This window comes from Kogia breviceps, chromosome 10 (genome assembly GCF_026419965.1).
Source record: "Kogia breviceps isolate mKogBre1 chromosome 10, mKogBre1 haplotype 1, whole genome shotgun sequence".
Lineage (NCBI taxonomy): Eukaryota > Metazoa > Chordata > Mammalia > Artiodactyla > Physeteridae > Kogia > Kogia breviceps.
This window is the reverse complement of record NC_081319.1, coordinates 68,542,049-68,686,227: the sequence shown is the minus strand read 5'-3', so window position 1 is coordinate 68,686,227 and position 144,179 is coordinate 68,542,049. Positions and strand designations below refer to the sequence as shown.

Here is a 144,179-nt window from a genome sequence, read left to right as displayed (position 1 = left end):
TCTCTATCATTTTCCTATGTGACGTCACATAGACGTGTATTAGACTTTCCCTCTCTATCCTTCACACCTCAAATCCTTTCTTTCAACTATCCCATCTCTTTTATTTTTTAAAAAATTTATTTATTTTTGGCTGTGTTGGGTCTTCGTTTCTGTGCGAGGGCTTTATCTAGTTGTGGCGAGTGGGGGCCACTCCTCATTGCGGTGCGCTGGCCTCTCACCGCCGCGGCCTCTCCCGTTGCAGAGCACAGGCTCCAGACGCGCAGGCTCAGTAGCCGTGGCCCACGAGCCCAGCTGCTCCGGGGCATGTGGGATCCTCCCAGACCAGGGCTCGAACCCATGTCCCCTGCATTGGCAGGCAGACCCTCAACCACTGTGCCACCAGGGAAGCCCCTATCCCATCTTTTTTTCCAGTTATATATTTTTTTATTAAAAAATTTATTTACTGAAATACAGTTGATTTACAATATTGTGTAAGTTTCAGATGTACAGCACAGTGACTCAGTTATACATACATACATATATTCTTTTTCAGATTCTTTTCCCTTATAGGTTATTATGTAATATTGAGTAGAGTTCCCTGCGATATACAGTAGGTCCTTGCTGGCTATCTATTTTATACATAGTAGTGTGTATTTGTTAATTCCAGCCTCCTAATTTACTCCTGCCTGCACCCACTTATTCCATCTCTTTTAATCTCTGGACTACATTGTGAATGTTTTGTTTTTTTCACATCTATCTTCCCTTTCATGATTTTTCTCAAGTGTGTCAGATCTATTGTTTATTCTTTTTTTAAATTGTTTTAAATTTCAATCATTTTAGTTTTCATTACTAGGAATTTTATTGTATTCTTTTCCAAATCTGCTTGACCAGTCCTTAGATTGTTTTTCCTTGTTTCTTGTTGTTCAAGATTTTTTAAAAAAATTTCTGTAAACGTTATGAATACTTATTTTTTAACTTGTGACAAAATACACATAACATAAAATTTACCATCTTCTCATTGCAGTGGCTTCTCTTGTTGCAGAGCACAGGCTCTAGAGCACAGGCTGAGAAGTTGTGGTGCATGGGCTTAGTTGCCCCGCGGCATGTGGAATCTTCCCGGACCAGGGCTCAACTCCGTGTCCCCTGCATTGGCAGGCGGATTCTTAACCACTGCACCACCTGGGAAGTCCCTAGGTGAATATTTATATGATATTCAGATGTGGAGTGACTTTTTAAGCATTGTACCAAAGTCTGAAACCATAAAGATTTGAATACAAAGAAATGTGAAAAATAAGTGAAACTTCTTCGAAATACCATGAAAATTGAGACAAATGAAAAAAACTGGGAGAAATTCTTGAAAAATATGTGACAAAGGGTTAATAGCTTTCATACATAGAGTAATTTCAAATCAATAAGAAAAGAAAAAACTTAATAGGACAACAGGTAATGGAATTGAATTTATAAAAGAAGGAACACAAACACCTAAAAAGAAAAGAAAAACTGTTTAACCACAATAGTAATCAAGAGAAGCAAATCAGCTTCCCTGGTGGCGCAGTGGTTGAGAGTCTGCCTGCCGATGCAGGGGACACAGGTTCGTGCCCCGATCCGAGAAGATCCCACATGCCGCGGAGCGGCTGGGCCCGTGAGCCATGGCCGCTGAGCCTGCGCGTCCGGAGCCTGTGCTCCGCAAAAGGGAGAGGCCACAACAGTGAGAGGCCTGCGTACCACAAAAAAAGAAAGAAAGAAAAAGCAAATCAGAAGAGCGTTTCTTATCTATCAGACTGAGAAAAATGAATATCCAATGTCAGCAGGATTAATAATGAGGAAGTGAGCCTTGTTAATAACAGCTGACCAGAATGTAATTGATAATGCCTTCCAGAAGTCAATGTGGCATGTGTCAAAAACCTAAAAATGTGTACTTTGTTACTCAACAATTACACTGCCAGGACTTTGTCCTAAGGAAAATATTTGAGAAGTGTGCAGGTGTGTGACATCATTAGTCATAATAGTGAAAAAATTCTAAAATATATATCCAGTCATAGAGTGTTGATTAAACCATCCATCAGCGGACTACTACGTAGTCATTACAATTGAAGGTATTAACAAAAAGAGATTCATGATGTATTAGTAAACGAAGAAAACAGGTTTCCATAACGTATATACAAAACGTATATACGTTTTGTATATACGTATATACAAAACGTATATACAAAACATCCCATTTTTGTTAAAAAATACACTTCCTATGAGTTTGTAAGTATACCAAAATGTTAATAGCGATCCTTCGGTTGATGGGATTCTATTTTTATTCTTTTATTATTATTGTTATTGCAGTTATTATTATTTCGTCTGGTTTCTTCCCCCCCCCCCCCAAGAGCATATATTATTTACATAATAATAAGTTAAATTACCGACGGGAAACAAAAGAAAGAAGTAGCGACTTTCTAACGGGCCTGCCCAAGCAATAAAAGTGACCATTTATTGTTAAAGCACGCAGGGTCAGAAGCCCCAGGGGCGGTTTCCACGTGCGTGCGTCCTCAAGGCGGCCAGGCTTCGCGGTCGCCCGGAGACGCCAGTCCCTCAGGCACCGCCGAGGCCACCTCAGGCAGCGCGCGGGTCCTGACAGGGGGCGGGGCACGGCAGCCCGGAAGAGACGCCGCGCCGCACATACCCCTTCCTTTCCAGCTCCGGCCCCTAACGCAGCAGCCGTCGCGGTGAGTTCCTCTAGAGTTCGGGTTCCATCGGCCCCCATCCTGGCCCTCTCGCTGCCGTAGTCGCTGCTTCTTCCCGGGGTTGTGGCGGAGGCTGCTCGGTCCTGCTCCCCTCACATCCATTTCTGAGCAATGAGAGGGGCCAGGGGCGCACTTCGAGGGGTAGTGGGGCCCTGGCAGGCGAAGATTGGCGTCCCGATAGTGGAAGGCGGAGGAGAGGAGGATGAAGCCCTTGGCGTGGCGGGGAAGATCCGGGCGAGGCTAGGGAGACTGTGCTCCTTTTGCACGCTGTTTTTCGGGGCGGAACCCCGCACCCTGAGTTGCCTCTTTGCCTGGCCATGGAAGTTTAGTTGGGGAGAAGAGTGGTAGGCTGTGAATGTTTTAGCCCTTTGCTTTGGAGTCAGCGGCCTGTCATGAATCGAGGGCTTTCCTCTGGGTCCTTCCCGCGCACCTGAAGTTACCGCCGCGTCCATTCCGCATTAGGTACTGTTGCTGATGGTCCCCAAGTAGTCCGAGCGTACAGGGTCTGTTTCCCGTTTTATACCTTTGTTGTGAGTGCAAGGAGTATGTATCTCCATCCTCGTCTTATTTTAACGTCCTGGCAATTTCTCACCTTATCATGTTTTCTAGGGTGGGGGAGGGAACTAGTCACTGTTGGACTTCAGTTAGCAGAGTTTGAATTCTTGTTTTTCATGGTGTGTTTGAGATTTCAGTCCATTGGACAGTGATTTGTGTGTGTGTGTAGTCTTCGGGGGTGATGAACTGGGTTACTGGCCTGTGGCCACACTGCTCAAAGATGCTCTTGATAATCGCTTCCTTCTTGCAGATGTTGATGCCCAAGAAGAACCGGATTGCCATTTATGAACTCCTTTTTAAGGAGGGAGTGATGGTGGCCAAGAAGGACGTCCACATGCCTAAGCACCCGGAGCTGGCAGACAAGAATGTGCCCAATCTTCATGTCATGAAGGCCATGCAGGTAGCCGGGGGTGCTGCTGGAGTGGGGTGCAGATGGAGGGATTTTCCACTGGTGTTCAAGGCAAATTCCAAGGAGAGGTCAGCACAGCCAGAGCTGCTTGCTGCTGTGAAGGGCTGAGGTAGATACACCGTGAAAATTTGTCTACTGTGAAGTTCAGCTTCCCATTTGCACTGCTTTTCTAGCCTCTAGTTATGTCTTAACCGTGGTTTTCTGTCTTACAGTCTCTCAAATCACGAGGCTACGTGAAGGAACAGTTTGCCTGGAGACATTTCTACTGGTACCTAACCAACGAGGGTATCCAGTATCTCCGGGATTACCTCCATCTGCCCCCTGAAATCGTGCCTGCCACCCTGCGCCGCAGTCGTCCTGAGACTGGCAGGCCGCGGCCCAAAGGTATAGTGCCCACATAATGCCTCTGAAGGCATTCTCTGAAGTTGCTCTTTCTGGGGAGAGAGGTGAGACAGTGGGGTTTTTTGTGTGGGGCATGGAGATGATCTTAGTAATATAACATTGGAATCAGCTTTTGAGGGACTCTGGCACGCAAGACCTAGGTCAAGTCCTAGAACCTTTAATGGAACTGGACTTAGGTCTTCAGGCAATCCCGAGAAATGGCATTAAACACAGGATATTAGTCTGTGGCAAGATAAATGTGGTAGAGTATTACTGAAATTTTCTCCTGAAATTTTTCCAGTAGAGCGAGGTGCTTATCCCCACCCACCCCAGGAAATCCAAAGCAAAGCTGTTTACCATGTGAAATAAATGAAGAGTTGTCTAGAGTTGCTTGGCAATGGGAGCAAAAGTAATCACGATAGATAGGGGAGAATGGATGTAGAGAGTGCGTGTGTGTATATTAGCAGTGTGCAAGGGGTCTGTGTGTGGGGAATTACCTTCTGACTCGAGGTCATTGTTGGCTTACAATTGGCATTTGTCAGGGCTATGGTTCCTTTTCCTTAGGTTTTGAAAACACTTGTCACAGGATCTTTGTAGGAGGAGCAGTTTGTGAGTTTGATGAGGTGAGATGCAGAGATTCCTAAAAACAGATGATCATCAGACTGTCAGGTTCCCTGGAATGGTACTTCATGGAGCTCAGGAATCTGCATTTTTTATGAAAGCTCCCTAGGTGGTTAGGCAGGATTACATATCTTTAGAGCAAAGGTTCTTCACTGCATCTTGGAATCTTTGGGGGCATGGGAGTGTTGCCAATGCCATTGTTTGTTCCCACACAGATTCCAGTTTGCCATCGGTGGGGCCTGGCGTTTATTTACTTTGACCACTTACTACAGATTCAATCTTATTTTTTTTTTAAAAGTCCATTTTCAAATCATGGACTCTATAGGCAATTTTCCAGCATAAAAAGATAGAGAGAATACTAGATTAACCTTCTAGTGTTTGTGAGAATGTTATCCCACAGCCTAGCCAGACGCGAGGAGGAACTAGAGTATTCTCAGTGGCCTCTGTATTTATATACTTATATTGGAGTTGGGGCTTGCAGCTTATGGTGCCTCCTTTCCTGTTTGCACAGGAAGTTTTCTGTTTCAGAGGTGGGTCAGGTTCAAAATTTTGGCTATTCAAATGTTTGTAAAAATGGCTGGATTTCTTAATTTGCCAAGGAATTGGAAAATGTGTGTTTATGCTGAGACATACAGTAGAAGAAAGCAAACTTGTTGCAGGTGTATGACATTTTAATTAAGATGTGCGTTTTCCTAGGTCTTTGAGGAGCCAAAACGTCAGCGATGGCAAGTTTCTAGCTGACAGTTCTGGGTGTAGGAGTTCCTGTCCCCATTAACCCATCATAACTAAGTGTTGCCCAGTGAGAATGGAGAGCAGTTCGTTCTTTTGGCCTGAAGGGAACAGAGTTCTCACGTTGCCCTGTGTTCTTACTGTGGTTTAATTTGTGTAGGTCTGGAAGGAGAGCGACCTGCAAGACTCACAAGAGGGGAAGCCGACAGAGACACCTACAGACGAAGCGCTGTGCCCTGTGAGTAGCATAATCTGTATCTGGGTATTGGGGTAGAATCTTGGGATTCTTCTCGGGCTGGGACTCGGCCCTGGTAGATGCCAAGGTAACCAGTAAAGATCCTTCGTTTCATCTCAGATCATCTCCAGCTGGAGTCCTTTGTACTTCTTGTCTTATGCAGGGATGGGGATTAGGAGGAAAGCCCTTTGAGCTGGGGATACCGAAGACTTTAGTTGAAGACCTTTAGAGCAAAACTGAAGACTTTTAGGAAAGCAACATGCTTTCTTTGTTTTGTAGTTGTGTTCCTGTGTTGTGCTTGAGGGCAGGGCCCACTCACATCACCTTTGTTGCTTTTTTATTGCAAAAATAGTGCAAAATTTTGTTTTTAAATAGCACGTGTTTGCACTGATGGAAACAACAGACGTCTGTTCATTCAACAGATATATACTGAGTGCCTATGGTATGCCAGACACGATTCTGGGAACTGGGGGGCTAGTAGTGTACATGAGAGACAAAAGGCCCTTCTCTTGTTGAACTTGCATTTTAGTAGTAGGGGATGGATAAACAAAAATAAGTATATATCATGTCCATCGTGGGTGCTAAGGGGTGGGGGTGTGCAGTTTACAATTGGATTTTTAGGGAAGGTTCTGTCAAAGTGAGATTGAAGCAAACATCTGCAGGAGGTGAGGCTACCTGGGGGAAGAGCATTACAGGCAAAGGTCCTATGGGGAAGGCACCTGGCTTGTCTAAACAGAAGATAGTGGGAGAGTCAGATAAGGATGTAGGTCTCATACTTCTGTGGGCCATGGTATGACTTGGGATTTTACTCTGGAATAAGATGGGGAGCCGTTCAATTTGTTTTAAAGAGACTCTGTCCTTGCTGTAGAAGCAGTTAATTGTGATATAAAAGAAAGGTGTAAAGGGAATTTTTACTTTTACTGCTCTTGCCTCCTACTTGTGGTGCCTGATTCTTCAGGTGTGAGATAGGAGTGAGCAATCAACCTAAGTAGCTTATAGAATAGTAGTAAGAAAGATTTCCTCCAGCAAACAGGCTCTCAGTTCAGAGAAAGTTCATGGTCGCTTTTATTAGAAGTCAGACCACACGAGGAATCAGCCAGAGGATATGACAGTTGGTCCCCAAGTTGAGGGTGGGGGAGTGAGCATTTCATGGAGAGATCGGCATGAACAAAGGTATGGAGTTGGGGAGGATACTGTGGCTCTGGTCAAAGGGCCAGGGGGTGAGCAGACAGGAGCCTGTGGTGGGTGTGGTCTGAAATGGGCCAAAGGGGGGCTCCAATTTGAATAAGATTTATTGAAACTGCACTGACTGTTAGCCCTGCCCCTCAAATGTGAATTGTAAAATTTCCTAGTGGTCACATTTAAAGCAAATAGAAATGTTTTTTGTGGATATTAATTTTTTAAAATCCCAGTGTATTTTGAAATGTTATTTTAATATGTAACCTGTATAAACATTAATGAGATATTTCGCATTCTCTTAAGTCTTTAAATCTGATGGGTATTTTGCACACATCTCAATTTGGGCTAGTGGCTGACATATAGGACAGAGCAGCACTAGATCTTTCATCTTGTTTGCCACTTTCCCTTGGTCGTAATAAAGTTGCTTGTTGCTTCTGTGGGCCCTTCACCTCTTAGTTCCCCTTTCATTGAGCTCCCTCTGAGCTAGGTGGTCTGAAGCATGGAAGTAACTCAGTGATGGGAAGTGCCATATAGGAAGGGCACATATTCCAGACTTCATGGTCAAGGCAGCCTTCCTGGAGGAGATAGTAGTTTGGGCTGTGAGTTTTGTAGGGTGACGTAAGGAAGGCTGCCCTAGGAGAGGGATGGGGCAGAGGTGGCTCAGAAGATGTTTCCCCACTGCATGTTATAATTTACTTGTACTTCATGGTACCTTTGCTGACATGGCTTTTCTTGCAAGATTGGGTTGGGTGACTTGTCCTCGTTCTGTAGTGGATCAGATCATATGTGTTTCTCATTCCAGCTGGTGCCGACAAGAAAGCCGAGGCTGGGGCTGGGTCAGCAACCGAATTCCAGTTTGTGAGTATCCCCTTTTTGCTCTTCGTAAGCAGTCACTATTCTGTCTCAGCCCTTTGTATCTGCATGTCCAGAGATGCAGTATAGTGTGGTGGGTCCCACCCCTCTTCCCAAACACATATTCCAGATAGGTTTTTATATTAAGGCACAGTGTGCAAACATCTGTAAATATATAAATTACTGAAACATGTCTCACAGATCAATACTACACGAGGCATAGTGGTATTTTCTAGTTCGTTAATGGCTTTCATAGGCTCCCTGGATTAGTTTCGTGAACCAAAACAGGGTTAAAACCTGAACACTGGAGATTGAGCAGGCTCTAGACTCCAAATGGTATGATCTTCGGCAGGTGCCCCTCTGTGCCTGTTACCTCATCTATAAAGTAGTAGCTATCTCAAGGTAGTTGTGAGACTAGTTAATCCAAGTAAAGGATTAACCCTGGGGATGGTGTATCACTGTTGGGACAGCAGCTGTCCTGGGCAGCAGAAAATGGGCCTAGGAGGTGAATGTGGCCCCGGAGCCTGTAAGAGGCAGGGCTGGGTTCTCTGAGCCCTTACATACGGGGACCTCTCCAGTGATGATGAGGCCTGCTGCCCGGCATACCACTTACGCTGATGTCATGTGCTTTCTCTTGCAGAGAGGCGGATTTGGTCGCGGACGTGGTCAGCCACCTCAGTAAAGTTTGGAAGAGATTGTTTGTGTTGAATAAATGTGTAGCCAGAAAAGATTAATCTTGTGTGCCCTGTTTTGTGCATTATGTAGCCTGAACAGGACTGGTTTAAGGATCAGAGTGTTAAGTGGGGTAAGGCCGTATTGGTTTTGGGAGTTGTCCTTATCCAGGGTGACATCACTTGTTGCTGTTAGAGCTGCAGTACTTGGCTTTGACCTGGGCCCTCTTTGCTCCAGCATAAGCCTCCCTGTGGGGTCCTGTCCAGTGTGGTTAACTGTTCTGGGAGGTGGTTGGAAAGCTGGGCGTCTTTACCACACCAGCCATGCTGGCTCAGCTCTGTATGGTGGGAAAGTTGCTATTCTGGACCTGGAATTATTCATCTTCAAAGCTCAGGGTTTTCACGAATCAGGGAGAAAACATTGCACAAAAACACCCTAAAGGGACTGCCCAGCCTCCCCCCAGGAATACTAGACAACTGGAGGTCTTGCTATGCCAGGGCTCCTTGAAAATGGGAAATCCACTGTCCCATTTTCCTGGGGTTTGTCAGTGATGACCCCGCATACGACATGAGTACATGGGCAAGAACAGTGTGTTAGTTTTCTCTTGGTGGGCCATGTGTCATGTAAGTACCCAGAGGGGTTTGATGGGACCATTTCTGTGGGCCTGCACTGCGAACACCACATGCCTGGTGCAGTGCCAGGAAGTGAGCCTCGAAGGTGCAGCCCAGTAAGAGCCCAGGGGCACAAGCCTGCAGGCAAATTTGCTGGGTGAGATACCAACTTTGACTTGCAGGTCAAACCTGGGCTGCTGATGGTTGCAGTAAATCTGCACTTCCTGCTCAGAGTTCAAAGCTTTTGAGGCAGCAACTCTGGGTCAACCAGCAGGCCCACCAAGGTAAGGAAAGCCAGCAAGACGGATAACTAATAGAAGTGGCTCTTCTTAAGGGGTATGGGGACTTGGGAATAATTTGTGGGGTACTATGGGCCAAGCACTGTATGGAGAGGGAGGATAATTAGCCAGGTGAAACTGATAACTGATAAAAATCCTAACTGCACAGGTGGTTTTGCACTGGTAACCACCTATTTCAGTCCTGACCGGCAGTTGTAATTTAGACCACAAGGTGGCAGCGGACAGCAACCCTGAATGTGCACTTAGTCCTGGGAGGTGAGCTTTGTATTCTGAACTGCCAATGAGTAGAAGCTTGCTTTGGCAGCAGGAGGTGGTGTTGGGGGAAGCTGTTTCAGAGCAGCCTTGGCTGCCTTGCCAAAGATTGCTTTATATCCAATTTTTCTGCTGGCTCGACTGATGTCAAGTGGTTTGCCCATGTTCACATGCCTTGTGATTGTTTAACCTGGATTCTACTGTGAAATGTTAGCTCTCAGCTTTACTGTTTCCCACCGAGGCCAGCAAGTGAGCAGATGGGTTTTCTCTATAGCCTTGGTGATTTTCTAGCCCTAAAATGTCACTTTTTCAGCTACGGCTCTTTGCCAACCTTTTCCCTCGTGATTTAAATTAGTTGCAGAAATGTGTTCTCCAAGATTACCCATGGACTCTGGGAAAACCCAAGGAATCTACAAAGTAAAGTCAGAGCCTACAGATAAAAATATAAAGATGGAGGTGGTTCTTGCTGCTTGCCAGCCCCTCTCCCTCCCCCTACCTTAGTAAATTGAATGGCCCCTGCCAATCAATAATTATTGACTAGCCACTTCGGGATCAATGCTGATAAGTGCTCTGGGAAACAGAAGGCTTGAAATTTGCCTTCAAGGACCTAACTGTCCAGTTAGGAAAGCAAAACCAAAGCTCTACAATTGGCAAATAGTTAGTCCAGACTGAAAGGAAATGCAGGGCAGGGGCAGTGAATGAAGGCTAAAGTGACCCAGAGGTGGGTATGTGGAGCAGGGGAGGGGTGAGACCAGTCAGTATCTTGAAGAGGTTTGGTTGGAAAATAAAACGGTCAGGTGGTATCTGTGAGGTTATGAAGCAGATGTCAAAAGTTAAGGGTTTTTTTTTTTAATGAGTTTGGGAAAAACAAATGTTTGCTATTATGAATGCCTGAGAAGGTCACTTGGGATGGATGGAGTCCGAGGGGCAGAGAGAGGCCCCCCTGACCATCTGCATGGGCACATCCATCACTGGGCAAAAGCTTTGGATAAGTTTTGGCCTCTTTTCCAGGATTGGTTTCGAGGCACATGAAAGCCTGGCATCTGCCCACCAGCCCCATATATGGCTCACCAGCTAATCCCCACCACCACTACCACCAAAAACAGGCTCCAAAGGATTTTTAAGGGATTTTGGAATCTGACAGCTGAAGGTACATTTTCCTAATACAAACTTCCCTACATGGACACAAATACCCTTTCCCTGAAAAATACGGTCCCCTTACAGGGAGTGCCAATAACAGCTTTAAGTCTCTTGGTGGGGCCAAGTGCCATCTCGCAAGTGCCCTGGTTCTTGAGAAGTCCAGATTTTGGTTTGATTAATTTAATAGACCTTTGAGAGGCAGCTACCATATGCCTACGTTAGGTGCTGGGAGACAAAGATGTTTTTGAGAAGGATACATCCTCTAGCCCTGAAGACGTGAGGGCCCACTTGGACCCTCCCTCCACAAGTGCCTGACCAGGCCTCCAGCAGCACAGTGTGGGTCCTAGGAATTCCCCATCCCTACCCTTGTCTCCAGAAGCCAGGCCTGTTCAGTGAGAACTAAGAGACAAGAGGCATGCCTGTGCCCAGACTGTTCTCCAAGCTTTGGGAATGCAGCCTGTGGTAGCCGCACAGCAATGCAGGGTCAGGGGCTCCCACCACATCTGCTTTGATGCTGAGCCTCAAAATGGATTTATCAGTTCTTCTTAGACCTGGGAGAAATGAGATGGGAGAAAGGAATCTTGCTGATAGCGCTAACTAGGGCAATTGTTTCAAAGCCCACAGATGAAGCAGACCTGGTTTAACCTGTCCTGGGACCAGGTTTGCCCAAGTTTTCAATGAACGTAAAGCACTCTTGGCTCTCAGAGGATGGATCAGTGACTGAGGTGAGAGATGGCCTTTTGAAAGGTTGGGCTTTCAGGACAAAGTCTCAGGATGTTATGGAGGGAAGCGGGGGTCTGCTGGCGGGTAGGTGACTAGGCTGGGTGTCAGGGCAGGAGTGTAAGACATCCACCTGACCTGGCCTTCTCTCCTCCACCTTGCCTCGTGGCACCATGAACTTCCCCAGAGCCAGTGCAGTGCCCTCCTAAGAGGTCCCCTGCCTTTAGCTTTGCCTTGATTTCAACTACTGTCCCCACCTCAGCCACAGTTATTTTTCAGAAACAGATGTGAACAAGCTACTCCTCTTAAAATCCTTCCAAAGTTCCATGTTGCCTTCTAGAGGCTTCTAGAATCTAGATGAATGCCAGGCTCCATGCATGGCCTAACAGTTTCATCTGCCTACCAAAATAAGGCTCTAAGTTCCAGAATCCAGCTACACTGACGCCCTTTCTCAGCTTCAGGTTTTTTTGCATGTGGTGTTACACATGTGGGGAAACTCCTACCCCCACCCACTCGGGGCTCTTGTTCATTCTTCAGATTAAATATCTCCTCTGAGAAGCCTTTCCTGATGGAACCCACCTGACTGCAAAGTCTGGCTAGGGGTTCCTCCTGTGCGTGCCCGTGGCGTCTCAGCTCTCGCAGGCTGGGTGGGAACTGTTTGGACACTGGTCCATTTTCTCTTTAACACAGCCTTGCTCCAGTGACCTAGCTCAGAGTCTCATAGTAGTAGCTCCTTTTTTAAAAAAAAAAATTTTTTTTATTTATTTATTTTGGCTGTGCAGGGTCTTAGTTGCAGCACGGGGGAATCTTTAGTTGCGGCATGTGAACTCTTAGTTGCACCATGCATGTGGGATCTATTTCCCCGACCAGGGATTGAACCCAGGCCCCCAAAATTGGGAGCGTGGAGTCTTACCCACTGGACCACCAGGGAAGTCCCTGGTCTTTTTTTTTTTTAACTTTTTATTATTTTATATTGGAGTATAGTCGATTAACAATGTTGTGATAGTTTCAGGTGTACAACAAAGTGATCTAGTTACACAATTTCCCATTTAGGTTGTTACATAATATTGAGCAGAGTTCCCTGTGCTATACAGTAGGTCCTTGTTGGTTATCCAGTAGCTCCTTTGTAATTGGTCACTGCATGAATGATGTCCTGGAGGGAGTTATCTCTGAGAAGCCTCGTTCTGTAGAAAGAACACTGGTGGGGAAAACAGAAATCTCTGCAGGAGCCTAAATTGGGAATGCAAAAGTGACTGTGACACATCCTGACTGGAGGTTCTGCCAGAGTTGGGGAGACAGACCTAGAAACATACACCAAGTGGTAAGTGGTCCAGTGGCTATGGTTGGAATTTAACTGGTGGCTTCTGGGGACGAGGGAAGCAAACGTTATCAAGTGGAAGTCCTCCCATAGTGGGCCACCGTGACCTGAACTGAATCTTACAGTTTGAACTAAAGTAGCATGAGGCTGGCCCAGGTGCTGTCTCACAGAGTAACTGGAGAAGCAGCCTGGGGCTCCCTTCCCCAAGTCTAGGAGTTTGTATTATTTTTATTCTTTTACTTACTCTCTTTCAGCTTTGTTGAGGTATAACTGACGTAATAAAATACATATACAGACATACTTCAGAGATATTGCGGGTTCAGTTCCAGACCACTGCAATAAAGTGAATATTGCAATAAAATGAGTCACACGAATTTTTTGGTTTCTCAGTGCATATGAAAGTTATGATATGCTATTAAGTGTGCAATAGCATTGTGTCTAAAAAACAGTGTACATATCTTAATTTTAAAATGCTTGGGACTTCCCTGGTGGCGCAGTGTTTAAGAATCCGCCTGCCAATGCAGGGCACACAGGTTTGAGCCCTGGTCCGGGAAGATCCCACATGCCGCGGAGCAACTAAGCCCGTGCACCACAACTACTGTGCCTGTTTTCTAGAGCCCGCGAGCCACAACTACTGAGCCCGTGTGCCACAACTCCTGAAGCCCGCATGCCTATAGCCCGTGCTTCATAACTAGAGAAGCCACTGCAATGAGAAGCCCGCGCACCACAACGCAGAGTAGCCCCTGCTCGCTGCAACTAGAGACAGCCCATGCACAGCAACGAAGACCCAACGCGGCCAAAAAATAATTTAAAAAATTTTAAAAAGCTTTATTGCTAAGAAATGCTAACCATCATCTGAGCCTTTAGTGAGTCGTAGTAGTAACATCAAAAATCACTGATCACAGAGCACTATAATAAATAATAATAAGAAAGTTTGAAATGTCGCAAGAATTGACAAAATGTGACAAAGACATGCAGCGAGCAAATGCTGTTTGGGAAAATGGCGCTGATAGATTTGCTTGATGCAGGGTTGCCACAAACCTTCAATTTGTAAAAAACGCAGTATCTGTGAAACGCTGTAAAATGAGATATGCCTGTATTTAGAGTGTACAGTCTGATAAATTTTGACATGTATAAGCCCATGAAATCAAGACAATGATTGGTAATCCCTCACCCCATCCCCAAGCTTTCTGCCTGATCTGCTTTCTGTCAGTATAGGTTAGTTTGCATTTTCTAGAGTTTTATAAAAATGGAATTATACAGTATGCACCCTTTTATAGACTGGCTTCTTAGCAACATCATTTTAAGATTCATCAGAGTCATTGCATGTATCAAGTTCCTTTTTGTTGCTAAGTAGTATTCCATTGTATGAATAGAGCACAATTTTTAATCCATTTACCTGTTAGTGAGCATTTGGGTTGCTTCCTGTTTTGGGCTATTGTGACTAATGCTACTATGAATATTCACATTCATTTGTGTGGACATATATTTTCACTTCTCGGGTATATACTTAGGAATGGAGTTCCTAAGTATATATTACTATATGGGTCATATAATAATTCGGTAACATTTTGAGGAATGGCCAAACTTTTCCAAAGTGGAAAGTTTTCTAAAGTGATCTTCCTTGCGACATGCAGACTCTTAGTTGCGGCATGCGGACGTCTCAGTTGTGGCATGTGGACTTCTCAGTTACAGCATGCATGTGAGATCTAGTTCCCTGACCAGGTATCGAACCTGGGCCTCCTGCATCGGGAGTACAGAGTCTTACATTTTACGTTTCCTGCCAATAGCATATGAGTTTCAATTGCTTTCATCTTCGTGGGTCCTTGGTCTGTTCAGTCTTATTATTTTAGCCAGTCTAATAGGTGTGAGAGTTGGGATTTTACCCTGTAGATTGATAGTAAGCCAATTAACAATATAAAGGTGAGGACTGATGTAGCCAGGAGTGCTGGATGCTTGGCAAATACTTGAATCCCCACTGCAGGAAACTGTAGACTGAATCTGGGTCTGTGCAGTGACCACACTGGGGCACTGAATGGTCATGGGTAAACCACTCAGTCAATAGTGACCACAATACACATTCAGCCTGTTAATGGGAAAGGGGAGGGGGGAAATCCATCATTTGATTGCTCAGTTTTAGAAAGGGAAACTAGGACAGAATGAGGGCATTAAGGGGAGAGAAATGAAAGGAATTGTTTAAAAAGTTACAGCCCATAGAAAGCCTGGAGCCCATTTCTATTAAAAGTGCTTTATTGGAAGCCCGTGATAAATGCATGGCACAAATTCAAAAGAACAGCCACTTGAAAAATAAGCCCTGCATGGTTTACTGACATATCAAAGAGGCCATTGTGAGGAAAAAGGCATCTTTAAAAATAAATATTAAATGGGAGAGGATACCCAAGCTGAGGGAATAAAGAGACCTCAAAATGGAGCAAAACTTGTAAAAGCCACAAATCAAATGACATTAAAACATTCTGAAGAGTACCAGCAAGAAATGTCAAAGTAAATTGTTCTAGTTTATTTAAGTGCATGAGAAGCAGGAGGTCAGTTTGAGAATCTAGGGTCATCAGTTCATTAATGTGCAAAGAGTGTATGAGGGAGGGGAGGGAGGGATGAACAGTCAAATGACTCTGACATGTTGGCCTCCATCACACAGATTTCCCCTTCTGTTAAAAAAAAAAAATATTATGGAAAATTTCAAGCATATATAAGGTAAACATAAGAGCGTAGTAAACCACCATATATTTACCACCGGGCTTCAACAGTCGTCAACAGTCTGCCACTCTTGTTACATCAATCCCTATCCCCACTGCCCTCTTACCCCTAACTTGATTGTTTTTTTTAAAGTCAAGTTTATGGAGGTATAATTTACATGCAGTAAAATTTACCCTTAGGGATACAGTTCTGAGTTTTGATAAACATATAGGCATGTAACCACCGCCACAGCAAAGCTATGGAACTTTTCCATCACCCTAAAAAAGGTCCCCCATGTTGCCCCTGTGTGGTCAGCACTCTGACAACCAGTGTTCTTAGTCTCCATAATTTTGCCTTTTCCAGAATATCAGAAAACTGGAACCATACAGTATGTCCTTTATTCCCCCCTATTTCTTTACTTATTTATTTTGGCTGTGCCGGGTCTTAGTTGCGACAGGCGATATCTTCCTGCGGCATGCGGGCTTTTAGTTGTGGCATGCAAACTCTTAGTTGCAGCATGCATGCGTGATCTAGTTCCCCGACCAGGGATCGAACCCAGGCCTCCTGCACTGGGAGTGTGGAGTCTTACCCACTGGACCACCAGGGAAGTCCCAGTATGTCCTCTTTTGTGTCTGACTTCTTTTGCTCAGCATATGGTTTTTTGTTATTTATTTATTTATTTATTACCTTTTTTTGGCTGCATTGGGTCTTCATTGCTGTGCACAGACTTTCTCTAGTTGCAGCGAGCGGGTGCTACTCTTCGTTGTGGTGCATGGGCTTCTCACTGCAGAGGCTTCTCTTGTTGTGAAGTACGGGCTCTAGGCGCGCAGGCTTCAGTAGTTGTGGCTAGCGGACTCTACAGCACAGGCTCAGTAGTTGTGGTGCACGGGCTTAGTTGCTCCGCGGCATGTGGGATCTTCCTGGACCAGGGCTCGAACCCGTGTCCCCTGCATTGGCAGGTGGATTCTTAACCACTGCACCACCAGGGAAGTCCCAGCATATGGTTTTGAGATTCATCCATGATGCTGTCTGAGTAAGTAGTTTATTCCTTTCTGTTGCTGAGTAGTATTCCACTATGTGGATGTACTACAGTTTGTCTATCCACATCATAACAAATAACTCAATTTCATTTCTTTTTATGGCTGAGTAATATTTCACTATATATGTGTTTGTTGAAAGCTTTTTCTGCATCTATTGAGATTATCATATGGTTTTTATTCTTCATTTTGTTAATATGGTGTATCACATTGATTGATTTGCATATATTGAAGAGTCTGATTTTCTTTATACAGACATTTGGGGTCCAACTGACCTTGTAATATACAAATCCTAACTCCACCCTTTTGACAATTGGATACAACCATGTAACTAATTTTTCTAAGAAGGAGAAAAGCAGTCCCTGACATCCAGGAACTGGCTTGACCCTTACAGCTAGGCCTTGGCATGTTAGAATTTGGCCTGGCACTCACAGTTGAGGCCATGTCACTCTCCTGTTGAATATAAACAATGTCATCAAACATCAGCATCAGATAAGGTGACTTTGTGACTAAAAGTCAAAAAACTTTATAATCCTGTCTAAGCACAGACAAAAACAAGTTAACTGTACAAAACCACTAAAATATAAAGCATGCCCCTCTCTCAGATGATATGAGGGACTGCTTCTCTACCAGATATATCTTTAGCCATGTTCTCCCTCCTTTTAGGAAAGATTTTTTAAGGTACCCATTCATAGAGTTACCCTGCTTCCTGACAGCATCCGATCCAGAACAAAGCCCTCTTTCCTTAAAACCTCCCCCAAATCACCTCAGGCATTTTAAAAATCACCTTTCTGAGATGCTCTGCTTCTCCGTGGTATGTGTTCTCCATCATTGTAAGGAGCAAAAATCCCAACTTGTTCAACTACAAGTAGGTATATGCTTGGTTTTGACCTGGAGGGCACTGACACCTCTATCCGGATGCAGGATATTTCACTTTCCCATAAAATTCTCTTATGTCTCTTCCCAGTTCCACCCCCTATCACAGAGGGACTTCTATGTTGTTTGGCTGTTACGAATAAAGCAGCTGTGAATATTTTGTACAGGTCCTTTTGTGAACGTGTTTTCATTTTTGCTAGGTGTATTAGTTTCCTATTTTTTTTGTTGGTGGTGGTGGTTGGGTTTTTTTTGGTTTTTTTTTTGCAGTACGCGGGCCTCTCACTGTTGCGGCCTCTCCCGTTGCGGAGCACAGGCTCCGGACGCGCAGCCTCAGCGGCCATGGCTCACGGGTCCAGCCGCTCCGCGGCACATGGGATCTTCCCGGACCGGGGCACGAACCCATGTCCCCTGCATCGGCAGGCGGACTCTCAACCACTGCGCCACCAGGGAAGCCCTAGTTTCCTATTTTTGCTGTTACAAATTCACACACATTTAGTGACCTAAAACAACACAAATTTATTATCTTACTGTTCTAGAGATCAGAAGACCTAAATGCGTCAGCAGGGCTGTGTTCCTCTTGCTGCTTTGGGGAGAATCTGTTTTCTTGCCTTCTCCAGCTTCTGGAAGCTACCTGCATTTCATGACCCCTTCCAACATCTTTTTTTTTTAATTTTAATTTTTAAATTTATTTTTGGCTGTGTTGGGTCTTCGTTGCTGCGCGTGGGCTTTCCCTAGTTGTGGCGAACAGGGCCTACTCTTCTTCATGGTGCACAGGTTTCTTATTGCGGTGGCTTCTCTTGTTGCAGAGGATGGGCTCTAGGCACATGGGCTTCAGTAGTTGCAGCACATGGGCTCAGTAGTTGTGGCACGCAGGCCCTAGAGTGCTCGGGCTTCAGTAGTTGTGGTGCGCAAGCTCAGTAGCTCCACGGCATTTGGGATCTTCCCTGACCAGGGATTGAACCCGTGTTCCCTGCATTGGCAGGCGGATTCTTAACCACTGTGCCACCAGGGAAGTCCCCTTCCAACATGTTAAAGCCAGCATCTTTAATCTCTCTCCCTCTGACCTCTACTTCTGTCATCACATCTTTTTGTCTGTCTCTGACTCTCCTGTCTCCCTCTTTCCCTTATAAGGACCCATATGATTACATTGGGCCCACCCAGGTAATGCAGGTTAATATCCCCATCTCAAGATCCTTAACTTAATCACATCTGCAAAGTCCCCTGTTCTGTGAAAGGTGATGTATTCATAAATTCTAGGGATTACAACGTGGACATGACTTTGATTGGGATTGCTTTGAATATACAGATCAATTTGGGGAGAATTAACTTCTTAACACGCTCAAGTCTTTCAATCCATTAACATGGGATATCTCTCCATTCATTTAGATTTTCTTCAATCTGTCTAAACAATGTTTTGTAATTTTTAGTGCAAAATCTTTTTTTTTGCGGTACGTGGGCCTCTCACTGTTGTGGCCTCTGCCGTTGTGAAACACAGGCTCTGGACGTGCAGGCTCAGCGGCCATGGCTCATGGGCCTAGCCGCTCTGCAACATGTGGGATCTTCCCGGACCAGGGCCTGAACCCGTGTTCCCTGCATCAGCAGGTGGACTCTCAACCATTGTGCCACCAGGGAAGCCCTCTAATGGTATTTTAAATGGAATTTTTTTTTTTACTTTATTTTCTAATTGTTTTCTTCTAGGATATTAAAAATCATTGATCTTTAGCCCTTTAAATTAAAATGTAATGAATATACAATAAAAATGCACAGATTTTAGATACGCAGTTCATTGAGTTTTGACAATTGCATACTCCTATATAATCACTGCCTAAAACAGGAGATAAAACATTTTTATCCCCCTGGGATGTTTTTTCCTGCCCTCTTCCAGCCAGTTGCTTCCCCAGTGTTCCTACAACCACTGTCAGATTACTATCACCACAGATTTGTTTGATGTGTATTTAATTTTATAGAACTGTATTTCTATAATATACACTTTTCAAAATGACTAGCTTCTTTCACTTATAATGTTTTTGGAATTTATCCATATTGTTGCACATATCAGTAATTTGTTTTATTGTTGAGTAGTATTCCATTGCACAAATATACCATTATTTATCTTGTTACCTTTTGACATTTGGGCAACTTCCAGCTTGGGGTTTTTATGAATAAGGCTGTTGTAAACATTCTTTTGTTAAGTTTTTGTGAACATTTGTCTTAACTTCTGTTGGGTAAATGCCTAGGAGTGGAATTGCTGGGTCATAGGCTAGATCTGCCTAACTTAAGAATTTTCCAAAAGGTTCTTTGGAGTGGTGTTTCATTGTACAACCAGGACACAACCATTGTATCAGAGTTTCATTTGCTCCATAGCATAGTCAACATTTGCTGTTGTAAGTCTTTTTCATTTTATTCATTCTAATGAGCGTGACATTGTATCTCATTGTAGTTTTAATTTATGGTTACCTAATAATGATCTTAAACATTTTTCTATGTGCTTGTTGGGCATTTATGTCTTATTTTGTGAAGCATCTGTTCAATTATATTTTCCATTTTTTAAAATTGGGGTGTTTTTTGTTTTATTGTTGATTTCTGTAAATATAAAAATACATCTTGGATACCAGTCATTTGTTTTTTATATATGATGTCTTGTCTATTAATTTTCTTAATGATGTCCTTTGACAAGCAGAAGTTTAAAATTTTGATGATGTCTATTTGGGGGGAGTTTTTTTTGATGCTAATGTAAAAAAAATATTCATTTATTTATTTACTTTTGGTTGCGTCGGGTCTTAGTTGCGGCATGCAGGATCTTCTCTTGCAGCATGTGGGCTCCTCTCCAGTTGTGGTGCAAGGGCTCTGTAGTTGTGGCATACAGCCTTAGTTGCCCCACGGCATGAGGGATCTTACTTCCCTGACCAGGGATTGAACCCTTGCCCCCTGCAGTGGAAGGGCAGAGTCTTAACCACTGGACCACCAGGAAAGTCCCAATTGTTAGGTTTTCTTGAAACATCTCTATCTCTGATGGTATTCCATTTCTGAAGCAGACAGGAAAAAAATCCTCGTCAGGTGAGAAGGACTAGAACCACATAGAGGTAAATGTAGTGACGTTAAAGTAGGTGGAGGCATGGGCCAAAACTTGTGACTAGCCCAATGGAAGGGATGAGTAAGCATGTTTGATTCCCTAGCTCTATTAAAAAATTTACCCTCAGGCCTGCTGTGGAACTTGAAATATATTTATTAGAGCTTTACTCTATAGGACTTTTGGAAAATTGAACATTTTTAGTAGAACGACATACTTGTTAGGATTAATTTATTTGATTTAAATCTATTACCACCCATTATCACCTAAGGAAGGGTAGCCACTTCTCAAGAATTATCTCCTTTTCCTCTGTTAAGTATACTGTCTAGGACATATGGGCAACGAATGAATGAATTACAGGTCAGGCAACTTTTATTAAAGGTGTGGTAGGTAGCTTCTCATATGGCCCCCAATGATCCTTGCATCCTGCTATTCATGCCTTTGTGTAACCCCCTCCCACCCTGAGTCAGGCTGACTTATGTGATCAGTAGAAAGCTATGGAATCGATAAAGTGTGACTTTCAAGGCTAGGTCATAGAAGGCATTGCAGTTCAGTCTTGGGATATTGTACTGTTCTTTTTTGGGAGGAATCCAGCCACCATGGCATGAGGATGCTCAAGCAGCCGCATGGAGAAGTCCACACAGAAAGGTGGACTTCCAACCAGAAGTGGATCCTCCTACTCCAGTCACACCTTCAGATGACTGCAGCCCCAGCCAACATCTGACTGCAACCTTATGAGAGACACCACACCAGAACCACTCAGCCAAGCTACTCCAGGATTCTTACCCCATAGAAACCATGAGAAATTACAAATGATTCATGTTTTAAGCTACTATATTTTGGGGAGCAAAAGGTAACAAATACAAAAGCAAAGATCAGAAACAGAAGGTGCTCCTGGGGGACTTAATGGGACAGACAGGGTAGTCCTGGGAGGCGGGAGGAGTGAGAGGCATGTTAAGGGAGCAGGGTGGAGTAAGGAACCTGTGAAAACCAGTTTTCTGTGTTTTATTTGCCATTTCATCCAGGATTGGCTCTAAAAAGTTGCTACAGATGATCTCCAAAATGTGTAATCAGGAGAATGCTGTGTGATCTTCATTCAGAAGACTGATTTTAGGTGTGTCATAGGGGACATTCCTATAGACAGGTGAGTCTCATTCCATACTGGGCAGGTGATTGAGCTCTCTACTAAAGGTCAGGTTCTAGAAGGGCAACAGTTGTTCTTCCATTAATAATTTTTTTTTTTTGAGATGTGTCTGTGTCAGGTCCTGGGATAACTGCTGAGTAAGATAAGCAATGATAAGTGAGACACAGACCCTGCCTTCAAGAAATCTGAAATATGAGATTGGCAAGAAAACAATGACAACAGTATGTGACAAATAATGTAACAAAGCAGGACAAACCTAGGCCAGTAGGAAGCATAAAGGCAGTTAGGAGGGCTTTTAACCTGCGTTCTGAAGAATATAAATAAATATAATTTGGTCTCTGGGTGGGAGTAGAGGGACAATGGAATGTGTGAGGGTCTTGGAAGAAGAGTCCTCCAGACAGCAAGAAAGCATGTTCAAAGACTTGCAAGGCTGTCTGGAGGTTCAAGAAACCATAGTTAGTTAAAAAAAAAAAAAAGAAACCACAGGTAGTTCAGAATGACTGGACTATAGAGTAAGGTCGGCAGGGGCCAGCTCTTGCAGGGTCTTGTATTTCCTGGTAGAATTTGGATTTTATCTTCTTCAAATCACTGAGGAGCAACTGTAGGTGTTTCCTTTTTTGTTTGGTTGGGTTTTTTTTGCCTTGCCACATGGCTTGAGGGATCTTAGTTCCCCGACCAGGGATAGAATCCGTGTCCCCTGCAGTGGAAGCGTGGAATCCTAACCACTGGACCACCAAGGAATTCCCCAAAATAGACTTTTTTTTTTTCTTATTTTATTTGTTTATTTTTTGGGCACTGTGTGGCTTGCAAATATAGGTGTTTAATCAAGGCCATGACTTACTCAGATCTTCATTTGGGAAGGATTCCTCTTGCTGCAGTGGGTGAATGGGGTTGAACAGGGCTGGATGGGAGCCAAGAAGAACACTGTTTAAGTAAGAGGGAGAGTCCTAATGAAGTAATGGCAGAGGGCAAAGAGGGAAGGGGTTGAGGATGTCCAGAAGGCAGAAATATTGAAGTTTATTATCAATGGGATGGAAGGTAGGAGATATATTGACTCCCAGCTTTCTGGCTTAGGCACCTGAAGAGTTACCTTACTCTTTACTATGGTCATAGGGAAACAGGCAACATTTTACATATTAATTTTTTCTTATAGGACTTTCAGAGAAGAATTTAACTGGAATGTTAATAAGTACAATTATTTTATGAATTTAAATCTAGTATTTACCCATTTTCTTCCAGGAAAGGGTGCAATTCTTTGGTTAACGTTTCCTTTTATTAAAAAATATTTATTTATTTTAATTTATTTTATTTTTGGCTGTGTTGGGTCTTCGTTGCAGTGTGCGAGTTTCTCATTGCAATGGCTTCTCTTGTTGCAGAGCACGGACTCTAGGTGCGCAGGCTTCAGTAGTTGTGGCGTGAGGGCTCAGTAGTTGTGGCACACAGGCTTAGTTGCTCCACGGCATGTGGAACCTTCCTGGACCGGGGCTCGAACCTGTGTCCCCTGCATTGGCAGGAGGATTCTTAACCACTGCGCCACCAGGGAAGTCCTGGTTAATGTTTCCTGAATGAAGAAAAATTATTACTATTAAGGCAAGGGATCTGGGAGCGATCTAGTGAGTTTTTGCAACTAAAGAGGCCCACAAAAGGTGGAGAAGGAATTAGAAACCAACAGAAAACCTCCATCCATCTAGTCAATCAACATTTACTGAGCTCTTATTTTGGACAAAGCCCTGTGCTAGGAGGTAGAGATATCCAGGTAAATGAGACACAGTGCCTGCCTTCAAAGATGTGACAATTTAACTTGCTTATTATCTTTACTCTGGTGTGCTGAAACCTGGAATGCCATTTGCAATTCTGCTCTCTACCTTATGAAAGTGGCAGACGGTATGGTGTAGCTCTCTAGCCACTGGTGTAATTGTACTCATACAACTTTTCTGGGAAGCCTTTGACGAAAAGCAGCAAGAGCCATAAGTGTGTTCCTACCCACCTTATATGCCTCTGGGAAATTATCTTGAGGAACTATCTGAGTCAGAGACAATAATTTATGTACAGAGATATTTGTTGCTGTTCTAATGAAACAGAGGATACAACCTAAGCTTCTAACAGGAGGGAAATGGTAAAATTGATGGTTCATCCCTATGATGGACTATTGGGTAGTAATTAGAAATGGTATTTTTTTTTAAAAAAAAACCCTTAATGACATGGAAAAGACCAGAAAAAAAGCAGGATACAAATCTCTACAGAATGTGCTCAAAGATAGCCATAATTTAGGGTTTTTTTTAAAGTCAAGTGTCATTCCCCTCACATCCACCCCCATAAGTTAGTTTTTTTTAATTAAAAAAATACTATGGGGACTTCCCTTGTGGTGCAGTGGTTAAGAATCCGCCTGCCAATTCAGGGGACATGGGTTTGATCCCTGGTCCGGGAAGATCCCACATGCCACGGAGCAACTAAGCCTGTGCGCCACAACTACTGAACCTGCACTCTAGATCCCGTGAGCCACAACTACTGAAGCCTGTGCGCCTAGAGCCCGTGCTCCGCAACAAGAGAAGCCACCGCAATGAGAAGCCTGCACACTGCAACGAAGAGTAGCCCCTGCTTGCCGCAACTAGAGAAAGCCCACGTGCAGTAACAGAAACCCAGTGCAGCCAAAAATAAATAAAATAAAATACTATGTTTTTTTTCACATTTTTGACAGTGGGCATGTTACAGTATTTCTACAATCAGAACTTTTGGCTTTATCTTTCTTTTTTTAAAATTAGAGACATATGGCAGAGGAGAAGGCTAGAAAGACAAGCAAAATGACCAAGATTTTGGGAATTCTGTAGCATGAAGATTGACTAAAACTAACTGAAATTCCATATCTTATGTGTCAAGGGCTTAGTGAAATGTCAATAACATTACAGGCATACCTTGAAGATATTGCTGGTTCAGTTCCAGACCATGCAATAAAGCAAATATTGCAATAAAGCAGGTCACAGGAATTTTTGGTTTCCTATGGCATATGTTTATACTATACTGTAATCTATTAAGTGTGCGATAGCATTATGTCTAAAAAAATGTATATATCTTAATTTTAAAATACTTCATTACTAAAAAATGCTAACCATCTTCTGAGCCTTCAGCAAGTTGTGGTAGTAACTTCAAAGATCACTGCTCACAGGATAATGAAAAAGTTTGAAATATTTCAAGAATTACCAAAATGTGACACAGACAAGAAGTGAGCAAATACTGTTGGAAAAATTGCAATTGGATAAAAGTTGCTCAGTGCAGGGTTTCCGCAGACCTTCAATTTGTAAAAAACAAAACAAAGTACAATAAATTGAGGTATGCCTGTAGTTACAATGTAGCGAGTGGGTACTATGTACCAGGTGCCAAATGAGTTTATTATCTCTATTTTACAGGGGTAAATAAATTATGTAAATGAGATTCGAACCTAGGTTTGTTTGGTTTCAAATCCTGATCTTTTCTGACTATGCTAAATATAAGCAAATTCAAAAAAGGGTAATAAGCAGTTCACAGACAAATGCTGCACATGATTTTCAGCATGTCCAGGGCATCGGCATGGTACTAGGTTTGGTCTGGGCTGCTGAGAACTTTCACAAGTCATACTCCCTTTTCCTTGCTGGAGGGCATCTGGCTGTATACCCTTCCCTGGAGAATCTGTTTGACACCACAATATATCCTCCTTTACTGCCCAAAATGATGATGCCTTATGATTTGCATTGTGTGTACATGTACACACACACACACACACACACACACTCTCTCTCTCTCTCTCTCTCTCTCTCTCTCTCTCTCTCTCTCTCACTCTTTTCTGGGCCTCCTGTATACCTAAAGAGGAAGCATTTGCTTTTTTGCACCAATAAAGGAATGCAGGATAAACATCTGTTCTTTCAATGTACTACATGCCCCAGCCCATAAGACGTCCAGAGCTTCTGGATGTCAATGCACCACCCCCTGCCCCGTTTCCCTGCAGTGCTTAATCCAGGCATCTCAGGTTGCGCTCTCCGTTGCGTTTAACTGCATTCCACCTTTACCTCTAAACCTTCCCCCTCACCCGCTCCCAGATGGATGGGCAAAGCCAAGGCCCGGGCGCCGCGACCCTGGGCAAATTCTCACTTCCCCCTTCCTCAGCGGATCTGGGCGGCCCTGCAGCCGCATCCCTTTTCCCCCGGCTGTCTCCCAGCGCGCCAAACCGTCCCCACCCGTACGCTATTGGCGTAGAGGCCACCTCCTGTCGCGCGGCCCTCTCATTCCAGACGCTCGTTTACGCCGCGCGGAATGGGAGGGCGCGATTCCCGAACGCGGTCTGCGCTGCGAGCGCGCGGCCGTCCGGCAGGCCGGCGCGGCTTTACGCCCCTGACGCAGCGCGCCCAAGATGGCGACGCAGTCGTCGTCCGGGGTGGCGGCGGCAGAGGGGGCGGCGGCCGTGGCGGCAGCGGCGACGGCAGCCGTGACGGCGGCGACGGCACGGGGCCTGGGCCGGGGGAAATGAGGCGGCCGTGGCGGGCCAGCGGCGGAGCCGTGTAGCGGAGAAGCGGTACCCCTTCCCTGCTTCCCTTGGCCGAGCCGGGGGCGCGCGCGCGCGCGGCCGTCCGGAGCGGACTCCCCACTCTCGACTCCCGCGACCCGCACCTCACCCCCACCCGGGCCCGGAGGATGATGAAGCTCAAGTCGAACCAGACCCGCACCTATGACGGCGACGGCTACAAGAAGCGGGCCGCGTGCCTATGTTTCCGTAGCGAGAGTGAGGAGGAGGTGAGGCGCCGGGCCGGGCGGGCCTGGGGTCCGCGGGGTCGGTGGCCGCCTTGGGCCGAGGCGCGGGGGGCGCGGCCGCTGGAGAGGGTTTGCCCGGTCCCCGGGTTGGGCCGCTCCGTTCGGCCCCAGTGAAGTTCCGACGGAATTGCCTGAGGCGAGGAAGACGAGGAAGGAAAGAGGACGGTGGGCGGAGGGGAAGTGGGTCTGAGCGTGGCCATACGGCACGGGCCGGGCGGGCGGCTGGGGCACTTCGGAGCGGGCCGCCTGTCACTGGGGAGAGTGGCGGCGGGTAGAAGGCAGTGGGTGGGAAGAGCGTGTGGCTTTCGGTCCAGGCCTGCAGCTTTGGATCCAGAAAGGGCAGCTCCGCACTTGTCAGTCCAGCACATGTGTGTAGAGGCCTCCGTGCACGAGGAGCGGGCCGGCCCTTTGTGACAGAGAAAGAGTCCACTTCATAGGCAGATTGGGGGTTTGCCGAGGGATTATGTGCGTCTGTGAGCCGGAGTGGGGGTGTCTTAGGAAGATTTAGGGCGTTGTGCAAAAGCCAAAGCCAGTTGTTTATTTTACACTGCTCTGGGTAGCCCTTAGGGTGTAGCCTGAGAAGAAAGGACATTTGATTAGATAATCTTTGTGTGTTGAAAATTTTTCATTTTAATTGGGAAGGCCAAAAGCGGTATTTAAGATCTTTGCCCTGACATTCCTCCACTGCCCTATAGGAAGGCCTTGAGGATTAAATTTGCTTGCAGAATAGAAATGCTTAAAATCAGTTTCTTTTTGCATAGGGTACTTAAAAAAAAAATCTCAGCTCCTCAAAGCCGTTTCTGTGGTGATAAAGGGAATTCAGAGAAGGCAAATGTTTTGTAAATCCTCACAGAATAGCTGCTTTGGAAATTCATAAGATGCCTGTGGGAACGCGTTTCTCTCGTGTGTATGGTGGTAAAATGGCAGTTAAACTGGAAACAATAAAGGACAGTGAAATTCAATATGCTGTATTCCGGCATTCAGCAGTGGGCTATCGTGGCAGGGCTGCAAGTACAGTACATCGTGTTGAAATGGGGAGAAAAAAACTTGACCTGTTAGTTATGAAAAGAAGTTGTGATGAAAGACACAGATGGGTTGCCAGAAGTCCAAAGATATTTAGGAGGAAGTGGAAATTTATTGCCTGAAAAAAAAAAGTTAAAAGCACTGTAATTGTGCTGTTGAGAGATTTTATGTGTTCCCTTTCAGCAAAACAGTAGGAAACTGCATTTGGAAATGTATACTTGTGTCCTAGAATATATTGTAAAAGTCCTCAAAACAGATGCATTGTAATAGCCTGTTAAGCAGGGCCTTGCTGTAAATTATGTACTTGTTTTGGAATATATGCTTGAGTAAAGTAAAATTATTGGCGGTGTTTACTGCTGCAGAGGCTTTGTTCTCTTCATTGTCATATCATATTATGGGAAATCAAATGAGATGACAGGCTGTTAACTGGAGGGAAAACTAATTAGCATAATAACATGTCTTACTATAACCCTATGGTTAAATCTGTGAGCACCCCAATTATAAGTAGAAGGGTGTATAATTTACTTGTATGAATGATGCAAGACTTTGTTAAAAAAAATCATACTAGAAATTGAGAACACATGAGTATTTTGGATAAGTTGGAAACCCTTTATAGATCATAAGCAAAGTAATGAAGACTTGATTTTCCATTTTCTGTTAAAGTTTTATTATGTACTGGTACAAGCAGCATCAGTGTTAAAACATTTGACTGATAATGGAGTTTACTGAATTTCTTTTTGAACATTGGTTAATGAGCAGAAGATTGATGCAAATCTTTCATTCAGATTCAGTAGATGTTACAGCTAAAGCCTAGGAAGAATAAGAAAATAATGAAATGGACCTATTTTACATTTGTTCAGTTAAGCAAATATGTAATAAGAGCCTATTGTATAGGCTCTTTTGTGTGTTCCTATACAGAATGCTGTATAGGTGCAGCATTCTGTAATGTGGGATTTAAAGATTTACATCCCTCCCTGCCCCCAAAAGTTGAGTAGTTATCGATTGGAACCCTTAATTGGGAGGGATTTTGGACCACAAGATAATCTCTAGGGTGCCATTCAACTCTCAGATTATATAATTGTGTTGGAAGGGAAGTAATTTGTTAGTTCCTGGAGAACTTTTATGTTCTCATCAGTAGTGCTAGAAACTGGAAGTATTAGCTGCCACACATTGTGGGAATGTGAAATTCAAACTCAATAGGACATTCAACCCAATTTTATTTTTTAATGAGCACTAATGGCTTTAATCAAGATAGAATAGGTTACAGAATACTATTAGCATTAATACAACAATAATGTAAGTATGAATAGGACCCTGATTTATAAATTAACCAATGTCAGGAAACGTACTTACAATGTAAAGAAAAAGAGATGGAAAGTATTAGCAGATAACAGACCATGAGTAAAACCTTCTAACATTCCATTTTTCCAGCCCCAGAAAATTTTATTCATAGGCCAGCAGTGATAGCAGCTGAAATACTGATCCAGGGTAGGGTGTGTGAACATATCCAGCAAGTTTACTGAGCAAGTTTATTGAGCACTCACCAAGTATCAGGTTCTGTGATACAGTTAAAAGGAGACAGACAGTGAGGGAGCTTAGAGGCTAGTGGGACAGACTAAACAACACGATGAAAATGAGTTCCCTTTCCTTCAAACCTCTGGCTGCTTTTCCTGTTGATAAGCAAGCATCAACAGCAGGAAAATCCCCCTCCTTAGACGTTTTACTAATTATGGTGACACATTTTGATAAATTAATATCTTTAGGTTGGATCAATCTTGATAACTAACATTTCTTTTTTTAAAAAATAAGTTTATTTATTTATTTTTGGCTGTGTTGGGTCTTTGTTGCTGCACGCGGGCTTTCACGAGTTGTGGCGAGTGGGGGCTACTCTTCGTTGTGGTGCATGGGCTTCTCATTGTGGTGGCTTCTCTTGTTGCGGAGCACGGGCTCTAGGCACGCAGGCTTCAGTAGTTGTGGCACACGGGCTCTAGAGCGCAGGCTCAGTATTTGTGGTGCACGGGCTTAGTTGCTCCGCAGCATGTGGGATCTTCCCGGGCCAGGGCTCGAACCCGTGCCCCCTGCATTGGTAGGTGGGTTCTTAACCACTGCGCCACCAGGGCCGTCCAACTAACATTTCTTACAGTGCTTTGAACCTGATGTACTGTGGACAATCTCTAACCCAACCTCTGTTTTAACCACTTGGTGTCCTGAACACTTGCTTTTACTCTGTGAGCTGCTGGGCCTGACAGGCCCCGGAGCATGTGGCCTCTCAGCCAATCATGTGCTTACAAAGAGACAGTTATATTTATCCCTATATCTGTTTATGTTCGTTGTACTTGTTATTGTAGTTATGCAGTGTAATTAAATATATGTCAGCTGGTGAAATTTGAGTTCAAAAAGAATGGTTTTGTTAGAAGTATTTCAAATGCTTTGGAATAATTTCAAGTCACTAAAAAAAATTGCTGCTCAATTAATATGGATTAGTATACTGAAAAAGATGGAGAGGGAGGGAGTCTTAAATCTAGAAGGACTCTGCACATAGATAACTTCATGAATGTTTTCAGGTTTTTTTAAAAAAATATTTATTTGGTTGCGTGCCGTCTTAGTTGCGGCAGGTGGGCTCCTTAGTTGTGGCATGTGAATTCTTAGTCATGGCATGCATGTGGGATCTAGTTCCTGGACCAGGGATCGAACCCGGGCCCCCTGCATTGGGAGCGTGGAGTCTTAACCACTGTGCCATGAGGGAAGTCCCAGGTTTTTTTTTTTTCTTCATAGAAACTAAGTTGGGTGATATGACATTCATCTTTGTCATGTTATTCACCTTGGGCCTTCCTGAAGCACTTCCAGTGAAATTTTCCTCTTCCCCCATTCCTTTCCTTCTTTGGAGCCTCCGTGCTTACAGAAAGTGAGAGATACTAGGGGTGGGATTGCTTGTACTCTGTGTGCCCTCCCTGGACTGGGGATAGGGGAGTGTAACACAGGCATTTTAGACAGTTGGAGTATCTAGCAATGTACAGTACTCTTAGAAAGGCTGGTGATACTGACTATACATTGGATGGCATCACAGTGCCTGGGAAAGTTGAAGTTGCTTCTAAGAGGTCTGTGTTTACTGAGGGAGAAAAGTGAGTACTGATAGGATCATCTCAGTTAGATTTCCCTGTGCATTAAAACTGTTTTTAAAAGGAAAGGACAAAAGTGTCCTTAAAGGTCTTAGTTTTGCTTGTTGAGCTTTTCCATCAGGAGCCCTGCATCTCTTGGCATGGGGCTTCTTGTTCTCATTTTCTCAAATCCTTGAGCTCACTAGGTTGGATGAGAAGATGATTGACATAGATCCTCAGTGAGTGGAGTCTCTGGTGGCCTGAGTGTCAGTAAAAATGCCCCAAAGGAGCAGGTGGAAGGACGTCCCTGCTGACTATACCTTCCCTTGGGCTCTAGAGTGGGGAGTAAGGCTCAGGTGGCAATCCCAGGGGCACAAACCATGACGAAGGGCTTCTAGTGGATCCCAGGCTGGTTGGGGAGTCATTTTTCAGCATATCTTTGTCATGTACAGTATTACATTGCTCTAGGATCACCATGTGTGCATGGATTCAGTCATCTGACTGGACATTTCTGATTCTCATTTCTCTAAATCTCTTCTGAGGCTTTGTGTGCGCATGCACGCACACACACACACACACACACACACACACACACACACACACACACACACACACACACACACACACACACACACACACACACACACACACACACACACACACACACACCCTTTCCCTTGTGTCTGCCTAATAAATACGGGTTAGTCAGATGTTTTTCCCATTACCTCCTTTTCTACCTACTTACCAAGATGTGAATTCTGGTCTGAAATTGTACTGCAGTCTTCATTCTTCTTTTCCACTCTTTGCCCTAATCTTTTGCTTTTGGGTGATTCTCATTTCTCAACAAGAGTGTTATGTATATACTTGGGTGTGAAGCAGTCTATATTCTTTTTCATAAAATAGTACAAAAAGGAAGGGCTCTTGTTCAAGAATGCATTTGTTTATTCATTCCTTCACACTTTTTTTTCTTTTTTGGCTGCACGGCTTCCGGGGTCTTAGTTCCCCAAACAGGGATGGAACCCGTGCCGCCTGCAGTGGAAGCGTGGCATCCTAACCACTGGACTGCCAGGGAAGTCCCTTCACTGTACTATTTTAGCCTAACCCATTATTGCCTCTTGCTGGATTATTGCTTTATCTTCCTAACTTGTCTCCCTGCTTCTGCCCTCACCGCTCTAGTCTTCACTACTACAGCTGGTGGAGTGATTCTTCTGACACAGAAGTCAGGTCATGTCACTCCTCTGCTCCAGTGGTGTTCTGTCTCAGTAAATCCAAAGTCTTAACCATGATCTTCAGCACTCTGGATGGTCTGGTCCCGTGCCATAGCTCTGACCTCATCTCTCACCACTCTCCCTCTTACTCATCCCTCTCTTCCAGCCCACTGGCTTCTGTGCTGTTTCTCCCACATATTATCTGTATGGCTCGCTCCTTCACTTGAGGTCTTTGTTTAATTTTCACCTTATCAGACAGGTCTTTAATGATCACCGTGTATAAGATAACACCAGTCCATTGTGCATCTCTTATGCTTTTTTTCTTGGCGGCACATGGCACCATCAAGACATGCTATGTATTCATCCATATATTGTCTGTTTCCTCTCAAGTGAATGCAAGCTAGTCCCTGAGGATAGGAATTTTTGTCCCTTTTGTCTGTTTTATTCACTTCCGTGTCCTCAGTGCTTAGAACAGTAGTAGATGCTCAATATTGTTGACTGTGTGAATGAATGAATGAACACATTAGTCCCTACTTTCAAGAAGCTTGCAGTTTAGTGGAGGAACTGAAAATAACCAAAATATACCGAATGCTAGTGTCTACCAATAATGTGTTGGTATATAGGTTTCAGAGAAGTCTCTCAGTTCTTTTCTTATTTCCAGTCTTAGTGACAGGGTGTCTGATAATCTTTGAGTATCAGCGCATCGAAAGTATGTGTGTAGGGGCTTCCCTGGTGGCACAGTGGTTGAGAGTCCGCCTGCCGATGCGGGGGACACAGGTTCATGCCCTAGTCCGGGAAGATCCTGCATGCCGCGGAGCAGCTGGGCCGGTGAGCCATGGCCGCTGAGCCTGCACGTCCGGAGCCTGTGCTCTGCAACGGGAGAGGCCACAGCAGTGAGAGACCCGTGTACCACCAGAAAAAAAAAAGAAAGTATGTGTGTATTTGGTTGTAAATACTTTCAGAATCTTATTGGATCATCCCATCATAGGACATTTAGGATTTCTTTCAGATGCTGAACTTGAGAGTCTGTGCCATCTCACAGGATTTGTATTTGCTAATTGATATAATGTATTGATCCCCAACCCTAGTGGTGCAGTACTTGAGGAAAAAGGATTTTCATTTTGCTCATAGCCTGGAACCTTTTATTAATAAATAAATAAATGCACCAACAGACTACAATCAAGTAGTAGATACTGTTTTAATGACTTGTTGGTAGTGGTTCATGGTCAACAATGTATGTCAAATCGGGATTCTAAAGTTTAGTTAATATTAACGTAATTAATTTGAAGATGAAGGTTGATAGGGATGCTCATAAAATTTTCCTGTCATTATTGCTTTGTTCTTTATGTAGGTCAGAGTAAAAGAAACACAATGTAAAGTTTATGGGTGCTGAGTCTAAAGCATTTGATTGATGGTGGTTAATGTGAAACAGAACAAAGAAACCATCATAGGCAAAAAAGATAATAAGATGTTATGCGGTTAAAAGAAGAATAAAGAATTGAATTTGGAAATAAAGTTCGAACTTAAAATTTAGTAATAAAACATATGCACCTGAGTTTCTAAGTAAAATCCTCGCAACACCCAACAAAACTTCTTGAATCCAGTTTGAGAATTTCTGCCTTAAAGTAACATGGGTGCTCGAGTGTTCACAATGTTTTTCCCAGCCTTCTTGAAACCTTTGCTTCCTCATCCTTTGAATAGGGAAAAGTGTTTATTCTTATATTCATTCATTCATTTACTCATTTGTTCTACAGACTTTTATTGAGTGCCTACTTCCAGGTTTGACACTGATCTGGGGACACAGTGATGAACAAGGCAGAATGGAAGTAATTGCTTTTGTGAAGCATCTGATACAAATGCCAGGAGACAGTAAATGAGCAAAAATATCAGTGAACTTGATGATTTTAGGCATTGTTTGGTGCTGAGCAAAAAGTAAGTGTAGGATGTGACTGAGATTGGGGTGGGGGTGGGGGAATTGGCAAATTTTGATTGGGTGGTCCCTGAAAGGCAAGGTAGAGGGAAGAGCAATTTAGAGGCCCCAAGTGGAGAATGAGCTTGGGAAGGAGGAAGAACTGGAAGCCAGCCAGTATAGCTGGAGATGTTAGAGAGGTGGGAGGGAACCAGATCCTGTGGGGCCTTGTCACCTTTCCAGTTTTCCTGGCTCTCCTTTACCCCGCCCTGCAAAGCCAGCCAGCAAACAAACCAGTAACACCCTGTGAAACCACCTTCCTTACTTTGAATATGAGGTGTAAAGTGCATAGGATGGTAAAAGAGTTTATGAGAAAAAGCTGTATTTAAGTAATGTCCAGGTGGAGATAAAGTACTGTAATCTTTTCAAGAGATAAGTCTGAATGGACCCGAAGTAGAGACCCTAAAGTTTCTTTACACTCTTTTTAGGGTAGTTTACTCAGAAAGACTATCTTGAATAGGTAATATATATGCACACACAACAAAATTCAAAAGGTACAAAGGATATGGAGTGAAAAGTAAATCTTCCCACCCGTCTTCTCTAGCCACCCTGTTTCTCACCCTCAATTCATCTTTCAGAGGTTGTGTGTGTGTGTGTATATGTGTGTGTGTGTGTAACAGGCTGTTGCACACAAGTCAGGTAGTTAGCTTATAAAAGTTAGTACTGTAGTGCATTGCTAATAAAAGTTTGGAGGACATTTTTTGTTTAATAGAACAAAGCCTTGCCAGTTTTTCCTAGAAATGTATTTGAACCCAGGCCACTCGAGTATGTATGACTTTTCAACACTTACCTAGTTTTATTGAGGGTTTGGTTACCTTAAGTGCGGCTGAGGATGTGTTGGCAGTGGGCTGTGTGTGTTAGGAGAGTGCTGTCACAGGGAAGCTACTTGCCTTCAAGCTCCTGAAAAGCAGCTCAGCAGTTGTCCAAGTCAGACTGGGTTTGCTGATTTCTGAACTCTCATTGTTTAGACTACTCAGAGTTGATTAAGCCATAGTACCTTCCTTCTCAAGGTAATGTATGAGCCTAAATATGAGAGGATGCTGTTCGCTTTAGCCATGTGCCTTTGTCCCCAGCTGTGGAATGGGGAGCAGGTAGAATTCTGAGTGGAATTGTGGCTTTTCAGCTCTTCTTGAGACAGGCTGTGAGATAATAGAAAATATATATTGATCTCTGTCCCCGGTTCCTGGCATAGAGCTCCTAAAACCCTTGTAATTTCCTAAGTGACAAGAACACTAGGAGTGTCTCTTATTCTAATATTGGTCTTTGGCCTGTGTTCCTGACACAGGGCTCCTGAAACTCTTGTTATTTCCTGGGTGATAGGAGTATCTTTTGTTCTGATGAGGCAACTCTGGGTGGGCACCTGGATGAGGACTGGTCACTGGAAAGACCAAGCCATGATGAGAAGCTTGGAATTTTCAGCCCTGCCCCCCATTCTCTTGAGAAGGGAGATAAGCTGAAAATGGAGTTAATGATTGATCATGCCTATGTAATGAAGCCTCTGTGGGGTTTGGTGAACTTCCAGTGGGCAAACACATCCACACTGGGAGGGTGGTGTACCCAAACTCCATGGGAACAGAAGCTCCTGCACTTCAGGATCCTTCCTGACCTCACCCTATGTATCTCTTCATTTGGCTGTTCATCTGTATCTTTTAATAAACTGGTAAATGTAAGCAAGTGTTCCCTTAGTTCTGTGAACCGCTCTGGCAAATTAATGGAACTCAAGGAGGGGGTTGATTGGAACTGCCTATCTATAGCTGGTTGGTCAGAAGCACCTGGGCTTGTGACTGGCATCTGAAGGGGGAGAGGGACAGTCCTGTAGGACTGAGACCTTAATCTGTGGGATCTACAGGTAGACACTTTCTCCGGGTAGATAGTGACAAAATTAAGTTAAATTATAGGACAGGGCTTCCCTGGTGGCGCAGTGGTTGGGAGTCCGCCTGCCGATGCAGGGGGCACGGGTTCGTGCCCTGGTCCGGGAGGGTCCCGCGTGCCGCGGAGCGACTGGGCCCGTGAGCCATCGCCGCTGGGCCTGCGCGTCCGGAGCCTGTGCTCCGCAGCGGGAGAGGCCGCGGCAGTGAGAGGCCCGCATACCGCAAAAAAAAAAAAAAAAAAAAAAAAAAAAAAAAAATTATAGGACACCCAGCTGGTGTTGCAGAGACTTGCTTGGTGTGGAACCCCACGTGTATTTGGTAATCAGAAGTCTTAGAAGTCAAGCATTCTTTTTTTTTTTTTTTTTTTGGCTGTGTTGGGTCTTTGTTGCTGCGCGTGGGCTTTCTTTAGTTGCCGTGAGCGGGGGCTACTCTTCACTGTGGTGCACGGGCTTCTCATTGCAGTGGCTTCTCTTGTTGTGGAGCACGGGCTCTAGGTGAGCGGGCTCAGCAGTTCTGGCTCGTAGGCTCTAGAGCACAGGCTCAGTAGTTGTGGCGCATGGGCTTAGTTGCTCCGTGGCATGTGGGATCTTCCCGGACCAGGGCTCGAACTTGTGTCCCCTGAATTGACAGGCGGATTCTTAACCACTGCGCCACCAGGGAAGCCCTGACATCTTATTTTTAAAATTGTGTTCTGCTGCTGCTTTCTTAGTGTAACCAGATTCGCAGAAACAGTCCACTTTTGGTTACGTATCTGAGGCAGGGTAAGAGCATGGGTTTTGTGTGCTTTGTCCAAATATACTTTAAAAAATTGGTAAGCAGTGTAGGATGCTTTTTAAATCCTTTTAAAATGGAAAATTAGTAACTCAAGGGTCTTAAAGCATTATCTTATGGGGAGGGTGGGAGGAAGGGAGATGCAGGAGGGAGGAGATGTGGGGACATAATGTATATGTATAACTGATTCACTTTGTTATAAAGCAGAAACTGACACACCACTGTAAAGCAATTATACTCTAATAAAGCATTATCTTATGTTGTGGTATCTTGTGAGCACTTCCAAAAGGAGATAAAGACCGTGAATTTCTACTCCATATTAAAAAATTATTACAAAAAGAATAAAAATTTAAAGCAAGTAGAAACAAAATGTTATAAAGAGAAGAAGAGTAATATAAACAAAAAAGAAATGATCCCCTAGGTAGACTTTCTTTGTAACAGTTAGTTGATCTCTTTGTTCATAAAAGAGTAAAGTCCTTTTAAAGAACTGCCTGGAAAATCTTTTCTTTGAGTCTGTTATTTAACACTTCTCTCATTTGCTTTATGAGAGCAGCATAGCAATGATGAACAGAAATGGATATGAACTTAGACATACAGTGCTTCTACTTCTATAAGAAGGAAGAAGGATGGTGATGCTTCCTTGAATATTTAAGAATCCTAGTAAAATATGCTATAAGAAAAGATATGCTTTTATAAAACACTTTTTATAGTGAGTAATATGAGCTAATACATTTTAAGTAATGGGAACTTTTGATTATTTAATTTTTCATTTTCTTCTTTGCAGAAATGACTCGTTTACTAGACTTATATTCAGTCATCATTTACTGAGTGTGCTGAGCCCTGACTCAGGGTTTTTATACCTATCACTGCAATGCTTATTTCTTCCCAGTAGGTTTTGTAGTTTGAGTAGACTGCCTTTAATAATTATAAGACAAGGGACTTCCCTGGTGGTCCAGTGGCTAAGTCTCTGCGCTCCCAATGCAGGGGGCGTGGGTTCGATCCTTGGTCAGGAAATTAGATCCCGAATGCTGCAACGAAGATCCCGAGTGCTGCAATTAAGAGCCGGTGCAGCCAATCAATCAATAAAATTAAATAAATAAATTAAATTAAATTAATAAATAAAATAAATAAATAATAAGACAGAACCTTTAGATTTCATTGGTAAAATGAGTTAGGAAGTCTCTGTATGTAATAACTATATTTCTGTGGTATTTTCATGTTTAATAAGGAGCTAGCTTGGTATCATCCTTCAGCCAGGCACTCTGAGTGACTTTTTCTTTCAAAAGAATTTTTTTGTTTAGTACAAAAGTAATTGTATCTATAAAGAATACTTCAAACTGAGGGGTTTAAGGTGTGTAGAATACAGAATCTGAGCTCTTGAGGAGCTTTAAACTTTTGCAAGATGCAGTTTATATTATAAAATGTAAAATAGAAAAGTGATGGAGAGGAATTTGAAGGAGTCTGTGAAGATGAGGTGGAATATTAGGGACAGTTTTATGGGGTGTGTGGCACCACACCTAAATGTCTTGGTTGGACTTGAGTAGCTGACAAAGAATATTCCAGGTGGGAGAAATGGGGCCAGGTAGGCCATGGAAAGTCAGAGGCCTGGATATATAGCCCTTGAAAGCCTGTTTGTCCTAAAGTGTTGTGAGGACCACAAATTGTTGGCTCGTGGCTGTGTTTGGGCTGCAAGATGATTAAAGAATTTTTAAAAATTAGTAGCCAACATACTAATATTGAAAATTTTCAAATAAAAAATCTGGTCTTTAGGTTTTTCTTGAAAAATCAGAAGATCCAGCAGCACTGGGCTAGCATTCCTATGTGAAGACTATGGCCAGAGCTGAGTGGTGGCTGCTCTTTGGACTTTCTGCCCCCTTCAGTTGGCCAACAGCCCTTATCCCATTCCCTGTGGTCTCTGTGATACCAGGGCCCAGGGTCAGCTGCCATTTATTGTGCTGGCTGAGATGTTCTTGCCTTCTGAAGGTAGAGTTAAGAGGAAGGTCAAATATTTCTCGTACCCTTGTAAATTTCTCTCAAAAGTGGGAAGATGGAAGATAAAAAAGGCTACATGTTTCAAGAAAAATGGGAGAGTGCTGATTTCTTTGTGGAGATGAAAATATTCTTACCTCTTTACTTTGGAAACATGATGTGTCTCTGTCAGAATAATCTGATGGAGTTCACACACTTATACCCTGCCCAGGCCCCATATGGTGGCATTTGAGTTTTGGTGTCTGTGGTGGTGAAGAGCTTGGGCCCTGGAGTCAGTCAGGGAGGGAGCCCTGGATCTTACACTCACTAGTCTGTGATCTTGAGCCAATTACTCCGTTCCCTAATGGGCTGTGTGGGTACAGGATTCAGGCTCCACTAGTTAGCTGCTTAGTGCTTGGAGGCTGGGTTCTGAGGAGACTGCTGGAGGGCAAGTGGAGGGCAATGGCTGTTATGCTGACCAGATGTCTGTGTTGTAGACCCAGGCCGTGCCTCTTGCTGCCAGCCCTGGAGTGCCCGTAGTATAGGCCCATCTTCCAAGCCTGGCGCTATAGTCCCTGCCACTCCAATTTTCTGAGCCTTTGATGTTTCTTCCACTACATTCTTTTTGGCTACAGACAGCCAGACTTGGTTTCTGTTCTAGCAACCCAAGAACCCTGTCTAATATACCCCCTGGGTCGTTTTTTAAGGTAACCTCCTTACTAATCCAGTGTACCAGACAGATGTCTGTGTCTTGAGTCAGAATTTTTATTTATTTATTTTTCTGGGAGAGCTTTTTCATTTTATTTATGGAGCAGACTTTAACATCCCCCCTCCCTTTTTTGTGGTAAAAATTTTTTCATGCTAAAGTTTGTAAAATTTATTTTAAGTGGCCAAAAAATAATCCAGTCAAATTAGAGCAAATGTAACTAACACTGACCTGAACTGATATTTTTATGAAACGCTTACCAGCATCGTACCCTCCTACCCTTGATGCTTATGGTTTCTCTTTTTAGAGTTGACCTATAGAATATTTGAGAATGTGTGAATTTTTAATATTTAAACCTTATGGGTGTCAAGGTCCAGATAAAAAGTGAATTTTTAAAATGCAAGCTTGAAAACTGTAGGATGCTTCTTTTTTATTTTTAAATAAATGTATTTATTTATGGCTGCATTGGATCTTCGTTGCTGCGCATGGGCTTTCTCTAGCTGCAGTGAGCTGGAGTTACTCTTTGTTGTGGTATGCGGTCTTCTCATTGCCGTGGCTTCTCTTGTTGTGGAGCACAGGCTCTAGGGTGCGCGGGCTTCAGTAGTTGTGGCACGTGGGCTCAGTAGTTGTGGGTCGTGGGCTCTAGAGTGCAGGCTCAGTAGTTGTGGCGCACGGACTCAGTTGCTCTGCAGCATGTGGGATCTTCCCGGACCAGGGCTCGAACCCGTATCCTCTGCATTGGCAGGAGGACTCTTAACCACTGCGCCACCAGGGAATCCCTGTAGGATGCTTCTTAAAATGCACATCGTAACCAAGTTCTATCTTGGTTAACAAGAATTTATTGAGTCCTTACTATATACAAAGCACTATTCTAGGTGCAGTGATGATTTTTAAAACTGTGGACATGTTTCCTAGTCTCCAGGAAGATGCTTTTCTACACTGATTAATTAAATTTCCTTTAGCCATTTCAGTACAGTTGAACACGTGGCTACTGTGGGTCTTGTGTGTGGTCAGATAGAAAAATTGAAAAGGCAAGACTTAACAGTACTTGGAGCAAATAGAAAAAAATGTAAAGAATTCCCTGGTGGTCCAGTGGTTAGGACTTGGTGCTTTCACTGCTGGGGCCCAGGTTCAGTCCCTGGTTGGGGAACTAAGATCCCACAAGCTGAGAGGTGCGTCCAAAAAAAAAAAAAAAAAGAGCTGTGTTTTGGAGGTACATCAGGTTGGAGGCAAAATACTGAAAGAGTCAATCTTGAGCTTAAGAAATGGATGGAATTTAGATAGATAGGAAGGAGGGGAAAGGGTATGTTAGGAGAAGGGGCTCACTTTGATTGGGGCTGGGAATGAGCTTGTTGCGCGCTCGAGACTGAGCGCCTGAGCCTGGGGTGGGGCTAGTGGTGGGGCAGGGTGAAGGGGAAGGTTTATGGTGTAGAACCTTGATTTCACAGGATGAGGAATTTGGTTTGATCCCACAGTGGGGAACCATAATTGTCCTTCAAAGGGTTGTTGTGGAAAGGCTTGAGATTGGAATGTAGGATAAACGCTGGGCTTTTCACCACAAGGAACCATTGGGAGAATGCTACTCTGTACTAGAATTGAGAGCCATGGCAGCAGGGGAATGAAGTGAAGGACTGAAGTAAGAGGAGTTGCAATCAAAGGAATGGACAGATATAGTGAAGGATGGTATGTTAAAGATGAAGGGGGTTTTGTTTTTTTTTTTTGTTTTTTTTTTTTTGCGATACGCGGGCTTCTCACTGTTGTGGTCCTCTCGTTGGGGAGCGCAGGCTCCGGACGCACTGGCTCAGCGGACCTGGCTCACAGGTCCAGCTGCTCTGTGGCATTTGGGATCTTCCCGGACCGGGGCACGAACCCGTGTCCCCTGCATCGGCAGGCGGGTTCTCAACCCCTGCTCCACCAAGGAAGCCCTTTGGTTTTGTTTTTAATATTTATTTATTATTGGCTGTGTTGGGTCCTAGCTGCGGCACACGGGATCCTTCACTGTGGTGTGCGGGCTCCAGAGCGTGCAGGCTCTCTGGTTGTGGAGCACGGTCTTAGTAGTTGAGGCAAGTGGGCTTAGTTGCCCCGTGGCATGTGGGATCCTAGCTCCCCGACCGGGGATCGAACCTGTGTCCCCTGCATTGGAAGGCAGATTCTCAACCACTGGACCACCAGGGAAGTCCCTGAAGGGGGTTTTGGCTAAGGATGACTTTAAAATTTTGATCCTGGGTGACAGGAAAAATGGAAATTTAGAAGAGAGGTTGGTTTTGGAGAGAAGATGAGACTTTGGTTTTTGTCATGTCAGATTGGAAGTAATGCAGTGCTGATGTTGTGGGATTAGAGGAGTGAGAAGTCAAGACTGTGGGTAGAGAGTTGAGTGTCAGGGACTTAGATGGGGAGAATGGAGAGTCAGCATAAGAGAAAATGCACAAAAGGAAAAGCTGAGGGCAGGGCCTGAGCTTGGGGCCCCATAGCAGCCAGAGAGGGAGGAGAACATTTCAGAAGGGAATGGTGGGCGATAGTGTCAGACCTAGAGCAGTCAAATAGTGTGAACGTGAGATGGAGCAATGGAATGAATGATGGCTATTGAAAGCTGTTCCAGTAAAATAGTAAGATGGACTCATAGATTTGGGTTGATTAGGACAGGTTTTAGGAAAGAAATGCACTTTCTACTGAGGCTGGAGGGTGAATAAAAGAAAAAAACCTAGGGACCTCCCTGGTGGTCCAGTGGCTAAGACTCTGGACTCCCAGTGCAGGGGGCCTGGGTTTGATCCCTGGTCAGGGAACTAGATCCCGCATGCTGCAATTAAGAGTTCACATGCTGCAACGAAAGATCCTGCATGCTGCAACTAAAGATCCTCCACTCAGCAACGAAGATCCCATGTGCCTCAACTAAAAAGACCCAGTGCGGCCAAATAAATAAAGAAAAAGAAAAGAAAAGGAAAAAAACCTAGAGCCTGAATTATACTGATGTGAATTTGAGAAAACTCCTTCCAGATGACCCCATCCTTCTGAGAAAGAGAAGTGAAATATATTTACTGGAAATGGTCTGGTGATAGGAATTTGAGAGGCAAGAAGAAGTCTGGCAGAGTTGCTGTGGTTTGGTTGGGATTGAAATGATAGTTTCTAAGGTTGGGGGTTGAATGGTATGTATCCTCACAAACAGTTGTGGGCCTACTGTGTATAGAGCACCATGGAGGATAAACTATGAGCAGGAGAGACACTTGTAAAACTCTGGTAACTTATAATCTGTTGGGCTCAAAAGAGGATAGAATTTATGGTGTTTAAGTTTTGTATATTTCCTTATCCCTTTTCACATAGGAGCTGGAGAGGGGAAGGGTAACAGTGGAGATGTTCCAAGGTCTGGGACTGATTGGGGAGTATCGTGTCAGATCAGAAGAGTGGGAAGCTGAGAGTCAGTTTTTTCATCTGTGAAATGGGAATAAATCGTGCCTAATTCCTATAGTTGCTATGAAACCTGAGTGAAGAAAGATAGATAAAGTGCCTCGCAGTCCATCTTGAGCACTCAGGAATTGTTAGCCATTGCTACTAAGGCCGGAATCACTGAAGGAATCACAGTGGTCAACAGATAGTTATAAGTATTGTAAGAAAACCCTTTCCAGAAGGCTTTAGGCTACAGAGGAGTGCCTAGTGCTGAATTGTGAAGTTGGAAACACTGGGGAAGAAGTAAATCTGGGTATTGAAGGCTGAATAGAAGTTTGCTGTCATTACATTAATGCAAATTGTGCAGGCATAAAAAAAGTCAGATCCTGATCATAACAGCCTAACACAGCTGCACAAAGATAGACTTCGGTGTGGACTGTGTTCCAAAAATATAGGAACTGGGAAAGAAATGACTTAATGAATAAATGGAGCTGTGTGGGTTTACTTTGAAAGGGCTTTATATGGAAGGAGGTAGGACCTAAGTTTATAGAATCTTTAAATTTGTAAATGTAGAAGTAACCTAAGACATGGTCTATCTAGCCACTTCAGGGAGATAAGGGACCTGAAACCAGAAGGGTGTTCATACCCGTCTACTGTGATACTTCTGGTAAAATAATGTACAGAGGTAGAAAGAATACAAATTTCTTTTGACAGATCCACAAAAGGAGTTAAATGAGTGGAATAGAGAAATTTGAATAAAAATATGTTTCTAAAACTGACTCCCCACACCAGCATTCAAAACAAAACACAGCAAAGCAGGTGGAATGAGAGGCTGTGATACAATTATAGGAGCATAATCTGTACCAACTTCAGCAGCATCTGTTGCTCATTGTCGCCCTTAGCTGCAGCTGATCATGCATCCTGGAGGTAGCACATGTGTATTGTGGGAAGAAGTTGAATTTATCAGAAACATGGTTTTTGGGGGCAAATTTTGAATACCAAAGCCAAATATTTTTGAAGGCAGTTTTATTAGTTTTCTTCCATTATAAAGATATTTCACACTCACTATAGCAAATGTGGAAAAAACACCCCCTCTTTTGAGCCCACTAGATTGTAAATAACCAGAGTTCTAATGTGTCTCTCATAGTTTATCCTCCATGGTACCTACATGGTGCTCTTCACATAGTAGGCCCACAGTTGTTGTGCGGATAAATACTATTCAACCTCCAAATAATTTCTTCTAAAACATAAGGAGGACATTCTTTTCTTTAATCATTATGGTTTTTAGTTTTTATAACATTGTGATTTATTTAAATACAATTTTATAATCTGTTTTTTCCTGTATAATAAACATTTTTTACAATCTGAACTCTGCATACACATTTTAATGTTTATGTACCCATTGAGTGGATGAAAACTTTACTTAAACGTTCCACTCTTGTTGTAAATGACATTGTTAAATCACAAAAGAAGATAATATTTGGCAACCGTAATAATTATTGGCTTATCTTTCTCCAGTCTCATGAAGTATACATTTTTTGGAATATGACAACCAACCATCTTAAAGACTTGGCCACCCTCCATTTACCACCCTCTTCCTCTAGTGCTCATTAATAAGAAGCAAATGTGAGATTAGTGAAAAGAGTGGTGGTATTTTACAGATCTCTTCAATGTCTGAATTAATTGAAGATAGCTGGGTTTTCATTACTGCATTCAGAATCTTTCAATATTAAGTATCTGAAGAAAATTGAGTCTCACACAGAATATGTAGTGAGTTATTTTGCAGAATGTTCCTTAGCTTGTGTCTAATGGTGGTTTCTCATGATTAGATTGAGGTTATGCATTTTTGGCAATAATATCACAGAAGTGATGTGCCCTTGTCATTGCATCATATCAAAGGGTACCTGATGGTGACTTCCCTGGTGGTGCAGTGGTTAAGAATCCGCCTGCCAATGCAGGGGACATGGGCTCGATCCCTGGTCTGGGAAGATCCCACATGCTGCGGAGCAACTAAGCCAGTGCACCACAACTACTGAGCCCACAGGCCACAGCTACTGAAGCCTGTGCGCCTAGAGCCCATGCTCTGCAACAAGAGAGGCCACTGCAAGGAAAAGCCCGTGCACCGCAATGAAGAGTAGCACCCGCTCGCCGCAACTAGATAAAGTCCGTGTGCAGTAATGAAGACCCAACACAGCCAAAAATAAGTAAATCAATAAAAATAAATCAATAAAAAACAAAAGCACCATAAAAAAAAGGGTACATGATGTCAGTGTGTCTCATTACTGGTGATATTAACCTTGATTGCTTGGTTAAGGTGAGGTCTTTCTGGTTTCTGCACTGTAACATGTTTTTTCTTGTGATGAGAACTTTTAAGATTTACTCTCTTAGAGACTTTCAAATATATAGTACAGTATTGTTAACTATAGTCACCATCCTGTACATTACATCCCTAGAACTTATTGATATTTCTCTTAAAACTGAAAGTTTGGGGAGTTCCCTGGTGGCCTAGTGGTTAGCCACCTAGTTCCCTGGTAGCCTTCACTGCTGTGGTCTGGGTTCAGTCCCTGGTTGGTGAACCGAGATCCTGCAAGCCATGCGGTGTGGCCAAAAAACCCCCCAAAATCTGAAAGTTTGTACCTTTTGACCATGGGCACCCCACCCCACCCCCACCTTTGTCAGCCACCAATCTGTTCTCTGTTTTTACAAGTTCAGTTTTTTTAGATTTCACCTATAAGCGAGATCATACAGTATTTGTCTCTCTCTGTCTGACTTATTTCACAAAGCGTAATTCCCTTAGGTTCCATCAGTGTTACAAAGAGCAGGATTTCCTTTTAATGGCTGAATAATATTCCACTGTGTGTGTGTGTGGGGGGGTGTATCACTTTTTTTTTTCTCATTCATCCATTCGTGGACTCTTTGTTTGTTTCTATGTCTTGGCCATTGTAAATAATGCTGCATTGAACGTGGGTGTGCAGGTATCTCTCAAGATAGTGATTTTGTTTGCTTTGGATATATACCCAGAAATGGGATTGTTGGATCATATGGTAGTTCTATTTTTAATTTTTTGAGGAACCTCCATACTGTTTTCCATAGTGGCTAAACCAATTTACATTCCCACCAGCAGTGCACAAAGTTCCCTTTTCTCCACATCCAGTACTTGTTGTCTCTTGTCTTTTTAATGACAGCCATTCTGACAGGTCTGAACTGATATCTCATTGTGGTTTTGACTTGCATTTCCCTGATAGTTAGTGATTAGTGATGTTTTCTTGATGATTAGCACCTTTTCATGTACCTGTTGGCCATTTGGATGTCATCTTGAAAAAAATGTTTATTTAGGTCCTCTTCCTGTTTTTAAAATCAGATCTTTTATTGCTATTGAGTTGTATGACTTCTTTATATATTTTGGATATTACCCCTTATCAGATATATGATTTTTTAAAAATATTTATTTATTTATTTGGCTGCACTGGGTCTTAGTTGTTGCATGTGGGACCTAGTTCCTTGACCAGGGATGGAACCTGGGCCCCCTGCATTGGGAGTGTGGAGTCTTAACCACTGGACCACCAGGGAAATCCCCAGATATATGATTTACAAGTATTTTCTCCCATTGAATAGATCACCTTTTCATTTTGTTGATGATTTCTTTTGCTGTGAAGAAGCTTTTTAGTTTGATATAGTCCCATTTGTTTATTTTTGCATTTGTTGCCTTTACTTTGGGTATCGAATCTAAAAAATCATCACTAAGATCAATGCCAAGGAGTTACCCCCTATGTTTTCTTCTAGGAGTTTTATGGTTTCAGATCTTATGTTCAAATCTTCAATCCATTTTGAGTTGATTTTTGTGTATGGGGTAAGATGGTAGCCCAGTTTTATTCTTTTGCATGTGGCTGTCCAGTTTTCTCAACATAGTTTATTGAAGAGACTGTCCTTTCCCCATTGTATATTCTTGGCTTCTTTGTCATTAATTGGCCATAAATGCAGGGGTTTATTTCTTTACTTTGTATTCTTTCCTGTTGATCTGTGTCTGTTTTTGTTTTTTTTTTTTTGCGTTACGCGGGCCTCTCACTGTTGTGGCCTCTCCCTCAGCGGCCACGGCTCACGGGCCCAGCCGCTCCGCGTCACGTGGGATCTTCCCGGACCGGGGCACAAACCCGCGTCCCCTGCATCGGCAGGCGGACCCTCAACCACTGCGCCACCAGGGAAGCCCAATCTGTGTCTGTTTTGATGCCAGTACTATATTCTTTTGATTACTATAGCTTTGTAATATAGTTTGAAATTGGAAGCATGATGCCTCCAGCTTTGTTCTTCTTTCTCAAGATTGCTTCGGCTATTTGGAGTCTTTTGTGGTTTCATACACATTTTAGGATTGTTGTTTTCTATTGCTGTGGAAAGTGCCATTGGAATTTTAGTAGGCATTGCATTGAATCTGTAGATTGCTTTGGGTAATATGGACATTTTCACAATATTCTTCTAATCCTTGAGCATGGAATAACTGTCCATTTATTTGGGTCTTCTTCAGTTTCTTTCTTTTTTTGGCTGCATTCTTCGTTGCTGCACTCAGGCTTTCTCTAGTTGTGGTGAGTGGAGGCTAGTCTTTGTTGCGGTGCACAGGCTTCTCATTGCAGTGGCTTCTCTTGTTGTGGAGCACGGGTTCTAGGCGTGTGGGCTTCAGTAGTTGTGGAACACAGACACAGTAGTTGTGGGTCACGGGCTCTAGAGTGCAGGCTCAGTAGTTGTGCATGGGCTTAGTTGCTCTGTGGCATGTGGGATCTTCCTGGACTAGGGCTCGAACCCATATTCCCTGCATCGGCAGATGGATTCTTAACCACTGTGCCACCAGAGAAGCCCTTCTTAAGTTTCTTACAATTTTCATCTCCTTAGTTAAATTATTCCTAGGTATTTTATTCTTTTTGATGCAATCATAAATGGGATTATTTTTCTTAATTTCTCTTCTGATAGTTCATTGTTAGTGTATAGAAATGCAACTGATTTTTGTATATTGATTTTGTACCCTACAACTTTACTGAATTTGTTTAACTTTGGTGGGTAGAGTGTTCTGTAAGGTCATGTCATCTGCAAATAGTGACAGTTTTTCTTCTTCCTTTCTGACTTGGATGCTTTTTATTTCTTTTTCTTGCCTAATTGCTCTAGCTAGGATTTCCAGTACTATGTTGGAAATAAGTGGTAAGAGTAGGCATCCTTGTCTTGTTTCTGATCTTAAAAGAAAAGCTTTCAGTTTTTTGGCCTTCAGTATGGTGTTATCTGTGAGTTTGTCATATATGGCCTTAATTATGTTGAGGTGTGTTCCCTCTATACCCACTTTATTGAGCATTTTTATCATAAATTATGTTGAATTTTGTCAGAAGCTTTTTCTGCATCTATTGAGATGATTATATAAATTTTTATCCTTCATTTTGTTAAGGTGGTGTATCACATTCAATGATATGCAGACGTTAAGCTGTCCTTGCATCCTTGGAATAAATCCCGCTTAATCACTGTGTATAAAATATTATTTTTTTTAAAAACTTTGAGGGACTTCCCTGGTGGTCCAGTGGTTAAGACTCTGCCTTCCAGTGTAGGGGGTGCAGGTTCGTTCCCTGGTCAGGGAGCTGAGATCCCACATGCCTCAGGGCCAAAAAAACAAAAAACATACAATAGTAGCAATATTGTAACAAATTGAATAAAGACTTTTAAAATGGTCCACATCAAAAAATCTAAAATAAATAAATAGCAATAATTGCTCTTAAAAAACAAACAAACAAACAAACTTTGAATGGGTTTTCCCTGGTTGCACAGTGGTTAGGAATCCACCTGTCAACGCAGGGGACACGGGTTCGAGCCCTGGTCTGGGAAGATCCCACATGCTGCGGAGCAACTAAACCTGTGCGCCACAACTACTGAGCCTGAGCTCTAGCCCACGAGCCACAGCTACCGAAGCCTGTACACCTAGAGCCTGTGCTCACAACAAGAGAAGCCACTGCAATGAGAAGCCCTCGCACCACAATGAAGAGTAACCCCCACTCGCCGCAGCTAGAGAAACCCTGCGCGCAGCAGCGAAGACCCAACATAGCCATAAATAAACAAACAAACAAATAACCAAAACAAAACAAAACTTTGAAATGATTAGTCTCAGAATGGTACCTCAATAATAATATTAGAAAATGTCATTGCATAAGACACAATAAGGTAAATAATTAACATCATCACGCCATCGTATTTTTGTTTCTTATTTCAGTTTCATCCAGTTTTCTTGGCATAGACTCCTCTTTCATGAATCAGACAACTCCCTGCTATGGTCAGTTTCATCTTTTTCATCATCTTTAGACATGGATGGTACAGCTGTGGTTTGAGAAATCGTGTCTTCTAACCTTCCTTTTTTAAGGAAACAATTCATTTTTAAATCTAAAAAAGTTACTATAGACACATTTTCTTTTATTTGGGAATAAAATGTTACAGGCATAAAATGTTAAAATAGCAGTTTTAGGTACAATTTTAAAAGTTAGAAAAGTTTTAAAAATTTAAAAACATTATTGCAAAATAAAACAACAAAATGTACTGCTTGTGTTTTTGTGTAGGCATAAGCAAAGCTTCAGAATTTGAAGTTAATGATTCGTATGTTAGACAATATTCAGTTTATAGGAATAACGTGTAAGTGATGATAGCTGGTAAGAGTGCAGAACTGAGATGAAACTGAGTTAATCTCTGAAAAACATATTTGTACCCTAAACCTGTTATCTTAGAAAATTCCAGATAACACAAGACTATACACGCACACATTCCATTAGTTGTCAGAGTGATGGCATCATTGCCTATCATGTAGCCTCTGGAAAACTCCACTGTATACACCTGAGAGAATAAGAGTGGAAAAGGCAGATAACATCTTAGTATTAATCTGAAAATAGTCCTGGCCCCTCAGAGGCCTGTGGCCCTTCAGGAGTCTTTGAGAACTGCTGCACTAAGTGACTGTAACTGCAGCCGGATGTGAAACTCTGATGGGAGGAAGGGCATTGTTATTAGTCAAGTGCGTTTTTGCCCAGTACTGTGTTAGGAACTTTACAAGATATAATCTCATTTAATCAAAGTTTTTGTAAGGGCTTTAGCAGTGAAATATGAGGATGTGGATCTGGAGTGAGATGGGGAGTCATTGGAGGGTTTTGAGCAGAAGAAAGATATGATCTGAGTTTAAAAGGGGTTTCCCTTCTTTCTGTGTTGAGAATATCCTATGTCGGCAAAGGGGCAATGATGGGAGCAGGGAGACCAGTTAGGGAGCTGCTACTTTAATCAAAGTAGGAGCTAAGGATTGCTTAGATCAGGATGCTGGCAGAGGAGGTGGTATGAGGTCACAATTGGATTATATTTGAAGGTGAGATTTTGCTAATTGGTTGAGTGTGAAATGTGAGTTGGGTCAAGGATGGCCCTAAGGTTTTTGACCAGAGTAACTGGAAGGGTGGAGCTGCCATTTCCTGCGATGGAGAAGACTACTGAAGGAGCAGGTTTGGGATGGGGAGAAGATCAGCTATACATAGAAATTGGTGTTCAGGGGAGAAGTATGGGTTAGAGATATAAATTTGGAAGTTGTCAATCTATCAGTGGTATTTTAAGTCACAAGCCTGGACAGGATCACAGAGAGAGTGTAGGTATAGAAGAGAAGACAACTTGAGGACCAAGTCCCTCAGCACTGCATGATTTAGAGGCAAGGAGTTAAGAGTAGCACGCAAGGGAGCAACAAAACCAGAAGAGTATGTGTCCTGGAAGCCATGGAAAGATTGATTCAACGCAGAGTGAATGTCATCATGACAAGGCTGCTGATGCGACAAGTGGGATGAAGATTGAGAGTTGACCATTGGAGGTCATTAATTGGTGACCTTGATAAGGGAATGGAAATTCTGTTTGTGGTGGGTTCAGGAGAGAGTGGGTAAAGGAGAATATACATTTGTTATTATAGACAATTTTATTGAATAATTTTGCTATAAAGAGGAGCAGTAGATAGATGGGGGATGTAGAGTTGAGAGGGTTTTGTTATATTTTTTCTTAAGGGAGAAATTAAAGCATGTTTTATGATGATGGAAATGATTTGATCTGGGAGAGAGGTAAAATGTTATGATGCAAAAGAGAGGGAGGAGAATTGTTGGAGCAATGTCCTTAAGTAGGGCAGAGAGAAGATCTAATGCACAGATGGAGGGGTTGGTTTTCACCTGGAGCACAGATAGTGCCTCTGTAGTGCCAGAAGGAGAGGCAGGGTATGTGGGCATGGATGCAGGTAGGTAGGTGAATGTAGAGATGGAAACATGTGGGTGTTCTATATTCTCAGCAAAACAAAAACCAAGAGATTGAGGGTGGGGCAATTAAGGGTAATACGCAACATCAAATACAGCGGTGAAAATGGCAAAGAAGCTGCAAAAGGACAGTCTGGGGTAATGTAATATAGTAACAAATTAGCCTACTTGTGAGTTTCACATCTGGTTATCTCAAGTGAATTCTAGGATTAACCATTACAGAGCTTCCCATTATGGTTCAAGATTCTCAGTAAATGAGGTATACTTAAATTTCTTTTTTAAAAAAATTTATTAAATTTATTTTATTTTTGGCTGCATTGGGTCTTCATTGTGGTGCGCAGGCTTCTCACTGCAGTGGCTTCTCTTGTTGCAGAGCACAGGCTCTAGGCGCAGAGGATTCAGTAGTTGTGGCTCGTGGGCTCAGTAGTTGTGGCTCATGGGCTCTAGAGTGCAGGCTCAATAGTTGTGGCTCTGGGGCTCTAGAGCTCAGGCTCAGTAGTTGTGGCACACAGGCTCAGTAGTTGTGGCTTGTGGGCTCTAGAGCACAGTCTCAGTAGTTGTGGTGCATGGGCTTAGTTGCTCCACAGCATTTGGGATCTTGCCGGACCAGGGCTTGAACCCATGTCCCCTGCATTGGCAGGCGGATTCTTAACCACTGTGCCACCTGGGAAGCCCTTAAATTTCTTTAAGTTTATTTAAATTTATAACATCTTATCCTTCATGTCAAGGAATATTTTTAAGTATACTGCCTGATTAGGGTGTGATGTTTTTATATGTGCTCCAGTGATTAGCTTTCACAGTCAGGTTTTACCCTAGAATTATCCTTGTTTTAATGGTCATATTATAACTTACAGTTTTTTTATAGGTAATGTATAAAAGTGTTAGAAAAATTTATTAACAGGAAATCAAAAGGGTAAAAACAGTTGATTACATCAGGTCTGTTTTATATGCTAATAACACTAATGAAAACAGCAACCATCAGTTATATAAAATGTTTATTAACTTTAAAAAATATTTAAATATTTATTTATTTATTTGGCTGCATTGGGTCTTAGTTGCGGCACGTGGGATCTTCTTTGCTGTGTACGAGATCTTCGTTGGCGGCACGCGGGATCTTTAGTTGCAGGATGTGGGATCTAGTTCTCTGACCAGGGATCGAACCCGGGCTCCCAGTGCGTGGAGTCTTAATCACTGAACCACCAGGGAAGTCCCTAAATGTGTTTATTAACTTTGATATAAAATGCAGATCTGTAAAACAAGTGGCCAAATGATTTCTTTGTTTGTTTGTTTGGTTTTTTTTTTTTTTTGGCCATGCCCCGCAGCTTGCGGGATCTCAGTTCCTGACCAGGGATTGAACCCAGGACACAGCAGTGAAAGCGCCGAATACTAACCACTGGACCACCGGGAACTCCCCCAAATGATTCCTAATGAAGGAAGAAATGCAAACAGATTCATAACTCACATTTTTGTCAAGTCATCCATTCCTAGAACTGTTTAAAGACTTTGCCTAATCAATGATTTTTTATGCATTTGAAAGTGTGTTGCTTAATATTTACTCTTTTGAATGAAATCCAAATTTATCTTCATTATTAAAGTGTATAATCAAAGTCAAAGCCTTTAAACAGTTAACTTTAGGAGAAGCAGCAAAATAAAACAAACAAAAACCAGTGCTGCCTCTTCCATGCTTTTGCAGTTCGTTCTTTGCTCTTGATCCTTAGTATGTCATACATATATCATCATGGTTTTTTTGTGTTTACAAATGATATTGTAGACTGGTGTTATTTCATATGTAAATTTGAAAAGACAATACATAGGTGATTACCCCTTTTCTCTTATTTGGAGAGAATTTTACTGTCTGGCTGGGACCAGGATTTATGGATCTCGTCTTGGTTGGTGTCACTTCTTAAAGGTAGCCCAGGGCTTCCCTGGTGACACAGTGGTTGAGAGTCCACCTGCCGATGCAGAGGATACGGGTTTGTTCCCTGGTCTGGGAAGATCCCACATGCCACGGAGTGGCTGGGCCCGTGAGCTATCGCTGAGCCTGCGCGTCTGGAGCCTGTGCTCTGCAAAGGGAGAGGCCACAACAGTGGGAGGCCCGCATACCGCAAAAAAATAAATTAATTAAAAAGATAAATAAAAAAATAAAATTAAAAAGGTGACAGTGACCATGCTAGGAAAGAGCTGCCTATCCCTGCTGAAGTGATCAGGCTGATCAGCTTACTGTTGCAGTTGTTTCCCTGCCTGCCCCAGCTGTTACATTGTTGTAGGTTGAGTTCTAGTGTCCTTAACCTGTTTCTTTTGCATTCTGGATTGATGATCTAGGAGCTTCTTGATAACGATAATTGTCTTGGTTGTGCTCAGGAAGATCACAGGCCTTTCTGCAGAATTGGCACTGTATTTTGGACTGAATAATTCTGAAGCTGGCTGGGGTTAAAACTCAGACTTTACAGAAAGAGAAAAACAAATAATGTATATTAACGCATATACGTGGGATCTGAAAAAATTGGTATCGACGATCTTATTTACAAAGCAGAAATAGAGACACAGACGTAGAGAACAAACATGGATACAAAGGGGGTAAGGGGAGGGTGGGATGAATTGGGAGGTTGGGATTGACATATATACACTATTGATACTAGGTATAAAATAGATAACTAATGAGAACTACTGATAGCACAGGGAAGTCTACTCAGTGCCCTGTAGTGACCTAAATGAGAGGGAAATCCAAAAAAGAGAGGATATAGGGACTTCCCTGGTGGTGCAGTGGTTAAGAATCCACCTGCTAATGCAGGGGTCATGGGTCCGAGCCCTGGTCCAGGAAGGTCCCACGTGCCGTGGAGCAACTAAGCCCGTGCACCACAACTACTGACCCTGTGCGCTGGAGCCCGTGAGCCACAACTACTGAAGCCCACATGCATAGAGCCCGTGCTCCGCAACAAGAGAAGCCACCGCGATGAGAAGCCCGCTCACCGCAACAAAGAGTGACCCCTGCTCACTGCAACTAGGGAAAGCCCACATGCAGCAACAAAGACCCAACGCAGCCAAAAATAAATAAAATAAAATAAATTAATTTAAAAAAATAAGAGGGGATATATGTATACGTATAGTTGATTCACTTTGCTGTACAGTATAAACTAACACAATATTGTAAAGCAACTATATTCCAATAAAAATTAAAAAAAAAAAAAGCTCAGACTTTACCAGAAGAATCGTTTACAGGCAACGCTTTTCCCTGGTTCCCTGGGAGTTCAGAACTGGAAGCTGTCCTCTAATTCCACCCATAGGCATTATGCTGACAGAGAAGTAGAAGACTGATTTTTTAAAAAAGTCTGTACACATTTTAAGATATTGGCAGGCAAATTATATTGATACAATGAATTTTTTTTTTTTTTTTTTTTTTTTTTTTTGCGGTACGCGGGCCTCTCACTGCTGTAGCCTCTCCCGTTGCGGAGCACAGGCTCCAGACGCACTGGCTCAGCGGCCATGGCTCACGGGTCTAGCCACCCCGCGGCATGTGGGATCTTCCCAGACCGGGGCACGAACCCGTGTCCCCTGCATCGGCAGGTGGACTCTCAGCCACTGCACCACCAGGGAAGCCCGATACAATGAATTTGACACTAAGTTCTCTACCAAAGAAAAGTTAGCTCTGTGGAGTGATAGACATGAACAGCCTTCTCAAGGGCTCTGATACTTGAGGCTGGTGTAGACACACTGAATGGCTTACTTAAACATTTGGTCAGTGCCACCATGCATACAATTAATTGGCAGTACAGGATACCTAAGTCTTCTAGTAACTACCAGAGGAAGAGCCACAGAAGAGGGATTACTTAATAAGTGGTCTGGTATATGTAAGCAGGTTGCTCAACATCCAGTAAACACCAGAATGGGACTAATGATAGCAGGGGGAGTTAGTTAAATACAAGGGCAAACATCTGACACCAGTGACAATCAGCAAATAAACACTGTAATAGGCTGTTAAGTCTTTCCTTAAAGATGGGCTCCATCTGTCTAAAATTGAAATACACCCTTTCCTGCAGGTAGAGAATGATCTAGTTTTCAAAAGATCTCCCCTCTAGCCCTGGTTTTATAATTAGCAAATGATAATGCAGTCTTAAGAACTCTCCTTTCTAGATAAAAAGATAATTTCTGTTAAACCTTTTTTATTTACTGAACTTGGCAAAAAAGTTTTTTAAATGCGTGAAGGTCTTTCAGTACCCTTATTCAGCTTTTGAGTAGATAGTCTTATCCTTACAATTTTAGTAATTATTTATTTAGCTGTGCCATGCAGCATGCAGGATCTTAGTTCCCTGACCAGGGATTGAATCCATGCCCCCTGTAGTGGAAGTGTGGAGTCTTAACCACTGGACCGCCAGGGATGTCCTAGTAATTACTTAATTTATGAAGAATGGTTGACCCAAAGAAATTCCTTAAGAGGAATTCTAAAATTTGCTTACTTTCCTGCTCTGGTGTTAGAAGCCAATTTTTGTTCAAAAATATGATTTAAAAGTATAATGGGACCTCTTTTTTTTTTTTTAAAGAACCTTCTTAATTCAGACTTATCTACCAGTAATAATGCCAGTTAGCAGTTTGAACAACATACTGTGGAGCTTTCTTGATTCACAGATACATATTTACATAGCATTAGAGTGTTCCCTGGCAGCGGTGTGTGTGTGGGGGGTCCTCCCAGTTAAGCCTTACCTGACAAGAGTGATTTGTAGTTAACATGGATTATTTTCATATGAACAAGTACTTGAGGGTGTTCACATTTCTTTTTTTTTTGACTCTACTGTTGATTTACTTCACAGGTCATAGATAGAATAAAAGTTAAATTTTTACTTGGCTCCTCAATTATAAATTTGGATTAATTATGTCTGAATTAATTTATGAAGCCTGTGCCAGATGCTTCATGTGCTTTTTTGTCTAGAAGATATTCAGATAAATTTAGTCTCCTTGCTGGCCATTTATTTCTTAGGTTCTTAATGGCCCTGTAGTTCTAAGAAATACTGAATTAATGTTCAGGATGTCACTCTCTAGTTACATGAATTGTTATACTGAATGTTAACATGATAAAATAAAATCATTTAAATCAGATTTAGTTTCTAGCTTCTGTTTTATGCCTGTCTCCTAGAAGTTTTGATAAAATGAAAAGATAAGCCCTTTTAATGTCAATTTACCACATGATACAAAGTAAATGGCCCTGTGATGATGCCTGGAATATATTGCAGAAGGAGTGTTAGTGGCAATCACAAGGGAAGCAGAATGGAGCGAAGTCCTGGGGCCTCTGCTGAAGCATCCCTAATGGATATCTTCTTGCCAGCCATCTGGAGCAGGAACTGAAAGGAAGTTCCTGGGGTCTGTCAGGGAATTTATCCCCAAGTGTCTTCTAGTCCTTTGATGTTGATTTGGGTGAGGGAGGAGGAGAAGCAACTATGAAGAAGAGTGAGACAAGACCAGGGTGTGGATTTGTGTGGTTATTTTTGGTTGGTAATCATGATACTTCCATCACAGGAATGTTGAGTACTCCAATATCTCAAAGGAAAGACTCTCGAAAGGGAATAAATAAGAACGATTTCTCTGTAGCAACTTGAGGGAAACTGAGACCAAAATAACAAATAATTTTTTGTGAATTTAGAATGTGTTTTGTTATAAAAATTTGAAAGCGATTCCCTTGGTAGTCTTATATACTAATCATTCAACAACCACTGTTAAAGTGCTGGCTGTCTTCCAGGTTCTGTGCTAAATGCTTAGTATTCACTGATAAGCAAAAATACGGACTCCGCTCTTATGAAGTTTACAGTTAACCACATTCAGAAATATTTGCTCACAAACCGAGGTGACATTGTCTAGGAAAAAGGAACATCATTTAATGAGCAACATTTGACAAAAGGCCTTGATATGGACATAGTGGGCAGGGGTGTCTCAGGGAGGCTGCCCTGATCTCTGAGTAGGAGTTAATGAAGGCGTTCCAGATAGAGGGAACAGCATGTGCAAATACTCTGTAGTAAGAAGGAGCGTAGAGCAGTTGAAGAATGAAATTAGGCCAGTGCTGCAGAGGTGCAGAGTACAAGCATGAAGTGAGGTAGGTGGGGCCAGACCATGGAATCCTTGTCAACCATGGTCTTTCTTTGTTTTTGGTTGTTCATTATTTTAAACTTTTTCTTGTGGAAAATTTCAAACATGCACAGAAAAGAGACACTCAGCGTACTTATTGTCTAGCTTTCATCAGTACTTGGTCAATCTTGTTTTATCTGTATTTTCACCCATTTGATTATAGTTGTGATTTTAAAAGTAATGGAAGGCATTTGAAGGGTTTTAATAAGAGCAGGGGTAGGTGGGAAACTTGACTTGATTTTTGTTTTGAAAGATAATTTGGACTACAGAGAGTGAGTAGACTGGAGCGGGGAGAGTACATATATTGGGAGACAAGTTAGGCAGTCACTATAGTAGTTCTGTCCAGGTAAATGCCTTGAATCAGGTTAGTGGCAGAGGAGCTGAGAGAAGTGGACCGATTTCAGAGATGTAGAGAGGAAGATCCCAGACTTGGTAACAGGTCGGATATGAGAGGTGAAGGAGAGGGAGAAGTTGGCTCTGGTGACTCTTAGGTTTCTGACTTGAATCTAGGATGGCTGAAGGATCCAGAACGTGAAGGATGGTTGGTGGTATCACAGAGTGAAGACCAAGAACAGGAAGAAGGAAGGCAGCCAGTTTCACCATCTTACCAACTCCTTAAACCTCAGATTCTGTGCCTTTCTCCAGGTTACGTGACAGCATGGTTTCTCACATTGAGGCCAAAGAACTAAGCTGAATTGGAACTGTGCTCTCTTAACACTCTTCAGAGCAAAGGATATGGTCATGTTTGGGTTCAAAGAACATCCCGAAGATGTCTTGTAGAATGGGGCCAGGAAGGCAGCAAAGCAAAGTCTGTCCTAATGGACAGGTGCAAGTAGTCAGAAACATTTTCTTTGGACTTTGAGTAACACTTGCCATGTTCTTTGAGGAGTCACCAATTCTTTAAAATAAACCAGAAAAAAATGTAACACTTTGTAAATATTGTTTCAGGGTCTTATTCAACCATTTCCTTTCTTTTTAATCTTTCACCGTAATACACTTATAATTAACTGCCTCTAGGAAATCTTGGCTTTGTCTCCAAGATTATCAGTATTATGTGTCTTAGCAGAGGCGCTTGTGTTAGTCCTTTTAGGGAGAAGTCAGGATTAGCCTCCTGTCTCTGGAGTCTCTACCATCTAGCTGCTTGTGCTGCTTATGTTTCCTGAGAAGACCCTCTTGGCCCCTGCCCAGCTCGTGGCTAGCTGTAATCGTCTGTAGAAATTTTTTAAAAATCTCTTCACCATCCTGGGGTGGCATGTGATAAACAAATGATTTTAAGTAAAAGATGAATCACTTTAGATCAATTTATTGGTTTTTCTCAGAGAAGTCTTCCCTGCCTCTCTTTAACATAGCTCTCCAAGTCACACACTGTCACATCATGCTCTTTCATCTTCTTCCTAGCACCTATCACTGTCTAATATTACCATATTTCCCCTTTACATGACTCCCTCCCTTAACACTGAGTCCACAAGAGCAGCAGTCTCCTCTGTCTTGCTTACCAGTGTAGCCCAGTGCCTAGACAAGACACATACACATTCCCAAGAGATAGTTTTTGAATGAATCAGTGAATGTCAATATATATTTCTACCTTTCTCATTCACATAGTTTAAAATAATCACATAAGAGAAGTGATTTGTCAACAGGTATATTGTTTGGTACTTAATGCATATTAAAAGGCACAGTGAGATGTAACTATGCATTATGATTTACAAAATAGACAAAAGTTGCTAACATGATGTTTGGGATTTTTACCATTAAATTAAACTACTAGTTTATTTCATTATTTTATTTTATTTTATTTATTTATTTATTTTTTAACATCTTTGAGTATAAGTTTTACTATTTCATTATTTTAGAATAATTTTATTTCTAACTGATGAAAAACGAGAGATTTCAGGATGCTTTTTGCAAGTATAGTATTTTTCAGTATATAACATTGAAGGTGTGAGTAACCTTTAATTCCCACTAGTAAAAAAGTCAAGATGGAGATATTACTTATCATATTTTTTCTTTTGCTATTAGCTTTTGAAGTATGGGGACATATTCATGTCACATATAGATTTTGATCTGTTGAATGCAACTTACAGATCTGGTAGAAATAATTTTGAAATAAATTTGCATAAATATATTTAAGTTCCTTGTAAACTTACATTTTTATACTAGTGTTCCTTCTCTATCCTGTATTCAACTATAATAGATTCAGTGATCTGTTATAGGTTGTGACATGATAACCATTTGTATTGATAGGATCTCAAAGGATGGGTAGGATTTACATATTGATTTTTTTTGTTGTTTAGATTTAGACGCTGTTATCAATTTTGAAATTGTTTAGTAAAAATACATATTTTAAAATATAAGTATTTTTTAAAAAGCTACAGAAGGGAGACAACAGGTTAAACTCTTGTTGGAAATATTGAAAATGATGCAGGAGTATTTTCAGTGCTAGAGAACAAAAGGCTTGGGCTTCCCTGGTGGCGCAGTGGTTGAGAGTCTGCCTGCCAATGCAGGGGACACGGGTTCGTGCCCCAGTCCAGGAAGATCCCACATGCCGCGGAGCGGCTGGGCCCATGAGCCATGGCCGCTGAGCCTGTGCGTCCGGAGCCAGTGCTCCGCAATGGGAGAGGCCACAACAGTGAGAGGCCCGCGTACTGCAATAAAGAAAATTTAAAAAAAAAAAAAAAAAAAAAAAAGGCTTGAGCTTCTATGTGAGAGCAAAACCTTAGTTCATTTAAATTTAGTTATATTTGCGGTGACTGACAGTAAGGATAACTTAAGAGCTATTACAATTTCCTATGCCAGTCTTGTTTTCTGACTTTTTACTATCATGTAAACATGCTTCTTGATGTCCAACAGAGGTAGATAAAAAGTCTTTGTAATACAGTAATTTGACAGAAGTAGAAAATACCAACAGAGAAATTTGTGACCTGAAACAAAGTGTGGTCAAGTTTAGTCTTACTTGAGAACTTAACTCAATCTGGTTAGTTAGCAAATGGATTCCTTGTGTAGCTTCCCAAGGATGAAGCTAGGAACAGATATTGGGAGACAACCAGGAGTCTCTGCCACATTTCTCTTCTTCCTGCGTTCCTTAGGCTGCCACACCATCACCCCCACCCACAAGTCAAGCATGGAGTGTAGAGGAAGTTCCTTTTGACTGGAGGCAGGGGTGCAGGGTGAGTAAAGGTGAATGGTGGGAGTGACAGTTATAACTGTCAAGATGGGTTACAAGTTTCCATCCAGCGCAGTGGCAGAATCAGTGCTGGGCTTTGACTACATGATTTTTTCCTTTGTGAGGATGACTGTGGAGTAGGAATCATTTTTCTGGCATTTCAAGAGACTGATAGCTAGACTAATTTTGAACTGGACATGTGAAAGTTATAAATGTGCAATTACTAAAAATATGTGCTGGTCAGAACTCTCACCTAGTCGTGTTTAATATGTCTATTTTGGGCCCACTTCCCACTGCCAAGACTCCCTAATCTCCCACAACTGCTGAGTTTGCTACCTACCCTTAAATGACAAGCCTGCTTCCCTCCCTCCTTTTAATGGGCTAGGATAAAAATTCAGTTATTTATCAATGCTGCAGGTGAATGAAGAGTTAAGTCTGCCCTTTGTGTTTTTATTTCCCTTTGCTCATTTGTCACTTTTGCTAATATATTTTGCATAGCTACCTTCCTCTAGCGGAAGTGATTAAATGCCAGTACTTGTTAACTTGCAAAGGGACCCAAATAACCCCTTCTCCTTCTTGAGGTGAGTGTGTGGATCTGGAGGACTCCCAAGCTCTGCTGGCTTGGAACCGAAGGAACCTTGGCACGCCTGCTAGTGTATAATACAGCCTCACAGATCATAAACCAGTTATAAACATCTGTTGGCTTTTGGTTACCCAGAAAAGTGGAGAGGAAGGTGATATTCTTGCTAGCTTTGAGTGTTGTGATTGTTACTGTATATGCTGAGCATGTTTTGCAAATTTAAACCACTTGCTGTAGAACTGAAGCTGCAACAAGTGTTATTTGCCCTTTATTCAGCTGCAGACTCCCAGGACTTTCACGAGTGTTAGCTAATGGATAGTGCTACAGCCGTCAAATGGAGTCGGGTGTGGAGGAAAGAACATGTTTTTTTGTTTGTTTTTTAAATTTTTTTTATTGGAGTAAAATTGCTTTACAATGTGTTAGTTTCTGCTGTACAATGAAGTGAATCAGCTATGTGTATACCTATATCCCCTCCCTCTTGGAACTCCGCCCCACTGCCATCTAGGTCATCACATAGCACTGAGCTGAGCTCTCTGTGCTATACAGCAGGTTCCCACTAGCTATCTGTTTTACACGTGGCAGTGTATTTATGTCAAACCTAATCTCCCAATTCAACCCACCCTCCCCTTCCCCTGCTGTGTCCACATGTCCATTCTCTACGTCTGTGTTTCTATTCCTGCCCTAAAAATAGGTTCATCTGTACCATTTTTCTAGATTCCACATATATGAGTTAATATACGATATTTGTTTTTCTCTTTCTGGCTTACTTTACTCTGTGTGACAGACTCTGGGTCCATTCATGTCTCTACAAATGACCCAATTTCGTTCCTTTTTATGGCTGAGTAATATTCCATTGTATATATGTACCACATCTTTTTTTTTTTTTTTTTTTCCTTCGGTATGCAGTCCTCTCACTGTTGTGGCCTCTCCCGTTGCAGAGCACAGGCTCTGGACGCTCAGGCTCAGCGGCCACGGCTCACGGGCCTAGCCGCTCCGCAGCATGCGGGATCTTCCCGGACCAGGGCACGAACCCGTGTCCCCTGCATCGGCAGGCGGACTCTCAACCACTGCACCACCAGGGAAGCCCTACCACATCTTCTTTATCCATTCATCTATCGTTGGACATTTAAGTTGTTTCCATGTCCTGACTGTTGTAAATAGTGCTGCAGTGAACACTGGGGTACATGTGTCCTTTTGAATTGTGGTTTTCTCAGGGTATATGCCCAGTAGTGGCATATACTATGGTCATGTGGTAGTTCTATTTTTAGTGTATTAAGGAACCTCCATACTGTTCTCCATAGTGGCTGTATCAATTTACATTCCCACCAACAGTGCAGGAGGGTTCCCTTTTCTCCACACCCTCTCCAGCATTTATTCTTTGTAGATTTTTTGGTGATGGCTATTCTGACTGTTGTGAGGTGATACCTCATTGTAGTTTTGATTTGCATTTCTCTGATAATTAGTGATGTTGAGCATCTTTTCATGTGCCTCTTGGCCATCTGTATTTCTTCTTTGGTGAAATGTCTATTTACTTCTTCCGCCGATTTTTTAATTGAGTTGTTTGTTTTTTTGATGTTGAGCTGCATGAGCTGTTTGTATATTTTGGAGATTAATCCTTCGTCAGTTGCTTCATTTGCAAATATTTTCTCCCATTCTGAGGCTTGTCTTTTCGTCCTGTTTATGGTTTTCTTTGCTGTGCAAAAGCTTTTAAGTTTCATTAGGTCCCATTTGTTTATTTTTGTTTTTATTTTCATTACTCTAGGAGATGGGTCAAAAAAGATCTTGCTGTAGTTTGTGTCAGAGTGTTTTTCCTGTGTTTTCCTCTAAGAGTTTTATAGTATCTGGTCTTACATTTAGGTCTTAAATCCATCTGGAGTTTATTTTTGTGTATGGTGTTAGGTAGTGTTCTGATTTCATTCTTTTACATGTAGCTGTCCAGTTTTCCCAGCACCACTTATTGAAGAGGCTTCCTTTTCTCCATTATATATTCTTGCCTCCTTTGTCAAAGATAAGGTGACCATATGTTTGTGGGTTTATCTCTGGGCTTTCTATCCTGTTACATTGATCTGTATTTCTGTTTTTGTGCCAGTACCATACTGTCTTGATGACTGTAGAGTCATGTCTGTACTTCAGGTCTGAGTTACCCTCTTGAAACCACAGTTTCTTCAAGTGTAAAATAGAAATATGTCCACTAACATCATCTCATTCCTAGGGTCATTGTGAGAATTAAGTTAGATTATATTTACATGCATAGCACTTGGGACATTCTAAATTGCTATAAAAATATTAGTTACAACTGTTACTAATAATCCTTTGAGTTCAGATTGAGCCTTTACTGGTCCTTTAAAGGAATCCAGCAATAGCTTTTTAAAATATATTCAGTACCTTTAAAGAATATTTTAATACTTTTTTTTTTTTTTGGCCACACCACACAGCATGCGGAATCTTGGTTCCCTGACCAGGGATCACACCCATGCCCTCTGCAGTGGAAGCACAGAGTCTTAACCACTGGACCACCGGGGAAGTCCCTAATACTTTTTTTTTTAATAGACTTTATTTTTTAGAGCAGTTTTAGGTTCACAGCAAAACTGAGTGGAAAGTACAGAGTACCTCATATATGTCCTCTGCCCCCACGCACTTATAACCTTCCCCACTATCAACATCACCCACCAGAGTGATGCGTGTGTTATGATCAGTGATTCTACATTGATATATCATTATCACCCAAAGTTCATAGTTTACATTAAGATTCACTTTTGGTGTTGTGTATAGTACATTCTGTGGATTTTGACAAATGTGTAATGACATGTATCTGTCATTAGAGTATCATACAGAATAGTTTCACTGCCCTAAAAATCCTCCATGCTCTGCCTATTCATCTCTCCCTTCCCACAGTCCCTGGCCGCCACTGATTTTTTTTTATCGTCTCCATAGAAAACTATGGAGAAGTTTTTCCAAAATGTCATAGTTGGAATCATACAGTATGTAGCTTTTTCAGATTTTAGTAGTATGCATTTAAGGTTCCTCCATGTCTTTTCATGACTTAATAGCTCATTTCTTTTTAGCACTGAATAATATTCCATTGTCTGGATATACCACAGCTTATTTATCCATTAACCTGCTGAAGGACACCTGGTTGCTTCCGAGTTTCGGTAATCATGAATAAAGCTGCTGTAAATGTTTGTGTACAGGTTTTTGTGTGGACACAAGTTTTCAGTCCCTCTGGGTAAACACAAAGGAGCATGATTGCTGAATCCTTTGGTAAGAGTGTGTTTAGTTGTGTAAGAAACCACCAAACTGTCTTCCAAAGTGGTTGTACAGTTTGCATTCCCACAGCAGTGAATGAGAATTCCTGTTGCTCTGCATTCTTACAAGCCATTGGTGTTTTCATGTTCTGGATTTTGGCCATTCTAATAGGTGTGTAATGGTACCTCTCTCTCTTTTTTTTTTTAAATTTGCAATTCCCTAATGCCAAATGAGGTTGAGCATCTTTTCATATGCTTATTTGCCATCTGTATATCTTCTTTGGTGAGGTGACTGTTCAGGTCTTTTACCTATTTTTTAATTAGGTTGGTCATTTTCTCATTGTGAGTTTTAAGAGTTCTTTATATATTTTGGATAAGTTCTTTATTGGATATGTCTTTTGCAAATGTTATCTCCCAATCTGTGCCTTGTCTTCTCATTCTCTTGATATCTGGTACCTTTTTACATTCTGGGAGAAAGAGTCTAGTTAGTTGAGGTTTTTCTTGGGGTGAGGGGGGGAATAAGAGTTTACTATTCTTACTGGTCAGGCATTCTACCTTCTTTCAGAAGTTAAGTAATTATTAGGACATTCTTAAAACTAATTTTGCCACCTCACACCCACTTCAAAAAATTGAAAAATAACAAGTCTTAGGATGTGGCGAAATTAGATACCTGTATGTTGTTGATGGGAATGTAAAATGGTTCAATCGCTATGGAGACAGTTTGGTGGTTCTTGAAAGTTAAACAGAATTATGTTTAGTCCTGCAGTTCCACTCCTGGATATATATGGAAAACAGGTATTCAAATATTTGTACACAGTGTTCAACACTATTCATGATCGCCAAAGGTAGAAACAACCAAATGTCCATCAATAAATGAATAGATAAAACAGTTGTAATATATGCATAAAATGCACTGTTATTAGCCATAAAAAGGAATGAAATACTGATACATGCTACATTGTGGATGAACCTCGGAAACATGCTGAGTAAATGAAGCCAGACCTTTTGATCACATGTAGTATGATTCCATTTATATGAAATATGCAAAATAGGCAAATCCATAGGTGCAGAAAACAGATTGATGGTTACCAGGGGCTGGAGGTCTGGGGTCTGGAATGAGGAGTAACTAACTGTTTAATGGTTATGAAGTTTTGTTTTGGGGTGACAAGAGTGTTTTGGAGCTAGAGGTGGTGGTTTCACAGCATTGTAAATGTACTAAATTCCACCTAATTGTTCACTTTAAAATGGTTAATTTTGTTATGTGTACTTCACCTCAATTTTTTTTAAAAAGCTATTTTTTTAAAAGCAATTTTTTAAAAGACTGTAGTAACTTTAAAAAAGTATTCCCTTAAAAATGTTTCTTTTAGGGCTTCCCTGGTGGCTCAGTGGTTGAGAATCCGCCTGCCAATGTAGGTGGGGCACGGGTTCGTGCCCTGGTCCGGGAAGATCCCACATGCCGTGGAGAGGCTGGGCCCGTGAGCCATGGCCGCTGAGCCTGCGCATCCGGAGCCTGTGCTCCGCAACGGGAGAGGCCACAACAGTGAGAGGCCTGCGTACCGCAAAAAAAAAAAAAAAAAAAAAAAAAAAAAAAATTCCTTTTAGAGTGGTCTGTTTTAAATAGCAACTTACAATTCATTATAGTTTCATGGGTAAAAAGGCTTTGTTTTCTGCATACTTCATTGGGTGGGTGTTGTGAGGCCATTTCATTCTCCAAATGCTTTGAAGTATAATTGAGAGACGAATTTAGCATCAGATTGTTAAAGTTTTAGAGGCACTGCAAAAATATGGCCGAATTAATTGTTTAGGAATGATGCTTTTCCAGAGTAGGATAGAGTAATTATTGACTTGGCCTTTTGATGGTTGAAAAAAGAATGTCAAGGTTAATTTATAATTTTGATTTTCTTTACTTTAAGAAAAAGATTTGAGAGCTTGCATTAAAAATATATGAAACAGGGACTTGCCTGGGAGTCCAGCGGTTAAGACTCTGCGCTTTCACTGCAGGCGTGGGTTTGATCCCTGGTTAGGGAATTAAGATCCCGCATGCCATGTGGTGTGGCCAAAAAATTATAAATAAAAAAAAATATGAAACAGATCAGCTAAAAATTAAGAAAGATCTATGGAAGAGATGTTCCAAGAATGGACAGTTGTCTGCTAAACCTAGTTCTCCCATGGGTTAGCTAAAAAGAAAGAGGAAAAGATGATAGGAGTAACGGCTTTTTAATGTCTGATAAAAGAACACATATAAGTTAATATAAAAATAGACTTTTCCTGACATTACATTTTAAGATGCATTTATAGAGCAAATTATCATATGTAGGGAATTTGAACATATAATGACAATGCCTTTAAATGTGGTTTGTACCACAATGAGGTATCACCTCACACCAGTCAGAATGGCCATCATCAAAAAATCTACAAACAATAAATGCTGGAGAGGGTGTGAAGGAAAGGGAATCCTCCTGCACTGTTGGTGGGAATGTAAATTGATACAGCCACTATGGAGAACAGTATGGAGGTTCCTTAATAAACTAAAAATAGAACTACCATATGACCATAGTATATGCCACTACTGGGCATATACCCTGAGAAAACCATAATTCAAAAAGAATCATGTACCACAATGTTCATTGCAGCACTATTTACAATAGCCAGGACATGGAAGCAACCCAAATGTCTATCAACAGATGAATGGATAAAGAAGATGTGGTACCTATATACAATGGAATGTTACTCGGCCATAAAATGGAATGAAATTGAGTTATTTGTAGTGAGGCGGTTGGACCCAGAGCCTGTCATACAGAGCGAATTAAGTCAGAAGAGAAAAACAAATACCATATGCTAACGCATATATATGGAATTATAAAAAGCGGTACTGATGAACCTAGTAGCAGGGCAGGAATAAAGATGCAGATGTAGAGAATGGACTTGAGGGAACGGGGTTGGGGGGCTGGGGGGAGAGGAAGCTGGGACGAAGTAAGAGAGAGCACTGACATATATATACTACCAAATGTAAAATGGATGGCTAGTGGGAAGCTGCTGCATAGCGCAGGGAGATCAGCTCGGTGTTTTGTGACAACCTAGAGGGATGGGATAGGGAGGGTGGGAGGGAGGGGATATGGGGATATATGTATACATATAGCTGATTCACTTTGTTATACAGCAGGAACTAACAACATTGCAAAGCATTTATACTCCAATAAAGATGTGAAAAAAAAATGTGGTTTGTAGAAGATTCAGAATTGTTCTTCATTTGGTCATTTATAATGTTTAATGAGCTCTTAAGTTAAATTTACTTTTGAATAGGCAGTACATTTACATGGTTCAAAATTTAAAAGGCACAAGTGGGATACAGTGAAAATTCTCCCTTCCATACTTATTCCCCCAGTCACTTTCCCCATAAGACAACCTGTGTTATCAGTTTCTTGTGACTCTTACAGTAGTTGTTTAATTATATAAGATTTATTTATGCTCGTTTTCTATGGATTTGGAGTAATTAAAACATCTTGGGTCTATAATAAACCCCCTCTTTCTACATTAACTTCTGTTTATTCTGAGTCTTAGAGCATTGGATTGTCTTCAAGTAAAGAACTCTTACCAAGAGTTCTCAATCTTAACGCGGTTGCTACCTAGTTTTCTTCTGTGATTTCTAGTGATACTCTCCCATCTTACTTTTTATGTTGTTGTTTTAATTTTATTTACTTATTTTTTTATAGATCTTTATTGGAGTATAATTGCTTCACAATACTGTGTTAGTTTCTGTTGTACAACAAAGTGAATCAGCCATATGCATACATATATCCCCATATCCCCCCCCTTTTGAGCCTCCTGCATTTTCCTAAATAGAGTAAATAAAGTGTAATTTGTAGTAAAATGAAAGTTTGACAGTTAAATTTAGTTGTTAGGAACACAAAAATTTGTGAAATATAGTACTTGAAATTACATAAAACTGTTTTCCTTTTAAAAATTATCTTTCTGTCTTAACTCTTGTATAGTTAAATGTTTGTTTTGTTCCTGGTGCACCATGTATATCTGGCCCATTTTTTGTTCTTATTTTTTGTAAGAGCGATAAGCTGGAGTTCACACACATGTGGTCAGAATTGCAAAAGAACAGTTGTTTATGACCTGCCTGCCCCTGCTTATTGCTCTTCTGGCCCCACCATAAGGCCTGCCTTTCCTGTACATCTGGTCGTGTCTATCTATATCTGGTCAATATAGTTTAGCTGGGCAAACTATAGCCATGAAATAAACCGTCATGGTTTAGAATACATTGGTGTAAAGTAAAAATTTCTTTTTTGCTTTTAAAAATAATTTCTCTTAGTCCTGTGATTGTGCTTATTTATGGAATTAAGATCATTTTAATAGTAACCTGTAAAAATTTGTTATGACTTCTTTTAAATAATAAGCAATAGGATAGAGTTACATCAGTAACAAAAAACAGTAAACTTAAGAAATGGGCAATATCTGTGCAAAGGAAACTTTAAAAATGTTATTGAGAGGACTTGAGCAAATGGAAAAAATACCATATTCTTAAGTAGGAAGGTTCAACATCATAAGATGTAAATTCTTGCTAAGTTAATCTCTATATTAACTTGATCTTTGTAGAAATTACAAGTAGTTTTCTTTAAACCACTCCAGCAATTTCTAGAGTTCAAATGGATAAGCAAACATAGAGGAATAGCCAGTAAAATTCTGAAAAAGAAGAGTGAAGGTTGGGAGTGGTGATGTCTAATTCATTTAAAGTGTATAGCAAAGTTATTTATTTTTTTAAAGGGGTTTTTGATTTTTATTATTATTATTATTATTTTTGGCTACATTGGGTTTTCATTGCTGCGAGTGGGCTTTCTCTAGTTGCGGCGAGCAGGGGCTACTCTTCGTTGTGGTGCCCAGGCTTCTCATTGCAGTGGCTTCTCTTGTTTCAGAGCATGGGCTCTAGGCATGCAGGCTTCAGTAGTTGTGACATGTGGGCTCAGTAGTTGCGGCATGCAGACTCTCCAGTGCACGGGCTTCAGTAGTTGTGGCACACAGGCTCAGTAGTTGTGGTGCACGGGCTTAGTTGCTCCGCAGCATGTGAGATCTTCCTGGACCAGGGGTCGAACCCATGTCCCCTGCATTGGCAGGCGGATTCTTTTTTTTTTTTAACATCTTTATTGGAGTATAATTGCTTTATAATATAATGTGTTAGTTTCTGCTTTGTAACAGAGTGAATCAGCTATACATATACATATATCCCCATATCTCCTCCCTCTTGCATCTCCCTCCCACCCTCCCTATCCCACCCTCTAGATGGTCACGAAGCACCAAGCTGATCTCCCTGTGCTGTGTGGCTGGCAGGCGAATTCTTAACCATTGTGCCACCAGGGAAGTCCTGCAAAGTTATGATAGTTAAAATAGAATTCTAGTGAATTGGATCATGAATAGATAAATGAATCAGTAGAACAGAATGCATGTAGGAACAAATGGCACATCATCTAGAAAAAAATAAAGTTGGGGGCTTCCCTGGTGGCGCAGTGGTTGAGAGTCCGCCTGCCGATGTAGGGGACGTGGATTTGTGCCCCGGTCCAGTAAGATCCCACATGCCGCGAAGCGGCTGGGCCCGTGAGCCATGGCTCTGAGCCTGCATGTCTGGAGCCTGTGCTCCGCAACGGGAGATGCCACAACAGTGAGAGAGGCCCGTGTACCGCAAAAAAAAAAAAAAAAAAAAAGAAAAAGAAAAAAAAAAGAAACTACCTTTACCACGATGCAGATGACCTCTGTGTTGCCAAATCCAGTAGTCAGTTCTCAGTCCTCATCTTGACCTCTCAGTAGCATTTAACCCAGTTGATCCTTCCGTCCTATTTCAAACGCTTTGCTTGGCTTCTTGCATGCCCCACGCTTAGTTTTCTTTCTCCCTCGTTGTTTCTTCTCTCCTTTGTTCAATCCTTCAAAAAATAAGTAGCCCCAGGGCTCAGGCCAGGAGCGCTCCAGACTTCTCTAAGTGACATCACCCAAATTCCATGTACTGCCACATATTAATCTCCACCTCTGACCTCTTTGCTGAACTTCATAATCCAGCTGTCTTCCCAGCAACTCCATTTGTGAGTTGGATGGGCACCACAGACTTAACACATGCAAAACTGAACACTTGGTATTACCCTCTAAATCTGCTCTTCCCATTGTTTTCCCATTTCGTCCGTTTGCTCAGGCCAAGGAACTGGAGTCATCTTTGACTTTCTTCTTTGTCTCATAGCCCACATCAGGAATTCTCTTGGCTCTCCCTTTGAAAGTGGAGACAGAATGTTATCACTTCTCACCACCCCCAATGCTACCTCTGTAAACCATCATCACTTCCCCCCTGGGACAATTACAAATCCTCCTAACTAGTCTCCTTATCCCATCCTTGTTCCACCTTGCATTCTGTTCTCTACACTGCACCCCAGTGAGTGTTAAAATATTTGCTTAGGGCTTCCCTGGTGGCGCAGTGGTTGAGAATCCGCCTGCCGATGCAGGAGACACGGGTTCGTGCCCCGGTCCGGGAAGATCCCACGTGCCGCGGAGCGGCTGGGCCCGTGAGCCATGGCCGCTGAGCCTGCGCGTCCGGAGCCTGTGCTCCGCAATGGGAGAGGCCACAACAGTGAGAGGCCCGCATAGCGCAAAAAAAAAAAAAAAAAAAAAAAAAAAAAAATTTGCTTAGAACCCCTCAGGAGGGGCATTCTTCTTCACTTGGGATGAGATTCCAAGTCCTTACCTCCTTAACCCGTTCTGTGAAGCCCTCTATGACCTCTCTCCTTCCTCCCACTCTTTCCTTTGCTAAATCTGCTTTAGCCACTATAGCTTTCTTACTTTGAGCCCAAGTTCCCCATTGGCTGAGGGCAGGACCTTTGTTCCTGAGGGTACCTTTGCTGAGATACCTTTCCCTAGAGAGCCAAGGCTTGTTTCCTCACTTTGATCAGGTCTGTGCTCAAATATTACCTCTTATAAGAGACCTTCCCTGACCTCCCTATGTAAAAGAGTACTCTGTTAATTTCTTCTTCCTTATTTGACCTTATTTATCTTGTTAGTACATACCACTTGACATTATTTTTGTTTATTGTCTGTCTTCTCCCGTTAGATGGTATGTTCCACAAGAACAGGGTCATTGTTTTGCTTGTTGCTCTATCCACAGTGCATAGAACACTGATTGGCACTGCATAGGTATTAAGTGAATATTCATCGAATGAATGAGTGATTGAATGTATGAATGCTACCAATATATTCACATGTGGGAAATGGTTCATGTATAGGGCTATTTATTGTAGCATTGTTTTAATAGCGGAAACTGGAAATACCCAAAATGTCCATCAAGAGGGCTGGTTAAATAAATTATGGTACATCTGTATAATAAAAATCTCCAGCAGTTACTATGTGGTTTCATTTATATGAAGATCCAGAACAGGCAAAACTAATCTGTGGTAGTATAATTCATAATGACGATTGCCTCTGGGTCAGGGACATTGACAGGATAGAGGCACAGGGAACTTTCTGGGTAGATGGAAACTTGTATCTTTGTAGGAGTGTGGGTTGAAGTGCACGTATAAGTCAGAGTCATCATACTGTACCCAGATGATCTATACATTGCAGTTTGCATGAATTATACTTGTTACAACAAAACACAGTTGCTAAAAATAAAAAACAACAGAAATAAATGAATGACTATATCAACCTAGTAGCATCATCATACGGAAAATAAATCTTTTATGTGATTTTAAAACAGTATTTTGATTGACCGTCTCTAGTGGGATCTATCCTTAGGCTAAGAAGAACTACCAAGAAATCTTAAACTGGTCTTAGTAGTTTTACGGTTAATAGTACTGTTAATTTGAAACTATTAAATTATAGGACAACTCAAATAGATAATTATATTGTTATTTTCAGCATAAAAAAATAAAAGCATAAAATGCAAGAAGTTAAAAAGCTTAGTAACTTCTGGGCTTCCCTGGTGGCACACTGGTTGAGAGTCTGCCTCCCAGTGCAGGGGACATGGGTTCGAGCCCTGGTCTGGGAAGATCCCACATGCCACAGAGTAACTAAACCCATGTGCCACAATTACCGAGCCTGCGCTCTAGAGCCCACGAGCCAGAACAACTGAAGCCCATGTGCCTAGAGCCTGTGCTCCTCAACAAGAGAAGCCACTGCAATGAGAAACCCACACACTGCAACAACTAGTAGCCCGCACACTGCAATGACGAGTAGCCCACGCTCACTGCAACTAGAGAAAGCCTGTGCGCAGCCACGAAGACCCAATGCAGCCAAAAATAAATAAAATAAATAAATTTTTTTTTTTAAAAAAAGCTTAGTAACTTTAAATATGAAATGGAAATATCTGTATGACCTGTAATTTATCTTTCTTTTCAATTATAATTCGCTTTTATTATTTTCTTTCTAATAATACATGTTTCCTGTCTGTCATTGAAAAGCCTAAGAAACAATGACAACACAGTGGCAACCAGTACCTAAATTGAGGTCTCTAAGTATCATTTGCCACTAAAAGGAACCAAGACTCCTTAGAGAAACAGCTGAATTCAAATCTGGAGCAAGAAATACTTAAGATGACCCTGAGATATCTTACAGTGACAAAAAGCAAGAAAAGTATCTAAGATTAAAGATTTATGTCAAAAAGATATGAGATAGACAAGATTTGTAAAGTGTTAATGGTAGAGTCTAGGTGGTAGGCACATGGGTTGTTACTGTACAATTCTTTGAAGTTAGCTGTGTGTTTGAAAATTTTTGTAATGAAGTGCTAGAGAAAAAAAGAGGACAGGAACCACCCTGAAGCAGCTCTTGCTAGTTAAAGATGAGAGCATCAAGAGATTAATGACTGCAGTTGGTTAAAACACATGAAATATAAAAATCTAGTTAATGATGCAATAGTAACAGTGTTTGGGGGTTGTTTGGGCATTGTCTCATTATTCTGAAAATTAGTAAATAAGGAGGAAAAAAAATCAGGCATTTACCTTGCCTTTCCTATGTTTACCTGTAATCAGTCAGTAAAGGAAGTGTCTTATTTATAGAATTCCAGCTAATCAATAAATACAGAAGGGACAATAGAATTAGAAAATCGCCGCTTGCATTCCCTAATGAGATCATAGATATAGACTACTGTCATTTATAGATGATAAAACCATTAAATGAAAGGCTGGTGGTTTGCTCTGTAATGGACAGATCATGTGGCAACACTCTTAAAACCACAGTTGCATCTTCTCATCACTAAAAGTGATGTCAGATCTTATGTAACTCACTGGACAGCACTAGAGGAAGTATGTACCATGTTCAGTGAAGTTTTCTTGCCAAAACACCAAATCCAAAACTGACCAGGTTTCAAATTCTAATGACCTGGGTACAGGAAATATGGGGGCTGGAGGAGCAGGTTGAATATTACCACAAGGGATGGCATTAGCAAATGTTGGAATGTGGGAAATACTGCAGGTTAAATGGTCTGTTTTCTTCAACAAATAGCTTGAAAACAAAGGGCCAGAAGAGGGAACTGTTCTAGACTGAGGCTTGAGTCATATCAACCAAACGCAATGTGTGGACCTAGTTTGGGTCTTCATTTAAATAAACCATTTAAATGTATATTAAAATAACATTTTTGAAACAATCGGAGAACTTTGAATATGGCCTGTTCATCAGATTATTATAATAAATTGTTAATTTTGCTAGGTATAATAGTGACATTGTGGTTTTTTTTTTTTTTTTTTTTTGCGGTATGCGGGCCTCTCACTGTTGTGGCCTCTCCCATTGCGGAGCACAGGCTCCGGACGCACAGGCCCAGCGGCCACGGCTCACGGGCTTAGTTGCTCCGCGGCATGTGGGATCCTCGCGGACCAGGGCACGAACCCGTGTCTCCTGCATCGGCAGGCGGATTCTCAACCACTGCGCCACCAGGGAAGCCCGTGGTATATTTTTTAAAAGCCCTTGTCTGTTAGTGATATATAACTGAAGTATTTAGTGGTGAAATTTATTGATATCTGGGATTTGCTTTAAAATATTCTGAGAATGGGGAAGAGGTAAATAAAACACAATAGGCAAAACTTTAATAATTATTGAAGCTGAGTAATGAATACTTGGAGATTCATTATATTTTTCTCTACTTTTATGTATGTTTGGAATTTTCTAAAATAAAGAACTTTTAAAAAATACCATTTGGTCATTAAAAAAAAAAGAGGAGGCTCTTTGGTATGTAATGATGAAATGATCTCCACAATTTATGTGAAAAAGTAAGGTGGAACTGTGTGTGATGAGTTACTATCTGGGTTAATAAAGAGGAAAGAAAATATTCAAGAAATTTTCATAAGGAGTGACTCTGGAGACGGAGGTAGGAGAGAAGGCTCATTTTTCAACTGTGTGTTCTTTTGTACTTTTTTTAAACATGTGCAGTGTGTACTATTGAAAAAATAAATTCTAAAAAATGTGTGGAACTGAGAACTATAATTCTAGACACATACACCTATGTGAATTTAGAATAATAGAATGTTAATGCTGTGAGGGTTTTAGAAATTATTTGGACTACCTCATTTTAAAGCTGAGAAAGCTGAAGTCTAGGGTTTTTTTTTTTTTTTTTTACAGTTGTGTGGCTATTGGTGTAAGAGGCACACCCGTAACCCATGACTGCTGACTGTTTTCCTCTAAAAAGTAGACAGCATACAACTATGGTTTAAACTTTGACATCTTTTTTTTTTTTTTTTTTTTTTTTTTTTTTTTTTTTTTTTTTTTGCGGTACACGGGCCTCTCACTATTGTGGCCTCTCCGGTTGCGGAGCACAGGCTCTGGACACGCAGGCTCAGCGGCCATGGCTCACAGGCCCAGCTGCTCCGCGGCACGTGGGATCTTCCTGGACTGGGGCACAAACCCGCGTCCCCTGCATTGGCAGGCGGACTCTCAACCACTGTGCCACCAGGGAAGCCCTAAACTTTGACATCTTGTATTAGGTTGAAACGTGATTAATATGTTTGATGATACTTTGGGAACACAATACCTGCCTTTTTACAGTATACTCCTATAGTCCTAAGACTGTGTGTGGGAAAATCATGTAGTTTATGGATGTCAGGAATGCTGTTCCTGTGGCTTTGTTTTAATGACCTGAAGAAACTTGAGCATTCTAAATATTTCATTCACTCCGTTCGACTTTCAGAAATTTCCTAGGAATTAATGCTTGGCATTCTTCTTGCTCAATTATAAAAGTCTGAAATGCTTGTTCTAAAATATTCAAGATATACACAGGGTTTTAAAGTGAAATGCCTCCTCCTCCTCAGTGCCACCAATTGTACTGTACAGAGGCAACAACTGTTTCTTGGGTAAATGCTTTCAAATGGATGTTTAAATTGAGATTTTAGAAGTTCCCATAATATACGGAGAGTGTAGGAAGCTTAACTTTTCCTGTAGTATCTCAAACTGTTTTTTCCTTTCCCACCTGCTTCTCTCCTGTATTTCTCTCTCTTGAGAAATGGATATCTCTATCCACCTATTGACCCCAGTTAGAAGCCATAGCCTCTGCATCCCTTTCACGGCACCCTAATTTCTGTTTAATTACCAGTTCCTATCACTGCTGTCTCCTAAATATGACTTGAATCCACTTGCTGCTCCCCTTTTCCAGGGACGCGGATTACATCCAGCTCCCTTATCTTCTCTAACTGAACTCCGTCCCACCTCCCACCCATCACTCATTCAGCCTCCAGATTCAAGCTTCTGAAACACAAGTGAGATTGCCTTCTTCCTCCTCAAAAACCAAGGAGGATTCCCAGTTGCCTTCAGTTGCCATAACTCTTTGATGTACTTGTTATATGAACTTTTTATACTGGTCTCAGTTAATTTATCAGCCTCCTCTGTTGCCCTCTTCCTCCTTCCCATCATGTACACTTCACCATATCAAACTACTTGAATTTCTCAACATTCTCTGGATATAATATGCTGTTTCCTGCATCTGTGGCTTTGTGATTGCAGTGCCCCTTGCCTGGAACACCTCTCCTTTCTGGGCTCAGTAAATTTCTCCTCTAGGCCCAACTCAAATGTTCCCTCTTGAGAATTATTCTGGGACCCTCTCAGAATCTTCTTTCCTTCATAATAGTCCTTACCAACATGATGTTGTGGCTGCTTGGGCCCTTCATTAGATCAAGGGTTTGCAAACTTTTTCCATAAAGGACTAGATAGTAAATTTTTTGGTTTTTTTTGTGTGTTGGGCAGGCCTCTCACTGTTGTGGCCCCTCCCGTTGCGGAGCACAGGCTCCGGACGCGCAGGCTCAGCGGCCATGGCTCACGGACCCAGCCGCTCCGCGGCATGTCGGATCTTCCCGGACTGGGGCACGAACCCGTGTCCCCTGCATCGGCAGGCGGATTCTCAACCACTGCGCCACCAGGGAAGCCCCGATAGTAAATATTTTTGATCTATGTGAGGACTACTCAACTTTGCCATTGTAGCTTGAAAGTAGCCGTAGACTGTAGGTAAATGAATGAGCATGGCTGTGTTTTAATAAACTTTATCTATGGACACTGAAATTTGAATTTCATATCAGCTCACATGTCACAATATTCTTATGATTTTTTTCAACCTTTTGAAAATGTAAAAACCATTCTTAACTCATGGGCCATACAGAAACAGGTGGTAGGCTAAATTTGACCCAGGGGCCATAGTTTGCCAGTCCAGGCATTAGAGGGTGTGCTGTTCAAGGGTAGGCTTTGTATATTTTTGTACATCACCCCCACCCCAACCCCTCATGCCTCAATTCATTTCTAAGCAAGTAATGACTGAATAGCATTTTTTTGTGGAATAAATGCTTAAGTAAAGAATCACATTAAATATGTAGTTTCTTTTTTTTCCAATTTTTTTTAACGAAGTATAGTTGATTTACAATGTTGTGCTAGTCTCTGCTGTACAGCAAAATTACTCAGTTATACACATATATATATATTCTTTTTTTATGTAGTTTCTAAACAAATGTGAAGACTAATGGAACTTCACATTGAGAATTACTAGTCATTTTTTATATTTATTAATAAACATTTTCAGAATAGAAAGTGTTAAAAAGTTGCATAATATAGAGGAGCTCCTCCTTTTTAGCAGTATTCTGAGCTCCTGTGTAGGGGAAAAAAATAGCTAAAGGGTAAAATGGCTTTAAAACTCTAAGAACTGAAACTGCTATTGGTTGGCCCTGTGATAATTTATTGATTTAATTTGAACAAGTTATTTCACCTCGTACTCAGCATTATTCATCTTTTAAACATTTTAGAGGGTACTTGTGTCCAAGAACTTGTGGCAGCTGTTCTTTAAAACATTCTGTAAAAAATGGTAAATTTGGGGAATTCCCTGGCAGTCCAGTGGTTAGGACTCCACACTTCCACTGCAAGGGACACGGTTCAATCCCTGGTCGGAGAGCTAAGATCCCACGAGCCAGAGAACGCAGCCAAAAAAAAAAAGGTAAATTTATCTGGAATCTGAACAAGTGCAGATAATTATTCACTATTATGGATTTTTTTTAAGTAATTAAAAAAGTAATTTAAAAAATCGTGGGTTTTCTCTAGTTGCGGCAAGCGGGGGCTACTCTTCATTGCAGTGCACGGGCTTCTCGTTGTGGGCTCTAGGCACGCGGGCTCAGTAGTTGTGGTGCACGGCCTTAGTTGCTTCGCAACATGTAGGATCTTCCTGGACCAGGGCTCGAACCCGTGTCCCCTGCGTTGGCACGCAGATTGTTAACCACTGCGCCACCAGGGAAGTCTTCTTATTTTTAAGAAGGGACACATAAACGGTTAGAATGGGCTTAACTGTAAAAGCAGTTTGCAGGGCATGTCACAGATCTGATAGGGTGCAGCACTTGTGCCATCTGGGCTACCAGCAGAGCTGTCTGGCAGTAATGGCATTGTTAAGGGGCTGTCGAATGCCAGGGGCATTGCGTTGTTGGAAATGAGATTATATTAGGTGTGTTTCTGCCTGCAATTTTCTGGAAATTAGTAATGTGTCTAAGATATATAGCTTGCTAATCAGGATTTTCCATGTTGTAGATTATCACCATAGATAATTGATTTTTAAAGAAAAATGTTTCCAGAACTTTAACTTGGAATACCTAGAATATATCTACCCCTACTATTACTGTTGGCAGTGAGATTGGAAACTTGCTGGACACCACGGGGAGTGGAAGGTAAGTAGGGGGAATGGGGATAGCTCCTCCAGCTAGAGCTTTGCAAATGCACATTTTCTCCCTTGTGTTTGTCTCTTCCCCTCTTTTTAGTGCCTGTCCAACATTTATATGATTATCTACTAGAAATATCCGTTAGACATCTTATTGAACTCTCAGATTCATATGTTCGGAGGACAGCTTCCCTGTGGTTCCTTCCTCCCCCCACCCTTCCACATTCTCCTTGGAGGGCAGCTTCACCATTGACCTGGCCTACATCCTGTCAGTGACCTGGCCTACATCCTGTCAGTCACCTTGTCCTGTGGACTCTTCCCTTCTGTATATCTGGAAATCTGTCCCTTCCTTCCAACTCCCACTTTTATCCTCATTCTTTCTCTGAATCAACTGCAGAAATGTATTTCTGCAGGTCTGCCCATATCCAGCCCAAGTCAGAGTGACCTTTCTAAAACCCAAATTGGGTTATGTCATTTCTTCTGACAACCTCAGTGACTTACCCATTGCCTTCAGGTTTCGATCCAAACTCTTTATAATTGGACCCCTGCCTTTTTGTTCAACCTCCCTCATTAACCTTGTCTGTATGCTCTCTGCATTCCTTTTTTAAAGCAGTTTGTTCCCTCAGTCAATGGTCCATTCTTTCATTTGCTCATCAAACATTTATTGTTCATCTATATGGGTCAGGCACTATGCTTAAGTATGAGGCAATCAACAGAACCAATCCTTAGACCTTTCACTGATCTTTCACACTCTTAATCACAATCAACTAGGTTATATTGCCATAACATCTATCCTGAAATCTCACTGTTTTAACACAACAGAGTTTTATTACTTGTGATGATGCTTATCAGTCATGGGTTTTCAGAGGCTCTGCTCCACACAGGAACTCTCTTCCATTCAAGGGGTTCAGACTTGTAGCTACACCAGCTGGAACTCACAGTGTTCTTGGGCACTGTGACAGAGGAGGAAGGAGACTGGATGGGCTTCTCCCTGTCTCAGCCCAAAAGTGACACGTGTCCCTTCTGCTCGTATTTCATTACGCAAAACTAGTCAAATGATCCCACCTAACAGTAAGGGGAGGTTGGGTACCATAGGCAAGAACATAAAATATCTAGTGAGCATTATGGTCTGTAGCACAGTCACTGAAATATAATCGGTCACCTGACTTCTTGTAGGTCTCATGCATTGAACTTTATTTATTGGCTGCGTTGGGTCTTCGTTACTGCGCGTAGGCTCTCTCTAGTTGTGGCAAGCAGGGGCTATTCTTTGCTGTGGTGCGTGGGCTTCTCATTGCAGTGGCTTCTCTTGTTTGGGGAGCATGGGCTCTAGGTGCGCGGGCTTCAGCAGTTGCAGCATGTGGGCTCAGTAGTTGTGGCTCGCGGGCTCTAGAGTGCAGCCTCAGTAGTTGTGGCACACGGGCTTAGTTGCTCTGCAGCATGTGGGATCTTCCTGGTCCAGGGATCGAACCCATGTCCCCTGCATGTCAGGCGGATTCTTAACCACTGTGCCACCAGGGAAGTCCCTCATCCATTGAACTTTAAATTTCTCAAGAGCTGAGGCTGTATCTGCCTTGCTTTTTATCCTAAGCACAGGGCCATACAGTAGGAAAATCTGATGATTTTTTGTTGAATGAGTGTCCTTGAACTTGGATTCAACTCAAGTCACTTCCTTTAAGAAACCTTCCCTTACCATCCCCCTACCACCCGCCTGCCAACCTGGGTTAGGTGTCTCTTTCCATTGTCATTGTGGTATCCTGTGCATACCTAAACCATAGCACTCCTCACCCTGTATTAGTACTCTTTTTTTTTTTCCCTCCTCTGTCCACTAGATAATCAGTTTCTCTAGGTTGGGGACTATGGCTTTCTTTTATATTCTTTTGAAAATTTGTATTAAACAATTTTAAAGCAATTTTTTAAAACCTAAAAAATAAAACATTGGGCTTCCCTAATGGTACAGTGGTTAAGAATCCACCTGCCAATGCAGGGGACAGGTTCGAGCCCTGGTCTGGGAAGATTCCACATGCCACCAAGCACCTAAGCCCGTGCACCACAACTACTGAGCCTGTGCTCTAGAGCCTGTGAGCCACAACTACTGAGCCCACTGCCACAACTACTGAAACCTGTGAGCCTAGAGCCTGTGCTCTGCAACAAGAGAAGCCACCGCAATGAGAAGCCCATGCACTGCAACGAAGAGTAGCCCCTGCTCTCCGCAACTAGAGAAAAGCCCGTGCACAGCAACAAAGACCCAACGCAGCCTAATTAATTAATTAAAAAATTACTGAGAATTCCCTGGCAGTACAGTGGTTATGACTTGGTGCTTTCACTGCAGTGGCCTGGGTTCAATCCCTGGTCGGGGAACTAAGATCCTGCAAGCTGCGTGGTGCGGGCAAAAAAAAGAAAAAGAAAAAAGAAATAAAACATTACTGTTTTAGCTGGAGCCCTTTATGTAAATCTCCCCACATTTCTTTATTTTTTCACTACACCCTTGTCCCTAATCAATATAATGATTTTTCTGTGTCCATGAGGATACTAAGTTGTCCCAGGAGGACCACCTGTGTCATGAATCCAAGAGTTCATATATGGATGGGTGTGTTCTGTGGGTCCGTTTATCCATCTCTGCAGGGATATCACCTATCTTGATGAAAAGAGCTTCACAAAAGGTCTGATACACTTGGTTGGCTAGTCCCCCAGTTTGATCTGCCTCAAAATTGCAGAGGTTCTAACCTCTGCATCTCCTGTTCCTGGCTCATTGTAATGCCTAATGAATATTTGTTGAATAAATGACAAATTTTTTTTTCTTAGTGTGTCATTTTCAGAATCTCTTAGGAGCTTTGCCATTTATTTCTTTTTAGATAATTTGTATTTAAAAATCAAGCTTCAGGGGCTTCCCTGGTGGCGCAGTGGTTGAGAGTCCTCCTGCCGATGCAGGGGACACGGGTTCGTGCCCTGGTCCAGAAAGATCTCACATGCTGCTGAGTGGCTGGGCCCATGAGCCATGGCCGCTGAGCCTGTGCGTCCGGAGCCTGTGCTCCGCAGTGGGAGAGGCCTGCATACCGCAAAAAAATAAAAAAAATAAAAATAAAAATCAAGCTTCAGAATAAGAATTTACTGACCAGAACACCACTTACTGTTGTATAAGGTAGGAGGGAGTAAACCCTCTGGCTAAAATAAAGAATATTTTGTTTTGGTTTTTGCAGTAAATTTTCAATGGGTTGTCAAGGAAACTTACTGAGGAGAAGAACTATTTGCTGGTAATAGTGTTTGCTTTGAAGTATGACTACAAAGTAATGAAGCTCACTTCCTCCAGCTGCAGTGTTATATGTAGTCTTACCTCATATAGTCATGCTTTGAATGTACAAAGCAATAACACTGACTAGATTTACTCATTAGTATTTCACATTTACTGATATTTAGAAATTAAATTAATACTCTGTGGTACAAGTTTCCTTTTCTTTGCTTTAGCTTTGAAATGTCCCTTTAAAGGTCTTTCATTTGGACTATAACCTAATTGGATGGCCCTAGTCAGCCTTTGAAGCAAATGCTTAGGTTTAGAATGGCTGGCAAACACTTTGCCAAGAAGTGGGAAATCTCTAGGAAGAAAGACTACATGTTGTTATTTATATAACAAATCAGTGAAGGATTAACCCATTTTTCTACTTTTTCTTCTTGAATCTCCCTTACAGATTAGATAGATATGACTTAAAAGCCATTGGCTAGAGAGTCTTTGGAGGACTTTTAAAAAACATTTTGGCTTGAATTAACAAAGATGATTATATTTGGGTTTATTTTTCTTTTGATAAGGAATTTTTGAAAATGTAAGATTGGCTGCAGTTATCGAGGAGAATGGGTATGGCAGTGATCCCCTTTTTCTTTTATGGAAATGATTTAATATAGTAAAACTAAGGGTAACCTGAAAGGTCACTCTTCTGGAGTGTAGACTCTGAAGAAGATAGTGATGGCACTGACTACTTTAGCTTTTAAAAAATTACTGTGATCTTAAAACTAGTTTTATTTTATTGAACTGAAGTTCACATAACATTAACCATTTTAAGGTAAGTTCGTGGCATTTAGCAACCACCAGTTATGTCTAGTTTCAAAACACTTTCATCATTCCAAAATAAAACCTGTATCCATTAAGCAGTTACTCCCTATTCTTCCCTTCCTCCAGTCCCTGGCAACCACCAATCTCCTTTCTGTCTCTGCGGATTTACCTATTCTGCATATTTTATATAAGTGGAATTATACAATATGTGACATTTTGAGTCTGGCTTTCACTTACCATAATGTTCTCAAGCGTTACATTTATGTTCCTTTTTATGGCTGAAAACTAATCCTTGTATGTATATGCCACGTTTTGTTTATCCATTCATCCATTGTTGGACATTTGAATTATTTCTGCTTTTTGGTTATTGTGAATAATACTGCTAGGAGCATTTGTGTCCAAGTGTTAGGGTACCCGTTTTCAATTCTTTGGGGTATGGCATATACCTACCTGGGAGTGGAATTGCTAGATCATATGGTAATTTTATGTTTAACTTTTTGAGGAACAGCCTAACTTCCACAGTGCCTAAACTATTTTACATTTCTACCAACAGTGTATGAAGGTTCCTGTTTCTCTACATCCTTGTCAGTACTTATTTTTTTAAAAATTGTAACCATTTTAGTGGGTGTTAAGTGGTATCTCATGGTGGTTGTACTTTGTACTTCTCTAGTGACTAGTGGTGTTGATCATCTTTTCATGTGCCTGTTGGCTATTTGTATTTCTTCTTTGGAGAAATACTGTTTGTCATTTTGTCCTTGAGTTGTACGAGTTCTTTATATATTTTGGATACCAGACCCTTATCAGATGATTTGCAAATATTTTCTTCCATTCTGTAGGTTGTCTTTTCACATACTTGGTAATGTCCTTTGATGCACAGAAGTTTTAATTTTTTTTATTTTTTTATTTTTTTTGCGGTACACGGGCCTCTCACTGCTGCGGCTTCTCCCGCCGCGGAGCACAGGCTCCGGACACTCAGGCCCAGTGGCCATGGCTCATGGGCCCAGCCACTCCGCGGCATGCGGGATCCTCCCGGACCGGGGCACGAACCCGCATCCCCCGCATCATCAGGTGGACTCCCAACCACTGCGCCACCAGGGAAGCCCAGATGTTTTTGATTTTGATGAAGTCTAATTTATCAAAAATGTTTTGATTTTGTTTCTCAGGCTTTTGTTGTCATGTCTAAGAATTTGGCCTACCCCTGTTTATAGTTTTAGCTCTTACGTTTAGGTTGTTGGTCCACTATGAGTTAATTTTTTTATATGGCATGAAGTAGGAGTCCAACAAAGACTCCTATTTAAAAGCATAATTTCATGAAACCTCCACATTGTACTTTTAAAAAATTAATTATTTGGCTGCACCTCGTGGCTTGTGGGCTCTTAGTTCCTCAGCCAGGGATTGAACCCAGGCCACTACAGTGAAAGTGCCAAGTCCTAACCACTGGGCCGCCAGGGAATTCCCTTACATAGTACTTTTAATATCCCTTGATTAAATATATATACATAACAACCTAAAACTACTGTGGATTTTATATTATTTTAAGCTATTCCATGTTGTATTAATCAAAACAGAGTTTATATATATTTTTTTTAAATAGTGCTTTTAAGTTTAAGACATTATTTTCTCAGTCCATGGGCTATATGTTGGTGACTGTATATGGATTCATGGATTTCCTTCTTATATCTTGTGGCCCCCTCTAAGTCTGCAGATCATAGATTTTGTAGAAGAGCATAAGGGGAATCTATCATGGCAAGAAGAAAAGGGATTAAAGATGAAGAAAAAGGTAGAATTTCCAAGGGCTCATAGTTGCAGAGACCTTAAGTGAGAGAGAGAATACTGGAAGGTAGGTAACTGGAAGTTAGTGGTGGGATCTGTGAGCGCCAGAGAGGAAGGAGTGATTTCTTCCAGGCAACAAAGATGACTGCAGAGTAGAAGTTAAGTGCTGGGGAGTGGAGGGGTGGGTGGGGAATACGGTTTGGAATAGGGCCTGAGGCCCAAAATACATCATCAGAAAATGATTGTTTAGGGAGCAATTGAGGATTCCTTTAGTTCTGGAAATAATGCCAACCCAGTGCTACCTCCAAATGAGGAGTAAAGTTAACTTTATTTATCGTCTGTCCTAGAGAGGGTTAAGGAAAAGAAACTAGGGAAATTCTAGATTTTATTTCAACCATGACTCCAATACTGGTTAAGTTTGAATTAGTAACCTATATTCTATATCAATATTTTGTGTTTGGTTTCTTTTCATTTCTTTATTTAAAATTAATTTTATTGCAGTATAGTTGCTTTACAATGTTGTGTTAATTTCTGCTGTACAGCAAAGTGATTCAGTTATATATACATTCCTTTTCATATTCTTTTTCATTATGGTTTATCACAGGATATTGAATATAGTTCCCTGTGCTATACAGTACGACCTTGTCATTTATCCATCCTATATATACTAGTTTGCATCTGCTAGTCCCAAACTCCCAATCCTTCCCTCTGCCACTGCTCCCCCCCCACCCCTCCCTTGGCACCCACCAGTCTGTTCTCTATGTCTGTGAGTCTGTTTCTGTTTCATAGATATGTTCATTTGTGTCGTATTTTAGATTCCACATATAGATGATATCATACGGTATTTGTCTTTCTTTCTGACTTAATTTGCTAAGTATGATAATCTCTAGGTCCACCCATGTTGCTGCAAATAGCATTATTGCATTCTTTTTTACAGCTGAGTAATATTCCATTGTGTATATATGTACCACCTCTTCTTTATCCATTCATCTGTTGATGGACATTTAGATTGTTTCCTTGTTTTGGCTATTGCAAATAGTGCTGCTGTGAACATAGGGGTGCATGTATCTTTTTAGTTTTATCTGGGTATATGTCCAGGAGTGGGATTGCTGGATCAAATGGCAACACTATTTTTAGTTTTTTGAGGAACCTCCATGCTGTTTTCCATAGTGGCTGCACCAATTTACATTCCCACCAACACTTTAAGAGGGTTCCCTTTTCTCCACATCCTCTCCAGCATTTATTATTTGTAGACATTTTAATGATAGCCATTAAATGTCATTTCTTGATAAAGTTTCCTAGTAAAAGAATTCCAGTTTTAGCTCAGCTGAAAGAATGATGAAAAGAAATCTTTCTTGTCCTCATGTCGGTGAGAGAGTTAGGTTCTCAGCACATACTTAGAGTTTAGGGTGATGTGTGGTATCGGCCTATGGCCATCTGATGGAGCAGGAACTGGGGCACACAGGAGTGAGAACATTGGAGGGAAAGTTGGGACTGTGGTGCCAATTAGGGCCAAGGCCAGCTCTTCATAGCACTCACAGGCTCATCAGTGACAATCTTTGTTTTTTGTGTTTTTTTGAGTATCTTTGTCAGCTGTGTGTTCAAAGGGCTTTAGAGAAACGAACAAAGGAGAGGATAGAAACGAACAAAGGAGAGGATAGATTGGACAACTGAGTGAGAGTCTGAGGGGGGAACACATAATGGCCACTGCTTCAGATGCCCTTCTGCTTTTACTAGGCAGATTGTCTGCTTTTTCATACAGAAATGAAAGCTACTTTTCAAGAAGTGATTTGGAGAGGTATCAACAAAGAATGGATCTTAGGTATTTTTTTGTGGTGTTTAAACTCTGAATTTGTATGAATGTGTCTTTTTGAGTTTTTAACTACCCATGTGACCTCTGTGACTTTCAGGTGCTACTCGTGAGCAGTAGTCGCCATCCAGACCGATGGATTGTCCCTGGAGGAGGCATGGAGCCCGAGGAGGAGCCAAGTGTGGCAGCAGTCCGTGAAGTCTGTGAGGAGGTGTGCACTGCGAACAAAGGGCACGGCTATACCTTGTCATCATGAACCTGTCATGTCTGTGTAGTTTTTTAATTTATCACTACTCACTGAATGAACAGACTCATGATCACAGAAAGAAAGCACTTAACAATTACCACATGCCTCCTTGATTAAAGGGGCAGTCAGGTTGTGACATGGTGATGTTTATCAGGCACTCTGTGCAAGGGGAGGGCTCGTAGTAGTGACTGTATGTGATTATACGAGACAGTCCTTGGTGATTTCCTATGGATCTCTTCCCACACTGCCTCTATTACCTGTGGCAGAAGATAAAGAATCAAATAGTTCATCAGCCCTAAGAAATAAGAGGAGTAAGCAATATTGGTATTAACGGCTTATTCTCATTAACCTTTGGGTGAGGAGGAGGGAGCCCTTGTTCTCCTATACTCCCTGGGTCCTGGCAGTAGAGCAGTGGCTAAAGCAATAGTTCTGTTAGCCAGAAGTTGTTAATGGTGCACCTTGAGAGACAATAGTATCTTCTTTGTTATTTGGTCACATGATATTCAACATATATGTATTGAGTTCTTGGGCCATGCCCAGTATATCTTGCTAGATACTGTAGAATAAACAGTCAGAAGTCAAATCTTGGTTCCCTTACTTCAAGGGCTTACAATTTTGTTGAGGAAACTGAGAAACAAATTGCAATTCAAAACCAGGAGGAAGGAACTAATGTTTCTCCATAGCCTCTTGTGGCAATACCATGTTCTGCTCTGCTTATGCTAATCTCGTTTAGGAGTCCTAACTCAGTGATGTAAGTTTTACCACCCCCATTTACTTGCCTTGGCCACATAGTGCTTTTTAGATCCATTTCCTTGTTCCAGAATGGACTTAAGACTGATTTTAAGGACATAAAGTAGAGCTTAGAAAAAGTCTAAATTCTGCATTTCTTTTGGGTCAAGCCCTTGCTGAAGTCTTCTTAGACTAATTTTACCTTGCAATACCCAAGGAATTCTCTCCTTGCTCTGAAGTCCTGCAAACTTATGTTGACTCGTGCCACTCTCATTTTATCATATATCTGTGTATCTCTAACTAGATTGTAACCTCTGAGGACAAAGATTATATTTCCTATTTTAAATCCTCCCTTCTTGTGCCTAGTACACACTGGGTGAATAGAAAGTAATTAATACATGCGTCGATGACAGGTGGAACATAAAAGTCCTGAAGAAATACCCCAGTTGGAAATTATCAGAGTTATTTCTGGAGGATCTCAAAGATTTGACTGTTCAAATAAGTGTGGTAGGGCCAATTGGTGGACCTAAGCTACATAATTTTGATTTCAATCTAGTTGGCTTCTGTGAGTTCTGAGGCACCTAAGGCAAAAGTGATGTTTGACAGAGTTATTGCAGCTCTGTGGATTCAGACGGTTGTTGGAAGACCTGGAATAGACTGATGGTTCTAGAATAGAGAGGAAGGAAAAAATTCAGAGACCTTGGGCAAAACTTGCTGCCTGGTTTAGAAGTTTTAGGGGAAGTGTGACAGCTTTACCTCTGTAGAGCACATTTGGATTTGGCATCTGTCTCAGGAAAACTTATACCCATTGTTGTTACTATTGTTTCGTTGAGTGCTACAGTTGAATTGTCCTTGGGTTATATAAGTGCAACTAAGATGTAGAAAACTAAATGATTGCAATAGGAAGTACGGTGAGGGAGTTGAAAAGGATATAGGGTTACCCTTTTGTTTCCTGGAAATTACATACCATCTTTCAGTAGGTAAAAGGGAGAATAGAGTGGAGAATAAAGTGGAGTTGGGATATGAGAAGGTGAACAATGCAGCACAGATAATTAAAGTATACTTTTCATATGGTCAATATCTTACCTACCTCCTGTCTTAAAGGGAATCCCAAGCTTGAAATTAAACCCTGCCTGCCATTCTCAGCCCTGAAGAATCCTGCTCGACTTTGAGCAAATTTTTTACTCTCCAGTCAAGAGTAATATCATACTCTGTTCTTTATTCCAGCATTATTGAGAGGGTAAAGAATAAGGTACCAAATAAACCAAATATTCGTACAAACAGTTTAAATTAGAGAAATGTGTCATTATAAAGACAAACATTTCCTTGGCTTACATCAAAATAAAATGGAGGGGGTGGCTTTTCTAATTCCACGTCTGTCAACAGAGAATAAGACTTGAATCTGAGAGGATGTAGGTAGATATTTTTTATTGTCCTTGAAGGGTAGCTTTTGTAAGCAGAAACCACTGTTCAGGGGTTTATTTAGTTTTCAAAATGTTATGACTTTTTAAAAGCACACATTCAGGTAGGATGGGAATAAAACGCAGACCTACTAGAGTATGGACTTGAGGATATGGGGAGGGGGAAGGGTAAGCTGTGACGAAGTGAGAGAGTGGCATGGACATATATACACTACCAAATGTAATATAGGTAGCTAGTGGGAAGCAGCCGCATAGTGCAGCGCAGCTCAGTGCAGCGCAGCGCAGCTCGGTGCTTTGTGACCACTTAGAGGGGTGGGATAGGGAGGGTGGGAGGGAGGGAGACGTAAGAGGGAAAAGATATGGGAACATATGTATATGTATAACTGATTCACTTTGTTGTAAAGCAGAAACTAACACACTATTGTAAAACAGTTATACTCCAATAAAGATGTTAAAAAAAAAACACACATTCAAAAACTTTGTTCTTTCCTAATGCTTGAGGATCTGATTGCTATATTTATAAGCATAGGAGATTTTTAAGGGGCCTTTGGATAATGTCATTTTTAAGGGGCCTTTGGATAATGTCTAGGCCAGTTCATTGAAGACTTTTAGATGTTTCACATTACATTTATAAATTTAATTAATTTGATTGCTTTTTAAAAACGTCAGTTGTCTGACTTTAAAAAATGAAAATCTTATGAGGCTCTTCAGTAAAAAGTCCTGTGAATGTCATGTATTAAACTTATAAATAAGATGAATCTTAAATATTCCCATAGTGTATATAAACTCACTAAGATTTTCAACTTAAAATCACAAGTCAGAAATAAGTTATTCAGTTATACCTTCAAAGTCGAGGTTACCGTCTTAATAGGCCAAATTCTTTTAAACATTACAAAATCATAAAATGTGTCTGGTCTCCTAAACCTTTCCTGTTAAATGAGGGCAGGACTCAGGGGTGGACTGTTAGGAAAGGCCTATCCAGTTCACTGCAGCTCAGTCAAGACTGTAACTTCACAAGGCTGACTAGCAGTCATGGAATCCACGTGGGTGGTGGTGGGTACTGAGTGAGCCATCTGTAGTATCTGGCACACTAGGCTAACTTTGTGCTTCACCCTGAAGGTCTCTTCCTCCATGCAGTCTTCATGATTCCTCCCTGCAGACTTGTTCTCCGTATGTGTTTCCATTGCAGTCTGTACTTCTAGCATCGTATTTATCATGTTTTATTCATATCGCTTGTCTAGTTGTCTTCTGTGCTAGACTTTACACTCTGTGTAGCCAGGTACCATTCTTTCTTGCTCACTGTTGAATCCCCAGTGCTTAACACATAACAAGTGCTGAACAAAATAAGTGCTGCAGTTTTTGGTGTGACTGCTAGAGCAGCCACATAAATGCAGTTGAGGTAGGCCCTTTTGGGTTGTCAGGAGTAGACATAACATCTACAGGTCCCTCAGTTAATTGAGGGAGAAGAATATGGCAGTATCACAGCAGCTGTCCAGCCAGGCTGTGCAGAACTGGAAACTTAGGTCACAGAGCACAGGCAGGCCTTGCTCGCAGTGGGTGGATGGATGGTGGGAATGCACTGTAGCTCAAGAGCCTGGTCACCATACCAGAGGCCCAGCCCCTCTCTTCCACTGTGGAGCGCTGCCTTTCTAATGTCTTCTTAGCCTCCCGGCTTCTGCTTACCACCTTTTTAAAAAAAAAAAAAAAAATTTATATTTATTTATTTTTGGCTGCGTTGGGTCTTCATTGCTGCACGCAGGCTTTCTCTAGTTGCAGTGAGCGGGGACTACTCTTCATTGCAGTGTGCGGGCTTCTCATTGCAGTGGGCTTCTCTTGTTGCAGAGCACGGGCTCTAGGTGCAAGGGCTCAGTAGTTGTAGCACGTGGGCTCTAGAGCACAGGCTCAGTAGTTGTAGCACGTGGGCTCAGTAGTTGTGGCTTGCAGGCTCTAGAGCACAGGCTCAGTAGTTGTGGCATGCAGGCTTAGTTGCTCTGAGGCATGTGGGATCTTCCCAGACCAGGGCTTGAACCCATGTCCCGTGCATTGGCAGGCAGATTCTCAACCACTGCGCCACCAGGGAAGTCCCAACTTACCACCTTTTGTTTGGTGGTTTTCCTCCCTTGTGCATCACTAACCTGTCTGTTGACTCACTCCGTCTGTGTATCTCACATTCAGCCTTCCTGAGAGAGGACTTGATGGGTTTTGCCTACTTAAAACCTTCAAGAGCTGCCAGGCCACATCAGTTTCTAGCCATTTTGAAGATGTCTGCTTTACCTTTGCATCAGTTGCTGATTTCTTATTCCTCTAACTGAGCTCAGAGTGGCAAGGTCATGTGCTATAAAACATGACAGCCTGTGCTTAAGTACTGCCTGCAGCAACTGTACCAATGGTCCTGTGTATGTAGTAAAAAGATATTTAATAACACAGGAAAATATTTGCAGCACATTCCTAACTGATCAAAGCAGGTTATGAAACAGTATTTATGATAGAAAACCATTTAGTGGGGAAGAAATATGTGTGTCTATTTGTACAGAAAGAACAGATTACACTACTTGTACACTTACTATGTGCCAAGCTGTGTTTAAGGGTTTTGCATATGTCGCCTCATTTCCTCACCAGATCTAATGAGGTAGGAACTGTTATAATCTACATTTTACAGGTTGAGATTCAATGAGATCAAGTAATTTGTCCTGGCACACCAGGACAAATTGTGCCCAGCTAAATGTGCTCAAGTGCTCCAGGTAAGATTTGAATCCAGAACATCTAGTCTTAGCACCCACACTCCTAATGCCTTGAAAGAATGCCAATCAGATATTCACAGTGGTTATCTTTGCGTTAGCTCTTAGATTATCAAGTTTTCTAAATTGAACATGTATTTGTTGCTAGAAAAATTTTCTGTATAAACGTGAATGGAATGAGGTTATTAAGTAGTTTATCATGGCATTGTCTGTCCTAGATACCATAAAACTCAACCTGTTCTGAAGCTTTGTTCAACCCAGCTTAAAACTTTTAGCATATTGGCTGAATCTCAGAAACAGATAAATCTGTAGCACTTGAAACATTACCAGTCACATTTAAAGGGCTGAACTTCCATGGCAGTCCAGTGGTTAAGACTTCACCTTCCAGTACAGGGGGTGCGGTTCTATCCCTAGTCAGGGAGCTAAGATCCCACGTGCCTCTCAGCCAAAAAACCAAAACATAAAACAGAAACAATATTGTAACAAATTCAGTAAAGACTTTAAAAATGGTCCACATCAGAAAACAAAACAAAACAAAACAAAAAAACCAAAATCTTTAAAGGGCTGAAATATTCCCTTTTGGAAACTAGCTTCCATTTTTTAACTGCTTCTAGTTAAAGTCCTATTGTAGTGACCCCTCAGAGGGATGAGGCTTTCTCCCAGGACTGGCCATGGGCCTTGGTAACAGTGCATCTCTAGCAAAGGCTAGTATGGGCCAGCCATGTGATGTTCTCTCTGTAATAAAAAAGAAAAGCACTTCTTTGTGTGGTTTTCAGAGCTATTCTTTCTTGCTAATTCAATGGGAAAGGTAAAACTGCTGGCTGACAGGGAAGAAAGAGAAGCTGGATCTGAAACTGTTCTGTCTTCTGTTCAACTGTTACGTTTCCATTTCTTTCATCCATTCTCACCTCAGCCAAACCAAGAATGTTATCACAAAGATACAGTACATGTGAAAACAAACAGGAAAAAATTATGTGCAAACTTCAACTGCATTCTCTTCAAGGGTGACAAAGATGGGTACCTTCTGCCTTTAGAGAAATGTAGCCAGTGATAACTGAGAGTGTGGCCAAATGCCAGTTCCTTTTATCTGCTGCCGCATGTCTGGACAAGGTCCATATCCATATCCATTTCTAGCATATAAATTATAAAGTTTTTGTAGGCAGCCTGATAATTAACCTGTGACATAGGCCTAGCTTTAAAAAAAAAAAAAGGAACTTGTTCCCTCATTTCCTCACTTGTGTCATAATATCACACTTCTCTGCTGCTCCTTTGTCTATTACCACCTGTTGCTTTGCCACATAAATTCACCGTCATGGAAATTTTTTCAAGTCAGTGATGTCGCTTTAAACTTCCCTGTACCTTTGCTGCCCTCCCTCAAGTTTTGGGGGTTTTTTGTTTTGTTTTGGCCTCGCTGCGCAGCTCGTGGCTTCTTGTATTTCCCTGACCAGGGATCGAACCTGCGCTGCTTGTAGTGGAAGCATGGTGTCTTAACCATTGGGCCGCGAGGGGGGAATTCCATCAAGTTTTTGATACACTGTCTTATGTACACATTTCACAGCATGTTTGACTGAATTCACCTTCATTTAAGATAGTTTTTTGAACATCTAGATGCTTTATTATAGTATCAAGGATCATGGTTGCCTTGAGCCCAGAGCCACTTCCTGATTATCTCTAGCCTTACTAATCTTGTTTATGTTAGCCTATCAAGAATTTATTGTAACCCTTCTTGATCTCATTTGTATTTTCAGATAAGAACAGGGAAAATGCCATAGTGAACTTTATTTTTAAAATCTATATCTTCTTATCCCGATTCCTGTACTATGTGTTCCCTGTCCCTGCAAAAAAAAAAAAAGATTGTACTCTCTTTATGTAACATAGCAACCAGAAGGCTCCCGTTGGTATCTCAGAACTGTCTCTGACAGGGAAACAGTGTTTCATGTCTCTTGTTATATACAAGTAGAACATTTGAAAAGCCTGTGACTACTTGGGAATAATTTGAAATACAGTTTTTGTCAGCCTTTTTCTTAGCTTAGTGTTGGACTCTGTTTGGAGTGGAGAAAAAAGTGAAGGCTCTGTGTGACTGTGTTGTATTTTCATCTTTACTTTTTGGCCCAGCCTCAACAATTATGAATGGAAGGTGGGGATAGTGTATCACAGAATTTATTAGGGAAATACATTAATTTTTTTAAATTTAGAACTTTAACCACAAAATATGTATCAAAATATATTAAGAATAATTTCAGTCATTTCAACATGATAAATAAAACAGGGAAGTAATGTAGACCAGGGGTCTCCAGCTCATAAGCTTGTAGGGAAGCAGTCAGGCAGTTGACAGTGGGTGTAGCTCTGGTAAAGTGGGGAGAGCCTACCCTAGACCAGAGACTGTCCTCTTCAGGCCCAGCTGGTAGTTTTCATGTGGCAATTAAGACACAGTGTGACTCTGATGTTTTAAGAGAAGCATGAAAGCTGGATTTTTTTAAATATATATATAGTTTTATAAATTTATTTTTGGCTGCGTTGGGTCTTTGTTGCTACGCACGGGCTTTCTCTAGTTGCAGCAAGCGAGGGACACTCTTTGTTGGAGTGAGCGGGCTTCTCACTGCGGTGGCTTCTCTTGTTGCAGAGCACAGGGTCTAGGCCCGCGGGATTCAGTAGCTGTGGCTCGCGGGCTCTAGGGTGCAGGCTCAGTAGTTGTGGCGCACGGGCTTAGTTGCTCCACGGCATGTGGGATCTTCCCAGACCAGGGCTCGAACCGTATCCCCTGCATTGGCAGGGAGATTCTTAACCCCTGTACCACCAGGGAAGCCCCGAAAGCTGGATTCTTATTTGAGATCTCCTGATCGTTCAACATAAGCAACTAATTTTAAAAATTCGTTTTTAAAATGTCAATCAAATAATATATGCATAGTAGATTAAAACAATAGCAGTAGTAGTACTAAAAGGCTCATATTGGAAAACAACCAAAAGATGTGTTCTTTTTCTTTTTTTTTTTTAACATCTTTATTGGAGAATAATTGCTTTACAATGGTGTGTCAGTTTCTGCTTTACAACAAAGTGAATCAGTTATACATATACATATGTCCCCATATCTCTTCCCTCCTGCGTCTAAGATGTGTTCTTAATTAGGTGGATGATCTGTTTTGCAGATTTTTATTTTGAACTGTAAGCTGAGAAGCTCCAAGCTCTTGGAAGAAGCTAGTTTTATTTTTTAGTCTCCTAAATGATGAATGAAGGCAAATAAAGGGTTTTTAACCTTGGGAATATAGTATTATTTAATAGAAATGTTAATATGAGAAAATATATCCAGATGTAAATTACTGTAAATCAAGAGAGATCACAATTCAACCCCATTTGTTTGTTGAAAAGCAGGCTTTATTTAGGTAGAATTTTCTGAATTTATATTACTTAATTTAATTTTTTTTTTTTTTTTTTTTTTTTTTTGTGGTACACGGGCCTCTCACTGTTGTGGCCTCTCCCATTGCAGAGCACAGGCTCCGGACGCGCAGGCTCAGTGGCCATGGCTCACGGGCCCAGGCACTCCGTGGCATGTGGGATCTTCCCGGACCGGGGCATGAACCCGTGTCCCCTGCATCGGCAGGTGGACTCACAACCACTGCGCCACCAGGGAAGCCCTCTATTATTTAATTTTTAAGGAATTTAAAAACCACATGAATATGAATTAATAATATACATATATGTTATATGCACCTATAGATTTATCTTTAAAATTGATTTAAGGGAATTCCCTGGTTGTCCAGTGATTTGAATTCTGTGCTTCCACTGCAGGGGGCCCAGGTTCAATACCAGCCAGGGAACTAGGATCCCACAAGCCACTTGCCAAAAAATTAATAATAATAATAATAAATTTTTAAAAATTGCTTCAAAAATAGGCAAAGGATTTTTCTGTGGTTGAAATTTTTCAAAATAAAAAGTTCGGAAGAAAATAAGCTTAAACACTTATCATTTGCCACCTACACTCAAAGTCTTCAGGCAGAAACCACGAAGTACAATGATGGATGCCACTTTCCCCAAGAAAAATTGTGTTTTTATAAGTACTACCATGTCTTTGTTTTTACTTGGTAAAAAGATAGATATTTTTAGCTTCTTTGGTCAAAGCATTATAAAATGTAAGAATCATGTCTCTTATTGCAGTATATTCAATTATCTTATTCTGGTAATTTATTCTTTTTTAAGAATTTAATGGGAAATGTGGCTCAGTGGTAAAACATTTCAGGAAAGCCTTTGTTCACCTAACATGGGATACATGTTTGTGTGTGGCAACATGTTTATTCTGTGGTCCTAGAAAAGCATATACCCAAAAATATAGCAAAAGAAGTTAAGAGCTTTTCCTTAGAAAAAGTCATTTTAAATATATAAAATGATCAGAGAAAACATACTATGTCTTAGATGGAAGACCGTTGGTGTGAGGCCATCTTATGTTAGAGTACAGATTGAATCCCGCGGATCTCTGGCAAAGGCCCTTAAGTAAATCCGTATTGAATCTCCTGTTTCTGGCAGCTGAGAACTTAGAAAGGGCCTTTCCTCTCAGTTACAGTTCAGGGATGAAAGGAGACCTTGGCATAGACACTGCCTCCAGTGAAGGGCTTGGCTGAGGCAGCTGTGATAATCCCTGTGCTCAGTTTTTGCTCTGTGCTCACATGACCGAGAATGTAATTCAACTCTGGCCCCAGAGCAAGGGAGGCCTCTTTCTCCTTTCAGAGGAGGACTCCTCTCTGCTCCTAGGTTGCCTCGAAATGGTAAATGGCTACTCCTAGGTTACTTCCACGATGACTTCTGGAGTCAGCCTTAAAATGATTGAGAATTTTTAGTGACCATCATTTCAACTTTTGTAAAAATACTTAATGGATACTCTTGGCTTTATGAAAAGTGTTATTCAAAATGTTATTACATATTTATGTTATTGACCTTGTTTAATTACAGGTGCTTTTTTAAAAAGTTTATTATTTATTTATTTTTTTTTTGGCTGTGTTGGGTCTTCATTGCTGTGCACAGGGTTTCTTTAGTTGCGGCAGGTGGGGGCTACTCTTCGTTGCAGTGCATGGGCTTCTCATTGCAGTGGGTTCTCGTTGTGGAGCACAGGCTCTAGACGCGTGGCCTTCAGTAGTTGTGGCGCACGGGCTCAGTAGTTACAGTGCATGGGCTTAGTTGCTCCGCAGCATGTGGGATCTTCCTGGACCAGGGATTGAACCAGTGTCCCCTGCATTGGCAGGTGGCACTGCACCACCATGGAAGTCCTACACAGGTGTTTTTGACTAGGAATTTCCATTAGAGCTATTTGTAAAAATTTTAATATTAAGAATAGAAAAAATATAATCTGAACAGGACTCTTATTCTGAGGGCTTTTAAGTGCTTACTCTAGCATTTAGTGATGCTATTAGTGTAGCCAGTTTGATTACTTAAGTAATTAAGCTGGTGACTACTTCAGCTTACCATTTTTCTGATTATAAAAGTAATACATGCTCCTAGCAGAATGAAAAGCAAAGTACAAAGATGATGGTATGTTACCATAGTTCCCTGGCTGATTATTTTTTCTCCAACTATTAAGAAATTTTACAAACATGTAAGTAGTATTTTAAAAGTATTTTAAAAGAGTGAAACAAACACTGTATACCTTCTTCTAGGTATAATATCTGTTGACTTGTTGCATATTTATCTCTCTGGGTTTATATCCATACCCTCTTTTTGGCCATTCCATTTGAAAATAAGTTGTAGCTATCATGGCACATTACCTCTAAGTTCTGTTCTTTATTTAGCATGCATCTCTTTAGAATAAGGCCAGTCCCCTACATAACTATGTACCATTGTTGCACCTAAGAAAATTCATAATAATTCCATAACATAACTCCGTATTCAAATGTCCCCAACTATCATGAAATGTCTATTATATCTGTTTGTTTCCTCACACATTACAATTGGAGGTATGTCTTTTCAGGCTATATGATATAGATATATTTGTACAATAAATAGAACCATAATCTCAGCCTTTTCACACCTTGCTCACCATGATGCTGACTTTTTTAAAGAGTCCAGGATCATTGTCTGATAGAATGTCTCATATTATGGTTTTGTTTGATGGTTTCTTCCAGGGGTCTTTTAACTTATTTCCTTATCCTCTGTATTTCCAGCAACTTAGTCTGAAGCAGTGTTGTCCAGTGGAATATTCTGAAGTGATGGAAGTGTTCTATATCTGCAGTGTTCAGTGTGGTAGCCACTAGCCATATATGCCTATTTAAATTAATGAAAATTAAATAAAATTTAAAATTCAGTTCCTTAGTCTTGCTAGGCATATTTTAAGTTCAGTAGCTACATGTAGATAGTGGCTACCATATTGAATAGCACACGTCTAGAGGCTTGATTAGATTTAGGGTAAGCATTTTTGAGAAGTTGCTGCATAAGTGATGTCATGTACTTCCTAATAGTTAATGTCATGAGGCACATAATATCAGGTTGCCTTGCCATTCGTGATAAAACGTTTGATCAGGTAATAACTGACAGTCTCTCCATTGTAGAAGTACATTTCTCCTTATGCAGCCAAATTGGTAAGTAATCTGTTGAACAGTTCTTCCAGGCTATATTAATCTCGTCTCCCAACAACCCAACATTTTTTTAAAAAAATTATTTATTTTTGGCTGCATTGGGTCTTTGTTGCTACACGCGCGGCTCTCTCTACTTGCAGAGAGCAGGGGCTACTCTTCATGGCGGTGTGCTGGCTTCTCATCGCAGAGGCTTCTCTTGTTGAGGAGCACGGGCTCTAGGCACGCAGACTTCAGTAGTTGTGGCACACAGGCTCAGTAGTTGTGGCTTGCGGGCTCTAGAGCACAGGCTCAGTAGTTGGGGCACACGGGCTTAGTTGCTCCGTGGCATATGGGATCTTCCCGACCAGAGCTTGAAATCGTGTCCCCTGCATTGGCAGGTGGATTCTTTCTTTCTTTTTTTTTGCGGTACGCGGTCCTCTCACTGTTGTGGCCTCTCCCATTGCGGAGCACAGGCTCTGGACGCGCAGGCTCAGCGGTCATGGCTCACGGGCCTAGCCGCTCTGCAGCATGTGAGATCTTCCCGGACGGGGGCACGAACCCGTGTCCCCTGCATCGGAGGCGGACTCTCAACTACTGTGCCACCAGGGAAGCCCATGGCAGGCGGATTCTTAACCACTGTGCCATGCCACCAGGGAAGAGCCCAGCAGTCTTTCAACTAACAGTTTTAGCGTCTACTGCTGAACCTTACCAAATCAGATATAAGAGCAGAGACCGAAGAACAGTGATTTTCTAATTCTTTTTTTTTTTTTAAGCTGAAATTCTTCTTTAAAGGAAAGCTCTCTTCCACCTCCCTCCCCACCCCCCTTTTTCCTTATTTTAAATAACCCCACTGGAGTAATGGATTGGTTGGTTAGGACTCCACACTTCCACAGCAGGGACACGCGTTCAATCCCTGGTCAGGGAACTGAAATCCCACGTGCTGTGTGGCACGGCCAAAAATATATAAATAAATAAAGTCACTGGAGAGAGAATGATCATATAAATAAGTAAATAAATAAATAGCCTTGGGGAAACGGAGTTGGACTGGAAGGAAGCCCCTGGGAAATTTTGTTTTATCTAAATTTTTTTTAGTTTTTTACAACCCCAGAGTCTGGGCAGAAACGTGAAGAGATCAAGCAGTTGAAAAAGTCAGTATTTAAAGTGCTTAATGGCATAGCCATAATCCCCCAAGAATTCTAAGGGGATATATTTAGGTTCAGAAAGATTAAAATTAGCATTGCTGAAATTTTGTTTTGTATTGTCTTCTTGGGTGCAAGGAAATGAAAGCAAAGCCATCTCTGGGGGCAGAGATGACAAAGCTTCAGTTACATTTTTTGTTTTTATTTTTGCTTTTTTTTAGCCTTGAGACTTGATCTTGCTCTTCGAAGAATTTTTTTTAATTTAAATTAGAATAATTGATGAAGATAATGTTATTGGGGCAAGGGATGGTTCACATGGAGATCATCAAGACAGTTTACTGTTTCCAGATGACTAGATTAATCCTTAAAGCAGTATTACTAGAAGTAATACATGAAGAATCGTCAAATGTGCTAATCTTCCTGAGAACTAAAAGAGTATTGCAGTTGGATAGATTTATGTGAACTCTTTTATGGTGATGCTGACACAGTTGAGTATTTAGAAAATGTTAGTTACTTATTGCTTCCTCACAAAACCTAAAACAAGAACAATCATGTTATCTCATAGTTTCTGTGAGACATGAATTCAGACAACATGCAGCAGGGATGGCTTGTCCATGATATCTGGCGCCTCAGCGGGAAGAATCAAAGACTGGGAGCAGAATACTGTTGAGAAAAAAGCTTGAATAACTTTTTCTACTAGGCTTCCAGGACTCAACACTTTTCTGATTTTTCTCCTTCATCTGAGTTGTCTGCTGATTCCTCCCTGAAGGCTGAATGTCCTGAAGTTCAGTTCTTTGTCTTTTCTTTCCTTGTCTCTCATCTACTCCTTGGTGGTCTCATCCAATCTCAAGGATTTAAATATAGTAGATGGGTGATTGGGTTAGTGGGTAGGTAGGTTGGTGGATAGGTGGATGGATGACCCATCCATCCCCAACCACAGCTCTCCTTAACCTGCCTGTTTGGTATTTCCATTGGGATGTCCAGTAGGCATCTGACACTTAAGATGTATAAAACTAAACTTGTGATCCCATTATCTTCTCCCAAGATTGCTGCTACTCCAGCAGTCTTCTCCATCTCAGTAAATGTCACCTCCATCCTTCCAGTTGCTTAACTCAAAAAACTAAGAGTCATCCTTGATTTCTTTCTTTTCTCACACCCAATATTTAGTTCATCAGCCAATTCTGTTGGGTCTACCTTCAAAATACATATATGCAGAATCTAACCACTTCTCACTATCTCTGTCTTTACCACCTTGGTCCAAGCCACCATCACCTCTCACCTCAATTCCTCTGGTCCCACCTGTACTCTTACCCCTTTAAGTTTATTTTCAGCACAGCAGGCAGAATGATCCTGTTTTAAAAACCTGGTCAGATGATGTCACTCAAAGGCCTTCTAAGCCTTAGAGTGGCCTGTGATCTGGCTTCCTCTGGCACCTCATCTCTCACTCCTCTCTCTCTCGATCACTGTGCTTCACCCATCATGGTAGCACCCTTGCTGCTCCTCTAGTGACAGACTTGCTATTCCTTCTGCCTAATCACCATGGTATATACAGTCTTAGACATTGAATCTAGAGTAGAGAGCCGCCATCCTGCTGGTCTTTCCAAATGGTTTATATAGTAATTGCCTTTTATTGATGAAGAAATACCATAGTATTGAAGATGGGAAATTAAGTTTCAGAAAACAGATATAATGTGTTTGTACTATACCCAGCAGGTCTACACATCTACATCTGTGCCAAATGAAATACCTTTTCCATCTGTCTACCTGCCATTCTTGCTCATTTAGAGCTCTTCCATACTAAACAATCCTGTCCTTTGGATGAGGTGGCAGTTGTTCATTTCATTTGGCTTGATTTTTCTTTCTCTTTACTCCCTTTTGGGGTTGAGGAGTGACTTGAGGACATAAATGGGCTGTCTAGGATGCCATCTGAACAGCCGGTTTTATCAGTTTAGAGATTTGGTAGGGCTCCATGTCAGGCCCTAAAACAGATATGGTTTTGGTTTCAAAGTAAGTCATAAAAACACTAAAAAGGGCTGAGCTTTTGAAGTGGTTTTTTAGAATGGAGAGTGAGACAGTTAAAGAAGGGAAGAGTATCATTTTCAACCAAGAGCTCCTCCATGACATGGTTTCACTGAGATTTATGAGAGCTGAAAGAAAGACGATCAACTATTTATGGCTGTATGACCAGCAAAGTTCTGGGTGCGAAACTGAATGAGGACCTTGCTGAGAAGATCTGTAGACAGCAGGTGTGCCTGTCTATGTGAGGACTATGATGTTAAGTGGAATTTATTTTTATAGGGTTATAGAAGCACTTTGTTGAAAAGGACATCAAGAGGTTATCTGGTTTAAATCTACAGTTTTGGTCAAGCAGAGCTAACATTCAAGCCTTCATTTTTTTCTTTTGAATATGTATGTTTGAAATATACTAACTCTTGTACATTATCTAAATGAGTTAACCTTTAATGCCATCCAGCAATGAAATAATCACTACACACCTATTAGAATGGCTAAAATTTTTAAATTCATGCCATTCAACAGCAGATGGAGAGTAAGAAATGGCAATTGTAGTTTCTTGCTGCTTTCATATAAACTGTTCATCCCTGTTGAATGAATTAAATATATGCAGTTTTAAATGTTTCAGAAAGAGCAAGATCACCTTTACAGTGATAACTTGGCAACATGAAGTTTTTTGTCATTTCAAACTGAAATTGCCAGTTCTGCCTTTAAAATAAAACCTAGATTTTTTTAACATCTTTATTGGAGTGTAATTGCTTTACAATGGTGTGTTAGTTTCTGCTTTAAAACAAAGTGAATCAGTTATACATATGTTCCCATACCTCTTCCCTCTTTCATCTCCCTCCCTCCCACCCCTCTAGGTGGTCACAAAGCACTGAGCTGATCTCCCTGTGCTATGCGGCTGCTTCCCACTAGCTATCTATTCTACGTTTGGCAGTGTATATATGTCCATGCCACTCTCTCACTTTGTCACAGCCAACACTTCCCCCTCCCCACATCCTCAAGTCCATTCTCTAGTAGGTCTGCGTCTCCATTCCCATCTTACCCCTACGTTCTTCATGAACTTTTTTTTTTTCTTAGATTCCATATATATGTGTTAGCATATGGTATTTGTCTTTCTCTTTCTGACTTACTTCACTCTGTATGACAGACTCTAGGTCCATTCACCTCACTACAAATAACTCAATTTCTTTTTATGGCTGAGTAATATTCCGTTGTATATATGTGCCACATCTTCTTTATCCATTCGTCTGTCGATGGGCATTTAGGTTGCTTCCATGACCTGGCTATTGTAAATAGAGCTGCAATGAGCATTTTGGTACATGACTCTTTTTGAATTATGGTTTTCTCAGGGTATATGCCCAGTAGTGGGATTGCTGGGTCATATGGTAGTTCTATTTGTAGTTAAAATAAAACCTAGATTATTGTTAAGAAAATTGAGGGGCCTATCAGGTAAAAAACACCAGAATCACTTAAAATTGCTAGACCAGCTTTTCTTAAGCCCCTCCTTTTTAAAGTTTATCCTCATACTATTTTTTCAGATTCTCAGGTAGTCTAGTGGGCAGATTTATGTAATACACCCTCAGTTATTGCAGACTCAAAAAAATGATTTAAGATTCCATTTATATAATCTTGCCTGCCCTCCAGAAGGTGTCCTAATTTATTCTCTCAGCAGCAGAGATGAGGAGGGCATTGGTATGGTTGGTAGGTGCATGGACTGTGGAATCAAAAGACCCCTACGTCCAAATCCTGGTGCTGCTGCGTAACTGCGTGGCATTGGCAAATTATTTTTCATCTCTAAGCATAGGTTTTCTTTTCTGGAACATAGGAACCATGATAATACCTGCTTCATAGGTAGACATTTAGTAAGAACTCAAATACTAGTTGTTATTACTGGAAAAGATGAATGATTTGACCTGAATCACACAGCAAAGCATGACTTGACCACTCGGGTGTATTTGATTCCAAAGCCTGTGCACGTACCAACCATATTAAAGCCCTCATCTCCCCAACTCCCATTCCCGATACCCTCATCAGGAGGATGCTAGTGAGATTATTGAACTATATGAGCATTTTAGGTTGCTCTAAATATATATTTAGGAAAGAAAATTGATTTATATTTTTGGCATTGGGTTTATTTAAATTGTTTTATTGTTGCTTTTTTTAAAATGCTCACAAGATTGGAAAAAATGCTGCCACCACCACCTTTTAGAGTGTTCTGTAGCATATTTTGTGAAGTGTCAAAAAGATTGAAGTGCAAAGGGGAAATACTTTATTTTTCGATTTTAAAATGATTTTTTGTCCTGAAATTTTTCAAGATTAAAAATTTTTTCAGTATTATAAAAATTTTCAGACATATTGCCACACAGAAAAATTTTATTGTAAACGTCCATATAACTTACTACCTAGATTCTATCTACCATTAGCACTTTACTATACTTGCTTTATCATTTAACTTATATCTGTTGTTGAAACCTTAAGAAATAACCAATACACAACAACAAAAAGTCATTTATATTTCCATCACCTAAAGATAACCTTTGTTAACATTTTAGTAATTTCATACATGCTTACACATCTATAAATATGTGTTTCTTTTTAAACATAATACTGGAATTTAGCCATTTCATTAGCTCATTATATTGTGGACATTCTTTTGTGGTAATAGGCTTACATGTGAGTGATTATTTTGAAAGACTATATAATAGTCCGTGTTTAAGTATACCATAGTTTGCTTGATCATTTTTTGTTGAGCATTTAGTTTGATTCTAATTTTTCATTATTCTAGACTTTATCCTAGTACTTCCAATAAAATGTTGAAGAGGAATGATGGGAGGGGACATCCTTGCCTTGTTCTTGATCTCAGTGGGAAAGCTTCTGGTTTCTCACCATTCATTTTGATGGTAACTGTAGATTATTTTTTTTTAGATGTTCTTTACCAAGTTATATCAAGTTCTATTCCTCGTTTACTGAGAGAGTTTTTTTAATCATAAATAGGTGAACTTTTTCATGTGGTTTTTCTGCAACTATTCATATGATCATGTGATTTTTCTTCCTTAGCCTGTTGATGTGATGGATTACATTAATTGATTTTTATATGGAACCAGCCTTGCATACATGGGATAAATCCCACTTGCTTGTGGTGTATACTTTTTTTAATATCAGTACATTGTTGGATTCAACTTGCTAACATTTAGTTGAGGAATTTTACATCTGTGTTCATGAGAGATATTACCTATAGTTTTCTTTTCTTGTAATGTCATTGTCTGGTTTTGGTATTAGGGTAATGATGGCTTCATAGAATGAGTTTGGAAGTATTTTCTCTGCTTCTATCTTCTGGAAGAGATAATAGAGAATTGGTATGGTTTCTTCCTTAAATGTTTGGTAGAATTCATCAGAGTACCCATCTGGGCCTGATGCTTTCTGTTTTGGAAGATTATTAATTATTGATTCAATTTCTTTAATAGACATAGGCCTATTTAGGTTGTCCTTTGTGTGAGTTTTGGCAGATTGTATCTTTCAAGGGCTTGGTCTGTTTCATCTAGGTTATTGAATTGTGGATATAGTATTCCTTGGTTTATTTTATTCCTTTATTATCCTTTTGATGTCCATGGGATTTGTAGTGATGTCCTCTCTTTAATTTCTGATATTAGTAATTTGTGTCTTCTTTTTTCCTTGGTTTGCCCTGTTAGAAACTTTGTTGTATTGATCTTTCCAGAGAATCAGCTTTTAGTTTTTTTTATTTTTTCTCTATTGATCTTCTGTTTTGAAATTCATTGATTTCTACTGAATTTTATTGCTTATTTTCTTTTGCTTTCTTTGGATTTAATTTGCTCTTCATTTTCTAAAACGGAAGCTTGGATTATTGGTTTTATATAAATATATTTTTTTTTACCTAATATATGCATTCTGTGCTATAAATTTACCTTTAAGCACTGTTAACTTGTTGCCTCCCACAAATTTTGGTAAGTTGTGTGTTTATGTTCATTTAATTCAGAGTGTTTTAAAATTTCCCTGAGATTTCTTCTTTGACCTGTGTGTTTTTTAGAATTGTGTTGTTTAATTTCCAAGTATTTTGGATTTTCCATCTACCTTTCCTGTTAAAGATTTCTCATATAATCCCATTGTGATCTGAAAACATATGTTGTATGATTTCTATACTTTTTAATTTGTTAAGGTGTCATTTATGGCCCATAATGTTGTCTATCTTGGTGACTGTGCCATGTGAAATTGAGAAGAATGTGTATTCTGCTGTTATTGGATTAAGTAGTCTATAAATATCAATTATATCTGATTGCCTGTCGGCCTGCTGATCTGTCCATTTCTGGTAGAGAAGTGTTGAAGTCACCCAACAGTAATAGTGGATTCATCTGCTTCTCCTTGCAGTTCTGTCAGTTTTTGCCTCACATATTTTGATGCTCTGTTGTTAGATGCATGTACTTTTAAGGATCATTATGCCCTCTTCCTGGAGAATTGACCCCTTATGTAACAGTCTTATGAAGCATTATGTAAATACTCTTTATCCTTGATAATTTTCCTTTCTCTGAAATCTGCTCTCTCTGAAATTAATATAGATACTTATATGTTTTCCTTAGATTTGTGTTAGCATGGTATATCTTTCTCCATCTCTTTACTTTTAATCTATATGTGTTTTTATATTTAAAGTGGGTTTCTTGGAGACAACATATTATTTTTTGGTCCTCCCTGACAATCTGTCTTTTAATTGATATATTTAGGTCATTGATGCTTAAAGTGATTATTGATATACTTGAATTAATAGCTCCCATGTTGGATACTGTTTTCTATTTGTTACCCTTATTCTTTGTTTCTGTTTTTGTCTTCCAACCTTTTCTGCCTTTTGTGTGTATTATAAAGTTGAGTACTTTATAATAAATTATTCCATTTTCTCTCCTTTCTTAACATAACAGTTATGCTTCTTTTTTAGTGATTGCCCTAGAGCTTGCAATATACATTTACAACTGATCCAAGTCCACTTTCAAATAACACTATACCACTTTACAGGTGGTATAATATATACAGGTGGTAATGCCTCCCTCCCCTCGCTTCTGTTGTTGCTGTCATTCATTTCACTTATCCTTATGCATATGTCTGTGCATACATAGTTGAATACAGTGTTGCTGTTATTTTTTTAATTATTTATTTATTTATTTTTTGACTGTGTCAGGTCTTAGTTGCAGCACATGGGATCTTTCGTTGCAGCATTGCCGGCTCTTCGTTGCAGTGTGTGGGCTTCTCTCTAGTTGTGATGCCCGTGGGCTCTGTAGTTGTGGCACACTTGCTCTCTAGTTGTGGCACACTTGCTCTCTAGTTGTGGCACGCAGGCTTAGTTACCCTGCGGCCTGTGGAATCTTAGTTCCCCAACCACGGATCGAACTGGCATCTCCTGAACTGCAAGACGGATTCTTAACCACTGGACCAGCAGGGAAGTCCTGCTGTTATTATTTTTAACAAACTATTGTCTGTTAGAGCAATTAAGAGTAAGAATAAAGATTTTATTTTACTTTCTTATTCCGTCGCTAATGCTTTTCCTTTCTTTGTGTAGATCTGAGTCTCTAATCTCTGTCATTTTCCTTCTCGCTAAAGAACTCCTTTTAACACTTCTTTCAAGACAGGTCTGTTGGCAACAAGTTCTCTCAACTTTGGTTTGTCTGAGAAAGTCTTTATTTTGTCTTCACTTTAAAGAATACCTAGGTTGATGGTTTTTTCTTTTCAACATGTTAAAATATTTCACTCCATTCTCTTCTTGTTTGGATGGTTTCTGAGGAGAAGTTGGATATAATGATAAACTTCGTTCCTCTATAGGTAAGCTGTTTCCCACCCTCCTCTGGCTTCTTTTGAGATTTTTTTTCTTTATGTTTGATTTTCTGCAATTTGAATATAGTATGTCCAGCTAGATATAGCTTTTTGTGTATTTATCCTGATTGAGTTTTCTAGATCTGTGGTTTTGTGTCTGACATTAATTTGGGGAAATTCTCAGTCGTTATTGCTTCAAATATTGCTTCTATTCCTTTGTCTTCTTCTGGTATTGCCATTATACAGTGTTATACTTTTTATAGTTGTCCCACAGTGCTTGGACATTCTGTTCTGTGTGCTTTTTTTCCCCAGTATTTTTTCTCCTGGCATTTCAGTTTTGAAAGTTTTTCTTGAGGTATCCTCAAGTTCAAGGTTTCTTTTCTCAGCCATGTCTAGTCTGCTAATGAGCCAATCAACGATGTTCTTCATTTCTGTTGACAGTGTGTATTTGATCTGTAGCACTACTTCTTTATTCGTTCTTAGAATTTCTATCTCTCTGCTTGTATTAGCCATTGTTTCTTACTTTTTCCGTTAGAATCCTTAGCATATTAATCATGGTTCTTTTTTCATGGCCTGATAATTTTAGCATCCCTGCCATATCTAAGTCTGCTTGTGATGCTTTTCTGTGTCTTCAAAATTATGTTTTTTCCTTTTAGTAAGAGTAATTTTTTGTTGAAAGCTGAACATGAGGACTGGATGTAAGGAGCTGTGGTAATAGGCCTTTAGTAGTATAGTGGTAAGTTGTGCATTCTATATTCCTGTGGTTAGGTCTCCATCTTTCAGTGAGCCTGTGTCCTTGGGCTAGCAGGGGACACGGGTCCAAGCCCTGGTCCGGGAAGATCCCACATGCCACGGAGCAACTAAGCTCGTGCCCCACAACAACTGAGCCTGTGCTCTAGCGGGCCATAACTGCTGAGCCCGCGTGCTGCAATTACTGAAGCCTGCATTCCTAGAGCCCGTGCTCTGCAACAAGAGAAGCCCAAGCACCGCAACAAAGAGTAGCCCCTGCTTGACGCAACCAGAGAAAACCCGCGCACAGCAACGAAGACCCAACACAGCTAAAAATAAATAAATAAATAAATTTATTTTAAAATAATAATACATAAAAGTATTTTATCTGTTACTATAACACCGACCAGGTGGTTCAGTTCAATTGTTTACCTTTGGTAGTGAGTTATAATGAGGACTATAGTCAACCAGTTGGTAATTCTTCTTTTAAATAAATTTATTTATTTTATTATTTTTGGCTGTGTTGGGTCTTCGTTGCTGCACACGGGCTTTCTCGAGTTGAGGAGAGCAGGGGCTATTCTTCATTGCAGTGTGCGGGCTTCTCATTGCGGTGGCTTCTCTTGTTGCAGAGCAGGGGCTGTATGCACGCGGGCTTCAGTAGTTGCAGCACGTGGGCTCAATAGTTGTGGCTCGCAGGCTCTAGAGCATAAGCTCAGTAGTTGTGGCACACAGGCTTATTTGCTCTGCGGCATGTGGGATCTTCCCAGACCAGGGCTCGAACCTGTGTCCCCTGCATTAGCAAGTGGATTCTCAACCACTGTGCCACCAGGGAAGCCCCAGTTGGTAATTATTTATAAGAAAAATACAAGAGTCATTACATGTTTGATAAAAAATTTTTTCTTCACACATGAATGGTTTGCCTAATTATTAGACTCCTTGAATAATCTTTTTCCTCAGGACTCTTGACTTCAGGCATTGGGTGTTATAGAGGAAAAGTCTGGTATCAAAAACATTTTCACCTATGAAAACACATGAAAACTTTTCTTCTTATTCTTGGTGCAGATGTCACTGGAGTATGCCTCCTATTTGGCAAGCCCTTTTGTTATGGATATTTGTGTCTTTTCTTCTTCAATTATTACCCCATCTTCATCCGTTTCTTTTTTTCTGCTGAAACTCCTATGACATTGTATTCCCTTTTCTTTTTTTTAATTTATTTTTTATTTTTATTTATTTATTTTTGGCTGCATTGGGTCTTCATTGCTGAGCGCAGACTTTCTCTAGTTGTGGTGAGCGGGAGCTACTTTTCTTTGCGATGTTCAGGCTTCTCGTTGCGGTGGCTTCTCTTGTTGTGGAGCATGGCCTCTGGGTGTGCAGGCTTTAGTAGTTGTGGCATGTGGGCTCAGTAGTTGTGGCGCATGGCTTAGTTGTTCTGTGGCATGTGGGATCTTCCCAGACTAGGGATCAAACCCATCTCCTCTGCACTGGCAGGCGGATTCTTAACCACTGTACCACCAGGGAAGTTCCCCTTATCTTTTGTGATAATTTTGATCTCTGTGTTTTTACTCTGTGTGCTGGGAGAATTCTTCAAATTTTGTCCTTCTATATCTCTAGTTTTCTGCTGTGTCTGGTTAACCATTGATTGCCTTTTTAGGGTTATTAGTTTATTAATAATAATAGTGATGTTATTTAAGAACTGTTTTCTGGGCTTCCCTGGTGGCACAGTGGTTGAGAGTCCGCCTGCCAATGCAGGAGACATGGGTTTGTGCCCTGGTCTGGGAAGATCCCACATGCCGCGGAGCAGCTAGGCCCGTGAGCCATGGCCGCTGAGCCTGCGAGTCAGAGCCTGCGCTCCGCAACAGGAGAGGCCACAACAGTGAGAGGCCCGCGTACTGCAAAAAAAAAGAACTGTTTTCTGTTTTCACATTGCTCTGTATTTGTGACAGCTTGCCTTTTTTTTTTTTTTTCTAATTGTAACATCTTGAATCTGACCGAATAAGATTTAGTTTTTTCTTGGAATAACCCTGTTTCTTAAATCATCAGATTGGTTCCCTTTTTTTTAACTAGTATCTTTCCATAGGTTTCACTTTTCTCTGAGTGCTCATTTTTAGAGTGAAGTCTGAGTTTGTTTGGTAGTTAATAACTGAAATAAATGCTTCTGATGATTATGAATCTTCTCCTTAGAAACGGTCTCTTCTTCATGACAATAGCTTCTCCAGCTCATCTGCCTCAGCAGTGACCCATACTACACCAGCCTGCCAAGCTCGCTCCTTATAAACTGATTCATCTTGCAGGACCCCTGTTCCCCATACCCTACAGGGTTAGAGTTCTGCTGACTGTTTAACCTCTGCTTCAAGCATGCAGAGTTTAGTAGGACTGTGTATGTGTGTGTCAGGTGCGTTTACAGGGAGTATGTCGGGAGGCTGGGCAGAGATTCCTTTACTTTCCTCACAGGTTTCACTTCTTCTTGTTGATACTTTTCCATTCACTCCACTCTTATCTGCCCAGTAGTTTGCTAAGATTCAGTGTCTCCTTATGTGTTGGTTATTACAGAAGGAAATTAAGACTGAGGGAGTCAAGCATAATAAATACACCTATGCATCTATTGATAGAATGTCTTAAAATATATTTTTCCCCCTTGAGTTCTAAAATTGTATCAAAATAATGTTTGTGGGCTTCCCTGGTGATGCAGTGGTTGAGAGTCCGCCTGCTGATGCAGGGGACATGGGTTCGTGCCCCAGTCCGGGAGGATCCCACATGCCGCGGAACTGCTGGGCCTGTAAGCCATGGCTGCCGAGCCTGCGCGTCCGGAGCCTGTGCTCCAGCAACGGGAGATGCCACAACAGTGAGAGGCCCACGTACCGCAAAAAATAATAATAATAATAATAATATTTGTTCATGGTACATGGCTCAAAAATAAAATAGGACTGGAAGACTTTGAATGAAAAGAAACATTGCTTAAGTAATTCCCTAAGGAAAAACACCCAGTAGGTAATATCTTATTTCTTGCCTCACACTTTCACTGTCTCACTGTAGGTTTTGCTAAATAGAATTTTTTTATTGAAAATCACTGTTGCTTAAAATTAACAATAGTATTATCAATATTATGGATATAAGTCTGATACCAGTTTGGTTCTTATTCCTCTGGAGATAACCTATTTTTTTTCTCTCTTTACCCCTGAGGTTTTGAAGTATCTCATTGATTTGTCTGTAATTTCTATTAATTAAATATTAGACCCTCTAGACTGAGCCTTTACTCTTATTCTTTTTTGGTCATATTTTTCATCTCCTTGTTTTCTTTTATATGTTTTGGGAAGTTTGATTGGCTTATCTTCTGACTCTTCTAATCAGTGTTTTATTTCAGCAGTCATACTTTTAAGGTCTAAGATACCATTTTTATTCTTGTTTGCTTTTACATACATTTTGTGTTTGTTTAGCATGCCATAGCTTCTCTAATTTCTTTAAAGGATAACTAATTGTCCCCAAGTTTTCTTCTATTTCTTAAATTTTTCTTTTGACCAGAGCCAGTTTTCATTAACTTACTTTGATCTTTCTTTTGGCAACTTTCCTTGTATGTCTCGTGACCCATGGTTGTCTCATCACAGTTAGAGTTGAAACAATAGCAGCGCTGAGTGGGAGCTCTGTGTAAATGGGTGGGTATATATAGTGACCTGGAAGGAAGTGGAGCAGTTGTGCCAGGACCTTTCTAAAAGAGTGCCACAGTAGGAGGGCTTTATTCTGGGGATGTGTATAGACATATACGCTACAGGAGTTCTTTCCAGTTTTTCTGTTTTTCTGCTTCTATTAGAGCCCTCAGAGTTGTCTGGGTGATAGATGCCTGGGTCCAGACCATTCTCCATGTATGGGGATAGTTGTTTGGTATTTAGACCTTTGGCTTTCAGGACTCCTTCTCACTCTCTGTGTTCCTGCCATATCCTATCCTTGAATCTCTCCAGAGTCTGGAAGCTAAGCTGGCTTCTTTTGCTTTTCTTCATCTTTCAACCCTCATTCATCACTTTGCACCTTCTTGGAATTTTTTTTGAAATCTCCTTTCTTCCAGTACCTCCTTTCCAGTCGTATTCCTCTACTTCCATTTTAATGAGGTCTTAGGAGAAAGAAGAGATACTCTGCTTAGAGTATACCACTACAGGCACACCTTGGAGATGTTGTGGGTTTGGTTCTGGACCATGCAGTAAAGCAAATAGCACAATAAAGCGAGTCACACAAATTTTTGGTTTCCCAGTGCATGTAAAAGTTATATTTATACTATACTGTAGTCTGTGAAGTGTACAGTGGCATTGTGCCTAAAAAAACAAAGTACATGCCTTAAATATTTTATTGCTAAAAGATGCTAACCATCTGAGCCTTCAGCGAGTTGCAGAAGTAACATCAAAGATCAGGGCTTCCCTGGTGGCTCAGTGGTTGGGAGTCTGCCTGCTGATGCAGGGGGCACGGGTTCATGCCCCGGTCCTGGAGGATCCCATGTGCCGCAGAGTGGCTGGGCCTGTGGGCCATGGCCGCTGGGCCTGCGCGTTCGGAGCCTGTGCTCCGCAACGGGAGAGGCCACAACAGTGAGAGACCCGTATACAGCAAAAAAAAAAAAAAAAAAAAAAAAAAAAAAAAAAAAAAAGATCACAGATCACCATAACAAATATAATAATAATGAAAAAGTTTGTAATATTTTGAGAATTACCAAAATGTGACACAGAGACACAAAGTGAGCAAATGCTCTTGGAAAAATGGTACTGATAAGCTTGCTTGACGCAGGGTTGCCAACAAACCTTCAGTTTGTAAAGAATACACATCTGCAAAGCACAATAAAACAAGGTGTGCCTGTACGGTAACAAGTTTTTAAATTATTTTTAGAATTATATCTCTTTTCCTTTGACTCTGAAGTAATGCTATAAATATTTTTATTTGTTTAAGCTAATCATCTAAGATACTAAATAGGAGTATCTTTCGTTCAATAGATATATCCCCCATCAAAAATAATGCAAGTAGGTCACATGTTTATAAATTAACTCATTTTTATTTATGATTTATCTTAAACACTAGCAACTTTTTAAAAGAATCACTTTTTAAATCAAGGAATTGATATTTTATTTATTATTTATTTTAAGCTTATTAGGAGAACCGAATTTTTTTAATTAATTTATTTATTTTTATATTTATTTTTAGCTGTGTTGGGTCTTCGTTTCTGTGCAAGGGTTTTCTCTAGTTGAGGCAAGCGGGGGCCACTCTTCATCACGGTGCGCGGGCCTCTCACTATCGCGGGCTCTCTTTGCGGAGCACAGGCTCCAGACGCGCAGGATCAGCAGTTGTGGCTCACAGGCCTAGTTGCTCCGTGGCATGTGGGATCCTCCCAGACCATGGCTCGAACCCGTGTCCTCTGCATTGGCAGGCAGATTCTCAACCACTGAGTCACCAGGGAAGCCCAGGAGAACCGAATTTAAAGGTTAGCTCTCTTACTGAATATAACTACTCCTAAATTATCTTTCAGCTGTTGTTTTTAAACATTGGAATTTTAAAAAGATATCTTTTTACTCAATTTATCTGTCTACATTATCACACATAATTGAATGCTACACATTGATGAATAGTTAATTCAATAGTCTAATGTGGAGATTAGAATCTTCCCAGTTAGAGACTATAGTACTGTATTTGAGCTGGTTTCTATTGGAAACCTGAGTAGAGGCTGAATTACTGGGATAGGAGCCAGTTGCCTTCTGCTAAATGAATTGATTCCAGATGACTCTTCCAAAACAGATGTATTTGCTTTCCCATCCAGCTCCACATTCCAGGAAAGGATTTTTAGTCATTAGGAAGTATATTCCATTGACTCCAATACAATTCACAGTGGCTTCAGCAAATACTAAGTGCAATCCTTGCCTCTAGAGACTCCTCAGTTTTTAAACTACCAACAGCCACTGGACCTGGACAGGTCTAACTTATCTGGCTAAAGTGCCACTTAACAGCTTCCTCTTAATTCAGTGAACTTACAAATGCAAACTGCCTAGTGCAGAGCTTCCTACACAGGAAGTAAATTTAAGGGTTCTGATTCTAACTTATCTCCAAGGGGGACCTCATGTGGCTCAGTATTAAAGCTAAGTTTCCAGATTAAATTACAATAAATGTAACTTGATTATATTTAGTTACACTGACTTATTAATAGACACATACTTAGATTTTTAAAAAAAGTAAAACTTGCCGTATGTTGTTTTCGAGCACAGTAATACTGAATGACTAAGAATGAAGGGCTGGAAAAAGATCTATCAGGCAAATACTAACCAAAAGACAACTGAGATAGTAATTATAATATCAGGCAAAATAGAGTTTAGGTGAAAAACGTTAAAGGGACAAGAGGAACATTTAATATTGATAAAAGGAACAATCTGCCAAGACAAGATAGCAGTCATGAACTTGTGTGCACCTGGCAAGCTCTTCATCGGCATAAAGCAAAACTGACAGAGTTATGGGGAAAAGCTGACAAACCTCCAGCCATATTGAAGACTAAAACATCTCATTTAGAAACTGATAGAAAAAGCAGCAAAAAAGAAAAAGGATTGAGTAACACAATTAATAGGGTTGATCAAATAGCTATATTGAGGAATAATCTTGCATCCAAGAAAGAATATGTAAATTTTTAAGCACACATGAAAGAATCGTAAAAAAGTAACCGTATGTTAAGACATAAAAGAGGTATTAAAAATCCCAGAGCATCCATAATATAGACTATAAAAGAGGTATTAAAAAGAGGTATTAAAAATCCCAGAGCATCCATAATATAGACTATACATACTGTGATACAGTGCAGTAAAATTAGAAATCAGTAATAGAGCCAGCTTGACAGAGAAACATACTTGGAAACAGAAAAAAATGTTGTAAATAATTCTTGAGTTAAAGCACAAATCACAAAAACTAGTAAGCAAATAGAGCTGAACAATTATGAAAGTTCATATCATGAAACTTCATATCATGACTTATGGATGCAGCTCATTCACTTTGAGCCCCAGATGATTTTATTAGAAAGCAAAATAGGGCTTCCCTGGTGGCGCAGTGGTTGAGAGCCCGCCTGCCGATACAGGGGACATGGGTTCGTGCCCCAGTCCGGGAAGATCCCACATGCCGCGGAGCGGCTAGGCCCGTGAGCCATCGCCACTGAGCCTGCGTGTCTGGAGCCTGTGCTCCACAATGGGAGAGGCCACAACAGTTAAAGGCCCGCGTACCACGAAAAAAAAAAAAGAAAGCAAAATAGACATTAAATAAACTAAGCAGTCAATTCAAGAAACTAGCAGAAAAACAACAGGATACTCTCAAAGGAAGTAAAAGGATGAAAATAGCAAGGAAAAGAGCATGAATTAATGGGGGAAAATAGAAATGATCAACAAAACCAAAAGTGGGTTATTTTTATTTGTCTAATAAAATAGACAAACCTCTCACTGAATCCATAAAGGAAACAAGAGAGAAGGCAAGAAATAAGCAATAAAGAAGGAAATAACCATAGATATAATAGAGATTTTTAAATTAAGAGAATGCTATGAAAAGGTGCAAACAAAAAAATTTGAAAACTTCAATAAAAATTTTCTAGGGAAAACTACCCAAATTTACTTAAGAAAAATTAGAAAGCCTATATGTAGATCATTAATCCTTATAGAAATTAAGTGGTAATCACCACTCTCCCCAGCAAAATGATTCCAAGATCAGATGAGGTGAATTTTACCAAAATTTCCAAAAATATATATTCTTACCTTAAGAACAATTCCAGAAAAGGATAACTACACAGCTCTTGTAAGGCCAGTATGATCTTGATTCAGCAGGCAGCATACTTTTTCTATAAAGAGCCAGATAATAAATACTTGAGGTAGAGAAGCCATATTGTCTCTGTCACAAATATTCAACTCTGCTGTTGTAATGCGAACACCCTCATAGACAGTACTTAAATGAATTACCATGGCTATGTTCCAATAAAACTTTATTTACAAAAACCGATGGCAGGGCAGATTTGGCCTGTGGGCCATAGTTTGCTGACCCCTGATCTTGATACTTAAAAGTAGAAAGAACAGTAAATTCTGACCTATGAACATGGATATGAAAATCCTAAGTAAAATAACAGCAAATAGAATCTAATGCTTTATCAAAATATCACACAACTGGGTTATCCCAAGAGTACAAGAATAGTTCAGTCTTGGAAAATATGTTTACTTCAGTAATTTACTTCAGTAAGAGTTTAAAACAGATAAAATTATATCATCTCAGTAAATGAAGAAAAATTATTTATTAAAATTCAGTACCCTTTCATCTTAAAAACTGTTAGCAAACATAAAATAAAAGGAAATTCCTTAACTTGGTCGAGTAATAAAACCTACAGCAAACATTGTATTTTTGAAATATTCAAAGCATTCCTATGGCAGACAGGAATAAGACAGTTATGATTGCTATCATGCTGCCATTTGTTATTGAACTGGGGTCCTAGCCACTGCAGTAAGACAAAAGTAAAGATTCAAAAGGAAGAAGCAAATTGTCATTATTTGCAGATGGTGTGACCATTAATTATAAAAAAACCAAAGAAACACAGTAGAAACTAGTAGAACTAGTAAAAGCATTTAAAAAGGTTACAGGACAAAGGATCAGTATGCAGAAACCAGCAATGTTTCTTTAAACAAGTGATAATCAACTAGAAAATATGCAACTTTAAACAATATACATTATTCACAATACCAACAAAACTATACTAAAACTGCAATACCTTGCTGTAGACTGAGTGCAGGATCTTTACAATAAAAATAATAAAACTTCATTAAAGGAATTTTAAAAGACCTGAATAAATGGAGAGTCTATTCTTTTTTTTTTTTGAGAGTCTATTCTTGAATGAAGAGACTAAATATTGTGAAGATGTGAGTTTTTCTCGAATTAACCCCAAAATTCAAAAATAAAAGTAAACATCCCCAAAGGATTTTTCAAGAGATCTGAAAAACTGATTTTTAAAATTCGTGTAGAAGAATAAAGGTACAAAAATGGCTTTGAAGTTTTTGAAAAAACAGAGGCAGAGACTACCTTTCCAGGTATTAAGCTAAAGCTATATTAGTTAAAACCATGTGATATTAGTACATAAATTAACAACTATATTAGTAAAACAAAGTAATATCCATGGGACTCTTCTGGCTACTTGGGAATAAATTCCCAAATTTATTTTGCTGGATTATAGAAAAAATATGGAAGACTAACTGTATGCCATGAGGACGGGGACATGTTTCTTAAAGAGACATTAAACACATACAAAGAAAAAGAGAAGTAAAATCAGCAATGTATTGGAGAAACATGTTTAGCAAAGGACATCAAAAGTAAAGATAAAAGACAAATGCCATGGGCTTCCCTGGTGGCGCAGTGGTTGAGAGTCCTCCTGCCGATGCAGGGGACGTGGGTTCGTGCCCCAGTCCGGGAAGATCCCACATGCCGCGGAGCGGCTGGGCCAGTGAGCCATGGTCGCTGGGCCTGCGCGTCCGGAGCCTTTGCTCCGCAACGGGAGAGTCTACAACAGTGAGAGGCCTGCGTACTGCAAAAAAAAAAAAAAAGACAAATGCCAGATTGGGAGAAAATATTTACCACAGAGGATAAGATATAAATAATTTCCAAAGACCATTAAGATGGTCAAAGAACACATAAGAAAAATGGATAGAGTATGAATTCCCAGGCGAAGAAATCTGGATGTTCATTAAACATAGGAAAAGTGCATGATTTCAATTTTAAAATTATGCATTATAATTTTACACTCACTATATTGACCCACAATTTTTAAAAAGCTGATAACAAGCACCAGTGTTAGAGGAAGAAGAGGTACAAGGTACAAGAACTTGTATACTGCCTCTATACTTGGATAATATGTCAGTTAGTTGTTGCTATAAAACAAACTATCCCAAAATTCATTGGCTTAAAAAGTAAGTATTGGCTTCCCTGGTGGCGCAGTGGTTAAGAATCCACCTACCAATTCAGGGGACATGCGTTTGAGCCCTGGTCCAGGAAGATCCCACATGCCACCGAGCAACTAAGCCCATGCACCACAACTACTGAGACTGTGCTCTAGAGCCCACAAGCCACAACTACTGAGCCTGTGTGCCACAACTACTGAGCCTGTGCTCTACAGCCCGTGCTCTGCCACAAGAGAAACCACCGCAGTGAGAAGCTCTTGCACCGCAACGAAGAGTAGCCCCTGCTCTCCACAACTAGAGAAAGCCCACGCACAGCAATGAAGACCCAATGCAGCCAAAAATAAATAAATTTTTAAAATTAATTTTTTTTAACAAATGCAAGTATTGATTATTGCTCACAAGCCCATGGGTCAGCTTCTTGTGTCAGCTGGACTACTCAGTTATCTATAGCCAGCTCTGTGTTGAGTTGGCTGCTGTGCTGATCTTGGCTAGGCTATCTCACTTTGGAGGTTAGCTAGCTGTAGGCTGCTTTGTGATATCCTCAGCTGAGACTGGTCTTTCATCCTTTAGGAGACTAGCTCACATGGCAGTGGCAGAGTTCCAAGAGAAAAAGTGGAAACTAAGGCCTCTTGAGGCCAAGGCTTGGAACTGGTACACCATCCTTCTGCATTTTGTTGGCCAAAGCAAGTCACAAGGCCAGGGGTGGGTAAATAGATTCTATCTCTTGATAGGAAGAACTGCAAAATTACACTTCAAAGGATATGGGTACAGGAAGTTCCCTGGTGGACCAGTGGTTAGGACTGCGCACTTTCACTGCTGAGGGCAGTGAAACTAAACTAAGATCCCACAAGCTGTGTGGCACGGCCGGAAAAAGAAAGGACATGGATACAGGGAGAGATAGAGAATTGCAGCCATTTCTGCAGCTGATCTACTGCAGAGAGCAACGTGATAATAAGTGGGAAAATTGGAGGTACTTTTACCCTGTGATTCAGAAATTTGACATTTAGTTATAGATCTTGGAGAAACTCCCACACATGGTAAGTAACAAGGATATCTGTAAGAGAAGTTCTTTTTTTGGCGATGTTTTTTATAATAGCATGACTAAATGTCTACCAACAAGTGAACAGATTAATAAATTGTGATAAATTCTTAAAATTATTGATCAAGAGTTAGAATGAATTAACTAAAACCACATGTATCAATATAGCTAAAAGTCAGAAACATGATATTGAAGAGGAATAAGTTGCAGACTTTATAATCCTTTTTTTTAATCAAGTAGAGAAACATGCAGGAAATACTATATACCATTATAGGGAAAAAGCAAAACAGGGAAGCCCTGTTTTGCTTTTTAAATGAAATATTTCAAATATCAAAAAAGTAAAGAGGCCTTCCCTGGTGGCGCAGTGGTTGAGAGTCCGCCTGCCGATGCAGGGGACACGGGTTCGTGCCCCGGTGCGGGAGGATCCCACATGCCGCGGAGCGGCTGGGCCCATGAGCCATGGCCACTGAGCCTGCGCGTCCGGAGCCTGTGCTCCGCGATGGGAGAGGCCACAGCAGTGAGAGGCACGCGTACCGCAAAAAAAAAAAAAAAAAAGCGAAACAAAAAGCCTTGGGATGGGATTTTAGTGGACTTAAACTGTCTTCTCATTTACTTCCATCTGTCTTCACTGTGATTCTTTCCTTCTATAATTGACAAGTTTGGTAGATACCATAAAGTTATGTGTATTGAAGACCATGTATTTTTGTTCATAGGTTTCCTCATATAGACACTTGCATTAGAGTTGTTTCCCTGAGCTCCTTTTGGGCTTGGGCTTATTGCTTTAATAGAGGAAGATTTTATACTACTGCTCCCTGAATGTACAGAATTTTTCTTTGGGGATATGCAGTCTTCCTCAGAGAGCTGCCTTTTAAATCAAGGGAAGTAGCAGGAAGCTTTCAGATACAGGTGCCAGCATACCTGACTAAAAATGGCTTTAACATCACTAATTATTTTTCTCACATAAGAGGTCCAGGGGTTGACCATTACCCTGTTGCTTCAGCAGCTCAGCTGTCAGGACTTTGGTTCACTTCTTATTGATTTTCTAGGCCTTACCCTTATGGTCACAAGATGACTGTTGCAGTTCCAAGTTTCAGGTCCCCACCTGACAAGCAAGGAGGTATAGGGTTTCTTTTTGTACAGCTCTTTTTATCATGATGGGAAATCTTTTTTAGAAGCCTCCAAGAAACATCCTCTCAGGAACCACTGACCCAGAATTGGGTCATACACAGCACCCCTAAACCTGTCACTGCAGAGGGCAGCAGAACTCCCTATGCGGTTCCAAGTGTGCCATAGCTCTCACCTGAACAGAATCTGGGTCTTACTGGTAGCAGGGAGGAAGGGAGAATTCTTGTGGGCTAGATAGCCATCTGTGTCTGCCACCATATCCACGTGAGAGTGAAAAAATTGGTTTCAAAAGGTGATGGTCCACTTTATGCCCATCCAAGCTAAGCAACAAAGTCGGGGATCTTTGTGGTAGGAGATCATTTTAGGGTCAGGTTCAAAGGCCCATCACATCAGTGCCTCTGCCTAGGCCTCAACTACACACCCCAGGAGACTGCTAGAGGGAAAGAGGGGGTACTGTAGTGTCCCTGGTCAGTCCAGCCCTTTACAGATAAATATAGGGTTGGCCAAAAAGTTCGTTCGGTTTTTTTCTGTAAGATAGCTGTAGTAGCGCTTAATTTTCTTTAACTTCATTCAGAACAATTTTGTTGGGATTTCCCTGGTGGTCCAGTGGTAAAGAATCTGCCTTGCAATGCAGGGGATGCAGGTTTAATCCCTGGTCAGGGAATTAAGATCCCACATGTCGTGGGGCAACTAAGCTCACGTGCCACAAACTACAGAGCCTACACGCTCTGGAACCCGTGTGCCATAACTAGAGAGCCCACACACGCCCTGGAGCCTGTATGCCACAACTAGAGAAGAGAAAACCCACACACCACAACTAGAGAGAAGCCCGTGCACCACAATGAAGATCCTGCATGCCTCAGTAAAGATCCCATGTGTCGCAACTAAGACCCGACACAGCCAAAAATTAATAAATAAATCGTTTTTTTAAAAAATTTGTTAGATTGTATTGTGACAGCTGTCATATCAGCGTGCATTTTTAAAAAAACATCAAAATTGGTGAGTTTTTGTGTAGCCATTTTAATATTGAAGATGGAAGGAAAAAAGCAACATTTCTGGCATATTATGCATTATTATTTCAAGAAAGGTAAAAACACAACTGAAACACGAAAAAAGATTTGTGCAGTGTATGGAGAAGGTGCTGTGACTGATTGAACGTGTCAAAAGTGGTTTGCGAAGTTTCATGCTGGAGATTTCTCGCTGGATGATGCTCCACAGTTGGGTAGTAGACCACTCGAAGTTGATAGCGATCAAATCGAGACATTAACTGAAAACAATCAACGTTATACCACGGGGGAGATAGTCGACATACTCAAAATGTCCAAATCAAGCATTGAAAATCATTTGCACCAGTTTGGTTATGTTAATTGCTTTGATGTTTGGGTTCTACATAAGTTAACTGAAAAAAACCTTGACCGTATTTCCACATGATTCTCTACCTAAACGTAACGAAAACATTCCATTTTTAAAACAAATTGTGATGGGTGTTGAAAAGTGGATACTGTACAATAATGTGGAATGGAAGAGATCTTGGGGCAAGCGAAATGAACCACCACCAACCACAGCAAAGGCCAGTCTTTATCCAAAGAAGGTGATGTGTATATGGTGGGATTGGAAGGGAGTCCTATTATAAGCTCCTTCCAGAAAACCAAACGATTAATTCCAACAAGTACTGCTCCCAGTTAGACCAACTGAAAGCGGCACTCGATGAAAAGCATCCAGAATTAGTCAACAGAAAGCGCATAATCTTCCATCAGGATAACGCAGGACTGCATGTTTCTTTGACGACCAGGCAAAAACTGTTACAGCTTGGCTGGGAATTTCTGATTCATCCACCATTATTCACCAGACATTGCACTTTCAGATTTCTGTTTATTTCGGTCTTTACATAATTTTCTTAATGGAAAACAATTCAATTCCCTGGAAGACTGTAAAAGGCACGTAGAACAGTTCTTTGCTCAAAAGGATTAAAAGTTTTGGGAAACCCCAATAAAGATGTTAAAAAAATAGTTTTGGGAAGATGGAATTATGAAGTTGCCTGAAAAATGGCAGAAGGTAGTGGAACAACATGGTGAGTACATTATTCAATAAAGTTCTTGGTGAGAATGAAAAATGTGTCTTTTATTTTTACTTAAAAACCGAAAGAACTTTATGGCCAACCCAATACTTCCAATCTCAGTAAAACACCCCAAAAGGAAAAAAGACATTTTTGTTTTTTCCTTTTTATTTTTATTTTTTGTTGTTGTTGTTGTTTTTGTTGTTGTTTTTTCCTTTTTAAAAAGTAGCCAGTTACTCAGGTAATTTTTGTCAACTAGACCGCAAGTATTAGAATTGATATTGTATACTTTGAAGTTCAAGAAAGCACTCACCTGCATATGGTTGAATAATGAAGGGCAGTAGATATTTTATTTGGAATTCTTACTACTAGCTAAGATGGGCTTTTAAATAAAGACTTCTCTGGATTAGGGGCTTTTGAGAATACAGACAAAAATTGTAACTGCTTTCATATGATTTTGAGAAAAACGGGTCTATACCAGTAACCTGACAAGACCAAACTTACATATACCCTGAATCAAATCTTATCCCCAAATGTCTGAGCCAAATATCTGTCAGATGTGACCCTGACACCTGCCCCAACCTGCGTGCAAGAATCATATGAGAGATAAAAATATCTCTCTCCAACTGCTTGTGGCAGCATTTGAGAAGAGAGCTAGGATATGAAAGTCAGACTGTGGAAGATTGTGAAAAAGTAAAATGGTTACAGTGAACTCTGTCTTGGAGAAACTTTGCCTATGAGGAATCTTCTTCTTATCGGGCACTATGGCTTTAAAGAACTGAAATCCGTTTTCTTACAAAAGAGGAGCCTCCTCCTAAGAAAACTGCTAACGCCCAGTTTTAAAAACTGGTAAATATAGGAATATTTCTTTGCTTTTTACCATAGATAATCATTGGTAGAATCACCTTAGATAGAATTCTCCCAAGTAGATCTTCCAAGAATAAAACTTGAAAGAAACATTTAAGAAACAAAACTAGTGTTGATTAGAAGTGATTAATTAGATTAATTAGAAGTGAAAATAAATGCCAATGTATTTCAGTGTACAGATGACAACATTATTTGATTTACTCTAGACTATAAAAATGCATCTATTTCATTAAGAAAAATGTTTTTATACTTTTCCCAACTGCCTCTGACACAGAGTAAATCATAGATACATGTTGGTGTTGAATGCAGAAATTACTATAATTAAGTTATAAATAAATTGTATTATCATAATATTAAGTTGATTTCTGCCTTTAAAATTTGGAGATTATTTCCTTTTCTGCATTTTTGTTTTCTTTTAAGAAAAGTAACTAATTGAACAGTAACTGCTGAAGAGAACTTTCTCCACTTTGCAGAAGAGAAATGTGAATGATGTCTTCTGTGAACCTCTATGAATCTTTCCTTGTGCTGCCTCCCCTCCTCCAACCGACCACGAGCCTCCCTCTCCCGAAGCCTGACAGCTCTACTCCCAGGCCCTGTCAGTGGAGGCCTGTGGCAAGAGCACAGGTGACACATCTCAGGAGCTGATCTGAGCATGTTTGGGCTGCCTAGGATCAGAGTACAGCATTGGCTTTCCAGATGAGGACAGCCTGCCAGCTCGTCCCACTTGTTCAGGCAGCTTCACTGGTTAATTCATGAAGTACAGTCTAGCTAGTCTTAGCTGGCTGTGGAGTGCAATTATTTCTAAAAACGTAGAAAAGCAATTTAAATAAGAAAAGGTACACACTTCCATTGAAGTAGACCAAAAGCCACATGGGGAAAAGAATGGATGGGAAAAGAATAGGAAAAGAAATAGGCATGTTGGCAAGAGAAAGGAAGGTAATTCCTTGACAGATAATTAGCAAAAATTAATTTCAAAATATAGCTCATCTAGGAATCTAGGCCTTTAAATTGGCTTCTGTTGTTTCTATTATTGAATATCTCTAAAGAACTTTTGGAGTACTTATTTTAAATTTTTGTTCATTCTGTACAAACTTATTGAGCACCTACTGTCTTTAGAAAGTATATTTGCCTTAATTTTTAATGTATTGTACAAAATAACATGGCAGTTGTAATAAAAATCAAGTTACTACATCCCCCAGGCATTTCCAGGGAAATCTTTCCCTCACCTCTCATCCCCTCTACTCCTAGCAGAGACAGATATAAAAGGCAGAAGCTAAAAAGACATAGCCTGACTCAAAAGCAAAGTGGATACCTCCATAGATCAGTAACAGAGCAGAATTGCAGAACGGCAGAGGAAAGTTGCAGCCTGCGTGGCCTTGCATGGCTGGTGGTTGGAGCCCTTGGAGTAAGGGGGAAGCCAAGTACCCAATGGAAAGGACGCCAGGAACTGAGACTTTTAGAAAGATATGGGCCAACAAGAGGCACATGAAAAGCTGCTCAACATCCCTAATTATTAGAGAAATGCAAATCAAAACTACAATGAGGTAATCACCTCACACCGGTTAGAATGGGCGTCATCAGAAAATCTGCAAACCACAAATGCTGGAGAGGGTGTGGAGAAAAGGGAACCCTCTTGCACTGTTGGTGGGAATATAAATTGATACCGGCACTATGGAGAACAGTATGGAGGTTCCTTAAGAAACTAAAAATGGAATTACCATATGACCCAGCAATCCCACTACTGGTGATATACCCCGAGAAAACCATAATTCAAAAAGACACATGCACCCCAGTGTTCATTGCACCACTGTTTACAATAGCCAGGACATGGAAGCAACCTAAATGCCCATCAACAGACAAATGGATAAAGAAGATGTGGTATATATATACAATGGAATAGTACTCAGCCATAAAAAGGAATGAAATTGGGTCATTTGCAGAGACGTGGATGGACATAGAGACTGTCATACAGAGTGAAGTAAGAGAGAGAAAAACAAATATCATATATTAATGCATATGTGTGGAATCTAGAAAAATGGTACAGATGAACAGGTTTGCAAGGCAGAAATAGAGATGCAGATGCAGAGAACAAATGTATGGACACCAAGGGGGGAAAGCAGGGTGGGGTGGTGATGGTGGGATGAATTGGGAGATTGGGATTGACATATATACACTAATATGTATAAAATAGATAACTAATAAGAACCTGCTGTATAAAAAAAAAAGATATGGGCCTAGGTGGAGAGAGGATGCAGATGCAGTGCATAGTAAAGGATGGGGCTCTATCTACAGTATTCCCTATATTACCTTGAAGCAGGAACCCTAAATTTTCACCTTAAGACCTGGTTCTAGAGAGCCTGGTGAAAGCGGCGTCACAAGTAAGCCCTTCACCAGTTGGAATGTGAATTTACTTCAGGTAAAATGAATTTTACAGCATGACCTGACAAAGAACTTAAATATTTTCAGAATGTTCAAAACATAAATAAAGGAATATCTTCTATTTTAAAAGAACAACAACAGCAAAAATCATGGAAGGGCTTCCCTGGTGGTGCAGTGGTTAAGAATACACCTGCCAATGCAGGGGACACAGGTTCAAGCCCTGGTCCGGGAAGATCCCATATGCCACGGAGCAGCTAAGCCTGTGTGCCACAACTACTGAGGCTGTGCTCTAGAGCCCGCAAGCCACAACTACTGAGCCCACGTGCCACAACTACTGAAGCCCACACACCTAGAGCCCGTGCTCTGCAACAAGAGAAGCCACCACAATGAGAAGCCCGCTCGCTGCAACTAGAGAAAGCCCGCGCACAGCAACAAAGACCCAACACAGAAATAAATTAATGAATTAATGAATAAATAATTTTTTTAAAATCATGGAAACAGCTGTATGTAATGGAAGCAGGTAGATATGTAAAGAACAAGTAAAGATGAAAAAATCAAATAAAAAGTGGACCGGAAATGGATAACTCTAGCCAGGATATGGCTGAAAAGAAAATAAGTTGGAATAGAGTGAAAAAGTCACCTATAATGCCTCAGAAAGACACAGATCTAAAAAAAAATACCAAAGGGCTGATGGGATAAACAGAGTATATACTACAAAGCCCTAATCACTGTGTAAAGCTGCCCCTCTCGCCTAATTCTCCGTCCATCACATGCTCTGTGCATTCCTGTCATAAAACCTATCATTTAGCAGAATTACCAGATCTTTTTTTTTTTTTTAATTTTTGTCTGCGTTGGGTCTTAGTTGTGGCACACAGGATCTTCGTTGTGGCGCATGGGCTTCTCTCTAGTTGAAATGTGCAGACTCTAGAGCACGTGGGCTCTCCAGTTGAGGCACACGGGCTCAGTTGCCCCTCAGCATGTGGGATCTTAGTTCCCTGACCAGGGATCGAACCTGCATCCCCTGCATTGGAAGGAGGACTCCTAACCACTGGACCACCAGGGAAGTCCCACCAGGTCTATGTTTTTGTTGACTTATTCTTTATAAAGCTCCTGCCAGGTGCTGAGCTCTTTTCTGGTCATACTGGATACAGACAGCCAAGAACGAGTCAGATAAGGGTCCTGATCTCATGGACTTTGTTTTCTAGCCTATTCATCACTATACTTCTGGCATCTACACCATTGTCTGGCTCAGATTAGGCATTCAGGGTATGTTGCTTGAATCAATGGGTAAATGAAGGAAGTAATTCATACCTCAAAATATCTTTTGTATGGCTATGGCCTTGATTATCTTCCTCTGTTTGTTCAGTTTTGCAGTGGTGAGAGAGACAGGGAAGAGATGAGAGGAATTTCTCTCCCTAGAGCATACCCCGCTGTTATCAGTCTGTGATACAGACGACACACTGGTATGACCCCCACAGACCTGGAGTCCACCTGAGCTGTGTCCTCTCGGTTTTTTACTTCTGTTTTACAAATTGGTGAAGAAGATTCAGAATGAGGGTTTCCCTGGTGGCGCAGTGATTAAGAATCCGCCTGCCAGTGCAGGGGACATGGGTTCGAGCCCTGGTCTGGGAAAATCTCACATGCCACGGAGCAACTAAGCCTGTGCGCCACAACTACTGAGCCTGCACTGTAGAGCCCGCGAGCCACAACTACTGAGCCCGCGTGCCACAACTACTGAAGCCCGTGAGCCTAGAGCCCATGCTCCTCAACAAGAGAAGCCACCGCAATGAGAAACCCATGCACCGCAAGGAAGAGTAGCCTCCGCTCACTGCAACTAGAGAAAGCCCACACGCAGCAATGAAGAACCAATGCAGCCAAAAATAATAAATAAATTTATTTTTTTAAAAAAGAGAAAGATTCAGAATGAGACCAGCAATGTAAGCAATGTTAATGTTTGAATCTTTCTTTTTTATTTTTCAGGCTGGAGTAAAAGGGACATTGGGAAGATTAGTCGGAATTTTTGAGGTAAGTCTGTTAAAATCTTTGGTGCAATTGGTATCATATTAATAACCACATATATCTTTACCATGGGCCGTTCAGGCTTCCGCAGAAATTGGGTGGCTTATAAACAATAGAAATTAATTTCTCATAGTTCTAGAAGCTAGAAAGTCCAAGATCAAGATGCCAGCAGATTCAGTGTCTGGTGAGGACCCACTTCCTGATTCATAGACAGCAGTTTCTCTCTGTGTTCTCACATGGCAGAAGAGGGGATGTCTCTGGGGTCTCTTTTATAAGAGCACTAATTCTATTCATGAGGGTCTTCTGTCATAACCCTATCACCTTCCACTGTCCCCTACCTCCTAATACTATTACCTTGGTGGTTAGGATTTAAACATATGAATTGGCGGACGGGGGAGGACATAAACATTGTCCATTGCAGTCTTAATCTAGGAAAGATGCCATCTTTGTTTCACCAAGTTTTCAAAACAGTGCAGCACCAGCAGAGAATAATGTGCATTCTTTTTAAAATCCCATAATCTCGGGCTTCCCTGGTGGCGCAGTGGTTGAGAATCTGCCTGCCAATGCAGGGGACACGGGTTCGAGCCCTGGTCTGGGAAGATCCCACATGCCGCAGAGCAACTGGGCCTGTGAGCCACAACTACTGAGCCTGCGCGTCTGGAGTCTGTGCTCTGCAACCAGAGAGACCGCAACAGTGAGAGGCCTGCGCACCGCGATGAAGAGTGGCCCCCGCTCACCACCAGCTAGAGAAAGCCCTCGCACAGAAACCAAGACCCAACACAGCCAAATAAATAAATAAAATTAATTTTAAAAAAATAAAAAATAAAAAATAAAATAAAATAAAATCCCATAATCTCCTCCGAACAACGAGAATTATTTGTTAGAATTGTTTTTCCCATGTCTACCTCTCTTCCTCTCCTCCCAAGATGTGAGGAGGGGTAGATAAGTGTAGAGGAGACAGAGGAGAAGTAGAAGATAAGTAGCTATAGCACAAGAGACAAACAAGGACATAGGCTGGAGTAGAGATTTGGAGAAAGTAGGGAATCAGGGAATAAAGATGAGCAGGGTTAGTAGGAGGAGGGGAGATGTGTGAGATAATCAGCTTGCTCACATTGATGGGACCCCTACCCGCCACAGTCTCTTCTCTTTCTGGTGTTCTAGCTAGTGAAATTTACTTGGTGCCTATTTCTCAAGAGGTCCCAAATCCTTTTCTCAGTATTCTTGAGAAGTTGCACTTCGGGCAAAGAGAAGGAAAAAAGAGGGTAAAACCTTGGCTTTGGAAGCCCAGGCAAAGAGCTCACCCTCAGATTCAAGTGTGGTATGTTTTAAATAGGCCAGCTGGTGCTATTCCATATCTGATTGTATGACGATAAAAAGTGAAAGGAATCCTTGGGTCTAAGCTCTCTGGACATTTACATAATCTCAGCTCTCTAAGGAAAAACTCTTTCTCTGTCCCTCTTTGCCCTTCAGAACCAGGAGAGGAAGCACAGAACATATGTCTATGTGCTCATTGTCACAGAAGTGCTGGAAGACTGGGAAGACTCAGTTAACATTGGTAAGTTATCCCCAGATGGCCTCCAAAGAGCTCCCCACAACCGGCCCTGGCCGTGCCATAGGTCATTACCCAGAACCACAAATGAGAGCCTGATAAAGAAAAGAAATAAACAGAAGGATGTCCATTTTTGAACTTGTGAAAGGTACTGTTTTAAAATGTTTAAGAGGAAGCCAGAGTTGGGTACATAGTCAACATTTAGAAATGCGGCCCATAAAAATAAGACCTGTTGATTCTAAAACCAAATTGGTTCCTCCCAAGCAGGTGTTGATCAAGGCCTCCACAATGCTAGGCCCGCTGCTGGCCTCAGGCAGGAGCAGTACCGTGGCTGTTCCTTGCAGTGCTTATTCATACTGTTAGAGAAAACTGTTGGTTTTTTTGTGTGAGCCCCTCCCTCCAGAGCTGTATAGTAGGTATAGAGTGATGGGAGTAGTTTCCAGTTATATTCATGTTACCCTTCAGATGCACATGACTTTCTCCTAAGTAGCCATTTTCTTTGATCTCAGATCACTATTGCATGTATATGTCCTTTTTTTTTGTTTTGGCTGTGTTGGGTCTTTGTTGCTGCACATGGGCTTTCTCTAGTTGAGGCAAGTGGAGGCTACTCTTTGTTGCAGTGCGCAGGCTTCTCATTGCTGTGGCTTCTCTTGTTGCGGAGCACAGGCTATAGGCGTGCAGACTCAGTAGTTGTGGTGCATGGGCTTAGTTACTCTGCGGCATGTGGGATCTTCCCAGACCAGGGATTGAACTCATCCATGTCCCCCGCATTGGCAGGCGGATTCGTAACCACTGCGCCACCAGGGAAGTCTGTATATATGTCTTTTGACCTAAAAATTGAGGTGATTTTAATGGTTGGCTCATGGTTTAATCTTTTAGCTCTGAAGGAAAGTATATTCTAGAAAAGTGTAATATTAATTTATCTTCTGTTGTAAATTGGCAAACAGATACAATTCATTTACCAAAGCCTCTCCCTTTATTGTTAGTATATGCTTTGCCATCATGCCTCTCACACTGTTGATCTGGGCATTTCATAGCCCTTCAGCTTTTAATTGCTTTGTGTTTGGTAAGAATGCAATAAACTTAAGTATAAATAAATTCAGTGGTGGGGGGTATTAAAAATAGACTCCTTGACAGCCGGTGCTGGGGTCTGAAAAAGAGACAGAGGTGAGTGGTGTGGCTGGCCCTGTTCTCAGAGTATTCTGTTGGGTGGGAGTCACACACTTGTGATACTAATTTTTAAGGTACCATTGCTCTATTAATATCCAAACAAGCCTTTCACCTGTACTCCCGCTGCTGAGAATTGACCCTAATGAAACAATCTGAAATATGGGAATAAGCCTATGAGCCTTCCTTCAGATGAGCCTTTTTCAGATGAAAAATTGGGTCTTAAAATGTACAGGTCAGCAAATATTAAGTGATCTAAGGTCCATTCATCTGATGGAACGTTAGGCAGCTGTTAAACGCATACTTATGAAAGCTCTACACCATGGGAAAGTGCTTATGAGATCGTGTTGGTGACTGAAAACGGTATAGAATTGTATATACACTAATTAGAACTACATTAAAATATGAATTTGAAGTGAAAACAAGATGAGGTACTGGTTTTCACCTAAAGAATTGGCAATGACAAACAAAAGTTAACAGTGCTGTCATGAGTGTGGTAAGACTGACATTCCAACACACAAAAGCAGGATTGGGGATCGGTACATCCTTCTGGAAAGCTGTTTGACAGTATCACAAGCCCTATAGTGTTCAGATTTTTTTTAAAGTGTAGCATTATTTATAATAACTAAAATTGCAGACTGTTGATGTCCAATGATAGGGAAATGGTTAAGTGAATGACATTACATCCATGCTAGATATTATGATGTAATGCAGCCATTAAATGTCATACTTTTATAACAGAGAAGGATGCTTAAGAAACAATGTGAAGTGGAAAAGAAGCAATAACAACAACAACAGTAATAGTAAAGCAAACTCTTACAGCATGTACTGTCCCAGGTATTGTTCAAATGCTTTACATATTAGCTCTCACAACAGACTTGTGAGATAGGCACTGTTTATTATCTCTATTTTGTAGATGAGGAAAGTGGGGCATAGAGAGGTTCAGTAACTTGCCCAAAGCTGTGCAGCTCATTAGAGCCATTGATGTGATTGGAGCACAGCATATTAGCTTCAGTGTCCATGTTCCTAACAACAGCACTCTATCAGGGCCTCTGAGGATTCCGAGCACCTTAAAGCATGATCCCAATTATAGTTGCTCAAATAACTGTGTCTTTTTCAAATAAGATGAAAGAAAAGCAAATGCACTAAGGTATTAAGAGTAGTTACTTCTGGTTTATAAGATTACAGGTAATTATCTTATTTATGCTTTCTTCTGTTTTCCCAATTTTAACCAATGATCTTTTGTTATTTTTGTAAGAGAAAAAAGAACGGAGGATTTTAAAACATGCATTTGAAAAAAAATTTTTAATACACTGAAAAGTTAATAATGATTGTGTTGAAATTATATTTTCCTCTTTTTGAGAAAATATTTTCTTTTTTGTAGATATATCACTCTTATACAAAAATTTTAAAATAAATAACTGATTACAAGTCAGCCATCCTGGTAATTCTGGAAGCTGATGCTCATGTCTGTTTTTGCAGGAGATGGGGTTGCTGGTGGGCTTCAGGCACTTATGTACAAGCCGAGGAAGGCCCAGAGGCCCAGGAGCTCAAGAGGAAACCACTAGCAGTGGTTCTCTTTAGAGGGCAGGTTTCACACAATTACTTGCGGCTCTTCAGTTTTCAGATTTCTTACCTGTTTTCTGCATTAGGCATTTGTGTAATATTTGAAGCATATAAAGTGTGCTTGCATCACCCTTGTAAGAAAAGAAAATAAGGAAAAATAGATTTACATGTTTTTTAAATGTTGATAACCATCGTGGTCATTTTGTAATGTGTAGAAATAGAAAATCACTATGTTGTACGCCTGGAACTAACATAGTGTTGTAGGTCAGTTATACTTCAATTTAAAAAAGAAAAGAAAAACATTGATAACCATTGCTTCCATGTTTTTTTTCTACATTTTCTCAAAAGTTTTAGGGTCAGAAACCTGCTGCTTTCCTTTTATACTCATTTCTTTTTCTCTCTGCCTCGACAGGAAGGAAGCGGGAGTGGTTTAAAATAGAAGATGCCATAAAAGTGCTGCAGTATCACAAACCGGTGCAAGCATCGTATTTTGAAACGTTGAGGCAAGGCTACTCAGCCAACAATGGCACCCCTCTTGTGGCCACCACTTACTCAGTTTCTGCTCAGAGCTCGATGCCAGGCATCAGATGACTGAAGATTTCCTGTAAGAGAAATGGAAATTGGAAACTAGACTGAAGTGCAGGTCTTCCCTCTCACCCTTGCTCTTTCACCTCTCCTCACAGGCCTCCTCTTTCAAATAAGGCATGATGGGCAGCAGAGAAAGGGTTTATTGATAATGTTGCTGTTTGGTGTTAAGTGATGGGGCTTTTTCTTCTCTTTTTATTGAGGGGGTGGGGGGTGGGTGTGTAATTTGTCAGTACTTTTGTGCATGATCTGTCTCTCCCTTTTCACACCCCTACAATTCTCTAAAGAGGCAAACAGCCTTCCCTCTGACTTGGATTCTGAAGTGTTCCTGTTTGTTTCATCCCAGCCCAGGCCAGATTTTTCTTTTTTTAATTTTTTTTTTTTAATTAACAGATACCAATATGAGATGAAATCTTTCAAGAATTTGTCCTGTAATGTGCTATTAAGTCCAGTAGGTTGGTCACTTTCACTGCAGGATACATTTATCTACACATTATATACTGGGCATATAATATGTAAATAAATGACTTTTAGAAGAGGGATTTAACTGTTTAATTTTTCAAAGTTTTGTTTTTTAAATTCAGGGTGTTTCTGAAGTGGAAAGCCTCACAATTAATTTACTTTTTTGTTTCTGATGCTAGTGGCTAGGTAAAGTTCCCTGTCCTCTCTCTTTGCCCCAGTCATCAACTGTAGTTATGTAAGGTATGGGGAGAGTTTAGCTACCTTCATAGTGCTCCCAGGACTCATGGCCTTCTCTTCTCGAAACTGTGTTTCCATGCCAAGAAAGAAACAGGAAGAAACCTATTTTCTTTTTTATTACCAAGCCAGGAGCAAATGGCCTCAGCTCAGACCTGGAGAAACAATGCTAGAAATTGAATTCCTCCCTACATGTTGACAATAGGGAATTGAACTGGATTCTTGGGATTACTATCTAAAAAACTGGAGCGTCGAGCACTGTTTCTATCCTGCTGGTTTGGAGTTTTTTCCATAATGCTACTTATCGCCGACAAAGGCCTCTCTCCCTGTGCATCCATGCCTTACACCGTGCTGAACTGGATATTGTCCTTGTGCTCTGAAGCATCCAACTGTACTTGGCAAGTGCAGCTGTACAGTCCTGTCCCCATTCTGGGTAACCATGTTACGTTCCTGAAAAGTACACAGGAGGAAAATTCAGATGTTTGCTTGTCTTTGTAATATTACAGCACTTGTAATTGCACCATGGAGCATGCTCAGAAATATTACATATGTCTCCCACTGGGATGTGAAAGGACCATCGTCCGCTGAGAAGTGGTATGGGAGAATGCTTAATCGTTTATTAGAACAGCAACATAATGCATTGGCTCCCTGCAAACTGTCTTGTTGGTTTTTGATACAGGTTTGATGCTGGCTTCATTTGCCAATTGTGTTGTTTAGTTGAGAAGTACACAGAAAAGAGTGTTGAGATGGGGGCTGCGGGTGGGGGGCATTGATCAATCCCTGGCTTGGGACAGGAGTTTGTTGCTATACTCTTAGTGGCATCTCCTTTGTCAAAACATAGCCAAGATGTGAAATTAAAATCGTAGTTCTCTTTATTTAAAAATTCTAATAAATACTCAAACTTTGAAAAGCTTTTGCTCTTCCCTCCCACTAAAAGAAATGTAATATCTGGTAGGCCTGTGTCATTTAATGTTCAGTGTTTTAGGGGACATCAGTTGATGAACTTAAATTTTTGCTATCTCTTCTCGGTTTGCATCTTCTCTCCCAGTCTTAAAACGCGGAGCCAAAAAGCAGTGCCGGCAGTTTCCTTAGGATACCGCTCTACCTCTGGGAAAGGAATCCTGTCCCTAAGTAAGGGTCCCAGTGGATAGAAAGCACCATGGGATTTAAGTCTAAATGCCAACTCACTGTTCATGTGTCCTACTTAAAAACGAACACACTGCTGCTTATTACCTGATTTAGAGCATTCTGAGGTTCTGTGCAAATAAATAAAGGGGACAATAAAATAAGTTCAGCTCAGTACTAAATGGAGTCCCCAAAACACAATCTTCGAAATCTACCTTTATGATATAGATTGAAAGAGCTTTGCAGGAAAACGATTAGTACTCTTGAAATAGGAACTTCATTGTTAATAGTAATTTTTGCAGTTTTTAGTGATCTGAAGATGTTTTCACTGGGCTGGTATAATAATACACTACCCTACGAAGTCCTGTTTGGATTGTTGTTGGCGTCTTTGGGTCAGGAAAGTGAACTGTTCCAAGAAGTATTTGTCATTGACATGAATGGATCCCATTAATGCAGTTAACTGGCGAGGTTGTGCTGTTGCTTCCTTAACTGACAAAAGGAGGCTTTGTCCAACACCAGAATTGTTGAAACTGGTGCAGTTATCTGTTGCACTGGGATTCTGGTGAGCAGGGGTTGGTGTTTTTCCCTCCCTGGCACCATAAACACCATGGCTATCTCCTGACGTGTAGTCACAGCCCTTTTGTGATACGTTACTTAGACGCATGGTTGCAGTAACCTTTCTAACTCTCCCAAAGAAAGCAAGGAAAAACAGAGGAAAGCTCAAAGTTTACCCTACTTGCAGAATATTTCGACAACACTGATTTGCCATTAATTCTGCAAGTACTCGCCTTATTCAGGCTTGGCAGAAACAGGTTCCTGTGTTCAGGGCAGATATAAAGTCTCTTTCTCACAGTGAACGGGCACATCTTAGATTCTGGTTATTACCAGAGTGCCCGTCAGAGTCCACCATACTCAGGATGGAGAAAGATAGCAATGGCTTTTTTAAAATTAAAATTTGTTTTTGGTTTATAAATTGCAGCCCTTGGGGAAACAACAGTGAGATCATGCCATTTTTTTGGACCAGGACTGTGTGTGAGTGAGTGAGTGAGTGAGTGAGTGAGTGAGTGAGTGTGTGTGTGTGTGTGTGTGTGTGTGTGTGTGTGTGTGTAAGAGAGAAGGAGGAGTACCAGGAGTCAGCCACGTTAGGTTTTCTGGTTGCCTCTCAGAACAGTGCAGCCCATGAAAGAGGAGTCTTGATTTTTCTCATGGTAAACATAACAGGATGGAAAAGTTACTGAATTGACTGTTTTATTTTTACAAGTGTCTGCTGCCCCATCTGCCCTGCGAGGAGAGGCTTCCCTCACTGCTGAGTCTGAGCTGAGGCCATCTGGAGGGATCAGAGAGTGTGGGAGTATCACCCCGCTAAGGCTGAGCAAGGCCTAGAAGGTGGCTTCGCCGCAGGATTTCCGCCCTTTGCATTGCGTTGCCAGTGCTGTGGAAAGTGAGGCACTGGAGGCCTTGCTTCCCGCAGCCTCTGGGGAGCAGAGTGGGTCACTGCCCTCTGAGAGTGTTTGCAGTTTTTTGTACACTGTTGCTACATAGTCAAGTTCCTTCATGGCAGAGAAATATTTTCTGTTCCAGTGTTAGGAGTCAGCCCATGTAAAGTCTCTTAGACTTGCTTAGAAGAAAAAAAAAGTCACCTTTTGTTTTTAGAATTCTAGGAGGAAGTTCCCCATAGAACCATGCTTCCTCCTTCTCCTTCCCCTTTCTCTTCTCCCCATACAGTGCTCATTGGGGGCTTCTTCTAAACCTCTTCAACAGAGGGGAGTAATCCATCTTCAGACGGACATAGATGTGCGTTTCACACCTTGTACTTAACATATTTGTCATTTCCATCTAGTGCTGTGTTAATACCTTCGTTGATCTCCCCACCTGATCTTTTTTTTTAAACAGCTTAGCCTGAGCCATATTTTTTTTCATTTACAAAAAGGATTTAATAACCACAATGTGATTTTTGCCACAACTGTATGATTTTTAATATTTCTTAAGTGTTCTCTAAGCCCATCCTAGTTGAGAGTGGATTTAGCATTAGAAGAAATACCTGGAGAAATCTCCACAGTGGGATGAATTTTTGCTTAAAGAGAAATGAGAGTTGATAATATAGCTCCATCCTGGTCCCACCTGCATTTCACATCCACATCTTTACGAAAAATAGGAGACATGCAGGATAGTCAACTCAAGCATTTCTAGGGAGAGGAGATTGTTTAATGGTGATTAAATAATGCAGATGGCTCTTTGAGTTCTTATTCTTGAAGACTCTAAAAGAAGTCAGACCCGAGGCTGTGCGGTTTATACTGCCCAGTTGGGGTGGCAGTCATTTCTTCTGAGCACTGCTGGGATGGAATCTAGTTCCCCAAGGCTCTGCAGCTGTCGACCTTAATGGCGTCAGCCTTGCTCCATCAGGGCACCCCCCCTTTCACTTGGGGTAGGTGGGAAAGCACCCCAGAGTCAGCCTCTGCACTCTGGGGTGAGCTTGCAACAGAGACCACACCATCCAGAAGAGCTGTGTATTCCATGTCACCTGACATGTCACCTAAAGCAGTAAGACATTTGAGATTTTCAAGTAAATTGTGAATTGCTAAATACTGCAATCTATAGAATATACTACATCAGGTTGACTTGAGGTCATCACAGGCCCTGGGAACCTGCTTTTAGGCAGACTCTCCTTTGGAAGCCAGGAGCCTTCCACTCCTGTCTGTGAAAAGGCAGCTTCACACTTTGACAATGTTTTTGGCATTAGCTTCATAACCTTTCAGGGATGGGTAAAGCCTAATCAGGACATTTAAAAAATGATATCTCTCACCTTCAGAGTAATCCAATAGTTTGTCCTCCTAATCCCCTTAAAAGTTAATAAATAAAAAGAAATAAAGAATCCCATTTGGTGTTGATTCTAACAGACTCCTTGAGCTGAGGCTGGCAGTCACGTGATTTGATTTTGTGTGTCTGCTGCATGAAGCTTTTGAAGTGAAAAGGGCATGTCTCTCCCCTAAATCTTTGTTGATAGTGATGATCTGTGAGCCTGAGCTTGTCCTACAAAATGAGTCTGTCCACCTGGCAAGGGGAGCACAAAGGAAAGCCTCCTTAACTCAGAATCGAGCACAGCAGGAGGGCCGCTGCGGAAGAAGGAAGTGCTTTTGGCTGAAAAAGCAAGATTAATATCTAGAAGGTGGCTAGTCATTGCTTCTGTTCTTCCAGCAATATGGTTGTTTAATTAAATAGGTTTCTTTCCGTTTACATTCCCAGTTCTTAACCCCAAACAGGGGCCACTAGAACAGCAAAAAAAGGCATTAAAAGGCATTTAACCCCCTGGAGATAGGCTTTAAAAGATACAAAAGCAGCAGCCGTGTCATTTTCCAGGTTCATCACCATTTTGATGTGCTACCTGTCCTTCCACCCCCACTGCAGCCAGGCCAGATGTGAAGATTCTATTAATATTTGAGTTGGGGAACATAAATTCTGGTTCTGGAACAATTACCTACTAAATTGCTCACCATCTGTGGACGTTATACATGGGGTGTGCCTTTCAGGGAACATTTCAACAATACAGTAAAATCACTCTTCTGGGCTTGAGGCCCCAATCAGGCATTAAGATCAAAATCTTAAATCTTTGGAACTTCTCAGGAAGAAAGCAAGATACCCATTCCTGATGCTAGGCCTTGAGACTGGACTCCTTGTCTGTACAGCGGGGTGGAGTGGTTCACCTTCAGGAAGTCATTTCTCCAGTGAGGTTGACTGTAAGTCCCTACAGGAAGTAATACTGATATGAGCCTGGCTTTCTGAACACTTTTGTGCTGAATTGAAAATGTTAACCTAAAGCAATAGATCCATGTAGCCTCTTCCACCTCATTACTGTCCCATTGGAATGAAATGTCCCAGCATTTCAGTGTTAAGGCCTGGTCTTAACATAATAGATATGCCTTATGCCAGGGAAGAATAGAGGCTGATTATGGAGACACCCACAACCAGAACAGATAGGCCTGCTCCACGTAAGGCCTCCACAGGGGCAGGTTGAAGTTAGGTCTTGGAGAGCTTCCAGAGCACTGGGGGGAGGGGAGGACTTCGAGGGCCTTCGCTCAGCCAGCAGGCGGCTTGTGCTCCTCCCGAGGACACGAAGGATCCGGAGGGAGCGGCAGGCACCTAAGCCACGGTGCGCAGACCCAAACCTGCCCTTTTGCCTCCTCCCGCGTGACTGAGAGCATTTTTTGCTCAGAATCCAAAGGGATTCTCTCCTCCAAAACCCACTTTGCTTCAGGTGTTTTGTTTCGCCTCTGAGAACCTCACCCTTTCACTCACCCGTTCATGGACGTAGATGTGCTGCTCAGGGCACAGATTCACGAGGGAGTCCAGGGCCCAGCAGTTGCATAGTGTTGCATTTTGTAGTTAGGAAAACAGTTGGTCCCGTCTATTATAAAAGAGACACAGTGTGGGGTGCAGTTTTATAAATGTCAGGTCTGTTTTTATTGTCTCATGGTCTGAAAACATTCAAACTGATTTATAATTGAAGAAAAAGTTGGTGGTTAAAGTTAATAAAATGTCAGTTAGTGCATCTATCTTAAAGATAACTACCAGTGTATACCACGTGTTTAAGGAAGTAGGAGCATTTGAGGATGTTGTAAAAGTAAAGCAGGTATCTCTGGCCTACCCAGGTGTTTTAGAGGGAGGACGTGGAAGCCCATTAGTAGCACCTTTATACTTGATTTGTATAAAGAGGCCAGTCTTTATTTCAAGGACCTTCTTCCCATCCTACCCAATCACCTTGGTAGGGAATGGGCTCTAAGGAAAAAGCAGTGAGGCCCCAGCTCTATTTGCTGAGCTACAGGGTGTGATCTCCAAACAGCATAAGGTGTATTTGAGGGGTTTCCTAACTCTGCTCACCTCCACTCCACTCATCTACCATCAGCACCAGAAGGGTTGAACTCCCTGGGACCATTCCAGTTCTGAAACAGATGAACTAGAGGTGCTTCCGAACCCTGTCTTCGCAAGTGTATCGCTCAGGTGCAGTCTCCCTTTGGCCAAGTTAAACAGGTGTTTCCAGGGAACCCTTTGGATGGAGGTAAAGCAGCCAAGGTGTATTGAGTTTAACATTTTCTGAATGACGAAGTCTTTGTCCCTTTCCCCTCATGTTTTAGATGAGGCCTAAATGACCAAGTCTCCAGAACTGAAAACAGAGAGCCAGGGGCCCATGGACCCAGGGACCAGTCCCCTGGGGATCACACAGACTCAAACCAGACTATTCTGATTCCACCAGAACTCCGCTGCTGTCCCCTTCCATCAGGACCACCCAGAAAAGCAAACAACTCAGTCTTTCCACCCCTAGGTCACCTGGTTCCTTGGTGACCATTCTGCAGAGTGAGAATGGATCACCTGTTTAGGCAGTGTGCTGTATATTTGTAGAAAGGGTAGAAAGTGGAGTGGCCAATGGGCTGAGTACTCATCCTTGGAGAGGGTAGCAGAATCACCCCAGATGGGCTCAACAAAACCCCAGGGAATCCAAGGAAAGGTGCTTGTGTGGGAGGAAGGGTTGGTTATGGTCCCTTAGCCTCTTGGGACCTTTCACAACTGGGGTTTGGAATAACATCGCCCTTACCCCTATCCAAATGTGCTCCAGGATGTAGGATCTCCTGACCCAGAGGTGCATGGTCTTGTTTTCCATTTTTTCGTTTGCAAAACAACCTTTCTTGGTATTGTATGGAAAAGCGAGTTTTCCTCCCTGCCCACTTGGAGCCGCCTGCCCAGGCCTGGCTTCTTCCCCAGTCTCTCAGTGCTCTTAGGAGCTGAGGGGAGCAGAATGGGTCCAAAGGAGGTGGAAGGAAACTGAGTTTTCTTGCATCCCTTTCTCTAGGAGGCTGTTCTTAGGCTTCCTTCATACCTCTCTTTCCCGTGGGGGCAGGCGGGTTGTGGAGGAGGGCTGAAAAGAAAGTCCAGGTTTGGGTCTGAGACAGGTGCACAGCATATGCAAGTCCCCCTTTCCCCCCTTTAATAGCTAGCCAGCCGTGTGTAACCATCCCCTTACTAAAGCATCCCCTCGTGTGCCGGCAACAGAGGACAGCAAAGCCCTCCCTCATAGTCTAGCTGGAGCTCTGGTACTATCCCTAAAATCCCACCACCCCTATATCCGACTCCTTTTTGTAAAAACAAATGCTTAAACCTGTGAGTGTGCTATTCCTTTCTATGTGTTAATCAGTTTCTTTCCACTTGAACTGTGTGGGAGGGAAGGGCATTGGAACTGTAGGTTGTAATATTGTGCCAACCAATAAAAACCAGTATTTCACACACACCCCTGCTTAGTGTCTGGTTTCTTTTTTTTTTAATTTATTAATTTATTTATTTTTGGCTGTGTTGGGTCTTCATTTCTGTGTGAGGGCTTTCTCTAGTTGTGGCAAGCGGGGGCCAGTCTTCATCGCGGTGCGCGGGCCTCTCACTATTGTGGCCTCTCTTGTTGCGGAGCACAGGCTCCAGACGCGCAGGCTCAGTAGTTGTGGCTCACGGGCTTGGTTGCTCCGCGGCATGTGGGATGTTCCCGGACCGGGGCACGAACCCGCGTCCCCTGAATCAGCAGGCGGACTCTCAACCACTGCGCCACCAGGGAAGCCCTAGTGTCTGGTTTCTTACTAAAAGTTTTCCTCGAGTCCTTCTCATCAGTCTTCTTTTGATTTTACCACCACCCTCTGCTGGACTCTTGAGAGTTGCCCCAGAGGTCAGAGGTGGCTGCATGGAAGATTTGCTGTTCAGGGAATTCAAGTAAGGAATGAAGTGAAGCCCAGGCAGGTAGTGAGAGTCAGTGCCAGGGAGCCCCCGGCACACACCCAGTGTTTCACTAGGACCCCAGAGGGGTGTGAGGAGACAGAGGTGAGCCACATCCAGGACAACAAGGGAGTACAACAAAGGGTGCTCTCTTGCGTGGAAGCAGAAGTTGGGCATGGTGGAGTCAGGAAGGGCTCTAGCGGCGTTTTGAAGATGCATGCTGGTAGGACTTGCAGGCAGAGAACAGGCAGGGCATAGCCAGGGGGAGAGCAACATGAAGTGAGCTGTGCCCCTCTGGCTGAGGACAGATGACAGGCATTATGGGCTGAAAAATAAAGCATGATGAGGCCAATTTAGGGAAAGCCCCAAAAGCCAGGCCAAGGAGTTTGGCTGCATACATGTGAAGTGCTCTTGAGCAGGGCAGTCATGTGGAATCAGCCATGTTTGAAGAGGAGGCAGGAGAGGTTGGAAAGGAGACACCTGGAAACTTGTGATGCCAGGCCTTACGGACTCAAGGAGTGGACCTGGGGATGGAGAGGGGGCTGGAGAAGCAAGAATAAAGAGTGTATCACAATCAGATAAACAACGTTCATTCACTGAGGGCCCCTGGCCTCTCTGGGACTCTGGTGGCATCACCACTTCATTCAGCCCCAGGGCAAATTCTCAGTCAACTGGTCAGAGCACCCTTTCCTCCTAAAGTTCTGATTCTGCAGGCCTCCTTTATCCCATGATGATCACCGTCCCTTCCTCTATCAAAGGATTCTTTTGCCAGATTTAGCATGTATAATGAGGCTGTGAGTTTATGAACGCCAATGCAAGTGATACATGCAGGAAACCACCAAATGGCCTCCTCTAATTGGGATCTGGGGTTCCGGAAACTCTCCACTCGCCCACATCAGATCATGATGGGCCATTCTAAAGGTGACCCATCCCCATCACATTCACTACATGTTGATTGTTCTTCATTCTCAGGATAAATGCAAACTTTGGGATTACCTTGCTGCAGCCCAGTCTCTTAATAGTCTTCAGGACTTGTGGCAGGAGGGAGGGCGAGTGGGAGAGAAATCTTAAAAGGCCCCAAAACTTTGAGCATGAGTGACCAGAGGAAATCAGCCCAAAGAACAGGAATGCCACTCTGACATTGCTGAAACCAGCACCGGGGACAGTGCTGCGACATGCATTGCACTTCCTACGCCCTCTGTTATTCTGAGGTGGCAGCTTTGACCAACTCAAACCAGATGGAGTTGGCAGAATTCCTGCCCAAACCCCAGTCAGGCTGGCTCCCGTCCTCTCTGGAGACCTGATAACCGTGCTGAAGAAACCCTGTTGTTATAAACCATGGACTTGTTTGCTTTGTGGTTTCAGACACATTTGAGGTGTGAAAGGTTTCTTTTATCTCCTTGGTCTTGTGACACCCAGCTAACATCTCAGCATCTGCGATGCAGCCATGAGGCTCCATGTTCCATGGCCTGAATTCCAGCAATGTGCTCAACCCAGGATATGCAGTCCTCACAGAGGCACCTGCTTGGGTGACAGATGGCATGCAGTGGAAGATATGACAGCCTGGGTAGGTAAGCCATTGGGGGTGGGGTGAGAGGGGCCGATGGAGAGAGCTTGGGCAGGGGCACCATGGAAGGGTGGGATGAGTAAGGGATTCAGAAAAGGGAGGGAGGATAGGGCAGGCTGCCTGCTCTAATAGAAGGTGTGAGCGTTGGAATTAGACCCAGGGTTCAGGTCTCCGCTCAGCTGTTGACAAGCTCTTTGATCTTGGGCAAGTTACCGTCTGTGTTCCTTCCTATTCATTGGGGGAGAAGTCTACTTTGTGGGGTCGTCATGAGCGTTAAATAAGTGAAGGAGTGTATGTGATGCCAGAGTTGGTGTGTGATCATTAAATAGTGGCTGTGAGTGAACACCTGTTTGGGAAATGCCAAGGACCGTGCTGAGTTCACTAAGACAAGTCACAACAGACACAATCACAATGCAAAGTGACAAATGCAATAAAAAGAAGGCAGAGAGTGACTAACTCCATCCCAGTGGAGCCACCATCTGAGAGGATTCATGAAGGGTGAAGGAATTCTCAACCAAGGGGGACAGCATGTGCAAGGGCGCTGTGCTCGGGTAACAGCGAGTTTGCAGGGGCTGGAACGTGATAGCCGTGATGGGGAGGGAGGAGGGAGAGCCAGGACGTGCCACGGGAAAGGTCAGCTGGGGTCAGGTGGCTTGGCTGGCTGTTTGAACTTTACTCCGCATGACTGGGAAGCCAACAAAGGTTTTAAAACAGCAGTGACTACATACAGTGGGGCATTTGGGGAAGATGATACTACTCGCTACTGAGTGCTCCTGGCTTGTTCCAGACCTTTATGCCAGGTGGTGTGTTCACTGCTTTACAATTTCATCTTTGCCATCCTTGTGACACATAGGACCTTTGGTCATCACCTTCGTGATGGTAAAGGAAATGGCAGCCTAGGGAGGCAAACTACTTTTTAAAAGAATTGGAGAAACTAATTCTAAAAATTACAAGGTAGAGTGCCAAGGATGTCTAAGACAGTTTTGAAAAACTACAAGGAAAAACACAGGACTACACAGGGAAGTCCTGTGTTCTATCAGTATCAAGACTTTAAACATAAAGTAACTGAAGCAATGTGATAAATGGGAATAGCTAGATAGAGAAGTGAATTAGGAAACTGAATAGAACAGGGGACCAAGAAACAGACCTATGCATATGTGGGACTATGATAAGAGCCAGAGGAGACATGCATCCAAGTGGGGAAAGGATTGGTCCTTCAGTTAATGGTGTTGGAACAATTGGCTAGACAAATGGAAAAAAATAAATTTAGATCCCTACCTCACACCATACAATGAAAATAAACTCGCAAATGTATAAAATGAGTCATAAAGCTTTTAGAAGAAAATACAGAAGTAATAAATCCAAGGTCACACAGGTAATAAATGGAAGAACTGTAGTCAAACCCAAGGGGTCTGACTCCAGAACCTGCCTTCTCACCCACTTAGTAGTACTCTCTCCTTGTCACTTTAGAGTGTAAGATGGACCAGAGCAAGCAGAAACTGAAATCAGGGAGGTGGTGAATGAATTTGCATCTGGTCCCCAAACACCTGACATGAAGGGTTGCTGAGGAGGCAGAGGGAGAGACTTCCTCATGTAATCACCATAACTCAGCCAACAGGTTGGGCACTGATGATGTGCCAGCACACTGCCAGGTGTCTGTGAAGAGATCATCTGGAACTCCACGAATATGTATTGAGAGCGTATGGGTAGCCATGACACTTAAGTAGGTGTGAAGAGGATAAAAATAAGGGAACGGTGGTGAATCATTACGTGGTAGGCCTGGAAGGATTTTAGAGATCATCTAATCCTCTCATTTTACAGATTGGGAAATAGGCACAGTGAGAAGGGACTTTTCACCAGTATTCAAGTTTGGAACCCTGAGCAAAGAATACATATCTCTGGCCATGCTGTAAATAGCCAGCTCTTCTGGCTCTGTGGACATGAAAGTAGATTTTTTAATGGTTATCCCATTCTTGGCCACCAAACTCTATCTAAGCCGGTGCCAAGTCTAAACCCATGTCCATCACTTCATCACTCACTCACTCACCATTATTTACTTGGTATTTCTTGTCCCCATCTCCTCCCCCTGCAGCCTCCCTACAGAATCCCAATCCTGAATTTACCCCTCCTATGCAAGAGCTGAGCCTGCCCAGAGAAAACCATATGGGGTCCTGTGGGGTCACTATGGGTTTATGCATCCCCTCTAGTGGGCCTCCAGTGCCGCCCATCAATGGCTAGTGACTGGCACACTGACAAATCCAAAGGCCACTTATCTTCTCCGTGACTTCACTGACCCCTCCCTGCCACCTGCACCCCTCCCCGCCACCAGTGTCCTGGCTACACTTCTGGTTCTCCTCCTACCCACAGCTTTCAGAGTAAAGTTCTAATACCCTAGAGTAGTACCCAATATCTTTTGTGATTTGGCCCCTGCCCACCTCTGCAGACTCATTTCTTGCCACCCACCTTGCCCTTCTTTTCCCCTGGCCTCATAGAACATTTTGCAGTTCTTCAAAGGTACCATGTGCCATTGCACTGCTTCACAATTCACATGTGCTGTGCTATTCTTTGGGAAAGATGTCCAAGATCCTCTCCCCTAGGAGGAGCTGAGTGACTCCTGTGCATGCTCCCATTCTGAAGGCAGGGAGAATATCTCTGTTCTTTGCATCCAGCTGAGTGGTTCAGAGCACGTACCTAGGAAATGCAGGTTGGAGGAAGCAAAGAGCCATGGCATTTGGGGATGTCCACAGCACAAAGAATGTCTGCCTAGTGTCATTCTGTTCTCTCAACAACAATAACACACACACACACACACACACACACGCACCCTTCCCTTTCCCCCAGACCTGGAAGCAAATGTAGAACTACCCTCAGGGATGGGGAGAGAGAAGTTTGGAACAGGTGGAGGTGGGGGTAGTTAAGGGTGATATTCAACCAGTGTGGTGCCCACCAACAAATCAGAACAAACACTCTATTGAAGCCTGTCCTCTGAG

The 144,179-nt window shown here is 41.5% G+C and overlaps 2 protein-coding genes across 2 annotated transcripts; both read left to right on the top strand.

Annotated features, from left to right (window-relative positions):
* The first annotated feature begins 2,583 nt into the window (after window positions 1–2,583).
* On the top strand, window positions 2,584–8,406 carry RPS10 (ribosomal protein S10). The gene is made up of 6 exons (XM_059076464.2): window positions 2,584–2,693; window positions 3,517–3,666; window positions 3,888–4,059; window positions 5,567–5,644; window positions 7,623–7,678; window positions 8,313–8,406. Exons 2-6 carry the CDS (start codon window positions 3,517–3,519, stop codon window positions 8,352–8,354), a joined length of 498 nt encoding a protein of 165 aa, XP_058932447.1. The 5' UTR covers window positions 2,584–2,693; the 3' UTR covers window positions 8,355–8,406.
* A 17,464-nt stretch (window positions 8,407–25,870) lies between these two features.
* Window positions 25,871–139,155, top strand: NUDT3 (nudix hydrolase 3). Its single transcript, XM_059076460.2, has 5 exons — window positions 25,871–26,266; window positions 85,514–85,624; window positions 126,152–126,196; window positions 127,661–127,745; window positions 130,885–139,155. Exons 1-5 carry the CDS (start codon window positions 26,168–26,170, stop codon window positions 131,061–131,063), a joined length of 519 nt encoding a protein of 172 aa, XP_058932443.1. The 5' UTR covers window positions 25,871–26,167; the 3' UTR covers window positions 131,064–139,155.
* Window positions 139,156–144,179: the final 5,024 nt, after the last annotated feature.

Coding starts and splice junctions, on each gene's coding strand:
- NUDT3 (XM_059076460.2), top strand. CDS start 26,168: ATGATGAAGCTCAAGTCGAACCAGACCCGCACCTATGACGGCGACGGC. Junction 26,267..85,513: donor GTAGCGAGAGTGAGGAGGAG/GTGAGGCGCCGG, acceptor TGTGACTTTCAG/GTGCTACTCGTGAGCAGTAG. Junction 126,197..127,660: donor GATTAGTCGGAATTTTTGAG/GTAAGTCTGTTA, acceptor TTTGCCCTTCAG/AACCAGGAGAGGAAGCACAG.
- RPS10 (XM_059076464.2), top strand. CDS start 3,517: ATGTTGATGCCCAAGAAGAACCGGATTGCCATTTATGAACTCCTTTTT. Junction 3,667..3,887: donor ATGTCATGAAGGCCATGCAG/GTAGCCGGGGGT, acceptor TCTGTCTTACAG/TCTCTCAAATCACGAGGCTA. Junction 5,645..7,622: donor CAGACGAAGCGCTGTGCCCT/GTGAGTAGCATA, acceptor TTCTCATTCCAG/CTGGTGCCGACAAGAAAGCC.